General features: G+C 48.1%; 1 protein-coding gene across 1 annotated transcript; it reads left to right on the top strand.

The window, feature by feature from the left end:
• Positions 1-58,766: 58,766 nt before the first annotated feature.
• On the top strand, positions 58,767-134,083 carry LOC141155531 (cytochrome P450 2F2-like). The gene is made up of 7 exons (XM_073642398.1): positions 58,767-58,938; positions 81,750-81,912; positions 82,864-83,013; positions 83,982-84,142; positions 133,140-133,316; positions 133,764-133,905; positions 133,983-134,083. Exons 1-7 carry the CDS (start codon positions 58,816-58,818, stop codon positions 134,081-134,083), a joined length of 1,017 nt encoding a protein of 338 aa, XP_073498499.1. The 5' UTR covers positions 58,767-58,815.
• Positions 134,084-144,179: the final 10,096 nt, after the last annotated feature.

The raw sequence follows: 144,179 nt of genomic DNA, 5'->3' as shown, positions 1-144,179 counted from the left end.
CTATTATTATTTTGACTGTAATAATCATTTTACAATTCACAGCGAATGCAGCTGATGTCTCCAGATCATAATTATGGGCTGAATATAGTATATCACATAAATCCTTAATGATTTCTCATGGTTTACCAATGTGTCTATAAAAAATAATGTCTTCACCAGTGCTAAGATCCATTTACTAACTAATGCAAATTGTATTGTAAAACCTGGATATCGCCACTTTAAATTTGACCACTGTCACTTTATAGGGTAATAACTCTGGAACGCTTTAACGGATCCCCCTGATTCTGAGACTGTTTCTTCGTGACATATTGTACTTCCTGATAGTGGTAAAAAGTTTTTCGATAAGACTTGCGTTTATTTCTGAAAAAATTATTTGTGGTTGTTCAGAGGAAGAGGTTTGTACACTTCGAAATTCGTTGACTAAATAAACCACTTAAACTCGGATCGGCATCCCTCATCCTTTCTACATGGCAGCGCAGAATTAACCCTTTGGTTTCTCCATTACCTGCATTTTCATCCCCTCGTGGGTCTGCCGCAGCCGAAGCGTTATTAGTGGTTGTGTGCACACAACCCGACCAGGTAAGCACTAATAAGTTCATTTTCTCAATATTGTTACCCAGATAAGAACCTATTTTGCGCTTTGTGTCTTTCCAGTTCTCTCTTTCCTTGAATAAAAAGTTTAGGACATTTAGAAAAATAGGAAAAAAATAAAAGTGTAAAATTTAAAATTGGTGGCTGCAGAAAGGGGTTGAAGAGCTAGGCTGAACTAAAATATAGACTCAGGACCTTTCAATAACGGGGAAGGTCCTAGAGGTGAGTTTGGCTCAGTAGAATCATAAGGTTCCTGTCTGAAACTGGCACTCATTATACTACATAATTTCTTTATTATCACTAAACTTTCAAGATTATTTTAATTTATTATCATAAATTATAGATTCCAGTTCCTAACAAGAGCTGGACAAGGTCTTCAAATGGAGGAACATTTTACTGGTGATGAAGACACAGCTCGTACATAGTTTGGTCATGGTTTTATCTTTTCTGCGGTAACATACAGATGAGAAACCTTGATGACTTAGAAACAAGACAGAAGAAGAATAGACACCATCGAAATGTAGTGCTGGAGAAGGAAGTTATCAATATCATGGATGGCAAAAAGAATAAGCAAATCAATTTTGGAACAAATAAAGGCAGATATGTCACTGAAAGTAAGTATCACCAAACAATGACTTGCCTACTTTGGACACATCATACAAAGAGAGCAAGCACTGGAGAAGGACATCATGGTCAGAAGAATAGAAGGAACAGGGCAAAGAGGAAGACCAGCAACTTGATGGCTTGATACAATCAAATTAACGGCGGAGAAGACTCTGGTGGACCTATCTAGGCTTGCACAAGATCAATCTTCCTACAGATTGTTTATCCATGAAATCGTCGTGGATCGGGATCAAGCCAAAGGCCGTTAAAATAATATTAATAAAGCTGAACAAGCTAAATAATAAAACAAGAGCTACCTGCTGAGAAAGGCATCAATGCATCGTTCTCATCCAAGAAATGGTTCGAATTAAACTCCCATGGAGAAGAAAAATGTTTGGGGTCCTGATGAACGGTGCAGAGTAAAGGGTAAATGGGTGTACCCTGAGAAATGAAGACACATATCAAATTGATTATAAGAACTTTGCTAGCGTAATATAAGAATATATAATTATTTAGTATTTTTTTATAAAACAAAATGCTTTTAATCTAAAATTGCCATAGATAAAAAAAAACATCAAATTAGTGTAACTTAAAGGGCTTCAGATAAATCTCTGCAGTCACTCTATGTGACTGCAGATCATGAAATTTTTATTCCGATCTGTTGCATGTTTGAACAGTTGACACGTGACCACAAGTATGCAATTTGCATAGCTACAGTCAGGTGCCCATTAGCTTCTCATCTGATTCTCTCAATAGAACATGGAGAGAAGCAGGAAAAGTTGCTAGTCAGCACGTGACGACTGCTATTTGAGGCGAAAATTCAAACGCCGTAATTCCCCAACAGTGATTAACTATATGCAAAAATATATGCCAGCAGTCAATAAAGTGCATACCTAACAATATAACAGCAATGAATAGCCCACACACATAAATATATACCAGCAGTGAATAAAGCATATACCTAACTATATAACAGCATTAAATAAACTGTGCATATACTGTAACTATATACAGTACCAAAAATAAATAAACTATGTGCAAAAACATATGGCAGCAGTAAATAGAATGCAGGGGAAGGTGAGAATAATGATTTGTTTCCTTTTTAAAATGTGCTGGAGAAGAACGGCAAGGGTCCAGGATGGGAGACATTGTACCAGTATGGGGGACATTATACCAGAATGGGGGACATTATACCAGAATGGGGACATTATAGAAGAATGGAGACATTATACTAAGGTTCGCAACATTATTACTGGAAGGGGCCCAGGAAAGGAACATTGTTATAGCATTGGGCCCAGGCTTGGGGGGCATTATTCCTGGAAGGGGCCAGGATAGGGTAGATTATTACAAGAAGAGGCCAGGACAGGAGATATTATTACATGGGGGAGAACAAGCATGTCTTTAGAAGGTTACAAGGGCCCATACATTTGATCAACATGCAGGTGGGGACTCAGGTTCAAATTTTGTACCGGGACCCATCGGACTCTAGTTACGTCACTGATCCATACATGAGCAGAGAATAAACAGTGTATATAACTACAATACAGCAAAGAATAAACCATATACCAAACTATATACCTGCAGAAAATAAACTGTGCATATAACTATATCACAGCAATGAATATCCTACACACACAAATATACAAGAGCAGAGAATAAACCATAATGCTAACTACAGTGGTGGCCAAAAGTATTGGCACCCCTGCAATTCTGTCAGATAATACTCAGTTTCTTCCAGAACATGATTGCAATCACAAATTCTTTGGTATTATTCTCTTCATTTAATTTGCTTGCAAGGAAAAAACACAAAAGAGAATGAAGCAAAAATCAAATCATGGATCATTTCACACAAAACTCCAAAAAAGGGCCGGACAAAAGTATTGGCACCCTCAGCCTAATACTTGGTTGCACAACCTTTAGCCAAAATAACTGGGAACAACCGCTTCCGGTAACCATCAATGAGTTTCTTACAATGCTCTGCTGGAATTGTAGACCATTCTTCTTTGGCAAACTGCTCCAGGTCCCTGATATTTGAAGGGTGTCTTCTCCAAACTGCCATTTTGAGATCTCTCCACAGGTGTTCTATGGGATTTAGGTCTGGACTCATTGCTGGCCACCTTAGAAGTCTCCAGTGCTTTCTCTCAAACCATTTTATAGTGCTTTTGGAAGTGTGTTTTGGGTCATTGTCCTGCTGGAAGACCCATGGCCTCTGAGGGAGACCCAGCTTTCTCACACTGGGCCCTACATTGTGCTACAAAATTTGTTGGTAGTCTTCAGACTTCATAATGCCATGCACACGGTCAAGCAGTCCAGTGCCAGAGGCAGCAAAGCAACCCCAAAACATCAGGGAACCTCCACCATGTTTGACTGTAAGGGACCATGTTCTTTTCTTTGAATGCCTCTTTTTTTTTCCTGTACACTCTATGTTGATGCTTTTTGCAAAAAAGCTCTACTTTTGTCTCATCTGACCAGAGAACATTCTTCCAAAACGTTTTAGGCTGTCTCAGGTAAGTTTTGGCAAACTCCAGCCTGGCTTTTTTATGTCTCGGGGTAACAAGTGGGGTCTTCCTGGGTATCCTACCATACAGTCCCTTTTCATTCAGACGCCGACGGATAGTACGGGATGACACTGTTGTACCCTCGGACTGCAGGGCAGCTTGAACTTGTTTGGATGTTAGTCGAAGTTCTTTATCCACCATCCGCACAATCTTGCGTTGAAATCTCTCGTCAATTTTTCTTTTCCGTCCACATCTAGGGAGGTTAGCCACAGTGCCATGGGCTTTAAACTTCTTGATGACACTGCGCACGGAAGACACAGGAACATTCAGGTCTTTGGAGATGGACTTGTAGCCTTGAGATTGCTCATGCTTCCTTACAATTTGGCTTCTCAAGTCCTCAGACAGTTCTTTGGTCTTCTTTCTTTTCTCCATGCTCAATGTGGTACACACAAGGACACAGGACAGAGGTTGAGTCAACTTTAATCCATATTAACTGGCTGCAAGTGTGATTTAGTTATTGCCAACACCTGTTAGGTGCCACAGGTAAGTTACAGGTGCTGTTAATTACATGAATTAGAGAAGCTTCACATGATTTTTCAAATAGTGCCAATACTTTTGTCCACCCCCTTTTTTAGGTTTGGTGTGGAATTGTAGAGCAAGGAAAAAGAGAGCACCAGATATCCAGCGGATCTTCATTAAAATATAGCTTCTATTGGAAACATATAAAAGCAGCCATGTCACAAGGATAAAACACGGAATACTAATCCACAGAACATTGTAGTCCCAACGCGTTTCAGCTAGATATTAGCCTTAATCATGGGATAAATTCACTGTGAGACATGGTAGTATATATGATTAAGCATGCAAGATTAGCTCCACCTAGGCACAGGTGGTAGATGATTAATTAGTACGTAGAAGTAGATTTAAAAATGACATACTGATATAACATTTAAAAATAACAATATTATACTATCACAGCAAAAAACAAAAATAAAAGAAATGTATGTACGAATCATGAAACAAAAAAAGTAAAAGGGGAGAGAATAAAAGAGAGATATCCTGTATAAATGAAATTTTCCTAGAAGATCAAGTATTTGGTTTTTACTAAGTTATTATTCATACCAAATAAAGATTAGTTCAAAAAGCTTTTTTGTGAGAAACAATTTTTTGTATATAATATATTTGATAAATTAGCATACAAATATATCAATTTATTTGGTTAGAAAAATATCGTTCCATCTCGAGAGATTCTTATTCAATATTATTAGCTGTTATAAATGTAAAATGACACAGGGAAACTCAAGAGATATATTTCCAACCCGTGAATTATGTGTATTGTAGTATTAAATCTTGTCTGATGTTCAGACCTTGCGGTGTTCTGGTGGCTAATGTAAAAATCCAAAAGGATTCTCTATTAAGAATTTTCCTTTTATGTTCCCCTCCTCTAAAAGGTTTATATACTTTCTCTATGGCTTTAAATTTGAAACTTGACACATCACCATTGTGTGCACGCTGGAAATGTCTTGATAAAGATGAACAATTAACAATTTTTAAATTGCTGGCATCGGATAAATGCCTCCTAATGCGTTTTTTCAGTGGCCCAGTAGTGCAACCAACATATTGTAATTTACACAGAAGACATTCGGCAAGATAGATAACATTGTCAGTATTGCAATTCATAAAGGAATTAATGTTATGGGTCTGACTAGTAGTATAAGACTGATATGTTGTTCTTTTCTGGACATAGTCGCATGAAATACAACGTGTGTGACCACAGCCATAAAAGCCTTTTAATGTTAGCCAGGTATCTGAGATATAATTGTTTTCTGATAGAAAAAGACTGGGAGACAAAATTGTTCCAAGGGTAGCAGCTTTGCGGGCTACAAATTGTATATTGGAAGTTTCCAAAATTTTGCAAAGTGTCTGGTTTTGATTCAAAATAGGTAGATATTTTTTCACAGTATTGATGATATCCTGATACTGTGGACTATATTGGGTGCTAAATACGATTTTATTTTGCGAAACCTGATTTCTTACCCTTGTTTTTCTCATAGGGTTTTTTATAAGATCCGATCTATTAATTTGGGCTACAATATTGTCTGCCCTGCATAAAAATTTATTGGGATAGCCTCTGTATGAAAGTCGTTTTTTATTAGATTGAACCGCAGTGGTATAAATCTCCTGACTGGAGGAGTGTCTCTTCATCCTAATAAATTCTCCCACAGGGATGTTTTTTATTATATGCTTAGGATGGCAAGAAGAGGCTTGTAAAATAGTATTCCCAGCTGTGGGCTTTCTAAAGGGAAGAATTGTAATTTGCTCCGTGTATTCATCACCAGTTAAAGTAATATCTAAAAAATTAATAGTGTGTTTTTGAAGGCAAAAAGTAAATTTCAAATTTTAATCGTTTTTATTTAGATAGTCCACAAACATTGGAGCTCTAGAAGCAGGACCCTTCCAAATAAAAAGTAAGTCATCTATGTATCTAGCATACTATTCTATATCCTTAATAAAGGGATTATAGTCTGAAAAAATATATTTTTCTTCCCACACTGACATAACAATGTTTGCCAGAGAGGGGGAAAATTTGCCCCCCATACTTACTCCCTGTTTTTGAAAATAAAAATCCCTGTCAAATGAAAAAAAGTTATTTTTTAATAAAAATTCAGTAGAAAGTAGTAGAAAATCTTGGATACATGTAGTATATTTGCTATATTTATGTAAAAAAAATTTGAGACAGCGTAACGCTGTACTGTGAGGTATAGCAGGGTACAAGCCCACAACATCGCAAGATAGCCAATTAAACGATGGAAGCCAGGTATACCTATCCAACGTATTGACTACAGTGTTAGTATCTTTTATATAGCCGGGAATACTGGGAATAAGTGGTTGAAGATAGTGATCTACCCATGCTCCAAGTTTTTCACTCAGAGACCCTATCCCAGCAATGATCGGACGAAGAAGGTGTGGAAAAACCTTTTTATGCACCTTCGGTAATGAATGAAAAATGGGTACTACCGGATGATCTATATATAAATGTTAAAATATTTTTTTGGTAATGGCACCCATATGTAAACCTTCATTCAAAAGAGACAACAACTCTTTTTGTACCTGGGATGTAGGATTGTATGCTATTTTTGTATAAATGTCATGATTATTCAACATCTCCTCGATATTACGTTTTTTGTAGAGACCAGCATTCATAATAACTATGTTGCCGCCTTTATCTGCTTGGCGTACTAAAAGGTCATTGTTCCTGTCTAGTTCTTGGAGAGCCACACGTTCCTCAAAAGTTATGTTCGGTTTATGTATATTGGGTGTTAGATCTAGTTTAGCCAGATCTCTTTCAATTAAGTCTTGAAATAAATCTAACACCTGTGGTCTAGATTGAACAGGATAAAAAAAAGGGTTTTTTAGAGGAAAGGTGGAGTTCAAAGACATGTCGGGAAAAATAGATTCACTCTCTAAATCTCTGAGAATGGAAAAATGTTGCAAATCTTTGAAGGGTAGAACACTGTTACACTCCTTAAGAGAATCACAAACATTATTGGAACCACAATAGTTAGATAAGAATGAAGATGAATCTTGACAATCTCCAATCAAAGGGGGAGTGTCAGATTCATGTTCAATATCTATAGGCACAGAAAAGAAGTGACTTTTAACTGTAAGGTTACGTGCAAACTTGTTGACATCTAATATTGTTTTAAAAATATCAAATTTCCGAGAAGGTGAGAAACTTAAACCCTTAGAGAGAAAAGACAATTGGTTCTGCGTCAAAATATAACTGGACAAATTCCAGATTTCACAATTTAATGTCCCATCCTGTATCGTTGCTTGTAGGGCAGTTTCTTCAAGATTTTTGTGTTTCCTGCCTCCTCTGCGTCGTCGTTTTTTGAGGCTGACCTTATATAGGTTTTAGATCTCAGTTCATAGGAAGGGCCACTGATTGCATCTGATGAAGTGTCAGAAATATAGTCATCTGAGGGAGAGGAATGTGTAGATGTATCAGTATTACCAAAGCTGACAGTTCTTTGCCGTTTTTCTTATTATTACCCTCTCGTTTCAAAATGGATTTCCTCCACGAATAAATGTCATTATTCATGTAATCACGAGAGTCTCTATTAAATTTAGATTTCTTGAGTTCTGTTATATCATTTTCCAATTTCTCAATGTTTTTGTTGATTCGCTCATTCCAAAAAGTAAAATCCGGTGATTTAGTATGTTGTTCCAGAGTGCCACGAATGTCTTTAACGAATTTAACAATGAGTGACATCAGGTTAACGGAACAAGCCGACAAAATATTATTCCACTTGGTTTGAAAGGTGTCAGGGTAAGCATATGTACAATATTTGTTAATTCTTAGTCCTCGAGGAATCATATTTTTAGATATATATGATTTGAGAAATGTGGAGTCCCACCATAGTCGGGTTTCTCTCTTCATTTTATACTCTAATTGTTTCATGAGACTTTTAAAATCATTGTTTGTGGAATTAGTGTGTATCTCCGTGTTGGTATTGGCATTTGTATTGAGAATAGAAGCCAATTTAAATTGACGTTTGGCTTCTAAAGCAGAGTCCTCTTGTAAAGTAACCATTATATATAAACACCGGATATCAAAGTTGGGGAGCGCGATGAACCATCCACAGTAGTCTTGACAAAATAGTAGGGAAGAGGGAGAGGGGAAGAAAAATCAGCTCACCCGTTAGAAGACAGCTGGAGGCTCTATGTTGGAGGTGATCCGACAAAGGAATAGTCTTGGTTCCAAGCAATCACTTGGAATGTAGAGCAAGGAAAAAGAGAGCACCAGATATCCAGCGGATCTTCATTAAAATATAGCTTTTATTGGAAACATATAAAAGCAGCCATGTCACAACGACAAAACACGGAATACTAATCCACAGAACATTGTAGTCCCAACGCGTTTCAGCTAGATATTAGCCTCAATCATGGGATAAATTCACTGTGAGACATGGTGTGAAATTGTATCCAATTTGGCTTTAGGACAATTCTTTTTGTGTTTTTTCATTGAAGACAAATTAAATGAAGATAATAATATCAAAGAATTTGTGATTGCAATCATTTTCAGGAAGAAACTGAGTATTATCTGACAGAATTGCAGGGGTGCCAATACTTTTGGCCACCACTGTATTTATATACCAGCAGTGAATAAAGCAAATGCATAAATTCCAACTTGGCCTTTGTCCTGCTTCATTCTCCAAAGCACATTGGGCCCCAGCACCTGGCTTGGTCTGCCAGATGCTGACATTGGCCCTATATGAGGTTTATTATACACACTGTTAAATTGATGGCACTATATATTAGGCATTTATCAGTTTTGTCAAGACAATCATTTAAAAACCATTCTTCAAACACCTCTTGAAGCAAAAAAAAAGGAACTATTGGATCAATTCTATCTCCTAGTGTTTATAGATAATACTAGATGGTGGCCCGATTCTAATGCATCGGGTATTCTAGAATAGGTATGCGGCCGACCGGGCACAATCAGCAGAGCTGTGTTTAAATTTGGCGCCAAAATCGCTGATTGGTCGCGTTCAGCAAACGCGACCAATCAGCAAAGCGGTGTTTAAATTTGGCGGCAATATCGGTGATTGGTCGCGGGGGCGGCCACGACCAATCAGCAAACCGTGTTAGTGAGGACTGGAGAGCGTGTTTAAATTTGGCACCAAAATCGCTGATTAGTCGCGGCTGACGGCCGTGACCAATCAGCAGAGCGTTGTTTAAATTTGGCGCCAAAATCGCTGATTGGTCGTGGCCGCCGGCCTCAACCAATCAGCAGAGCGGTGTTTAAATTTGGTGCCAATCTCGCTAATTGTTGGCGGCTGGCGGCCGCGACCAATCAGCAGAGCGGGGTTTAAATTTGGCACCAATAATGCTGATGGGTCGCAGCCAGCGACCGTGACCAATCAGCAGAGCGTTGTTTAAATTTGGCACAAAAAACACAGGTTTAAATTTGGCACCAATAATGCTGATGGGTCGCGGCCGGTGGTTGCGACCAATCAGCAGAGTGAGGTTTAAATTTGGCGCCAATACTGCTGACTGGTCACGGCCGACAACCGTGACCAATCAGCAGAGCGGTGTTTAAATTTTGCGCCAATACTGCTGATTGATCTCGGCCAGCGACTGCGATCAATCAGCAGAGCGTTGCTTAAATTTGGCGCCAATCTCGTTGATTGGTCGCGGCTGGAGTCCGCGACCAATCAGCAGAGCGTTGTTTAAATTTGGCGCCAATCTCGCTGATTGGTCGCGGCTGGCGTCCGCGACCAATTAGCACAGCAGTGTTTAAATGTGGAGGCAAGATCGGTGATTGGTCGCGGCCGCTATTTAAATGTGGCGCCCAAATCGGTGATTGGTCGCGGGCAGCGGCCGCGACCAATCAGCAGAACGGTGTTTAACTTTAGCGCCAAGATCACTGATTGGTCGCGTGCGCAGAGCGCGACCAATCAGCGAATCGTATTGGTGAGGAGCGGGGAGCGGAATCGTATTAGTGAGGACCGGGGAGCGGCGCTGCCTGTGCGGGTATTTCCGCTGCGAGAACCCGGGACATGAGCGGGCGCTCGGAGCAGAAGTATCCCGACCCGCAGCGCCGCTCCCCGGTCCTCCCTTCACACCCTAGCCGCTGATGTCCCCGCAGTATCCGCATGGTGTTATCAAGGTCCGGACATTTGTGTTAAAAATCGGTGATTGGTCACTGGCGCAGCCGGCGACTAATCACCGATTTGGGCGCCAAATTTAAATATCGGCCGCGACCAATCACCGATCTTGGCTCCACATTTAAACACCGCTGTGCTGATTGGTCGCGGCCGATATTTAAATTTGGCGCCCAAATCGGTGATTGGTCGCGGGCAGCGCCAGCGACCAATCAGCGATTTTTAACACAAATGTCCGGATACTTCTGCTGCGAGCGCCCGCTCATGTAGCGGGTTCTCGCAGCGGAAGTATCCGCACAGGCAGCGCCGCTGACATCCATGCGGCTAGGGTGTGAAGGGAGGACCGGGGAGCGGCGCTGACATCCAATTGGTCGCGGCCGCTATTTAAATGTGCCGCACAAATCGGTGATTGGTCGCTGTCTTGGCCCGCGACCAATCACTGATCTTGGCGCCAAAGTTAAACACTATTGTGCTGATTGGTCACGGACGCTGACCGCGACCAATCACCGATTTGGTGCCAAATTTAAATATCGGCCGCGACCAATCACCGATCTTGGCTCCACATTTAAACACCGCTGTGCTGATTGGTCGCCGACGCTGGGCGCGACCAATCACCGATTTTGGCGCCACATTTAAATAGCGTCTGCGACCAATCAGTACAGTGGTGTTTAAATGTGGAGCCAAGATCGGTGATTGGTCGCGGCCGATATTTAAATTTGGCGCCTAAATCGGGGATTGGTCGCGGCCAGCGCCAGCGACCAATCAGCGATTTTTAACACAAATGTCAGGACCTTTGTAACACCATGCGGATACTGTGGGGACATCAGCGGCTAGGGTGTGAAGGGAAGACCGGGGAGCGGCGCTGCGGTTCGGGATACTTCTGCTGCGAGCGTTCGCTCATGTCCCTGGTTCTCGCAGCAGAAGTATCCGCCCAGGCAGCGCCGCTCCCCGGTCCTCCCTTCACACCCTAGCCGCTGATGTCCCCACAGTATCCGCATGGTGTTACAAAGGTCCGGACATTTGTGTTAAAAATCGCTGATTGGTCGCCGACGCTGGCCGCGACCAATCACCAATTTGGGCGCCAAATTTAAATATCGGACGCGACCAATTAACGATCTTGGCTCCAGATTTAAACACCGCTGTGCTGATTGGTCGCGGCCGATATTTAAATTTGGCGCCCAAATCGGTGATTGGTCGCGGGCAGCGCCAGCGACCAATCAGCGATTTTTAACACAAATGTCCGGACCTTTGTAACACCATGCGGATACTGTGGGGACATCAGCGGCTAGGGTGTGACGGGAGGACCGGGGAGCGGCGCTGCGGGTCGATATACTTCTGCTCCGAGCGCCCGCTCATGTCCCGGGTTCTCGGAGCGGAACTATCTGCACAGGCAGCGCCGCTGAAATCCATGCGGCTAGGGTGTGAAGGGAGGACAGGGGAGCGGCGCTGACATCCAATTGGTCGCGGCCGCTATTTAAATGTGCCGCACAAATCGGTGATTGGTCGCGGTCTTGGCCCGCGACCAATCACTGATCTTGCGGCTAAAGTTAACCACTGCTGTGCTGATTGATCGCGGACGCTGCCCGCGACCAATCACCGATTTGGGCGCCAAATTTAAATATCGGCCGCGACCAATCACCGATCTTGGCTCCTGATTTAAACACCACTGTGCTGATTGGTCGCGGCCGATATTTAAATTTGGCGCCCAAATCGGTGATTGGTCGCGGGCAGCGTCCGCGACCAATCAGCACAGCGGTATTTAACTTTTGCGCTAAGATCAGTGATTGGTCGGGTCCGAAGACCGCAACCAATCATCGAATCGTCTTGGTGAGGACCGGGGAGCGGCGCTGCCTGTGCGGCTACTTCCGCTGCGAGAACCCGGGACATAGCGGGCGCTCGCAGCAGAAGTATCCCGACCCGTAGCGCCGCTCCCCGGTCCTCCCTTCCGCATGGAGGTCAGCGGTGCCGGCGGTCCTTCCGCTGCTACCGGCCGGGAGATGAGCGCCTCGCGCCGGTCATCTCCCAGCTGCATCGTCGCTCAGCTCCGTCCCGCAGATGAGCCGCTAACGGCCGCCATCTTTTTTTAGAAATCCCCCCGCGCTGATTGGCCGCTGCCGGACCAATGAGCGACGCTGGATTTCCTGGACAGACAGACACACAGACACACAGACAGACAGACAGACAGACGGGATAAGACGATTATATATATAGAGTATCTGTAAAGTTAATGCTTTCACTTCAGCTGTTAAACAAAAAACCTATATTTTTAGGTATAATTTTTGGTATTACTTAAATGCTTTCATTTGGGTCTTAAAATCATTTTTGCAATTGGGTTTCACTGAGAATTATGCACCATTTGACTTTTACAGGCAACTTGTTTCCCTGCACATTCAATTTTAACGTGGTCTGGTGCTGGTTCTTCGCTAGAGACCCTGATGATGGGGTTAGGTATGGCTCCAAATGGATGCCAGGTGCTACTCCATCACAGACCTTGGACACGGCAGCAGACCTCCAAGGGTACAAGAAGCTGGAACGGCCAGGAATGGAAAGGCTCGGCACATATACTGGATGGCATGGCAGGTGCAGGTGGGTATGGCTGGTATACAGACTGGCTCAGCACATGTGTAGTAGTGGTGGAGGTGATAGTCTGCCCCTGATATAAAAAAGGGTTAAAAGTATGTTCCTGAAGTTAGAACCCTGTGGGGCTGCCGTTTGTCCCAAGTAGGGTTAATTGTAACAACCGGCCCAGTAGAGGGAGGGGTAACTGAGTGCTAGTGTGAAGTGCATGAAGTGAGCACAGTCAGTAGTTGTGCAATACAGCAGAAACCAGCAAGAGCTGTAGAAGCTGCTAGGGTAGACATGAGCTAATAGCTTAGTATCTCAGACAGTGGATCGTCAGGGAATCCCTCTGCAAGAGTCCCCTTAGCTGGCCTGGGAACCTCGAGATAGCTTTCGGGAGCTTGGGGCATATTCTGTCTGCGAGGCTGCAGAAGTCAGGACTCAAGTTCTCAGAGGTGGAGTGAAATGGGATCAAGAAATACTGTCATTGGTGAGGAAAAATTTCTAGGGCTAGAAAAGTAAGCAAGAGAGATGCTTCACCTGAATCGGGAACCAGAGCTGAAGTTGTATCCAGTACCTGTGGGAAAGATGACAACCCATTGAGCCTTATCCTTTATACCTGCCTGTAAATACTGCCAGTTACCAAGTAAAGTTCTTGTTACTTTTATTAACCCTGTGTCCTCTGAATTGATTGCTGCCCTGGTTCCAGAAGAACTCCTGGAGTCAGAAGAAGCCAGATGGCTAGAAGTAAGTGGGAGACACTACATACACAGCAGCACACCAGAGCGAGGACACACTATGTCTGTAGGGTGGCAAAGTGAGCATGGGCTACAGCTCGCCCACAATGACCTCGCTTGGGCACCTTACAGGTGCTGGCAGGCAAGGCTGGTATACAGGTAGGCATGGCAGTTGCAGGCAGGTACTGCTGGTATACAGGCTAGGCATGGCAGGTGCTGGCAGGTATGGCTAGTATACAGGCTGGCATGGCAGGTGCTAGCAGGCACGGCTGGTATACAGACTGGCACGGCAGGTGCAGCAGGCAGGTACAGCTGGTATACAGGCTGGTACAGCAGGTGCTGATATACAGGCAGGCAGGTGCTGGCGGGCACAGCTGGAATACAGGAACACACAGCTGCAGATTGGGGGACATATACCAGGATGGGGGATATATATATATATATATATCAGCATAGGGCCCAAGATAAGGGACATATATACCAGGGTGGAGGGATTATATATATATATATATATATATATATATATATATATATATATATATATATACTGTATATACATATATATATTCAGGATAGTAGGACCCCAGTCCAAATTTTGCACCTAGGCCCATCAGACTCCTGTGTGTACAATCGAAACTGCAAAGATGCAAAAGAGCTAAATGGATGGTCAGCCCTCAAAATATATTCTTCTGGTGGGAACCCAGTCAGTCTGTACTAGACATAAAACTGCTCTATAATTTGGGCACCAATGTTGTATTACTTGGATATTGCATGGTACAATTTATATTCTACAAAAAATATTTGATGCCACTACTTCATGATTTCCTTACCGTAACCCTGAGTTAACCCCTGCAGTAAAGGTACAGAACCCCGGTCACCAAATACTTCACTCTGATCAACAAGAGCTTCCTTCACAGCTTCAGAACCACAGAGGACAACCACTGGCATTGATCCATAATAAATGGTGTACACCGAGCCATATTTATCCCGAAGCTGAAAAAAAGTTATAGATCTTTAATATTCATTTATATTTTTAACTAGTGATGAGCAAACGCGCTCGCCACTACTCGGTACTCGCCCGAGCATCATGATGCTCGACAAGCTCGGCGAGTATTTCCGGGTTGCTCGGGCGGGAACTCGGGTCCCCTCCCTGCATGTTTGGCGCTCTTTAGAGAGCCAATGAACATGAAGGGATTGCCTGTGACGCGCCCCCTGGGCCCGTGGGGTACTCGGCAGCCGGGCCTCTGTGTATGCCGGTGGGGGATATCACGGTGGCTGGCCCGGTCCGTGACCCAGGGCAGTCAGTAAAAAAGGGGGATGCTTCTATTTATATGTGGTTTTTAGAATAGTGTTCGTGACGCCACCTGTGGATTGCGGCTAAAGGGTGCCGCCGCTGCGGAGCAGTCCTCTGGAGCTGGTGTTACGGCAGCATGGATGGTGTGGCTCTCCACAGGTAGAGCTAGCTCCAGGGCAGTGTAAGGTGGTGTGGGTTGTGCTGAGCGTTGTGGTGCAGGGAGGGAAAGATGGCTCATATAAAGAATGGACAGAGGCAGTGCGGTGCAGTCATCCGAGTCTTTACTCACAGTTCTTATGACAGTTCCACGTCGCGCTGCGTTCACCAGGCAGGGTTTCAGCACTTCCTCAGGTAGATTAGGAGTACCTGGCAGAACCCCACTTTCTTGTGTTCCTAACTAGACCGTCTTCTCGCTGGGTCTTTCTCCCTCCTGCCCTGCACTTCCCTCTCTCAATCCCGCTCGGGTGCTCTGAAGTCCCTCCTGCCTCGTCGGAGTTCCTGGACCTGCTTGACCCTCACGGGGATTAGAATGAGGCTTCGGCAACTGACTATATAAGCCAGCCGGGACGTAGAGTAACATGGCTGGACCAGGGGCCGGTCCCCTTCTTGCGGCCTACGATCCCTCTGTCTTCTGAGAGATGCAGGGCGTACGGGTGCCTTCCTGCACTCGCCATGCCCCCTAGGATCCCTTCTTAGAACGAAGCCTACTCCTCTGCTCCCCACCTGGGCCTCTAGGACTGGGCCCTACTTGTGGAGCAGAGCTCCTAAAGAGACTCTGCTCCCTGTCTGTTCTCCACTGACTGATCTGCCACCCTAAGATGGCTTCCCTTTATATACCTACTACTATAGTGCTCCCCTTAACTGCTTCCTCCACCCACACCCACTACTGGTTCCCCCTATCTTTGGGTTCCCCCCACTCCAGCCAGGGACAGGGCTCAGCAGCAAAACATATTGCATCTTGCCCTTCCAGCCGGCCTGGAGCAGTGTAGTGTTGGATGCAGGTGTTGGGGTTCCGAGCAGCACTCCCTCCTTACCTGAGAGAAGGAGGCACCACACTTCTGGGTGAGGTGCAGTACCTCTGTGGCGACTGAACCCTCAGGGGCACCACACTCCCCCCTAGTAAAACACAGCACGTCCGCAGGCTGGAACAGAGTAAAACAGGGATATTATTGACATGCATTTTTTTTTTAACTGCATCGCATATAAGATAATAAAACTATCTTCCCTTTATGGGAGGCACATCACTTCAACGTTACAGGTTACATTTATCAAACATTATAAGGGTACTTTTTTTTTTTTTTTTAATAACATTTCTGTAACAGGGTAAAACAGTAGCAGCATGAGGGACCCGTCCGCAAACCCTCAATGTAGGCCCTGGGCGTGGCTGCAGGGCATAGGTGATTCTGGAGTTGGACCACGTCTTCCGCCACGCCAAATGGGTTTTTCTTCTGAGTTCATGGTTACTAATATAAAACCAATAGGAAGCACCTTAAGAAGTGCAGAACTATTTACAAGATCAGTCTCTGGCTGTTCGCAGTCCCCAGCCTGGAGTCTATATACCCTTACGGGTAATTAGGCACACATAACACAACTGGTGATACCCTTACCAGTGACTATTTACAGTTAGTCCCAACTACTGGCCTAGTGGTGGGGTCCCCGCCTGGGGTACTGCTGATTTTTACCTGACCCAGCCGGGTCATATGGTATGTCCTGCGGGGGGGTGTCCTCGATGACGCGGTACACTTGCAGGGCGTACCACCTGCGCTTTCCGTGGCGACGGGTATAGGTGACTCGATCACCAGGGTACAGATTCCGGTCGGGATGGCCCTGTTCCAGCTCGGGCTCCACATCCCGCCGGTTTACGAAAATGTCTCTTGAAAAGTTGGGATCTCTGATGAAGCCCCACCCAGCCTTCAGGTCGTACTTGACCACGAGTCCCTCCTCACGGGGGCTGGGGTGGGCTGACTCCCTGATGGGCTTGAGCCTTTTCGGCCTTGTTCCGGGCCTCCAGACGTTCACACCGCGCCCGCCGAGTGCGCCGCTCCTTCTCCAACTGCTGGAGCTCCTGCCTGCAGAATTCCTTCCTCTGCAGGGCTTCAGCTTGGGTCTCCCGCGGGAACCCCATCAGGTTTCCCCCCCCCGTTGCCCCAGCAAAACTCTACTCCACTGGTGTAGGCAACTGGGGGCGCTGTTGTCGGGATTAGCAGGTACGGCTGCTGGTCCTCGATCCGGGCGGACCAGTTGAAGGCCAGCGCGCCGTACACCCACTCGGGTGCCAGAGGTGGAGGCTCCGGGATGGCGTCAAGTAGAGGGCCCCTGACTTCGGCGCCCGGGAGTGGAGGTTCCTGGAGTGCATGAGGTGGAAGGCCCTCGAGTTCAGCACCCGGGGGTGGAGGTTCCGGGCTGAGCAGCTGCTCCAGAGAGGACATGGCAGAATACGGGGAGTGCCGATGAAGGAGGCTCAGAAGCAGGTCGGCGCTTGCAGCGCCCGGGACAGGGGATTCTTTCATACCTGCTCCTGTGCTGCTCACGGCCTCCTGGGATTCAGCGGGCTCCGCCGGGGCCGGGGTGCCACTGCTGGCTTCCGGTGCTGCTCTCCGCCGTGCTGCCATCTTCCACAACAGCTTGCTCCTCCATCTGGTGACCGCTGCTTGCTGGGCCTGTTCCACTTGTCGGCTCAGCTCCGGGACTTCACTTAGGAGGAACTCCGCGTCCTCCGGGGACAATTTTCCGGTTGCCCCCTCCTGGGTGAGGGGGGTCGCTTGCCACTGTAGCATTGCAGAGGTGGAGGCTTGGTCTTGGCGTCCGTCCATCCTGACTGCCGGGTGCGGTCTGTCTAGACTGGTTAAGACCACACCCTGTCTCCATTCCTTCTCTCCTCCTCCTCCTCTCTTCTTTTGGGGGCGGTCCCATGGCTGTTTGCTGTCGGTCACTCCTTGTGACGGCCTCCCTGCCTTGACGGACACATCTATGCGGACAGTCACAGTTGCAAGGGGCAGGGTATGCTTTTGGCGCCATTCCGGGACCCGGCCCATGATGGGAGGTTCCATATTGTTGTCTTTGATCACGCGCATAATGGCGCCCGTTCTTCTGGGTCGGGTGCCACATTCAGTAACATAACACAGTTCTTTATGCACACTTCACCCGCCGATAACGGGTTGGTCACGTATCCTGTCCGTGACGCCAGAGCTGACGCACCCCCTGGGCCGTGGGGTACTCGGCAGCCGGGCCTCTGTGTATGCCGGTGGGGGATATCACGGTGGCTGGCCCGGTCCATGACCCAGGGCGGTCAGTAAAAAGGGGGGTGCTTCTATTTATATGGGGTTTTTAGAATAGTGTTCGTGACGCCACCTGTGGATTGCGGCTAAAGGGTGCCGCCGCTGCGGAGCAGTCCTCTGGAGCTGGTGTTACGGCAGCAGGGATGGTGTGGCTCTCCACAGGTAGAGCTAGCTCCAGGGCAGTGTGAGGTGGTGTGGGTTGCGCTGGGCGTTGTGGTGCAGGGAGAGAAAGATGGCGCAGATAAAGAATGGACGGAGGCAGTGCGGTGCAGTCATCCGAGTCTTTACTCACAGTTCTTATGACAGTTCCACTGGTGCACTGTACAGTTGTCGGCCTCCCACGTCGTGCTGCGTTCACCAGGCAGGGGTTCAGCACTTCCTCAGGTAGATTAGGAGTACCTGGCGGAACCCCACTTTCTTGTGTTCCTAACTAGACCGTCTTCTCGCTGGGTCTTTCTCCCTCCTGCCCTGCGCTTCCCACTCTCAATCCCGCTCGGGTGCTCTGAAGTCCCTGCTGTCTCGTCGGAGTTCCTGGATCTGCTTGACCCTCATGGGGATTAGAATGAGGCTTCGGCAACTGACTATATAAGCCAGAAGCCTCCGGTTTTCCCAGCCGGGACGTAGAGTAACACGGCTGGACCAGGGGCCGGTCCCCTTCTTGCGGCCTACGATCCCTCTGTCTTCTGACAGATGCGGGGCATACGGGTGCCATCCTGCACTCGCCGTACCCCCTAGGATCCCTTCAACAGAACGGAGCCTATTCCCTGCTCCCCACCTGGGCCTCTGACACTACGCCATAGTTGTGGAGCAGAGCTCTTACTGAGACTCTGCTTCCAGACTGTTCGTCTGAACTGTCTTCTCACTACTGTGCTGCCACCCTAAGATGGCTTCCCTTTATATATGCCTACTACTATAGTGCTCCCCTTAACTGCTTCCTCCACCCACACCCACTACTGGTTCCCCTACCTCTGGGTTCCCCCCACTCCAGCCAGGGACAGGGCTCAGCAGGAAAACACATTGCATCTTGCCCTTCCAGCCGGCCTGGAGTAGTGTAGTGTTGAATGCGGGTTTTGGGGTTCTGGGCAGTACTCCCTCCCTACCTGAGAGAAGGAGACACCACCCCTCTGGGTGAGGTGCAGTACCTCTGTGGTGACTGAACCCTCAGGGGCGCCACACTCCCCCCTGGTAAAACACAGCACGTCCGCGGGCTAGAACAGAGTAAAACAGGGTATACACTGTGTGCAGAATTATTAGGCAAGTTGTATTTTAGAGGATTATTTTTATTATTGATCAACAACTATGTTCTCAATCAACCCAAAAGACTCATAAATATCAAAGCTTAATATTTTTGGAAGTTGGAGTGGGTTTTTTTTAGATTTGGCTATCTTAGGAGGATATCTGTTTGTGCAGGTAACTATTACTGTGCCGAATTATTAGGCAACTTAATAAAAACCAAATATAATCCCATCTCACTTGTTTATTTTCACTAGGTAAACCAACATCAGTGCACAAAATTTAGAAATAAACATTTCTGACATGCAAAAACAAAAACCAAAAAAATAGTGATCAATATAGCCACCTTTCTTTATGATGACACTCAACAGCCTTCCATCCATAGATTCTGTCAGTTGCTTGATCTGTTTTCAATCAACATTGCGTGCAGCAGCCACCACAGCCTCCCAGACACTGTTCCGAGAGGTGTACTGTTTTCCCTCCCTGTAGATCTCACATTCTATGATGGACCACAGGTTCTCTATGGGGTTCAGATCAGGTGAACAAGGGGGCCTTGTCATTATTTTTCTTTTTCTAGACCTTTACTGGCCAGCCACACTGTGGAGTAGTTGGATGCATGTGATGGAGCATTGTCCTGCATGAAAATCATGTTTTTCTTGAAAGATACCGACTTCTTCCTGTACCAGTGCTTGAAGAAGTTGTCTTCCAGAAACTGGCAGTAGGTCTGGGAGTTGAGCTTCAATCTATCCTCAACCCGAAAAGGTCCCACAAGTTCATCTTTGATGATACCAGCCCATACCAGTACCCCACCTCCACCTTGCTGGCGTCTGAGTCGGAGTGGAGCTCTCTGCCCTTTTCTGGTCCAGCCTCTGGCCCATCCATCTGGCCCATCAAGAGTCACTCTCATTTCATCAGTCCATAAAACCTTTGAAAAATCAGTTTTAAGTTATTTCTTGGCCCATTCTTGACGTTTTATCTTATGTTTCTTATTCAAAGGTGGTCGTTTTTCAGCCTTCCTTACCTTGGCCATGTCCCTGAGTATCGCACACCTTGCGCTTTTTGATACTCCAGTAACGTTGCAGCTCTGAAATATGGAAAAACTGGTGGCGAATGGCATCTTGGCAGCTTCACGCTTGATTTTCCTCAATTCATGGGCAGTTATTTTGCGCCTTTTTTGGCCAACGTGCTTCTTGCGACCCTGTTGGCTATTTGCCATGAAACGCTTGGTTGTTCAGTGATCACGCTTCAAAAGTTTGGAAATTTCAAGACTGCTGCATCCCTCTGCAAGACATCTCACAATTTTGGAGTTTTCAGAGCCCGTCAAATCTCTCTTCTGACCCATTTTGCTAAAGGAAAGGAAGTTGCCTAATAATTAAGCACACCTTATATAGGGTGTTGATGTCATTACTCAACACCCCTCCTCATTACAGAGATGCACATCACCAGATTTACTTAAATGGTAGTTGGCTCTCAAGCCTATGCAGCTTGGAGTAGGACAACATGTATAAAAATTATCATGTGATCAAAATACTCATTTGCCTAATAATTCTGCACACAGTGTATTTGACATGCAAATTTTTAGATGCATCGCATATAAGATTGGAAAACACAACATTTCTTCCCTTTATGGGAGGCACATCACTTCAACGTTACAGGTTACATTTATCGCACATTATAAAACACTTTTCATAAACGTTTCTTGTAACAGGTTACAGTTCGTGCTGTAACCGGGAATCCATTTTACTTTTAAACAGGTGCAACAAGTAGCAGCATGAGGGACCCGTCCGCAAACCCTCAACGTAGGCCCTGGGTGTGGCTGCAGGGCATAGGTGATCCTGTGGCTGGACCACGTCTTCCGCCACGCCAAACGGGTTTTTCTTCTGAGGTCATGGTTGTGAATATAAAACCAATAGGGTGCACTTTAAGAAGTGCGGAACTATTTACAACATCAGTTTCTGTCTGTTCACTGTCCCCAGCCTGGAGTCTGTATACCCTGATGGGTAATCATATAAACACAAACTGCAAATTAAACATTATTCCAACTTTCAACACTGCACCCTTACGGGCGACTATATACATTATGTTCAGTCCCACTTGCTGGACTAATAGTGGGGTCCCCACCTGGGGTACAGCTGATTTTTACCTGACCCAACCGGGTCATACGGTATGTCGTGGTACACTTGCAGGGCGTACCACCCGCGTTCCCCGTGGTGACATGTGTTGGTGACCCTGTCACCGAGGTATAGATTCCGGTCGGGATGGCCCTCTTCCTGCTCGGGCTCAACATCCCGCCGGTTTACGAAGATGTCCCTTGAAAAGTTGGGATCCCTTATAAAGCCCCACCCAGCCTTCAGGTCAAACTTTACCATGACTCCTTCGTCGCGGGTGCTGGGGTAGGCTGACTCCACCTGGCGAACTTGAGCCTTTGTGGCCTTGTCCTGGGCCTCCAGGCGTTCACAGCGTGCCCGCCGAGCGCGCCACTCCTTCTCCAGCTGCTGGAGCTTCCACCTGCAGAACTCCTTCCTCTGCAGGGCTTCGGCCTGGGTCTCCCACGCGAACCCCATCAGGTCCCCCCCCTGGTTGTCCCAGCAAAACTCCTCTCCTACGGTGTAGGCACCCAGGGGTGCTGGTGTCGGGAGTCGCATGCTTGGCTGCTGGTCCTCGATCCGGGCGGACCAATCGAAGACCGGCACGCCGTACACCCACTCGGGTGCCAGGAGTGGAGGCACCGGGAAGGAACCAAGTAGAAGGTTCCTGGTTTCTGTGCCCAGGAGTGAAGGTTCCAGGAGGGCACTAAGTGGAGGCTCCTCAGGGTCAGCGGCCGGGGGTGGAGGTTCCGGGCTGAACAGCTGCTCCAGAGAGGGCATGGCGGAATACGGGAAGTGCTGGTGAAAGAGGCCCAGGAGCAGGTCGGCGCTTGCAGCGCCCGGGACAGGGGATTCTTTCCTACCTGCTCCTGTGCTGCATACGGCCTCCTGGTACTCAGCGGACTCCGCTGGGGCTGCTTTCCGCCGTGCTGCCAACTTTTCTAGCAGCTCGCTCCTCCACTTCACGACCGCGGCCTGCTGGGCCTGTTCCACCTGTTGGCTCAGTCCCAGAATCTCACTCTGGAGGAACTCCGCATCCTCCTGGGATATTTCACTGGCTTCTCCCTCCCGGGTGAGGGGGGTCTCTTGCCACTGCAGCAGGCCAGAGGCGGAGGCTTGGTCCTGGCGTCCATCCATTCTGGCTGCCGGGTGCGGTATGTCTAGACTGGTTAAGACCACACCCTTTCTCCATTCCTTTTCTCTTCCTCCTCTCTTCTTTCGGGGCGGTCCCATGGCAATCTGCTGTCGGACACTCCCTGTGACAGCCTCCCTGCCTTGACGGACACATCTATGTGGACAGTCACTGTTGCAAATGGGCAGGGTCGGCTTTTGGCGACATTCCGGGACCCGGCCCACGATGGGAGGTTCCATTTTGTTGTCTTTGAGCACGCACATAATGGCGCCCGTTCTTCTGGGGCGGACGCCACATTCAATGCAGTAAAACAGTCCTTAGGCACACAATACCCGCCATTAACGGGTTGGTCACGTATACTGTTCATGACGCCAAAACTTGACACGCCCCCAGGGCCGTGGGATACTCGGCAGCTGGGCATCTGTGTATGCCGGTAGGGGAGCATCACGGTGGCTGGCCCGGTCCATGACCCAGGGCGGTCAGTGCAAAGGGGGGTACTTTTATATGGGGCTTTTGGAATTGTTCGTGACGCCACCTGTGGAATGGGGCAAAGGGGTGCCGCCGCTGGGGTGGAAGTTGCGTTGGGCATTGTAGTGCAGTGAGGGAAAGATGGCGCAGATAAAGAATGGACGGAGGCAGTGCGGTGCAGTCATCCGAGTCTTTACTCACAGTTCTTATGACAGTTCCACTGGTGCACTGTACGGGTGCTAGCCTCCCACGTCGCGCTGCGTTCACCAGGCAGGGGCTCAGTTCTTCTTCAGTTAGATTAGGAGTACCTGACAGAACCCCATGTTCTCGTGTTCCTAGCTAGACCGTCTTCACGCTGGGTCTTTCTCCCTCCTGCCCTAAGCTTCCCCACTTTGAATCCTGCTCGGGTGCTCTGAAGTCCCTCCTGTCCGTCGGAGTTCACAGACCTGTTTGACCCTCATGGGGATTAAAATGAGGCTTCGGCAACTGACTATATAAGCCAGAAGCCTCCAGTTTTCCCAGCCGAGACCTGGAGTAACACGGCTGGACCAGGGGCCGGTCCCCTTCTTGCAGCCTATGATCCCTCTGTCTTCTGACAGATGCGGGGCGTACGGGTGCCGTCCTGCACTTGCCGTACCCCCTAGGATCCCTTCAACAGAACAGAGCTTACTCCCTGCTCCCCACCTGGGCCTCTGACACTAGGCCCTAGTTGTGGAGCAGAGCTCCTACTGAGACTCTGCTCCCACACTGTTCTTCTGAACTGTCCTCTCACTACTGTGCTGCCACCCTAAGATCACTTCCCTACTATAGTGCTCCCCTGAACTGCTTCCTACACCCACACCCACTACTGGTTCCCCCTACTTTTGGGTTCCCCCCACTCCAGCCAGGGACAGGGCTCAGCAGGAAAACACATTGCATCTTGCCCTTCCAGCCGGCCTGGAGTAGTGTAGTGTTGAATGCGGGTGTTGGGGTTCCGGGCAGTACTCCCTCCCTACCTGAGAGAAGGAGACACCACACCTCTGGGTGAGGTGCAGTACCTCATTGGCGACTGAAACCTCAGGGGCGCCACATTTCCTTTAGTGTGTCAGTGAAGCAATTCACAGCAGTTTGCTGTTCAAACTACTTACCTACACGCCAGGCATTTAAAACTGTGTTTTCTCCATCAAACGGCTCACATATAAGTTCGCTCCAAACTCAGTCATTTATAGTGAGCATGGAAGATACTGTCCTCCATTTAAAATGGGCAAGGCACGTGGCAAGGGACGGGGAACTGGGCGTGATGGTAATGGTGTATGCAGAGGCCGAGGACAAGGCCGTGGGCAAGCCAAAATTGTGCCACAACAAACACCCACATCTTCTCGCCTGACCTTCCTGTCCCAATTTCTAGGGGACCGCAGCACTAGTGTTGAGCCACCCCTGTAGTGTTCGGGTTCAGTTTGTCGAACACCGGCATGTTCGCCGAACGGTTCGTCGAACACCGTTAAAACGAATGGCAGGCAAACAAAAACACATAGAAACATATAGAAAACACATAGAAAACACCTTCAAAGGTGTCCAAAAGCTGACAAACTGCTCAGAAGACACAACTAACACATGAAAAAGTGACAAGTACATATAGTCATGCGAAAAGAAAAGAGGTGGAGGAGTAAAAGGATGAGGAGACACAGATATAGGCATGTCATGCCCTTCTAAAATCAAGAAAGGCTGGAGTAAAAATCTAAAATCAGCCTACCAACACCCAGATGTTGTGACAAGAAAATTAAAAAAAGAAATATCTTTAGGTAGAATGGCGGTTCCATTCAGAACACTTTCCTTACAAGACATAGTGGTATCCCCGTTGGGAGTCGTGCCAAAATCGGAACCCAATACATTCGGACTAATCCACCATTTGTCATATCCAAGGGGCAGGTCAATAAACGACAACATCGACGCGGAACCAAGTACAGTAGTATATACTGTACATCCTTTGACAAGGCATTCAGGCGGGTCAAGAAGTTGGGAAGGGGCACCCTAATGGCCAAAACAGACATTGAGGGGGCGTTCCGGTTACTTACTACCTGTGCCTCCGAATAGTGTCCGCCTATTGGGCTGCTTCTGGGAAGGAGCATACTATATAGATTGCTGTTTGCCCATGGGGTGCTCCAGATCCTGCTCACTATTTGAGGCGTTTAGTTGCTTCCTCGAATGGGTTGTCATGGACGTTTCTAAGGGTGCACATATTATCCATTACCTCGACGACTTCTTATGCCTGGGCCAAAAAGATTCGCCACAGTGTGAATACATGCGGTAGTCCACCTGTGAGAAAGAGAGAGCTGGAGGGAGAGCGGACACCACAGAGCCGAGGGGTTAGATGGAGAACGGAAGTAGGAAAGAGGGCGAGGGAGATAAGGGAGTACGGTGGAAGGCCGACCTGAGCTCCCTCACGTTCCTGCTGGGCGGGGAAGAGCCCTGGGAAGAAAAGCCGCTTGCGCATCCCTTTGAGGTTATGGGCGAGAGCGGGCAGAGGGACTACGCTGGAGTGCGAAGCCAACAGGGCCAGGCCGTTCCTGCCCGTGCGACCTCCGTATCGCCGGGTTTGTGCCAAAGCCGCGGTGGACCCTGACGGCCAGTCCTCCTCTCCCAATACTGGTGCCTGTCCGCTGGTGGGTCGAGACCCCCACGGTGGAGGCAGGTCTAAGCTCTGTAATTTGAATGAGTACACTTTAAATCCTTTTACAAGGATCTATTGGAGGGCAAGTCTCATTCCAGCAGCCGCGGTATTAGGAAGAGGAAGAGGCGGAGCCAGCCGTGTGCTGCTGTGTTTGGTGTGTGGAGAGAGCTCCTGGGAAGGGAGGTTTTGCTTTTCCATCTGGGACTTTTTGTCTGCCCCCTTCCCAGGAAAGCAGGCTTGTCCTGGAATTAGCCTCCGGGGCTGGGCCCCCGGCTCCTGCCCCCCAGTCCAAGCCGGCGGGGGTCGGGAGGAATAACATCCCGGCCGGGATGACCAGGTCTGGAATAGGCAAGGGGTCCAGCATGAAGACCAGAGGGACCCCGAGGCCACGGCCGCGGCGGCTCCTCCCCCCGGAGGTAGGCCGAGTACGAGTAGGGGTGCTGCAGCGGTGCCCCTTGATTGGGGCACCAAGGTGGCGAAGGAGTCCACGGTCAGCTATGGCTCCCGCATTCATGCGCACCTCTGCGAGTATGAGGACGCCTCTAGGAAGCTAAAATCCCTCTGGGGGGAGTTGAGGGTAGCTCAGGAGAGGTCCGACAGGGCCTCTAGCAGCAAGAAGCCTGAGCTATCTCCTGAGGTCAGGAAGATCAAGAAAACCATTGAGGAGGTGGAGAATCCGCGGTGTACCATCGTGGCCGGCAGCGGGCCATTCCGAGAAAAACTCGTGAATGATGACAGGTTCAGAGCCATGGCTGGTGGATTTCTGGAGGGGTCGCGGAGCTCCAGCCAGATGGTGGTGGTGGAGGATGAGGAGGAGGAAGAGGACTGTGAGGAGGAAGTCGTGCCCTACCCGCCATCTGGTGGCCTGGTAAGTGATCTCCAGGCGTCGCATAGCGGGATAGCCCCCGAGCAGATGGCTTTCCCGTCTGATTCTAGCCCTTCAGAGGGCAGTGGGAGCGAGGGGGAGGATGAGGAGGGTGGTAGTAGCAGCAGTGAGGGGGGCTGCCTCGTCATGAAGCAGATCCGGCAGATCGAGTCCCCGGTACTTTTTAATCAGCTGATGTTCGGGGATGAGATCTGCGAGGACGAGGCAACCGGGAGGGGGATGAAGTGGAAAGCAAAGAAGGCAAGGAAAAAAAAATAACATCTGTTGCACATAAATTTGTGTTTGTCCCCCTCTCTGGGGCCCCCCGGTCCCGTTGTGCGGCACCCGCTACCCACCCCGGCTCGGGCCCTGTTGTGGGTCCGCAGCGAAGGAGCGGGGAGACTATAGGCCATGGCACACAGAGCGCCGCCTCTGTTTGCACTAATGAAGGTGGTGTGTCGGATGTGTCTGACATGGAGCATGGCATGGAGGGCGGCCCGGCGGCGGGCAAAAACCATGGTGGTGCTCAGGCTGGGTCCCCTGTGAGAGAGGGGGCTGGCCTGGCACCTGGTGTGCCTGCTGGCGTGCGGGGGGTGGCGAGCGTAACTGCCGCTGCCATCTGCACTGCTGGCGGCACACCGGCAGCCGGGGCCGCATCTCCGGCGGCGTGTGCTGGGAAAGTGTCTGCGTCCCTCACTCACGGATCCGTTAAAAAATCTGGATCACTTTTGGGGACCCAGGCACCCGGTAAGGCATCTAGCAGGGCAAAAAATGCTGGGCCGGCGACTCCGGCAGAGCCGGTTCGTAAAAGGAAGGTGGTGGTGCCTGCTCCCCTGGCGGGGTCCGTGGTGAAGTCGGGGCCCCCGGCGCAGGGGCCCAGTAATGGGTCGGTGCTGGGGGCTCCGCCACCAGAGGACGCCGAGGAGGACTGGCCTAGCCTGGGGCCGGCCGCCGGAGTTGCTGTGGCCAAGCTCTTTGTGGCCAAGGGAGTCACGGTGGGGGGTGCTGTGCCTCTGGGAATTGGTGCCGCTGGACCGGGGACCCCTGAGAGTAGACCCGGCTCCGGGTCAGCTTTGGAGGTCCTGTCGCGGCCGTTTTCGTGGGGCGTGGCCTCCCTGGCATCCCCCGCCCGTGTGGGAGTGGCTTCAGAGGGCCACACTGCACTGCCTGGCGCTGGGGGCATGGCTTCCCGGGCCGGGTCATCCCATGTGGGTGTGGCCACGCCCATGGGGCAGGGCTTAGCTCCGGCGCCGGTGGCTGCTCCTGGAGCAGCAGAGACCGCAGCTGTGGTCAGTGCCAGTGGGGGGGCTGCAGCCGTGGTGAATACAGGTGCCTGTGTGTTGGGGTCCCCTGTGTCTGGGGGCTTACCTGGGGCAGGGGCTCCGGCAGTGCAGGTCTCCAAAAGGGCTGCAGCAGGGCTGGTTGGTGCAGGGGGAGGAGCTACGCCTGGCTCTCTTCCTGCCTGTAAGACAGGAAGCTCCAGGCATACTGGGAGCAGTAGTGCTGCCCTACTTAAACCATGCAGTGTGGTACTTAAAAGGCCAGCAGCACTGAGCGTGCAGAACCCCCCGGCAGGGAAGACGCCACCAGCAGGTGGCAGTGCTGTCACTGATAATGTGGACGGTGGTGAAACTGTGCCCAGAAAGTGCACCCAAAAAAAGAAAAACGTTGACCCCAGAGCGCATGGGAGTGGGAGCAGGGCGAGAGGGGTGACCGTGGATACAAATGGGGATGGTGTGGGTATGGAAGTGGCTGTGGCTGAGGATGCAAATGACGGTGTGTCTGCAGTAGGGGGCAAGAATGGAGTGTCTGTGGCTAGCGGGGAGCACGGGGAGGGGGCTGGTCCATCTGCCCCCCTAGGCGCGAGTTCCCGGAGTTTTGCGGGGGTAGTGGCTGGGGCCTCGGGGTCTTCTCGGGGGGTTTCCTCGCCCCTGGACCTCAGGGATGGTGACTTGCGACACAGTCTCCTGGAGGCTCTCAAAAAGAGAGAACGGACGATCATGGTAGAGGGAAGAGAGGTGGACCTGGCCTTTTTGCTGGATAGGCACGGCCAGGCTGCCTTCCAAGATAAAAGGGAGGGTGAAACGGTATGGTCCCTCCCGACAGCCGGGCAGGGGGTGGCCAGGAGGAATGTGGTCCGTCTTCGTTGGAGGGGCATTGAAGCGTGCCCGCCAAGAGCGAGGGTCGTGGAGCTCCTCCTGAAGAGGGACTTTAGGGCGACAGACATCTTTGTCCTGATCCATCCTTTTGGTACCCCCATCTTTGACATCAGTTTTGTTCGGCCGGAGGGCTTAGAGCTTTTCTGGTCGAATTTTGAACTGGTGAAGGGGGAGCCCGGCTGGCGAGGGCTTTGGTGTGCAGGCAGTGTCTCGCCAAAATGGCGTAAAGAGGGTGACCGTTCTAACAAGTAACGAGTCACTCTCTGGGATCGATATAATGACGTGGCTTTCTCGCTATGGGGAAGTCACGGAGGTCTCAAAGAAGAACAGGGACGAGTTCGGCATTTGGTCAGGGGGCTGGACCTTCATGATGAGGTCGAAGGTTTCAGGTGGTACTGTCACCAACATCCCCTCCTCATCTTTTCTGGGGAGGGACAGGATCCTGATCTTCTACCAGGGGCAACCGAAGGTCTGCCACAGGTGCGGTGACCCCCGCCACTTCAGTGCAGGCTGCAAGGTGCAGAAATGTGCCTTGTGTGGTGGGGTAGGTCATCTGGCCGCGGCCTGTGGTGACATTAGGTGTCACCTGTGTGGTGATCTAGGTCACCCGTATAGTCGCTGCCCCCGTTCCTTTTCCAACACCATCTCTGGCCTGGCGGGGAGAGCCGTGGGGGGGTCCCCAGCGGTGCATCTTCTGCTGGAACTGGAGGTGGGGGCGGGAGGGGAGCTGAGGGGTCAGTGAAGAAGGGCGAGGCGAATACATCTGCCCACCAGTGCCAACAGGTGGGGCACCGAAGGGGTAGGGGGCAGGATAATCCTCAGGCGGCTGGGGTGATGGCTGTTCCCTCCCCGGAGGTTGCAGCCGGAGCCTCTGAGGCCCTGGGGGAGGAGGCGGTGAGCGAGGAGATCAGGAGGATGGAGAGAGAGGAAGTGGCTGCTTCCGATGACTCCTCCCAGTATGAAAGTCTGGATGAGGAGGTGGTGGAGCAGCCAAAAAAATCGGGTGACAAAAGTACCAGTAGTCGGAGGAAAAAGAACAGGAAAAGGGTAAAAAAATGTAAAGCCCCCCCCGACCGCTACGGTGCCTACGGAAGGGCTTACCGGCTCCCCTCTGATCCCCCTCTCCAATCGGTTCCAAGCCCTCGATGACTCTGCTGTGTCGGAGGTCGGGGGTAGGGAGCCGGAGACAACATCTGAGGTGCCTTCAGAGGGCGGCGGGGTCCATCCCCCGGAGGACTCGGTTGCCCCTGGGGGGGGAATGCCCTGGGGTCCAGAGGTGAGGAAACCTGTGCTGGGAAGGAGGTGTCCGATGCTGGAGGGGCGGGCATGGACACCTCGGTATCTTTAAAGAGGAGGGGTGACTCGGGCTCCTCCTCAGACAGCGAGAGGAAGAAGGGGGGTACGGTGAAAAAGAAGGCCATCTAACTCAATCACCCATGATGGCGGAACCTACCCCGTTGACTCTGGCGTCAATTAATGTCGCCAGTATCAAGTCAGATGCGGCCAGATTTACGGCCTTTGATTTTTTCACCCGAGTTGAGGCTGACATTTTATTTTTGCAGGAGACCAGACTAACGGACATGGGGGCCATTTATAAAGCAAAGAGGAAGTGGAGGTGTGGGCCCTCATACTGGTCTCTTGCGGCCGAGCCGTATAGCGGGGTAGCGGTCCTTTTTAAGGCCGCTTCGGTGGAATGCAGACGGGTGATTGAGGTAGAAATGGGGAGGTGCTTGGTTCTTGACGTCTTCATGAGGGGACAGGAGCTCCGGCTCATTAATATCTACGGACCGCAGTCTAAGTGGGACCGTAAAAGTCTCTTCTTGAAGATCAAGCCCTATCTTTTTACGAACCGGCAGGTGGTCTTCGGTGGGGATTTTAACACTATAACTAGATCCCGTGATAGGGGAGGCGCGGGAGACCGGCTGGCTTATGATAGCATAGCCCTGAATAGCATGTCCACATCCGGCACACCCCAGGTCACGGGGGTTTCACCTTTCATAGGGGTAGCAGTAGGTCTAGGATAGATAGGTTTTTTTAAAGGAGGAGGCCGTCTCTTCTGCAGTGTTTAATTTTCTCCGACCACTGTTTAATTTTCTTTTCCTTGAATGTTACAGAGACCCCCCGGATGGGGAGAGGCCTATGGAAGCTGAATTCGTCCCTGTTGGAAGAAGCGGATGTAAGACAATCCTTTGAGAAATTTCTTCAGAGCCAGGTACCTCTCTTGGGTCTCTGTAGTACTAAGTCTGAGTGGTGGGAGATCTTCAAAAGAAGGGTTGCAAGGTTCTTCCGTCAGCTCTCGAGCCTCAGGGGCCTGAACAGGTACCGCCTGTATCGGGATCTGGGGAGGAAACTCGAGCAGCTCGTCTCGACTGGAGGGGACCGCGAGGAAATCTCCAGGGTAAGGGACTATAGTTTGTAAAGCCGAATAAAGACTTGCGTCCATTAAGTTCGACCTGTTAGTTCTGTAATTGCTAAAGTTGATCCAGAGGAGGGCAAAAACCCCAAATGATTTGGCCAATCTTCACCTGAGGAAAAATTCACTCCCGACTCTGAAACCAGCAGTCAGAATAAATCCCTGTATCAACCTACTATTTTATTTTATTTTTAAGTATACGCTGAAATCTGCCTGGTGTCTAGAAATGCATCCAGTCCCCGCTTGAACTGGTGTAGTGAATCTGACATTACCGTCTCCTCACTCAGTGAATTCCATATTCTCACTGCTCTTACCGTAAAGAACCCCTTCCTATGCTGGTGCTGAAACCTTTTCTCTTCCAGTCTTAGTGAATGCCCTCTTGTTACCGTAATATCCCTCCTTTTGAACAAATCCCGGGCAAGATCTCTATACTGTCCCCTAACATATTTGTACACATTTATTATTTCCCCCCTCAACCTTCTCTTTTCCAGGCTGAATAGTCCTAGTTTTGCCAGCCTCTCTGGGTATTGCAGTCCCTCCATTCCCTTTATTAATTTTGTTGCCCTCCTTTGTACCTTTTCAAGCTCATTTATATCCTTTCTATATATTGGGGCCCATAACTGAGCACAGTATTCCAAGTGTGGTCTGACCAGTGCTTTGTACAGTGGAAGAACAATGTTCTCATCCTTTGCAGCTATACCTCTTCTGATACATCCCATTACCCTGTTTGCCCTTACAGCAGCGGCCTGACTTTGGGCACTCCAATTTAGTTTGCTATCAATCAAGATGCCCAAGTCCTTCTCCATCTCTGAATTCCCCAATGATTTCCCATTCAGTGAGTACTGGTGACTTCCATTTTTCCTTCCCATATGTATGACCTTACATTTCTCCTCGTTAAACCTCATTTGCCATTTAATGCTCCACCTACCCAGCTTATCCAAATCCCTCTGTAGGTCTGCACTGTCCTCTTTTGTATTAATTGTTTTACATAACTTTGTGTCATCTGCAAATATTGATATTTTACTATTTATCCCGTTGACTATGTCGTTAATAAAGATATTAAATAACATTGGGCCTAGTACAGACCCCTGTGGTACCCCACTAGTGACGCTTACCCAATCTGAGTATATTCCATTTATAACCACCCTCTGCCTTCTATCCTTTAGCCAGTTAGCTACCCACTTGCAGACATTTTCCCCCAGCCCCATCATTCTCATTTTGTATACCAACCTATTATGTGGCACGCTATCGAACGCTTTTGAGAAGTCGAGATACACGACATCCACTGGTTCCCCCTAATCTACTCGAGAGCTAACCTCCTCGTAGAAGTCAATCAGGTTTGTTTGGCAGGAGCGATTCCTCATGAATCCATGTTGGTTCGGGATTAAAAGATTATTAGCATCAAGATGCTCCGTAATTGCCTCTTTAATGAAGCTTTCAAAAATTTTGCCCACAACGGACGTCAGACTCACCGGCTGATAGTTTCCGGCGTCACTTTTCGCTCCCTTTTTGAATATTGGCACTACATTCGCCTGTCGCCAATCAAGTGGCACAGACCCAGTCTCAACAGAGTCCTTAAATATAAGATATAACGGTCTGTCTATCACATTACTTAGTTCCCTTAGTACCCGTGGGTGTATGCCATCAGGTCCTGGTGATTTGTTTATTTTAATGTTACTGAGGCGTTTCTGTACTCCAGCTTGGGTTAGATTTGTCATACTTAGTGGAGGATTAAGTTTGTCACTTTTCATTTCTCCTGTTAGTTCGATTTCCTTTGTGAAAGTTGTCGAAAAAAAATTATTTAATAGATTAGCTTTATCCTCATCTTTCTCTATGATTTTGCCTTCCTCACTTTTTATCGGTCCAATATTATCCGATTTAATCCTTTTACTATTTATATACGTAAAGAACAGTTTGGGATTTGATCTACTTTCCCTAGCAATACGTCTCTCTGTTTCCTCCTTCGCTATTTTTATTTGTTTTTTACAGGTTCTCGTTTTTTCCTTGTAACACATTAGTGCCTCCTTACTGTTTTCCTGTTTTAATCTCTTGAATTCCTCTTTTTTGCTATTTAACGCCCCTTTTACGTTCTTGTTCAACCATATTGGTTTCCTCTTATTTCTGGCCCTTTTATTCCCATACGGTATATATCTCTCGCACTGAGTATTCAGAATTCTTTTGAAGGTTTCCCATTTACTATTCGTATTCCTTTGATTAAGAACTTTGTCCCAGTCAATAAGTTGAAGGCTTTCTTTCAGCTGATCAAACTTCGCCCTCCTAAAGTTTAATGTTTTTGTTGTTCCCTTATTGATAACCCTACTGAAGGGCATTTTGAAGTCGATAATATTATGGTCGCTATTACCTAGGTGCCCCCCTATCTGTACCTCAGTTATTCTATCAGGCCTATTAGTCAATATTAAGTCCAACACGGCCTTCCCTCTCGTTGGTTCCTGCGCTAGTTGGGAGAGATAATTATTCTTAATATTTGTCAAGAACCTTTTTCCTTTCTGAGATCTACAGGTTTCTGTTTCCCAGTCAATATCCAGGTAGTTGAAATCCCCCATTACAATCACTTCATTATGTTTTGCTACTTTGTCTATTTGTCCTAATAGCAGATTCTCATTCTCCTCTGTTATATTGGGTGGCTTATAGCAGACCCCCAGTAATATTTTATTATTATTTTTAGTTCCCTCTATCTCTACCCACATGGACTCGACCCCCTCTTCTCCCTCTCCTATATCTTCCCTTAGTCTGGGTTTTAGACATGACTTTACATATAAGCAGACTCCTCCGCCTTTCCCCTGTTTCCGGTCCCTTCTAAATAAACTATAATCTAATAAATTTACCGCCCAGTCGTAGCTATCATCTAGCCAAGTCTCTGTTATACCTACGATGTCATACCTCTCCTCCGATATAAGCGCCTGCAGCTCATCCGCCTTATTGGTCAGGCTTCTTGCGTTGGTCAGCATGCAAGATAAAACTTTGGGGTTATTTAGCATCCTATTCTTCTCTAACGATCTAACTGTACTATCCCCACCCCCCTCTCCACCCTCATTATATTCACTTCTCCCCTTCCCCCTTGCTTGCCTCACAACCCACCTATTTCCTTGGTCCCCCCCCCCCCGTCTCTAGTTTAAAAACTCCTCCAACCTATTAGCCATCTTCTTCCCCATTGAGGTGCAGCCCGTCCCTACGGTAGAGCCTGTAGCCGACCGCGAAGTCGGCCCAGTTCTCCATGAACCCAAACCCTTCTGCCTTGCACCAGGGTGAAGGCCTTGCTCAAGGGGTGCCAGTATGATAGGCACACATCCTTAGTTTTTGAGAGGGATTTCGGGAGGTACCGCTCGCCCAACCCTTACAGGAACTGCAGGATGTCCGTGAGTTGTAAGGTGGTAACAGGACTGATCGACAGTACGGGGTCCCTGAACAGATCCAAATCAGGGATCCTGGAGGTGGTCAGATCCTTCTACTCGCACCTCTTGGGGAGGAGGGAACCTGATCAGGATGAGATGTCGGCTTTCCTGGCTGAAACCATCCCCGAGCCAGGGGATGACCCCTCTCTTCATGTTTTGGCAGAAGCAATCAGGGAAGAGGAAGTGAGACGGGCGATTAATGGGCTTCGGCCCAAAAAGTCGCCTGGTCCGGATGGCTTAACATCCGAGTTTTACAAGACCTTTAGGGACTCTTTGATCCCCCTCTTGACTGAGGTGTTTAATGAGTGTCTCTCCTCGGACACTCTGCCCAGTTCAATGAGGAAGTCAGCCCTGATTATCCTGTCAAAGGGTAAAGACTCATCCCGTATTGAGAATTGGCGTCCCATAGCGCTTCTCAATACAGACCGAAAGGTTCTGGCAAAGGTGCTTTTTAATCGGTTGGTGAAATTTGCACCCCGGCTCCTTTCGGGGGCCCAGCACTGCTCTGTTCCAGGCCGCAGTACATTTAGTGCTGTGCTCGGTGTCTGGGAGGCAGTGGAGCAGAGCAGGGCAGGTCACTGGAAGGGGTACTTGCTGTCCTTAGACCAGGCGAAAGCCTTTAACCGGGTTAACCATGAGTACCTCTGGTCCGTCCTTCTGAGGTACGGTCTGCCCGGGAGGTTTGTTGATTGGTTGAGAGTGTTATACAATGGGGCAGAGACTTTTCCGCTCGTGAACGGTTGGGTCGGACACCCTTTTGAGGTGAATTCTGGTGTCCGCCAGGGCTGTCGTCTGAGCCCATTGTTATACGTGTTCGCGATCGACCCCCTTCTAAGGAGGGTGGAGTGTGGACCGTTGGTGGGAGTCAGGATGGACCAGGCGGAGCCAGAGGCCACCTTGAGGGTAGTGGCGTACGCCGATGATGTTTCCCTTTTTGTATCCTCGAGAGGGGAGGCAGATTGGGTCATGTCTGAGGTTGAGCTCTACTCGGTGGCATCCGTGTCCATGATCAACCGGGATAAGTGTGAGAGTCTCTGGCTGGGAGGGGGAGATCCTAGTTTTGATCTCCCGGACACCCTTCCAGGGCCTCAGGCCACAGCAAAAATTTTAGGCATCAGTTTCAGCCCGGGGGACTATCCCCAGCAAAATTCGGAGGGCAGACTTAAGATCGCCGCCCAGAAGGTGGATCAGTGGAAGGGTTGGTCCTTGACCCTGAGGAAAAGGGTTAGCCTGGCCAAGGGTTATTTGCTCCCTTTATTAATATATCTGGGCAGCGTCTGCGTCTTGCCAGAGCCTCTTTGGACACGGGTCTACAGCCTGTTCTTCCAACTATTATGGGGGAATAGGCTGAACCTAATCAAGAGGGAGGTCACGTACCGCACGAGGAGACTAGGAGGGTTGGGTATGGTCTACCCAGTGGTGTTCCTAGTAAACACCTTTATTAAGGCAAACATCGCCAACCTCTGGTTAGAGAGGGCTCCTCCGTGGGTATTCTCCTGTAGGGGGTGGTTTCGGCCTTTCTTCCAGGAATGGGAGACAGGAGGGCAGGTGAAGGACCTTCGAACGCCTCATGGGCATCTTCCGGCTTATGCTACCTCGGTTCTGAAGGTGATTCACTGGTGGGGTCTGGGAGTGTGGGAGATCAGAACCTTGTCAAGGAGGTTACTTGACAATAGGGTTCTGTTGACCCACTTTCAGAAGCACCTGGCGCTCAAGGATTGCCCGAGCCGGGATCTGGAGGTAGGGCTTGGGTTATTGAACTCTAAGCGGATCCCCTTGAAGTTTTGGAACTTGGCTTGGCGCTGCTTCCATGGGAGACTGTATGTGAGGGACAACCTGAAGTACAGGAACTCTGATGACCGGGATTGTCCCCGCGAGGAGTGTGGCGGTATGCTCGAGAGCATGGAGCACTTCCTGCTTCGGTGTCCCTTTAATACAGAGGTCTACAGTAGGGTGGGTGCTTCCATTGGCTGGTCCAGGCTGGCAGGCCTTTCCTATGCGGAGTGGGCCTATGGGGCATTCAGGTCCCTTGGTGGCCGAGATCGGGGCACTGTTTTCTTAGTTAGCTTAGTGACTAGGTTTTACACATGGAATGCACTGTGTTTAGTCTCCACCCAGCAGAAAGCCCTCCCCCAGGAAGAGGTGATTAGGAACATCCTGGGTGACCTGGCAAAAGTGTGCTCGCTGGAGTATGAGAGGCTGGGTGCAGGGAGGGCTTCCCTTCTATGGAGGGGGTTCTCATTTAATGTGCCCTAGGGAGAGTTAGGGTACGTGTGTCTGTGATAGGGTTAGTTTAATCCCTTTCTATATTTTATATTAATTTGTAGGGTCAGATAGTTGTGTAGGGTCAGGGAGGGACAGATAGGGACAGTCTTAAGGGATAGTTAGTTAGTATTAGGTTGGTAGTGAGGGTCAGTGAGGGACAGGTAGGGACAGGTAGGGAAAGATTGGTAGGGCGGTAGGGACATGGTTTTCTTTTTCTTTAATAGGGAGGGACAGGGTGCAGTGTGTTAGATTAGGATGAGAGCCTCTGTAGTCTCCAGTTCCCTGGTGGTGGGGCGCTCCCCTCACATTGAAGGTTTTTGTTTTGCGGTATCAGAATCAGAATATAGGGCTTGCAAGCACTGGACTTGGGTCTGATTTTTGATTTATGGTTGATTCTTTGTGGTTAGTTTATATTATCATGTCACAGTATATTGTTAAAACAGACTTGTTATGTTGTGTATTGTATGTATATGTGTATTGTATGTATATTTATGTGTATTGCGCGTGGGGGGGTGTAGTTTTAGGTTGGGTGGTGGTTTCAGGGGGGTGAGGGGGAGGGGGAAGGGGTGTTTTCTAAAAGGACGTCCTTCGGGATGCGGGAAAAAGGACCCTTTTTGCGTGAATATGGCCACAAACTTTCGTGGGACCTTGTTGGTGTTAAGAGGCCACAGACTTTCGTGGGACCTTGGGTGTTTAAAAATGGTGGTGGAAAAAAAAATAATTATTGTGTGTGTAGAGTGTTAGTTTTTGGCCGGGTGGCCCATCTCTTATTTTGGGCGGTGGGCCAGTTATTTAGTTTTCCTTTTTGGGGTCAGGTGTGAATGTGCAGGTATGAATGTTGTGGATGTTAGGGGTCTTGTGCACTTTAGGGCGTGGCCTGGCTGGTAGGTACGGAAGGTCTTCCCTTTCTTTTGGAAAACGAGGATGTTTTGTGTCTTGTGTTTAGTGTCAAGTGTCATGTGTTAGTTTGTTGGACTCTGTATAATTTTGGATTTGGGCTTGTCTTGCTGGGGTTTTTGGTTTTTCTTGTATAATGTTTGTATTTGTGGTTTGTATTTGTGTTTTGTTTTTGTGTTTTTGTACTTTTATAAATAAAAAAAGAGTTCCAGCTCCAGTAGCGTCCACTAAAGCTGCTGCAGTTAAAAAGCTTTTATAATGATCGAGCTTGGCGGTCCGCCGCAAGGCGTGCTAACGCCAGTCCCAGCCCCCTTGCCTTGGGGCGTCTCCCCGATGCTCTTGACTGAGTGTCCCAGGGGCCCGAAGCGTTTCTTTTGAAATACTTAAGTGTCCAAACCACAGGTGGTGTAGCTTGCTTAACAGCTGGGCTACTCCACTGACTAGCAGACACTGCTACTAGGCCCAAAGTATTGCCTGGGATGGATGCAGATAAAAATTTGTAATTAGATCTACAGGCGGTGTAGCTTGCAAAACAGCTGGGCTACTCTGCTGACTAGCAGACACTGCTACTAGGCCCAAAGTATTGCCTGGGCTAGATGCAGTTAAAAATTTGTAATTAGATCTACAGGCAGTGTAGCTTGCAAAACAGCTGGGCTACTCCGCTGACTAGCAGACACTGCTACTAGGCCCAAAGTATTGCCTGGGCTAGATGCAGTTAAAAATTGTTATTAGATACAAAGGCGGTGTAGCTTGCTTCAGAGGGGCTACTCTGCTGACTACGAGACACTGCTACTAGCCAAAAATGATTGGCTGGGTTAAATGCAGTAAAAAATTATTAGATACAAAGGAGGAGTAGCTTGCTTCAGATGGGCTACTCCGCTGACTACGAGACACTGCTACTAGCCCAAAATGATTGGCTGGGTTAGATGCAGTAAAAAATTGTTATTAGATATACAGGCGGTGTAGCTCGCTTCACAGCTGGGGTACTACGCTAACTAGCAGACAGTGAAGATTTGGAGCAGACCTCTGATTCCCAGGCTATAGTATGAGTAAACAGCTCTTCAGACTCAACCATCTGTGTTACCCCAAGCCATAGTGTATGTAGTTTCTTACGGTTAAAAGGGGGGGGGGGGCGACCCGACCCACCTGGAATTGACGATGCCAACGTCATGTAAAACACAGCAAGGGGACTCCAAAAAGAGTCTCCATGTTTTCCAAAAATTGTGGCACAGACACCACTTAAGTGGCATCAATTGCCCCACAGTTGCTTAAAATGGTTGGTGAGGTGATTTTCCAAAATCCTCAAGCTTTTAGTCTCCCCAGGATGACACAGGGGTAGAAAAGTCCTTGCGGATCCATGATTTGTTCATCTTTATGAACGTGAGTCTGTCTACATTGTCAGTGGACAGCCGCGTGCGCTTATCTGTCAGCACACCACCAGCAGTGCTGAACACACGTTCAGAGAGAACGCTGGCTGCGGGGTACGACAAGATCTCCAAGGCGTGAGTGGTGAGCTCAGGCCATTTTTCCAGATTGGAAGCCCAAAATGAGCAAGGGTCCAGTGACACAGTCATGGCTTCGATGTTCACTTGGAGATACTCCTGTACCATCCTCTCTAGGCGTTGACTATGTGTCAGACTTCTTGTCTCCTGAGACCTTGCAAAGCATGGTCTAAAAAAAATTGGTGAAACGATTCCACAAAATTGCTGTTACCAGCAGATACGGTGTTACTGTTACGACTTGAGTGATGAAGACTCGACAGTCCCACGGTTGGCAAGTTAGAACTGTGAGATTCACTACATGCACCACTAGTGTTTTGTGGAAAAGCACATGTAAGATTTTGTAACAGCCTCTGCTGATACTCCTGCATGTGTGAATCCCTTTCTATGGCAGGAATTATTTCGGCAAATTTACTTTTGTACCGGGGATCAAAGAGTGTGGCAACCCAGTAGTCAGGATTTCTTCGAATTCTGACAATCCGATGGTCATGTTGCAGGTAGTGCAGCAAGAAAGCACTCATGTGTCTTGCGCATCCAGGAGGACCAAGTCCTTGTTGTGTTGGTGGTTAGGTAAGTGACGCGCCCCCAGGGCCGTGGGGCACTCGGCTGCTGGGCCTCTGGTTGCCGGTGTAGGGGATATCACGGTGGCTGGCCCGGTCCGTGGCCCAGGGCGGTCACTCTAAAAGGGGAATATTTTATGGGATTTGGGAAAATTCGTGACGCCACCTGTGGTTTTTGGTGAGGATCACCAGCACTGCAACAGTCCTCTGAGGCAGATGTTAGGGCAGCTTGTGATGGGACGGCTTCCCACAGGTGGAGCAGGCCTCAGGGCAGTGTAATAATAGTGGGTTGTGCTGGGCGTTGTAGTGCAGGGGGAACAATGACGCCGATGAAGGAATGGACGGAGGCAGTGCAGTGCAGTCATCCAAGATTTTACTCATAGTTCTTTAGACACTTCACAGGTGCACTGTACAAGCAAAGACCTCCCTCGTCGCGCTGTGTTCACCGGGCAGGGGTTCAATCCTTCCTCAAGCAACTTGGGAATACTTGGCAGAGCCCCACTTTCTCGTGTTCCTATTTTGACCGTCTTCACACTTGTCCTTCTCCCTCCTGCTCTGTGCTGCCCACTCTCAGTCCTGTTCAGGTACTCTGAAGTCCCTCCTGTCCGTCGGAGTTACACAGACTTGCTTGACCCTCAGGGGACTAGAATGCGGCTGCGATCCCTCTGTTTTCTGGCAGATGCGGGGCGTACGGGTGCCTTCCTGCACTCGCCGTACCCCCTGGGATCCTTTTTGTAGAACGGAGCCTACTCCCTGCTCCCCTCTGGGGCCTTCTGACCTGGCCCTACTTGTGGAGCAGATCTCCTAATGAGACTCTGCCCCTGCACTGTTCTTCTGAACTGTCCCGAGCTGTTCTTCTGAACTGCTCCCTAGAACTCTGAACTGCCACCGTAAGATGGCTTCCCTATATATACTGCTACTAGAGTGCTCCTGTGATGCTCACAGCCCTCCCTGGGAGATGGGGTACTCGGAGCCGGGTCAGATGTTGGGGGAAGCAGTCGTGGCCTGGACCCGCTCCATGCCCAGGGCCGTCACATAAAAGTAATGGACTTACAGGGTTGAGTGGTTGCTATCGACTACGCCACCTGTGGTACCTGGTGAAGGCCACCAGCGCTGCTGCAGTTCTCTGAGGCGGGATGTTGTAGCAGCCGTCGTTGATACTACTCCCCACAGGCGGAGCAGGGCCTCAGGGCAGAGACAAGGATGGAGGGAGTCGTAGTGTAGGAGGTCTGGTGCAACGTGGTGCGGTGCAGTGAAAAAATAAAGAGTCCGGAGGCCATAGGGGTTGACTTCCAGGGTTTTTACTCACGGTGGAGAGTACAGCTGCAAGGCTTCTCCCTGCTCCTCACGGAGTTCTGCGGTTACCAGGGACGGGGGTCCGACAACCTCCGAGCAATTCAAGTGCTTAATCAGGACCCCGCACCAGAGTGTTCCTAGACTTCAGACCGAGTCCTTTCCTGTCTGTGTGTGTGTAGATAGTCTGGGTCTCCCTCTGGACTACGCTCAGAAAAAGGGTACGGGTGGCAGTTCCGCTCCTTCTGTTACCCGGTGGGATCCTCAGGGCCTGCCGGGCTTCCCTGACTAGGACGTAGAGTAGCAGAGTCAGGTGTCGAGGGCCGGTACCCCTCTTGCAGCCGGAATCCCTCTGACTAGGCCAGAATAGCGAGGACAGGTGGCGTATACCGCTCCGTCTGCATCCCCCTGGGATCCTTTTGCGGTGGAGCTACACTCCTAAGCTCCAGGCCTTATTGGTCATGGTCCTTGACCAGGTTTGAGACATTCGTTTACTCCAACCTGCCCCTCGACTCAAGGCCAGGGTACGAGGGCCGTGTCTCCATCCTCTGCAGGTTCATCCAGAAGCCACGTTCAGGGATTTGCAGCATTGTCACACATGGCCTTCCCTAGCTGCAGGTTCAGTGGAGACAACCATTCATGAAACTCGGTCTCCAGAGCTGACCACAACTCCTCAGCTGTGTGACTCAAATTTCCCAAAGTAAACACCGCCTGATGCCGTTGAGCCCTGCTGCCAGCATAGTAAGGAGGTGTGCAGGATTCCTTCTGCGCAGTTAGAACGCGGGTGGCATTACCATACAGGCTTTGGGATGCACAAGATGGGGCAGACGGTGGTTGGCACGGCCCGCCAGGCCGCATTGTAGCACAGTGAGCTTCCCACTGCAACTTATGCTTCATGTCCATGTGACGGTTCATGCATGAAGTACTCAAACTATGGATTTTTTGGCCTCTACTTAGGTTTTGGTGACAAATGTTACAGATAACATGAGTTGGGTCATCCTTATTGATCTCAAAAAATGCCCAGGCTATGCAAGGCTTAGAGCCCATGCGACCTGAAGAGCCACCACGACTTGTGGTCAGAGGCAGAGTTGTGGTTGAGGATGCAGTTGTTGAAGTGCTTCCAGTACTCCGTCTCTGTCCAGGAAGGCGCAACCTAACCTCGTCCTCAATAGCATCCTCCTCCACCTCCTCTGCTGACCTCATCGACTGGCTGACTGTGGGTTGACAGTAAGTGGGATCTCCAACCTCGTCATCATCACCCTGTATGTTCTCACACCCGTCGTCCTCAGAGCCAACCTCTTCTTGCCCTGACCGAAAAGTCAAGTTGTCGCTCCAATCAGGCATCTGAGTCTCATCATCGTCTTCCTCATTGTCTCCACCAACAGGAGTTACAGTTTGGGAACAAGGGTCTACATTATGCTCAGAATCTTCTTCATCTGGGCCTGGATCCGACTCATAAACATTCTGGGCATCAGTGCAGATCATTTCCTTGTCTGGATTCACAGAAGCTCTGGAGCAGACCTCTGATTCCCAGGCTATAGTATGAGTAAACAGCTCTGCAGACTCAACCATCTGTGTTACCCCATACTCAGATGGGCAGCTGGAGACTTGGGAGCTGTGAGGAAGTGCGATTGGGGTGACACCTCTGAGGACTGGAGTATTTGTGATGTTGAAGTTGAGGTGGAGGAGAGCCAACTAGATGGAGCACTTGATATCCGTTGAAGCACTTGCTGTTTTTGTGCCTCATCTGGAATTTGTAGCGATGGGCGTGTCCATAAGAAAGGGATCGTATCACATTGTCCACAAAAAGAAGTAGACATCTTAGTTTGGCTGGAAGATGGTCTTTCTTCTGCAGATATTACTGTTGCTTTACCACCTACCCCATGGACACAACCTTTTTTTCCCTTTTCAACACGCCTATTCCCCTTTCCACCAGCAGCAGGCCTTTTGCCACTCATTTTGGTGGTTAACCAATTGGCAACTCTGTAGTTGTTTGCACAAAAAACGATGGATGGAAACCGAGCAGAGCTGAGTGGCCAAACTGTGGTACTAGCCCAAAAGGATTGGCTGGGTTAGATGCAGTAAAACAATTTTATTAGATACACAGGCGGTGTAGCTTGCTTCACAGGTGGGCTACTCCTCTGACTACGAGACACTGCTACTATGCCCAAAAGGATTTACTGGGCTAGATGCAGTAAAAAAATGTTATTAGATACACAGGTGGTGTAGCTTGGTTCAGATGGGCTACTCCACTGACTAACAGACACTACTACATGCCAAAAAAGGATTTACTGGGCTAGATGCAGTAAAAAATTGTTATTAGATACACAGGTGGTGTAGCTTGGTTCAGATGGGCTACTCCACTGACTACCACACACTGCTACTATGCCCAAAAGGATTTACTGGGCTAGATGCAGTAAAAAATTGTTATTAGATACACAGGTGGTGAGCTTGGTTCAGATGGGCTACTCCACTGACTACCACACACTGCTACTATGCCCAAAAGGATTTACTGGGCTAGATGCAGTAAAAAATTATTAGACACACAGGTGGTGTAGCTTGGTTCAGATGGGCTACTCCACTGACTACCAGACACTGCTAATATGCCCAAAAGGATTTACTGGGCTAGATGCAGTAAAAAAATGTTATTAGATACACGGGTGGTGTAGCTTGGTTCAGATGGGCTACTCCACTGACTACCAGACACTGCTACAGGCCCAAAAGTATTTACTGGGCTAGATGCAGTAAAAAATTGTTATTAGATACACAGGTGGTGTAGCTTGATTCAGATGGGCTACTCCACTGACTACCAGACACTGCTACAGGCCCAAAAGGATTTACTGGGCTAGATGCAGTAAAAAATTGTTATTAGATACACAGGTGGTGTAGCTTGGTTCAGATGGGCTACTCCACTGACTAACAGACACTGCTACAGGCCCAAAAGGATTTACTGGGCTAGATACAGTAAAAAATTGTTATTAGATACACAGGTGGTGTAGCTTGGTTCAGATGGGCTACTCCACTGACTACCAGACACTGCTACTATGCCCAAAAGGATTTACTGGGTTAGATGCAGTAAAAAATTGTTATTAGATACACGGGTGGTGTAGTTTGGTTCAGATCGGCTACTCCACTGACAAACAGACACTGCTACAGGCCCAAAAGTATTTACTGGGCTAGATGCAGTAAAAAATTGTTATTAGATACACAGGTGGTGTAGCTTGGTTCAGATGGTCTACTCCATTGACTAACAGACACTGCTACAGGCCCAAAAGGATTGGCTAAGCTACATTTAGCCAAATGCTGTGAAAAACACTTGCACAGCACTGGCACAGACCTGCTTGGCAAAAAGTGCTAGGAACTGCTGTAACCTAGCCCTCAAAAGGGCTGCAATTACAACTAGTCCCTACTCCCTAAACCTATCTGTCTATTTAACTGCAAATTCGCTCGCAATTCACACAGTTATACTGTATAGCGCCCACAGCAGCAGCGGTGCCATCTAACACTCAGCTGTAGCAGAGAGAAAATGGTGGCAACGGGGAAAATGGCTCGGTCTTATAGGGCAAGGACATATGACATACACAGCCAATGACACACGCCCTTGCTTGTGTGAAAAAAAAGCACTTCGCTGCGTGTGTGCGCTGCTGATAGGCTGACAGACTGCACCTCCCCACTGTAAATGCGGGAAAGAAAAAAAATGGAGATCGGCATTATTTCTGCAGAGATCCATCCCCTGCCCCTCCCCCCGCCCACTCTACACTGATACTGTCTATTAACATTGATTAACCGTATTACTGTGAAAAAATCCAGTTACGCTTTTGGTGCATGAACAGTTATCGAACATAACCTCGAACAGACAAATTTTTTGCAAATCGTTCGGGTTCGTCGAATGGCTCGAACACGGCCCAAAACAGCTCGAATTTGAGATTGGTGAACAGTTCGAGTCAAACACCGATCATCTCTACGCAGCACACCACTAATGAACCCAGAGCAGTGTCAAAAGGTTATTGGTTGGATAGCGGATAATGCTTCCAGTCACTTAGCCACCACCACCACCACCCTGTCTTCCACACGGTCAAGTCTCAGTAGCAGTGAGTCTGGACTGCATATTCCTCACCCTGATCCTCCTTCCTCCCACCATGCCGAGTACCCAGAGACAACTGATCCCACACTTGGATACTCTGAAGAGCTGTTCACTTTTCTATTTATAGATTCGGGCCTCCCGCCCGGTCCACTTTAAGTGGGGCAAGAAGAGATCGCATGTAGCGATGCCCAAATATTTGAGCAGCCACGGTCACACGAAGGCGACGGTGGGAAAGTGTCACAAGAGGTGGACGATGATGAGACACAATTGCCAGAAAGTCAGGAGGAGGATCAGGGTGCGGAAGTGGAAGACGAGGTGGTGGATGATATTGTAACTGACCCAACCTGGCAGGAGGACATGCAGAGCGAGGACAGCAGCACACAGGGGGAGGGAGGCAGAGCACCCCAACAGGCAGGAAGAAGCAGTGTGGTGGCCGCAGACAGAAGGCAAGCAACCGTTCCCCGTAACACCAACACGAAGGAAGTTGCCAGTACAACTGTTAGGTCTTCCCGAGTCTGGTTGTTTTTTAAAGGCTCTGCCGATAACCCCAAAAAGCCATTTGCACCACCTGCCAGGCCATCATCAGCAGGGGTGGCAAAACGACCAGCCTGACTACCACCAGCATGATCAGGCACATGGCAGCAAAGCACCCGACTTTGTGGGCTGAACCCCAGGGTCCCAGAACAGTGTCTGCGGGTGTCACCATTGCTTCTTCCGCTGTTGTGGATGCAAGCCAATCCCCAGTCCATGGTGCATGCGATGATGTCTCCTGCCCTGCACCTGTCGTTACACACTCTCAAGTAGCAGCATCAGGAAGCACGTCCATGTCCTTGTCACAGCGCATTCAGTTGTCCATACCCCAGTCTTTGGAACGCAAGTGCAAAACATGCAGCCAACGCCCCACAGGCCACACTACTAAATTCTCACATTTCACGACTGCTTGCGCTCGAAATGTTGCCTTTTAGGCTCGTGGAGACGGAAGCATTCCGCAACCTGATGGCAGCGGCCGTCCCTCAGTACTCAGTCCCCAGCCGCCACTATTTCTCCCGGTGTGCCGTCCCCGCATTACACAAGCACGTGTCCCACAACATTAGCCGTGCTCTCAACAACGCAGTTACTGGTAAAGTCCACCTAACCACGGACACGTGGACAAATGCTTGTGGTCAGGGACGGTACTTCTCGCTGACGGCACACTGGGTTAACATAGTGGAAGCCGGGACCCAGTCGGACCTTGGGACGGAACACGTCCTCCCGACGCCAAGGATTGTGGGCCCTAGGTCAATCAGGGTTGCCCCCACGGTCTACAGCTCCTACACCTCATCCTCCTCAGCCTCCTCCTCCTCTTCAGCCTCCATCTCCAAAATGACCACATCAGTCACAAGATGGAAGCACTGCAGCACTGCCTCAGCCAAGCGGCAACAGGCTGTGCTGAAGCTAATATGCTTAGGTGACAAACCGCACAATGCTGAAGAGTTGTGGACAGCTCTGAAAGAGCAAGCAGATCTGCGGCTCACACCGCTGAACCTACAGCCAGGCATGGTCGTGTGTGACAATGGCCGGAACCTGGTGGCGGCTCTGAGGCGAGGAGAGCTCACATACGTACCATGCCTGGCCCATGTGCAGAACCTCGTGGTTCAGCGATTTCTCAAATCCTTCCCAGAGCTTCCGAATGTGCTTGTTAAAGTACGCCGCCTGTGTGCCCATTTTAGAAAGTCAGCTACAGCTTCCGCCGCCCTAGCAGTGTTTCAGCAACGTTTGCAGCTTCCAGCTCACAGACTGATGTGTGATGTCCCCACGCATTGGAACTCTACACTGCAGATGTTGGGAAGGATTTGTGAGCAGAAGAGGGCAGTTGTTGAGTACCAGCATCAACAAGGCCGTCGGTATTCAGTTCAGACTCCACACATAAGACCTCAGGAGTGAACATGGATGTCAGACATATGTACCATCCTCCAAAACTTTGAGGACTCCAACAAGAAGGTGAACGGCAATGACGCTATAATTAGTGTCACCATCCCTCTTCTCTGTCTTCTGAAATGCTCTCTTCTCACAATCAAAGAGGATGCATTGCAGGCGGAGCACGATGAGATGGAGCAAGGAACCATACAGGGTGATTACACACAGCCAAGCCTCATCTCATCCCAACGTGGATTGGGTGACAATGAGGAAGAGGAGGAGGAGGAGGAAGGACAGGAGCTAGTTTCATGCACTATAGATGGTACTACCTGCGCAACTGTCATACCGTCTGTTCAGCGTGGATGGCCAGAGGACAGAGAGGAGGAGGAGGAAGAGGAGGAGAGCATCGTCAGTCATCTTCTTGGTGAGGACACGGAAGTCTTGCCTGTTAGCAGTCTGGCACGCATGGCTGTGTTTATGTTACGTAGCCTTTCCCATGACCCTCGCATTCTCAAAATTTTGGGTGACAGCCATTACTGGTCGGTGACACTTTTAGACCCACACTACAAGGATAACTTTATATCTCTTATTCCTGAGGCGGACAGGTCTACAAAAATGGGGCTGTACCAGAAGGCCCTTGTTGCGGAACTATTAAAAAAATTACCATCTGAAAACACTGGCGGCAGAGGGCACACTTCGTTGGACAACCAAGAAGTACAGGAGAGAGAGACACAACTTCAATCCAGCAGAGGCAAGGGAACACTGTCAAAGTTCTGGTAGAGTTTTCTCAGACCCTCCCATTGGACAGGCCCTGAGGCGCGGGGTACTCTCACAAGGAGTGCAAAGTTTGGGAAGATGCTGAGGGAGTACCTTGCTGACCGTACCAACGTCCTCCGTGATTCCGCTGTGCCTTATAATTATTGGGTATCCAAGCTGGATACGTGGAATGAACTGGCTCTCTACGCCTTGGAGGTCCTGGCCTACCCTGCCGCCAGCGATTTATCAGAGCGGGTTTTTAGTGCTGCTTGTGGAATAATAACTGATAAGCGCATACGCCTGTCAACTGAAAATGCTGAGAGGCTGGCTCTTATAAAAATGAACAAGGGCTGGATTGGGCCAGACTTCTCAGCACCACCGAATGATAGCAGCGTAACATAAACTTCAATCCAGTGTCTTTTCTTGAGAGGTGTATTCCCATGCACCTTTTCACACCCACACATGGGTATACGCTTCCTGATTTTGGCTATTTGCTCTTGTCCTCCTCCTTCTCCTCATCCTCCACCACCATATCACCAGGGTGACCGTGGTCCGTGATGCAACACCCACCTAATTTTTTTAAAGGGTGTTTATGATGCACGTAAAAAAAAATTTTGATACAGTATGTTCATGTATACCCCCCAGGGGTAAATGTTTGTCAGCCCATACACTTAGTGCATGGGCATTACAAGTATAGGAGGCCCGCTCCTTTCTAATGGGAACTTTTTTTTATGAGGCCCTCCTCCACGTCTCTTCCAAGGGGCATTGAAGTGCCTCCAAATTTTTGGCAGCCCTCCTCCACTGCATAGGCCAACACTATGGGAGACTCTCTCCTTTCTAATGGTAATTTGTCGTTCCTTGTTACTGTGGCCTTGCTCCACGTGTCTTTAAATTCTTAGTGGGGTTTTTCCTAAAATTGTCAGCCGTTGGACTCACTGCATACCCTATAACTGTATAGCAGACCCTCTCCTTTCTAAAGGAACATGTCCTACTTGTTACTGTGGTCCTGCTCTGTGTGTCTTTAAATTCTTAGTGGGGTTTTTTCCTAAAATTGTCAGCCGTTGTACTCACTGCATACCCTATAACTGTATAGCAGACTCTCTCCTTTCTAATGGGAACATGTCGTACCTTGTTACTGTGGCCCCGCTCTGTGTGTCTTTAAATTCTTAGTGGGTTTTTTCCTAAAATTGTCAGCCTTTGGACTCACTGCATACCCTATAACTGTATAGCAGAGTCTCTCCTTTCTAATGGGAATTTGTCATTACTGTGGCCCTGCTCTATGTGTCTTTAAATTCTTAGTGGGTTTTTTCCCAAATTTTGGCAGCCCTTGCAGTCACAGCATGGGCATTACCACTTATAGGAGACCCGCTTCTTTATAATGGGAACATTTTTTTTACTGAGACCCTCCTCTATGTGTCTTCAGAGGGGTATTAGGTTGCGTCCACATTTTTGGCAGCCCTTGCAGTCACTGGATATGCAATAACAGTATGGGAGACCCACTTGTTAATAATGGGAACAACAAAGCATAGCCGGCTGATGGCTCTCTAACAATAGCTAGGGCCGACTGCTGGCCATTTAAGAATAGTAATGGCCGTCTGATGTCCCTATAAAAATAGGCTTTATGACTTTCAGAGTCCCTCCAACATAAATAAAACAGGAAGTGTCTGATGATGTGTCACACAACACATTGCCAGCTAAGGTTGTAAAATGATAAAATGACATTTCCCGGTGAATGCATTTGTCTTAAAAAAAACTTAAAAAAAACAGAACAATAGGATCTTTCTTTAGTATAAAAAACAGCGTCACCAATTTAACAACAATGTAATCACATTGATCAGCTCATGCACCTCCTCCTCCATCTCCGAAATGACCACATCAGTCGCAAGCTGACAGCACTGCAGCACTGCCTTGGCCAAGCGGCAACAGGCTGTGCTGAAGATAACATGCTTAATGCTTAGGTGACAAACCGCCCAGCGCTGCAGAGTTGTTGAAAGCTGTAACACAGCAGCCTGATCTGTGGCTCTCACTGCTGAACATACAGCCAGGCATGGTCGTGTGTGACAATGGGCGGAACCTGGTGACGGAGAAATGACAGCCGGGGTAGATACGGTTTCCCTCTATGCCAGTCCTTTCACTGAGCTAAAGAATATGGCTGTGGTGAAATACAACTCCAACTGAGAAGCTGTTTCAGATTGAAAAACATTGTGCCCACCAGAGGATTTGATTCTGAGGGCTAACCTTTCTCCCCAGCTCAAGAGCCCCATAGCAGCTGCAAAGTTAGCGCTCTCATGAACTTTTTCTGAGGTAAAAGCCAAGGCACACCAGAGGATTCTCTGGTGGGACCATCCAACCCTGCCGAGTAGCAGTCCTGGCTAAGAAAAGTGTGTGGAAAGGTTCCCGGACACTCTATGGCTGCTTTTTACTGAGGAGGAAACAAACGCAAACACGGGGAGAACATACAAAGTCCTTTCAGATGTTGTCCTTGCTGTGATTTGAACCCAGGATCCCAGCGCTGCAAGTCTTCAGTGCTAACCACTGATCCAATGTGCTGCCGTTCACCCTCTAATATCTAACAGGCTGCAGAAACTTGCACCTGCTGCCACTCTATCTTCAGCTCCTTTGTGAGAAAATGTATTTGGGCAGCCACTCAGTCTACCAAATAAAATTCCTGAGAAGGAAATTGGGGATGGCTTCGCTACTGGTACTGGGGGCAGTGCTAATACCATGGCATTGTACCATAGTTTGCTGGAAATATTCCAGGCTGGTAGGAGGCAAGTAAATTCCCACAGAAAAGTACCAGCAGTAATGTTCAGGGACCCACGCTTGTAGATGACGGAGACAACACCGGGAGAAATAGTGATGGCTGGGGACCGAGTACGGACACGAGGCATGAGGCATGTGGTTGGGAAAAGCTTCCGCCTTCACGAGCCTAAAAGGCCACATTTCAAGTGCAAGCAGCTTTACAGGACTTCCTGGGAGAAATGACACGCAGGGTAGATAGGGTTTCCCTCTATGCCAGTCCTTTCACCGAGCTAAATACAACTGTCAGCAAAAAAAGTTGTGGACTGGCTCCGTACCATCCCTGGCCACATTCACCTGTCCACGTGTTTGTGGTTAGGCGGTCCTGCATACTTGTGCTTGCATTCCAAGGAATGGGGTAGGGACAACTGAACGCTGCAGTGGGACAATGATTGTTGCAAGTCTGCAACAACAGGTTCATGGCGGGAGGCATCTTCGCATGCACCAAGGATCACTTATGATGGGCACACTTTTAGGCAGTGACCTGGGAGTCAGAGATGCTTCCAGAGGTCTTCCCCATGCTGTTCCCATGACTTTTCAGCACTGTATGCATGTGTCTGATGATGTGTCACACACCACATGGCCAGATAAGGTTGTAAAATGTTAAAATGAAATTTCCTGGTGTATGCATTTGTCTTGGTTGAAAGCAAAGCAAAAGGGCAAAAACGCATCAAAAACGCTATGTGTGAACATAGCCCAAGGTGTGGAGGAGTATTTTTGTGTTTGGTTATTTATTTTGCTTTATATACATTGTACATGTCATGGAAAGGGTGTTCCTTAACATACTGTATTTCCCAGGAAAATCCATTTTAGCTTTGTTTTGGTATGTTTTATTGTGAGTCCGTAAAAGTGGCGTAATACCTCTGACAACGTTGTTGACAGAAGTGACCTAGGAGTCAGAAATGCTTCCAGAGGTCTTCCCCATGTTGTCCCCATGTCATTTGAGCACTGTTCCCATTGATTTGGGCAATCTTTAGGCCCTCTGCAGACCGCCGCAGGGAGCCGCCTGAAAAATGCTCGAGTTTCCCATAGAATTACATCAGGCTCGTTGCTCGGGTCGAGCACCCGAGTATTCCAATTAGCTCGACCCGAGCAACGAGTACCCGATCATTTTAGTGCTCGCTCATCACTAATGGTCATAAGTATTCAAACCCTTTACTCAGTATTGAGTAGAAGCACCCTTTTGAGCTAGTACAGCCATGAGTCTTCTTGGGAATGATGCAACAAGTTTTTCACACCTGGATTTGGGGATTCTCTGCCATTCTTCCTTGCAGATCCTCTCCAGTTCCATCAGGTTGGATGGTGAACTTTGGTGGACAGCCATTTTCTGGTCTCTCCAGAGATGCTCAATTGGGTTTAGGTCAGGACTCCGGCTGGGCCAGTCAAGAATGGTCACAGAGTTGTTCTGAAGCCACTTTTTTGTTATTTTAGCTGTGTGATTAGGGTAACTGTCTTGTTGGAAGGTGAACCTTCGGCCAAGTCTGATGTCCAGAGCACTCTGGAAGAGGTTTTCATCCACTATATCTCTGTACTTGGCCGCATTCATGTTTCCTTCAATTGCAACCAGTCATCCTGTCCTTGTAGTTGAAAAACACTCCCATAGCATGATGCTCCCACCACCATGTTTCACTGTTGGTATTGTATTGGACAGGTGATGAGCAGTGCCTTGTTTTCTCCACACATACCGCTTAAAATTATCACCAAAAAGTTCTATCTTCGTCTCAACAGATCAGAGAATCTTATTTCTCATAGTTTGGGAGTCCTTCATGTGTTTTTGAGCAAACTCTATGTGGGCTTTCATACAGTATGTCTTTCACTGAGGAGAGGCTTCCGTCGGGCCACTCTGCCATAAAGGCCCGACTGGTGGAGGGCTGCAGTGATAATTGACTTTGTGGAACTTTTTCCCATCTCCTTAATGCATCTCTGGAGCTCAGCCACAGTGATCTTGGGGTTCTTCTTTACCTCTCTCACCAAGGCACTTCTCCCACGATTGCTCTGTTTGGCTGGACGGCCAGGTCTAGGAAGAGTTCTGGTGGTCCCAAACTTCTTACATTTAAGGATTATGAAGGACACTGTGCTCTTAGGAACCTTGAGTAATGCAGAAATTCTTTTATAACCTTGACAAGATCTGTGCCTTGTCACAATTCTGTGTCTGAGCTCCTTGAGCAGTTACTTTGACCTCATGATTCTCATTTGGTCTGACATGCACTGTGAGCTGTGAGGTCTTATATAAACAGGTGTGTTCCTTTCCAAATCAAGTCCTATCAGTTTAACCCCTTAATAACATCTGACGTACTAATACGCGTCTGTGCCCTGGGACTTAAGAGCCAGACCCGTATTAGTACGTCATCGCGATCGCGCGCGCACACAGGCTGTGCGGGCGCGATCGCCGCCGGGTGTCAGCTGATTGTCACAGCTGACACCCGGTACTATGTGCAGGGAGCGGTCCTGCACCGCTCCCAGCACATTAACCCCTGCGATGCTGCGATCGAAGTCAATCGCAGCCGATCGCAGCATTGCGGGGGCAAGGGGAGGTGATCGCAGATACTCACCTCCTCTTCCGGCTTCCAGCGCTGTCTGCAAAGGCTTCCCGGGTGTTGCCATGACGACCCGATGTCGTCATGACAACATCCGGGTCACCAGACAGCAGGAAGATTGTTTGGACATGCGCAGTGCATCTCCAAACAATCTTCTCACTGTGCAGCGCTGATAGCCTGTATGACACAGGGATGGTGCTGCATTCCTGTGCCATGCAGGCGATCAGAGAAAAAAAAGTGAAAGTCCCATAGTGGGACAAAGTAATAAAGTATAAAAACACCCAGAAAGTGAAAAAAATAAAATAAAATAAAATTGCAAAAATATAAAAAAAATAAAATAAAATAATCCACCAAAAATAAAAATATAATGTACCCATCAATAAATATTATTATAAAAAAAACAAAAAAAACAATAAAAGTACACATATTTGGTATCGCCGCGTCCGGAACAACCTGACCTATAAAACTGTCCCACTAGTTAACCCCTTCAGTGAACACGGTAAAAAAAAAGAAAAGAAAACGAAGCAAAAAACAATGCTGTATCACCATACCGCCAAATAAAAAATGGAATAACACGCGATCAAAAAGACGAATATAAATAAAAATGGTACCGCTGAAAACGTCATCTCGTCCCGCAAAAAACAAGCTGACATACAGCTTCATCAGCCGAAAAATAAAAAAGTTATAGCTCTCAGAATAAAGCTATGCTAAAAAATATTTTTTTCTATAAAATTGCTTTTATTATGTAAAAGTGCAAAACATAGAAAAACGATATAAATGTGGTACCGCTGTAAACTTACTGACCCGAAGAATAAAGCTGCCTTATCACTTTTACCACACGCGGAACAGAATAAAAAAAAAAAAAACAATTCCTGAATTGTTGGTTTTTGTTTATTCTGCCTCCCAAAAATCGGAATAGAAAGCGATCAAAAAATGTCACGTGCCTGAAAATGGCACCAATAAAAACGTCAACTCATCCCGCAAAAAACGAGCCGTCACATGGCTGTCTGCCAAAATCTGGAAAAATTATAGCTCTCAAAATATGGCGATGCAAAAACTAGATTTTACAAAAAATGCGTCTTTTTGTGTGTGACAGCTGTCAGTCATAAAAACCCGATATGATTCTGGTATTGCTGTAATCACACCGACCCGAAGAATAAAGTCGTCTAATCACTTATACCGCACGAGGAACGGCGTCGAAAATAAACTCTTGGGTTAGGATTGGGCTAGGGTTAGGGCTGGGTTTGGGGTTAGGGTTGTGCTAGGGTTAGGGTTGTGCTACGGTTAGGGTTGTGCTACGGTTAGGGTTGTGCTACGGTTAGGGCTGGGGTTGGGGTTAGAGTTGGGGTTAGGGTTGTGATGGGGTTGGGATTTTTTTCAAAAGTAAGAAAAAGGATGACGATATGGCGACTAGTGTTGAGCGCAAGTGCTCGCTACTTGAGTTTGCATCGGGTGCTCTGGTATGCATTGAGTATCATGGGTATTTGAGTGACATGCTCGAGTCTCTGCCCCATATGCTTCGCGGCCAAAAAAACTTTACGAGTATTGCCTGCCATGCACGAGCGATCCCCGCATGGTTTTTTTTGGGTGTCTAATAACCGTGAAACATGCGGAGCAGGGACTCGAGCATGTCACTCGAGCACACGCTGTACATGGTGCATACCTGAGTACCCGATGCAAACTCAAGTAGCGAGCACTTGAGCTCAAGACTAATGACAACTTATTCAATATGATGACCTAATGTAAACAAATTCTGTGTCGTACCTCTGGGTTCAAAATGTTCACTATACACCTTAATAAAATCCTTGAGGGGTATAGTTTACAAAATGGGGTCACTTGTGGGGGAGCTCCACTGTTTAGGCACATCACGGGCTCTCCAAACGCGACATGGTGTCCGCTAACAAATTGAATGGAAAATCGGCTCAAATTGTTAGCGGACGCCATGTTGCGTTTGGAGAGCCCCTGTGTGCCCAAACATTGGAGCTCCCCCACAAGTGACCCCATTTTGGAAACTAGACACCCCAAGGCACCTATCTAGATTCATAGTGAGCACTTGGAACCCCCAGGTGTTTCACAAATTGATTCATAAATATGAAAAAGTGTTTTTTTTTTACTTTTTCATTTTTACGAATCAATTTGTGAAGCACCTGGGGGTTCCAAGTGCTCACTATGCATCTAGATAGGTGCCTTGGGGTGTCTAGTTTCCAAAATGGGGTCACTTGTGGGGGAGCTCCAATGTTTGGGCACACAGGGGCTCTCCAAACGCAACATGATGTCCGCTAACAATTTGAGCCGACAATTTGCTAGCGGATACCATGTTGCATTTGGAGAGTCCCTGTGTGCCCAAACATTGGAGCTCCCCCACAAGTGACCCCATTTTGGAAACTAGACCCCCCAAGGCACCTACCTAGATGCATAGTGAGCACTTGGAACCCCCAGGTGTTTCACAAATTGATTCATAAATATGAAAAAGTGTTTTTTTTTCACTTTTTCATTTTTACGAATCAATTTGTGAAGCACCTGGGGGTTCCAAGTGCTCACTATGCATCTTGATAGGTGCCTTGGGGTGTCTAGTTTCCAAAATGGGGTCACTTGTGGGGGAGCTCCAAAGTTTGGGCACACAGGGGCTCTCCAAACGCGACATGGTGTCCGCTAGCAAATTGAATGGAAAATCGGCTCAAATTGTTAGCGGACGCCATGTTGCGTTTGGAGAGCTACTGCGTGCACAAACATTGGAGCTCCCCCACAAGTGACACCATTTTGGAAACTAGACCCCCCAAGGCACCTATCTAGACACATAGTGAGCACTTGGAACCCCCAGGTGCTTCACAAATTGATTCGTAAAAATGAAAAAGTGAAAAAAAAAACACTTTTTCATATTTATGAATCAATTTGTGAAACACCTGGGGGTTCCAAGTGCTCACTATGCATCTAGATAGGTGACTTGGGGGGTCTAGTTTCCAAAATGGGATCACTTGTGGGGGAGCTCCAATGTTTGGGCACACAGGGACTCTCCAAATGCAACATGGTATCCGCTAACAAATTGTCGGCTCAAATTGTTAGCGGACATCATGTTGCGTTTGGAGAGCCCCTGTGTGCCCAAACATTGGAGCTCCCCCACAAGTGACCCCATTTTGGAAACTAGACCCCCCAAGGCACCTATGTAGATGCATAGTGAGCACTTGGAACCCCCAGGTGTTTCACAAATTGATTCATAAATATCAAAGTGTTTTTTTTTCACTTCATTTTTACGAATCAATTTGTGAAGCACCTGGGGGTTCCAAGTGCTCACTATGCATCTAGATAGGTGCCTTTGGGGGTCTAGTTTCCAAAATGGGGTCACTTGTGGGGGAGCTCCAAAGTTTGGGCACACAGGGGCTCTCCAAACGCAACTTGGTGTCCGCTAACAATTTGAGCCAATTTTCCATTCAATTTGTTAGCGGATACCATGTTGCATTTGGAGAGTCCCTGTGTGCCCAAACATTAGAGCTCTCCCACAAGTGACCCCATTTTGGAAACTAGACCCCCCAAGGCACCTATCTAGATGCATAGTGAGCACTTGGAACCCCCAGGTGCTTCACAAATTGATTCATAAAAATGAAAAAGTGTTTTTTTTTTCACTTTTTCATTTTTACGAATCAATTTGTGAAGCACCTGGGGGTTCCAAGTGCTCACTATGCATCTAGATAGGTGCCTTGGGGGGTCTAGTTTCCAAAATGGGGTCACTTGTGGGGGAGCTCCAATTTTTGGGCACACAGGGGCTCTCCAAACACAACATGGCGTCCGCTAATTATTCAAGCAAATTTTGCAATCAAAAAGTCAAATGGCGCTCCTTCCCTTCCGAGCCCTGCCGTGCGCCCAAACAGTGTTTTTTCCCCACATATTGGGTATCTGCGTGCCCAGGGGAAATTGCACAACAAATTTTGGGGTCCATTTTTTCTTGTTACCTCTGTGAAAATAAAAAAAATTGGGTCTAAAGTAACATTTTTGTGAAAAAAGTTAAATGTTCATTTTTTTCTTCCACATTCAAAAAATTCCTGTGAAGCACCTGAAGGGTTAATAAAGTTCTTGAATGTGGTTTTGAGCACATTGAGGGGTGCAGTTTTTAAAATGGTGTCACTTTTGGGTATTTTCTGTCATAAAGACCTCTCAAAGTGACTTCAAATGTGATGTGGTCCCTAAAAAAATGGTTTTGTAAATTTTGTTGGAAAAATGAGAAATCGCTGGTCAACTTTTTACCCTTACAGCTCCCTAACAAAAAAAAATTTTGATTCCAAAATTGTGCTGATGTAAAGTAGACATGTGGGAAATGTTATTTATTAACTCTTTTGTGTGACATATCGCTCTGATTTAAGGGCATAAAAATTAAAATTTTGAAAATTGCAAAATTTTCAAAATTTTTGCCAAATTTCCATTTTTTTCACAAATAAACGCAAGTGATATCGAAGAAATTTTACCACAATCATGAAGTACAATATGTCACGAAAAAACAGTCTCAGAATCAGGGGGATCCGTTGAAGCGTTCCAGAGTAATTACCTCATAAAGTGACAGTGGTCAGAATTGTAAAAATTGGCCTGGTCATTAACGTGCAAACCACCCTCGGGGCTTAAGGGGTTAATTAAACACAGCTGGACTCCGATGAAGGAGTAGAACCATCTCAAGGAGGATCACAAGGAAATGGACAGCATGTGACTTAAATATGAGTGTCTGAGCAAAGGGTCTGAATATGTATGACCATGTGATATTTCAGTTTTTCTTTTTTAATAAATTTGCAAAAATGTCTACATTTCTGTTTTTTTCCAGTCAAGATGGGGTGCAGAGTGTACTTTAATGAGATAAAAAATGAACTTTTTAGAATTTACCAAATGGCTAAATATATTTATATATATGTATATATATATTATGTACTGTATAAGTACACATACAATACACCCATATACAGACACCCATGCACTGTATACCGCATATGTGAACACACAGATTATATATTAATATTACATACTTACCAGGTCCTGCTGCTTCACTTGTGCAGATCCCAGGGCAGTTGTTTAGGATCAGCCATGGTGAAGATGAGGAGGAGGGGGACAGACACAGCATCTTCCTTTCCTGCCCCGGCAACCCGCACACTGCCCCTCCCCCTCACTCTCAACTTCTGACCCGACACTGCTGGGGGAGAGGGAGAAAGGCGCGCAATGACTACAGAGGATGTATAACATTATTCCCTGTAAGTAATGCTGTACATACCCTTTGTGCACTTCATAAAGGGGCTGCAGAAGCCTTTGTGGGTCAGGCTTCTAGACATTTGCCTAGTTAGCCTGCCCCTAATGCCGGCCCTGGAGGCATGGTAGTTTTAACGAGCCTCAGGAGACCCCTCATCCCTACATCTTTTGTAACTGCAGTTGGAGACAGTTGAAATTTCTGCTGGCTTTTCAGGTCAGTCTTCAATGACAAATTTATGTACATGAATGGTGTGGAAACAATGGGGAGTCTCTATAAAAATTGTAAAACTGAATTTATATCCACAGAATGGATTTCTACACAATAGCTACAGTCCTTTTGGTGATTCTTACAACCAGTGTGATGGCTAATTATACTAAAATATTGTTGGAAATGTCCAAGCTGCCTCCGGGACCAACTCCTCTACCCATCATCAGCACTCTGCACTTGATGAACTTCGGTGATATTGTGAAGTCACTCATGGATCTGAGTAGAGATGGAGAAAAGCTCTCTGCACACTATAAGGCTTCTTATAGGAAATTGTAGACTAGGGAGTGCCGAAGCGGAAAACAACGATCACATGGCCAATGATGTGGAAAACATGTATAATCTTTATTCAAAGAGATTTTTTACATAAAAAATAGAGCAAAGTGTCTAGAGAGACAAACAGGTGCCAAATCACCATACAAAACATTAAAACATACATAAAAACAAGCAGGTAACACATGAGATGCAGGTGTCCCGTCTCACAACTCCCCTCATCCCCATTGTCAAATGCTTAAAGAGACTATAACAAATGTGAAGGGAAAACATGAAAAAAAGTGTATATGCTATTGATAGCCATATCTCAAAGATAAATATCCCTTTCCTTAGTATCTCACATGATCAAAATCCAGCATGATTACCTGAGTGGGAGACTGGGAACCTGCACAATGCGTGCTTCCCCGACGCGCGTTTAGGCGCTATTGCCTTTCTCAAGGGGACTGGAAATTGGTTTACCAAGAAATGAAGTCAATACTTTTGTAATTCTCAAAGCTATAGTGAGACTCTTGAATGGGACAAACATTTTATTGATAAAACATATTTTTGAATGTTTAAGTGTACACTCACACAGAAAGTCAGACCTTGGTTTTAAATATTACAAGAGTACTACCTTCTCTATGTTTAGCCAGACCAAGAGACCTGTAGAATATTCTTTGGCCATGAATGGAACATTATTAGTGTTGAGTAGTGTTGAGCCACCCCCGTAGTGTTCGAGTTCGGTTCGGTTCGTCGAACACCCGTGTGTTCGCCGAACTGTTCGTCGAACTGTTCGTCGAACACCTTCGAACACCGTTAAAACCAATGGCAGGCAAACAAAAACACATAGAAACACATAGAAAACACCTTCAAAGGTGTCCAAAAGCTGACAAACTGCTCAGAAGACACAACTAACACATGGAAAAGTGACAAGTACATATAGTCATGCGAAAAGAAAAGAGGTGGAGGAGTAAAAGGAGGGGGAGACACAGATATAGGCATGTCATGCCCTTCTAAAATCCAAAAAGTGAGAAGCCGACACGTTCAGTCCGCTCCTGCCCGTGCCACCTCCGCGTCGCCGGGTTTGTGCCAGAGCCGCGGTGAACCCTGACGGCCAGCCCCCCTCTCCCAATACTGGTGCCTGTCCGCTGGTGGGTCGAGCGAGCCCCCCTGTGGTGGAGGCAGCTCTAAGCTTTTTAATTTAAATTGTCTCTCTAATTTGAATGAATACACTTTAAATCCATTTACAAGGATCTATTGGAGGGCAAGTCTCATGCCAGCAGCCGCGTAATTCCAGCTCCAGTAGCGTCCACTAAAGCTGCTGCAGTTAAAAAGCTTTTATAAGGATCGAGCTCGGCTGTCCACCGCAAGGCATCCTACTGCCAGTCCCAGCCCCTATGCCTTGGGGTGCCTCCTGATGCTCTTCACTGAGTATCCCGTGGTCCCGAAGCATTTCCTTTGAAAAAATTAAGTGTCCAAACTACAGGTGGTGTAGCTTGCTTAACAGCCGGGATAATCCGCTGACTAGCAGACACTGCTACTAGGCACAAAGTATTTCCTGGGCTAGATGCAGTTAAAAATTTGTAATTAGATACTCTCGTTGGATGCTGAGAAAGCATTCCATAGAGTCTCCTGGCACGCTATATATGATTCTCTTAAAAAGCTTGGGGTAGGGGTCTAGGGGACCCTTTTATAGCCAAAATCACGGCCCTGTATCGCAATACGTCACCTAGGCTGAAGATTAATGGAACTGTAGCACCCTGAGGGCTCGGTTGCTACAGAGGTATTGCACCTCACCCAGAGGTGTGATATCTCACTCTCAGGTAAGGATGTAGTGTGGATCAGGACCCGACACCTGCATGTATTACACTACATTGCCGTGGGGCAGGGCGACCAATATGCCCCTGAGATGGGCACGACAGTCCCTGTCCCTGGCTGGAGTGGGGTGAGGGAACACTGAGGAAGGGGAACCCTGTAGTGCAGGAGCAGGGAGGAAGCAGTTCCTGGGTGCATTGAGAAGGGAGTATAAAAGGTGGGCACCATCTTAGTTCAGTGCAGAGAAGTCTGAGCAGAAGTGGCAGGGAGCAGGGGCTCTGCATGAGCTCTGCTCCGGAGGCGGGCCTAGTAACAGAGGGCCAGGCCTGGAAGAGGGAGAAGGAAGGAAGAGGAGCGGAGAAGGCTCCAGGAACGAGGAACGAAGGGATCCCAGGGGTGCGGACGGGCGAGTCGCCACCGCACGCCCGAATCCACCTGCGTGGAGGGGTCAGGCCAAAGGGGGAGACCGGTCCCCGAAACTAGTGGAGGCAGGAAACGACCCACAGCTAGAAACAGGAGGCTGTGACATTTTATGTGGCGCAGCCCCTCGCTACACCCGCTAGGAAGGCACCACATAGGGTCAGAGAAACTGGCGCCAAGTTTACCAAGAAGAGGCCCGAGGCAGCCGGACAGAAGGGTTGGTAAGAAAGGCCAGACAAAGGACACACAAAGGGGGTCCTGTGAAGCGCTCCAAAGTTATCTGGGAGTTGTCTGAGCCCCTCACCTGGTGAGCACAGTACGACGTGGGCAGCCGTTACCTGCAGACGTGGTCTGGATAATAAGAACTGTGAGTAAAGGCCCTGGACTGCATCACTGACTCCGTGTCGTTACTGCTGCTGCCCTGCACCATCACCCCCATCCTCCGCATACACTGCCCTGAGGCTATACTCCTCCCGTGGGGAGTTATGCTACGCTCTGCTGCACCCACAACACAAGCCTCAGCGGTCTGCCCTGGAGCGGCGGTTCACTCTGACCGCAATCCACGGGTGGCGTAGTCGGACATTTAAACATCAAAACCACATAAATAGTTCCGCCACTGGTTTGACCGCCCTGAGCCACGGAACCGGGTTGCCGCCACGGAGACTACAACCACCAGCATCCACCAAAAAGGGTCCGGCTCCGGGTGTCCCAAGGCCCAGGGGGCGCGTCAGAACATTTTCATCACCTTTCACAATCACCAATGGGACAAGGCAGGGATGTTCTCTGTCCCCTCTCTTATACATCCTAGTGACGGAGCACCTGCTCTCATCAATTCGCCATAACCCCAATATTAGGTGGATTGAGGTGGGAGGCACCGAGTACAAGTGCTCTCTATTTGCTGATGATGTCCTAGTATATATCACTCAATCACATATATCCATCCATGCTGTTATGGCTGAAATAGATCACTTTGTTACATGGTCAAATTTTAAAATCAATGCAGCGAAGTCTGAGGCCCTCGATGTCTCCCTCCCCAAATCCATATAGGATTCCATCCAGTCCAACTTTCCCTTTGCCTGGCCCTCACAGGGTATCAAATACTTAGGAATTCCTATTCATAGAGACCTCTCCCATCTATGTTATCTTAATTTTGGGCCCTTTATTGAACAACTCCATACAGACCACGGTTGGCAAGTTAGAACTGTAAGATTCACTACGTGAACCACTGGTGTTTTGTGGAAAAGCACATGTACACTGTGTTCCAAATTATTATGCAAAAAGTGTTTAGGAGTGATAAGGGAAGAATTTGTTTGTTTGTCAGTTAAACTCATTGATGGTGATGTGTGTCAGGGCTCTTTATATCACTGTAAGCAATTGCAGACACCTGTGCTAATTAGTTTGGCAGGTGTGTCCAATGAAAGGCAAGACTACTTAAGAAGGCTGTCTCACATTATTAAGCAGCCTACATTTTCTGCCAAAATGGGAAAGAAAAAGGATGTGTCGGCTGCTGAAAAGCAACAAATTGTGGAGTGTTTAGGTCAAGGCATGACTACAATCAACATTGTGCGATGATCAGGATGAAGTGTCTTGGCAATCAAGAAGTATGTAGCTGATTCACAGTACACACGTGTTCGTGCTGATAAGGGCAAATTGAGGACTCTTTCCTACAGGCAATTACGTCAGGTTGAAAGAGCAGCGGCAAAAAAGCCTTGTCATAGCAGCAGACAAGTTTTTGACGCTGCTGGTGCCTCCAACGTCCGCCGAACAACAAGATGCAGGGTTCTTCAGAGGTTTGCAGCTGTGCATACGCCATCCTGTCGACCTCCTCTATCCACTTCACACAAGCAGAAACGGCTCCAGTGGGCCAAACATTACATGAAGACTGATTTCAAAACTGTTTTGTTCACGGATGAGTGCCGTGCAGCGCTCGATGGTCCAGATGGATGGAGTGGAGGATGGCTGGTTGATGGACACCCCACGCAAACACGGCTACAGCGCCAACAAGGAGGAGGTGGAGTAATGTTTTGGGCTGGAATCATGGGGAGAGAGATTGTCGGCCCCTTTAGGATCCCTGAAGGCGCTAAAGATGAACTCCATAATGTATGTGGATTTTCTCAAGCAGCACTTCCTGCCATGGTTCAAGAAGAAGAACTGTGTATTTCACAGCAAGATCATTTTTTTGCATGATAATGCACCATCTCATGCTGCACATAAAACATCTGCATCTCTGGCTGATATGGGCATAAAAGGGGACAAACTTATGGTGTGACCCCCATGCTCCCCTGACCTCTACCCCATTCAGAACCTTTGGAGCATCATTAAAAGGAGTGTCTATGATGGCGGGAGGCAGTTCACATCTAAGCAACAGCTCTGGGAGGGTATTCTGTCCTCATGCAAAACAATTGAAGCAGAAACCATCCAAAACCTGACAAATTCAATGGACGAGAGAGTTCAGAAGCTCCTTTCGAACAAGGTGTCCTATGTGAAAATGTAACATCACCTAGAATAAAGTTTTGAGTTGAAAACTGTTTGATTTCAGTTTCTAACAACCTGCTAATGCTTATAATTTCAAAAATGACCATTTTTTTGGTCTTTATTAAAATGAAAAGGTTGATCGAAAAGTTTGGGGGATCTAAGAGTGTGGCAACCCAGTAGTCATGATTACTTTGAATTCTGACAATATGAGGGTCATGCTGCAGGTAGTGCAGCAAGAAGGCACTTATGTGTCTTGCGCATCTCGGAGCCCCAAAATTATTTTCCGGGCTAGATGCAGCCAAAAATTATTATTAATTTTAAATCTGGTGAAGCTTTAGTTTAGATGGCCTAATAGATCAGTGCTGCACACTGCTACAAAGCCCAAATTATTTTCCAGTCAAGATACAGATAAACATGATTAGTAATTTTAAATCTGGTGGAGCTTATTATAGATGGCCTAATAGAATCAGTGCTGCACACTGCTACAAAGCCCAAATTATTTTCCAGCCAAGATACAGATAAACATGATTAGTAATTTGAAAGCTTAAAACGGTTGGTAGGGTGATTTTAACCAATCATCAAGCTTTTACTCTCCCCAGGATGACACAGGGGTAGAAAAGTCGTTTCGGATCCATGATTTGTTCATCTTTATGAACGTGAGTCTGTCTACATTATCAGTGGAGAGCCGCGTGCGCTTATCTGTCAGCACACCACCAGCAGCGCTGAACACACGTTCAGACAGAACGCTGGCTGCGGGGCATGACAAGATCTCCAAGGCGTAAGTGGCTAGCTCCGGCCATTTATCCAGATTGGAAGCCCAAAAAGAGCAAGGGTCCAGTGACACAGTCATGGCTTCAATGTTTACTTGGAGATACTCCTGTACCATCGTCTCTAGACGTTGACTATGTGTCAGACTTCTTGTCTCCTGTGGCCTTGCAAAGGATGGGCTAAAAAAGTGGTGAAATGATTCCGCAAAATTGATGTTACCAGCAGATACTGTGGTTCTGTTACGGTTTGAGTGCTGAACACTTGACGGTCCCACGGTTGGCAAGTTGGAACTGTGAGATTCACTACGTGCACCACTGGTATTTTGTGGAAAAGCACATGTAAGATTCTGCAACAGTCTCTGCTGATACTCCTGCATGCGTGCATCCCTTTCTATGGCAGGAATAATTTCTGCAAATTTACTTTTGTACCGGGGATCTAACAGTGTGGCAACCCAGTAGTCAGGATTATTTCTAATTCTCACAATTCGAGGGTCATGTTGCAGGTAGTGCAGCAAGAAGGCACTCATGTGTGTTGCGCATCCAGGAGCACCAAGTCCCTGTTGTGTTGGTGGCGAGGTAACAATCATGCTTCCTTCCTCTGTCCTCTCCCCCCAACCTCGCACAACAGAAATGTGATCAAGGTCTCCCTCATCTGATGAGTCTTCCATCAGTTCGTCCTCCACTTCTTCCTGGGCTCCTGCACCTTCCTCACTAGTTTGGCTGCTACCATGCGCCCTGGTAAAACCATCTCCCCCACCCTCACATGCCTGCCGCCTTGGTGCTGCCGACCGTCTGGACCTTGCAGATGTTAGCCCTTTCGCATACAACTCCTCCTCCTCTACTTCCTCCACCTCCTCTTGTGCCACCACCTGACTCCGAATTCTGTTTAACATGTGCTCCAGCATGTAAATCACCGGAATAGTCATGCTGATAATGGCATCGTCAGCACTAAACATCTTCGTCGCCATTTCAAAACTGTGCAGAAGGGTGCATAGGTCCCTGATCTGAGACCACTCCTTCAGCGTGATTTGCCCCACCTCTGGATCTCGTTGGCCCAGGCTATACGTCAGAACGTATTGCACCAGGGCTTGTCGTATTGCCACAGTCGCTGCAACATGTGCAGAGTTGAATTCCACCGGGTAGGCACATCGCATTTTAGCCGGTGAAGTGGCAGGCCCAACGACTTCTGTAGAGATGTAAGTCGCTGAGCTGCGGGATGCAAACGGCAGAAGTGAGCACACAGAGACCGTGCCCTCTGCAGAAGGCCATCTAGTCTGGGATAGTGGGCTAAAAATTGCTGGACAACCAGGTTCAACACGTGAGCCATACAAGGCACGTGTGTGACATTGCCCCGGCGAAGGGCCGCACCCAGGTTTGCAGCATTGTCGCACACGGCCTTCCCTGGTTTCAGGTCCAGTGGAGACAACCATTCATGAAATTGGTTCTCCAGAGCTGACCACAACTCCTCAGCTGTGTGACTCACATTTCCCAGACATTTCAATGTAAAAACCGCCTGATGACGTTGAGCCCTACTGCCAGCATAGTAAGGAGGTGTGCAGGATCCCTTCTGCGCAGTTAGAAAGCTTGTGGCATGACCAGACAGGCTTTGGGTGTAGGTGGAAGACCGAGAGGAGGTTGAGGAGGCAGAAGCAGTGGAGGAACTTTGACATAAAGAGGATTGACGCACAACTCGTGGGGATGGCAAGACTTGGACAGCAGCCCCTTGTCCTGCTGTCACCATAGTTACCCAGTGCCCAGTCAGCGACATGTAACGCCCCTGTCCATGCCTACTCGTCCAAGTTTCTGTGAGGAAGCAAGTGCGATTGGGGTGACACCTTTGAGGACTGGAGTATTTGTGATGTTGAAGTTGATGTGGAGGAGAGCCCACTTAAAGGAGCACTTGATATCCGTTGAAGCACCTGCTGTTTTTGTGCCTCATCTGGAATTTGTAGCGATTGGCGTGGCCGTAAGAAAGGGATCTTATCACATTGTCCGCTAAAAGAAGTAGACATTTTAGTTTGGCTGGAAGATGGTCTTTCTTCTGCAGATGTTACTGTTGCTTTAACACCTACCCCACGGACACAACCTTTTTTCCCCTTCCCAACACGCCTATTCCCCTTTCCACCAGCAGCAGGCCTTTTTCCACTCATTTTGGTGGTTAACTAGTTCACAACTCTGGAGTTGTTTGCACAAAAAAACAATGGATGGGAACCGAGCAGAGCTGAGTGGCCAAACTGTGGTATTAGGCCAAAACTATTGGCTGGGTTAGATGCAGAAAAAAATTATATTCAATTTGCAACCTGATGGAGGTCAGTATAGATGGACTAATAGAGAAAGTCCCACACACGGCTAGAAGGCCAAATATTTTTTCAGAGCTAGATGCAGATAAAAATTATCTTTAATTTGCAACCTGATGGAGGTCAGTATAGATGGACTAATAGAGAAAGTCCCACACACTGCTAGAAGGCCAAATATTTTTTCAGAGCTAGATGCAGATAAAAATTATTTTTAATTTGCAACCTGATGGAGGTCAGTATAGATGGACTAATAGAGAAAGTCCCACACATTGCTAGAAGGCCAAATATTTTTTCAGAGCTAGATGCAGAAAAAAATTATATTCAGTTTGCAACCTGATGGAGGTCAGTATAGATGGACTAATAGAGAAAGTCCCACACACTGCTAGAAGGCCAAATATTTTTTCAGAGCTAGATGCAGATAAAAATTATATTCAATTTGCAACCTGATGGAGGTCAGTATAGATGGACTAATAGAACAAGTCCCACACACAGCTAGAAGCCCAAATATTTTTTCAGAGGTACTGTAGATGCAGATAAAAATTATTTTTAATTTGCAACCTGATGGAGGTCAGTATAGATGGACTAATAGAGAAAGTCCCACACACTGCTAGAAGGCCAAATATTTTTTCAGAGCTAGATGCAGAAAAAAATTATATTCAGTTTGCAACCTGATGGAGGTCAGTATAGATGGACTAATAGAGAAAGTCCCACACACTGCTAGAAGGCCAAATATTTTTTCAGAGCTAGATGCAGATAAAAATTATATTCAATTTGCAACCTGATGGAGGTCAGTATAGATGGACTAATAGAACAAGTCCCACACACAGCTAGAAGCCCAAATATTTTTTCAGAGGTACTGTAGATGCAGATAAAAATTATTTTTAATTTGCAACCTGATGGTGGTCAGTATAGATGGAGTAATACAACAAGTCCCACACACAGCTATAAGCCCAATATTTTTTCAGAGGTAGATGCAGAAAAAAATATATTCAGTTTGCAACCTGATGGAGGTCAGTATAGATGGAGTAATAGAACAAGTCCCACACACAGCTAGAAGCCCAAATATTTTTTCAGAGGTAGATGCAGATAAAAATTATTTTTAATTTGCAACCTGATGGAGGTCAGTATAGATGGAGTAATACAACAAATCCCACACACAGCTAGAAGCCCAATATTTTTTCAGAGGTAGATGCAGAAAAAAATATATTCAGTTTGCAACCTGATGGAGGTCAGTATAGATGGAGTAATAGAACAAGTCCCACACACAGCTAGAAGCCCAAATATTTTTTCAGAGGTAGATGCAGATAAAAATTATTTTTAATTTGCAACCTGATGGAGGTCAGTATAGATGGACTAATAGAGAAAGTCCCACACATTGCTAGAAGGCCAAATATTTTTTCAGAGCTAGATGCAGAAAAAAATTATATTCAGTTTGCAACCTGATGGAGGTCTGTATAGATGGACTAATAGAACAAGTCCCACACACTGCTAGAAGGCCACATATTTTTTCAGAGGTAGATGCAGAAAAAAATATATTCAGTTTGCAACCTGATGGAGGTCTGTATAGATGGATTAATAGAACAAGTCCCACACACAGCTAGAAGCCCAATATTTTTTCAGAGGTAGATGCAGAAAAAAATATATTCAGTTTGCAACCTGATGGAGGTCAGTATAGATGGACTAATACAACAAGTCCCACACACAGCTAGAAGCCCAATATTTTTTCAGAGGTAGATGCAGAAAAAAATATATTCAGTTTGCAACCTGATGGAGGTCTGTATAGATGGATTAATAGAACAAGTCCCACACACAGCTAGAAGCCCAATATTTTTTCAGAGGTAGATGCAGAAAAAAATATATTCAGTTTGCAACCTGATGGAGGTCAGTATAGATGGACTAATACAACAAGTCCCACACACAGCTAGAAGCCCAATATTTTTTCAGAGGTAGATGCAGAAAAAAATATATTCAGTTTGCAACCTGATGGAGGTCTGTATAGATGGATTAATAGAACAAGTCCCACACACAGCTAGAAGCCCAATATTTTTTCAGAGGTAGATGCAGAAAAAAATATATTCAGTTTGCAACCTGATGGAGGTCAGTATAGATGGACTAATACAACAAGTCCCACACACAGCTAGAAGCCCAATATTTTTTCAGAGCTAGATGCAGAAAAAAATTATATTCAATTTGCAACCTGATGGAGGTCAGTATAGATGGACTAATAGAATGATGCTATGCCCAAAAGATTTTACTTCACTAGGTGCAGTAAAAAAAATGGTATTCTATACACAGGTGGTATATCTTGCAACACAGATAGGCTACTCCACTGACTAACACACTCTGCAATAGGCCAAAAAGGATTAGCTTTGCTAGATTCAGCCAAATGCTGTGAAAAAAACTTGCACAGCACTGGCACAGACCTGCCTGGCAAAAACTGATAAGAACTGATGTAACCTAGTCCTGAAAAGGACTCCAATTACAATTAGTCTTTACTCCCACAATCTATCTATTTAAGAGCACAGACCTGCCTGATAAAAGTCGTAGGAAATGCTGTAACCTAGTCCTTAAAAGGACTGCAATCACAACTATTCCCTACTCCCAAGCTATCTGTAGATTTGTGCGAAAATTGGCTTGAAATTAACAAGGTATAGCGCACACAGCAACAGCGGTGCCGTCTAACACACAGCTGCAGCAGTGAGAAAATGGTGGCGACGGGGAAAATGGCTTGGTCTTATAGGGCAAGGACATGTGACATACACTGCCAATGACACATGCCCTTGCTTGTGTGAAAAAAAGCACTTCGCTCCGTGTGTGCGCTGCTGATAGGCTGACAGATTGCACCTCCCCACTGTAAATGCGGGAAAGAGAAAAAAAAAATGGAGATCTTCATTGTTCCTGCAGAGATCCATCCCCTGCCCCTCCCCCCTCCCCGCTGTACACTCAAACTGCGTATTCATCATTACTGAGAAAAAATCCAGTTATGATTTTGGTGCACGAACAGTTATCGAACATAACCTCGAACAGCCGAATTTTTCTCAAATTGTTCGTGTTCGCCGAACGGCTCGAACACCGCCCAAAACAGCTCGAATTTGAGATTGGCGAACAGTTCGAGTAGAACAACGCTCATCTCTAGTGTTGAGCGAGCATGCTCGACACTGTTCGGTACTCGCCCGAGCATCACGCTACTCGGGATGTTCGGCGAGCACCGAGCATTTCCGGGTTACTCGGGCGGGAGCTCAGGTCTCTGCCCTGCACGTTTGGTGCTCTTTACAGAGCCAATGAACATGCAGGGATTGCCAGCCAGTCACTGTAATGCCGCAACCATGTTGGTTGTGGGTATTACAGTGATTGGCTGGCCGCACAGCGTCACCTCGAGTATTTAAAACCGGGCGCTGACAGTGTAGGGAGAGTGCTGCTGAGTTAGGGAGAAATATATAGTGTGAAATAGTTAGTGTAGGGTCTCTAAAGGCTGCCAAATCAAACAAACAGTCCTTCTCAGGACTAATATCCATCCCAGATATCAGGCAGGCAGGTTGTATAGGAGACGGAGTGGTTATACCAAAAAACAGTGCATTACAGTCCTGTGTACTCCTGCTGGTCAAATTGCTAGACTTATCCCCCGGTCTCAGGGGCCAGGAAAAATCCTTTTTTTTTTCATCTAAATCCTGTATTTTTTTTTCCTCAGTCAGACTGTACAAATACGCGTCTTATTAACCTTTTGGTATTTTTTACCCCCCCCCCCCCCCAAAAAAAAAAATCAGACACAAATATATCTGTTTAAAATATTCTGGTGTAGGCCAGATAACTAGAAGTTTGGTTTTGCAGTTCCACGGTTCAAATCTCAGTATTATCCAGCTTTTGGCCTTTTTTCCATAAAAAAAACAGTAATAGTGTCTCCCTGACTGTTCAGACACAAATATATCTGTTTAAAATATTCTGGTATAGGCCAGATAACTAGAAGTTTGGTTTTGCAGTTCCACGGTTCAAATCTCAGTATTATCCAGCTTTTGGCCATTTTTCCATAAAAAAAACAGTAATAGTGTCTCCCTGACTGTTCAGATACAAATATATCTGTTTAAAATATTCTGGTGTAGGTCAGATAACTAGAAGTTTGGTTCTGCAGTTCCACGGTTCAAATCTCTGTATTATCCAGCTTTTGGCCTTTTTTACATAAAAAACAGTAATAGTGTCTCCCTGACTGTTCAGACACAAATATATCTGTTTAAAATATTCTGGTGTAGGCCAGGTAACTATAAGTTTGGTTTTGCAGTTCCAGGGTTCAATACTCTGTATTATCCAGCTTTTGGCCTTTTTTACATTAAAAAAACAGTAATAGTGTCTCACTGACTGTTCAGACACAAATATATCTGTTTAAAATATTCTTGTGTAGGCCAGATAACTAGAAGTTTGGTTTTGTAGGTCCACGGTTCAAATCTCTGTATTATCCAGCTTTTGGCCTTTTTTACATAAAAAACAGTAATAGTGTCTCCCTCACTGTTCAGACACAAATATAGCTGTTTAAAATATTCTGGTGTAAGCCAGATAACTAGAAGTTTGGTTTTGCAGTTCCACGGTTCAAATCTCTGTATTATCCAGCTTTTGGCATTTTTTCTGTAAAACTAAAACAGTAAGAGTGTCTCCCTGACTGTTCAGACACAAATATATCTGTTTAAAATATTCTGGTGTAGGCCAGATAGCTAGAAGTTTGGTTTTGCAGTTCCACGGTTCAAATCTCTGTATTATCCAGCTTTTGGCCTTTTTTCTATAAAAAAAACAGTAATAGTGTCTCCCTGACTGTTCAGACACAAATATCTGTTTAAAATATTCTGGTGCAGGGCAGATAACTAGAAGTTTGGTTCTGCAGTTCCACGGTTCAAATCTCAGTATTATCCAGCTTTTGGCCTTTTTTCCGTAAAAACAGTAATAGTGTCTCCCTGACTGTTCAGACACAAATATATCTGTTTAAAATATTCTGGTGTAGGCCAGATAACTAGAAGTTTGGTTTTGCAGTTCCACGGTTCAAATCTCAGTATTATCCAGCTTTTGGCCTTTTTTCCTTAAAAAATCAGTAATAGTGTCTCCCTGACTGTTCAGACACAAATATATCTGTTTAAAATATTCTGGTGTAGTCCAGATAACTAGAAGTTTGGTTTTACAGTTCCACGGTTCAAATCTCAGTATTATCCAGCTTTTGGCCTTTTTTCCATAAAAAATAACAGTAATAGTGTCTCCCTGACTGTTCAGACCCAAATATATCTGTTTAAAATTTTCTGCTGTAGGTCAGATAACTAGAAGTTTGGTTCTGCAGTTCCACAGTTCAAATCTCTGTATTATCCAGCTTTTGGCCTTTTTTCCGTAAAAAAACAGTAATAGTGTTTCCCTGACTGTTCAGACACAAATATATCCGTTTAAAATATTCTGGTGTAGGCCAGATAACTAGAAGTTTGGTTTTGAAGTTCCACGGTTCAAATCTCAGTATTATCTAGATTTTGGCTTTTTTCCGTAAAAAAACAGTAATAGTGTCTCCCTGACTGTTCAGACACAAATATATCTGTTTAAAATATTCTGGTGTAGGCCAGATAACTAGAAGTTTGGTTTTGCAGTTCCACGGTTCAAATCTCTGTATTATCCAGCTTTTGGCCTTTTTTCCGTAAAAAAACAGTAATAGTGTCTCCCTGACTGTTCAGACACAAATATATCTGTTTAAAATATTGTGGTGTAGGCCAGATAACTAGAAGTTTGGTTTTGCAGTTCCACGGTTCAAATCTCAGTATTATCCAGCTTTTGGCCATTTTTCCATAAAAAAAACAGTAATAGTGTCTCCCTGACTGTTCAGATACAAATATATCTGTTTAAAATATTCTGGTGTAGGTCAGATAACTAGAAGTTTGGTTCTGCAGTTCCACGGTTCAAATCTCTGTATTATCCAGCTTTTGGCCTTTTTTACATAAAAAACAGTAATAGTGTCTCCCTGACTGTTCAGACACAAATATATCTGTTTAAAATATTCTGGTGTAGGCCAGGTAACTATAAGTTTGGTTTTGCAGTTCCAGGGTTCAATACTCTGTATTATCCAGCTTTTGGCCTTTTTTACATTAAAAAAACAGTAATAGTGTCTCACTGACTGTTCAGACACAAATATATCTGTTTAAAATATTCTTGTGTAGGCCAGATAACTAGAAGTTTGGTTTTGTAGGTCCACGGTTCAAATCTCTGTATTATCCAGCTTTTGGCCTTTTTTACATAAAAAACAGTAATAGTGTCTCCCTCACTGTTCAGACACAAATATAGCTGTTTAAAATATTCTGGTGTAAGCCAGATAACTAGAAGTTTGGTTTTGCAGTTCCACGGTTCAAATCTCTGTATTATCCAGCTTTTGGCATTTTTTCTGTAAAACTAAAACAGTAAGAGTGTCTCCCTGACTGTTCAGACACAAATATATCTGTTTAAAATATTCTGGTGTAGGCCAGATAGCTAGAAGTTTGGTTTTGCAGTTCCACGGTTCAAATCTCTGTATTATCCAGCTTTTGACCTTTTTTCTATAAAAAAAACAGTAATAGTGTCTCCCTGACTGTTCAGACACAAATATCTGTTTAAAATATTCTGGTGCAGGGCAGATAACTAGAAGTTTGGTTCTGCAGTTCCACGGTTCAAATCTCAGTATTATCCAGCTTTTGGCCTTTTTTCCGTAAAAAAACAGTAATAGTGTCTCCCTGACTGTTCAGACACAAATATATCTGTTTAAAATATTCTGGTGTAGGCCAGATAACTAGAAGTTTGGTTTTGCAGTTCCACGGTTCAAATCTCAGTATTATCCAGCTTTTGGCCTTTTTTCCTTAAAAAATCAGTAATAGTGTCTCCCTGACTGTTCAGACACAAATATATCTGTTTAAAATATTCTGGTGTAGTCCAGATAACTAGAAGTTTGGTTTTACAGTTCCACGGTTCAAATCTCAGTATTATCCAGCTTTTGGCCTTTTTTCCATAAAAAATAACAGTAATAGTGTCTCCCTGACTGTTCAGACCCAAATATATCTGTTTAAAATTTTCTGCTGTAGGTCAGATAACTAGAAGTTTGGTTCTGCAGTTCCACAGTTCAAATCTCTGTATTATCCAGCTTTTGGCCTTTTTTCCGTAAAAAAACAGTAATAGTGTTTCCCTGACTGTTCAGACACAAATATATCCGTTTAAAATATTCTGGTGTAGGCCAGATAGCTAGAAGTTTGGTTTTGCAGTTCCACGGTTCAAATCTCTGTATTATCCAGCTTTTGACCTTTTTTCTATAAAAAAAACAGTAATAGTGTCTCCCTGACTGTTCAGACACAAATATCTGTTTAAAATATTCTGGTGCAGGGCAGATAACTAGAAGTTTGGTTCTGCAGTTCCACGGTTCAAATCTCAGTATTATCCAGCTTTTGGCCTTTTTTCCGTAAAAAAACAGTAATAGTGTCTCCCTGACTGTTCAGACACAAATATATCTGTTTAAAATATTCTGGTGTAGGCCAGATAACTAGAAGTTTGGTTTTGCAGTTCCACGGTTCAAATCTCAGTATTATCCAGCTTTTGGCCTTTTTTCCTTAAAAAATCAGTAATAGTGTCTCCCTGACTGTTCAGACACAAATATATCTGTTTAAAATATTGTGGTGTAGGCCAGATAACTAGAAGTTTGGTTTTACAGTTCCACGGTTCAAATCTCAGTATTATCCAGCTTTTGGCCTTTTTTCCATAAAAAATAACAGTAATAGTGTCTCCCTGACTGTTCAGACCCAAATATATCTGTTTAAAATTTTCTGCTGTAGGTCAGATAACTAGAAGTTTGGTTCTGCAGTTCCACAGTTCAAATCTCTGTATTATCCAGCTTTTGGCCTTTTTAACGTAAAAAAACAGTAATAGTGTTTCCCTGACTGTTCAGACACAAATATATCCGTTTAAAATATTCTGGTGTAGGCCAGATAACTAGAAGTTTGGTTTTGAAGTTCCACGGTTCAAATCTCAGTATTATCTAGATTTTGGCTTTTTTCCGTAAAAAAACAGTAATAGTGTCTCCCTGACTGTTCAGACACAAATATATCTGTTTAAAATATTCTGGTGTAGGCCAGATAACTAGAAGTTTGGTTTTGCAGTTCCACGGTTCAAATCTCTGTATTATCCAGCTTTTGGCCTTTTTTCCGTAAAAAAACAGTAATAGTGTCTCCCTGACTGTTCAGACACAAATATATCTGTTTAAAATATTGTGGTGTAGGCCAGATAACTAGAAGTTTGGTTTTGCAGTTCCACGGTTCAAATCTCTGTATTATCCAGCTTTTGGCATTTTTTCCATAAAAATAAAACAGTAAGAGTGTCTCCCTGACTGTTCAGACACAAATATATCTGTTTAAAATATTCTGGTGTAGGCCAAATAGCTAGAAGTTTGGTTTTGCAGTTCCACGGTTCAAATCTCAGTATTATCCAGCTTTTGGCCTTTTTTCCGTAAAAAAAACAGTAATAGTGTCTCCCTGACTGTTCAGACACAAATATATCTGTTTAAAATATTCTGGTGTAGGACAGAGAAATAGAACTGTGGTTTTCCTCTTCCACGGTTCTAATCTCCTTTTTATCACCCTTTTTCCATTGATAGTGCGAGTGTAAGCTATTTTACTTCATTTACAATGGGCAAGGTGCGTGGCAAGGGACGTGGAACAGGACGTTCTGGTGATGGTGCGTGTAGAGGACGGGGCCGTGGCCAAGGTGAAAATGTGCCACAACCAACAGCCACATCTTCTCGCTCCCACTTCTTGACCGAATTACTAGGGAAGCACACTACAACACCAGTATTGCGAACTAATCAGTGTGAACAGGTTATTAATTGGATAGCAGATAATTCTTCCAGTTACCTGGGCACCACCACCTCCGTTCTGTCTTCCACATGGTCAAGTTTTAGTAGCCATGAGTCTCGACTGCATACTCCTCCTCACCCTGGTGCTCCTTCCTCCAACCATGCCGAGTGTCGTCAGACAGCAACTGATCCCACAGTTGGACACTCTGAAGAGCTGTTCACTGGTCCATTTCCATATTTGTGCCCCTCGCCTGCCCCGCTTGAAGTGGTGGAAGAGGAGATCCCATGTAGCGATGCCCAAATATTTGAACAGCCACGGCCAGAGGAAGTCGACGCTGGAATTAGTCACAAGAGGTGGACGATGACGAGACACAATTGCCACAAAGTGAGGAGGAGGATCGTGGTGCGCAAGTGGAAGAGGAGGAGGTGGTGGATGATCTAGTAACTGACCCAACGTGGCAGGAGGACACGCAGAGCAAGACCAGCAGCACACAGGGGAAGGGAGGCAGAGTACCCCAACAGGCAGGAAGAAGCAGTGTGGCGGCCGCACACAGAAGGCGGGCAACAGTTCCCCGTAACACCAACACGAGGGACATTGCCAGTACAACCGGTAGGTCTTCCAGAGTCTGGAATTTTTTTAAAGACTCTGCTGATAACCCCAAAAAGGCCATTTGTACCACCTGCCATGCTAGCATCAGCAGGGGTGACAAAACTACCAGCCTGACCACCACCAGCATGATCAGGCACATGTCAGCAAAGCACCTGACTTTGTGGGGTGAACCCCAGGGTCCACGACCAGTGTCAGCGGCTGTCACCACTGCTTCTTCCGCTGTTGTGCATGTAAGAGAACCCCCTGTTCTGCGTGCAAGGCAATCCCCTGTCCATACTGCATGCAAAGATGCCCCCTCCTCTCAGTCTTCACTTGTTATGGCAGTTTCTCAAGAAACAGCATCAACGTCCACGTCCCACCGCAGCGTTCAATTGTCCATATCCCCGACCTTTGAACAAAAGCGCAAATTCGCAGCCAATGCCCCACAGGCCACAGTCCTAAATTCGCACATTTCACGACTGCTTACGTTGGAAATGCTGCCTTTTAGGCTCATGGAGACGGAATCCTTCCGCAACCTTATGGCGGTGGCCGACCCTCGGTACTCGGTCCCCAGCCGACACTATTTTGCCTGGTGTGCCATCCCCGCACTACACAAGCATGTGTCCCAAAACATCTGCCGTGCCCTCAACAACGCAGTTACTGGGAGAGTCCACCTGACAACGGACACAAGGACAAGTGCTTGTGGCCAGGGACAGTACATCTCCCTGGGTAAACATAGTGGAAGCCGGGACCCAGTCAGACCTTGGGACAGAACACATCCTCCCCACACCGAGGATTGCAGGCCCTATGTCAGTCAGAGTTGCCCCCACAGTTTACAGCTCCTGCACATCCTCCTCCTCCTCCTCCTCCTCATGTTCAGCCTCCATCTCAGATATCACCACATCAGTTACAAGCTGGAAGCACTGCAGTACTGCCTCAGCCAAGCGGCAACAGGCTGTGCTGAAACTCATAAGCTTAGGTGATAAACCTCACACTGCTTGTGAGTTGTGGACAGCTGTGAAAGAGCAGGCAGATCTGTGGCTGAGACAGCTGAACCTACATCCAGGCATGGTCGTGTGTGACAATGGCCGTAACCTGGTGGCGGCTCTGAGGCGAGATCACACACGTACCATGCCTGGCTCATGTGCTTAACCTCATGATTCAGCGGTTTCTTAAATTGTACCCCGAGTTGCCAGATCTGCTCGTCAAAATACGCTGCCTGTCAGCTCATTTTTGGAACTCGGCTACAGCTTCCGCCGCCCTTGCTGTGTTGCATCAGCGTTTGCAGCTTCCGGCACACCGACTGTTGTGTGATGTCCCCACACGTTGGAACTCTACCCTCCACATGTTGCAAAGGATTTGTGAGCAGAAGAGAGCAGTTGTGGAGTACCAGCTGCAACAAGGCCATTGATATTCAGGTCAGACTTCACACATAAGACCTCAGGAGTGGACCTGGATGTCTGACATATGTACCATCCTGACAAACTTTGAGGAGTCCACCAAAATGGTGAGTGGCGATGACGCCATCATTAGGGTCAGCATCCCACTTATCTGTCTTTTGCAACGCTCTCTGCAGAGAATTAAAGAGGAGGCATTGCAGCCAGAGTATGATGAGATGGATCAAGAAGCCGTAACGGGCGATTACACACAGCCCAGCCTCATCTCATCCCAACGTGCATTGGGGGACAATGAGGAGAGGAGGAGGAGAAGGAGGAGGAGGAAGAACAGGAGCTGGTATCATGCGCTGTAGACAGTAGTACCTGTACAACTGTCATACCGTCGGTTCAGCGTGGGTGGCTTGAGGACGGGGGGGAGGAGGAAGAGGAGGAGGAAAGCATGGTCAGTCTTCATCTTGGTGAGGACACGGAAGTCTTGCCCGTTACCAGTCTGGCACGCATGTCTGACTTTATGTTACGCTGCCTTAACCGTGACCCTCGCGTTGTCAAAATGTTTGGTGACAGTCATTACTGGTTGGTGACACTTTTAGACCCCCGCTACAAGGAGAACTTTCACTCTCTTATTCCTGAGGTGGAGGGGTCTACAAAAATGAGGCAGTACCAGAAGGCCCTTGCTGCAGAACTGTTAAAAAAATTCCCATCTGAACACTCTAGCGGCAGAGGTCACAGTTCGTTGCCCAACCAAGGCGTACAGGCGAGAGGGACGCAACTCCAATCCAGCAGAGGCAGGGGAACACTGTCAATGTTCTGGGACAGTTTTCTGAGACCCGCCCAGCTTACATGCCCTGAGCACGGGTACTCTCACAAGGAGTGGAAAGTTTCAAAAGATGGTGAGGGAGTACCTTGCCGACCGTACAAGCGTCCTCCGTGATTCCTCTTTTTATTTTAATTATTGGGTATCCAAGCTGGACACTTGGAATGAACTCGCTCTGTGCGCCTTGGAGGTCCTGGCCTGCCCTGCCGCTAGCGGGTTATCGGAGCATGTTTTTAGTGCCGCTGGGGGAATTATAACTGATAAGCACACTCGCCTGTCAACTGATAATGCTGACAAGCTGACCCTTATCAAAATGAACAAGGGATGGATTGGGCCAGACTTCTCATCACCATCAAATGACAGCAGAGTAACATAAAGTCAAATCCACTGTGTTATTTTGGGGGGTGTATTCCCATGCACCGCTTCACACCCACACATGGGTATACGCTTCCTCATTTCGGCTGTATTTTGCTCTTCTCCTTATCCTCAGCCTCCACCACCACTATACCACCAGGGTGACCGTGGTCCGTGTTGCCAGCATTGCAAGTTCCACCATCCTAATTTTTGGCAGCTTTTGCTTGGAAGGCATATGCAAAGACTATGGGAGACCCACTCCCCAATAATGGGAAAAATGTTTTTAATATGCTGTACTGCATGGCTCTTGTAAGGGGCATTAAAACCATCTTGTTAAGTTACTGTGACCTCCACGTCTCTTCCACGGGGCATTGAAATTGTATTTTTATTCCACTGCGACCTCCACCACTTTTCCAAGGGGCATTAAAACTGTCTTGTTAAGCTACTGTGACCTCCACTTCTCTTCCACGGGGCATTGATATTGTCTTTTTATTCCACTGCAACATCCACCATTCTTCCAAGGGGCATTAAAACTGTCTTGTTAAGCTACTGTGACCTCCACGACTCTTCTACGGGGCATTGATATTGTCTTTTTATTCCTCTGCGACCTCCACCACTCTCCCAAGGGGCATTAAAAACATCTTGTTAAGCTACTGTGACCACCACGTCTCTTCCAAGGGGCATTAAAACCATATTGTTAAACTAGTCTGAACTCCACGTCTCTTCCAAGGGGCATTAAAACCATATTGTTAAACCACTCTAAACTCCATGACTCTTTCAACGGGCATTGCATTTCCTCCTAATTTTAGTCAGCTTTTGCTTTTCAATGCATAGGCGAACACTAAGGGAGACCCACTCCCCAATAATGGGTAGAAGGTTTTTAGTACGCTGTAATCCACGTCTGTTTCAAGGGGCATTGCAGTTCCTCATAATTTTTGGAAAGCCTTCCATTCATTGCTTAGGCCAACAGTGTACAGGAGACCCAGTTGCTATAAATGGAAAAAACGGTATAGTTAAGGCCCTCTCACCTCCATGTCACTTCCAGGGGGCATTGGAGTGCCTCGAAATTTTTGGTAGGCATTGCACTCACTGTATGCCCTATAACTGTGTAGCCGAACCACTCCTTTTGGTACAGAAACATATCCTACAAGACATGTGTGGTTGACCGCGGCTGGGGACCGTGTGTGGGCACCGGGCCGCGGGGCGGCTGGGGACCGAGTATGGACACCAGGCCGCCAACACAGCCATGACGTGGAGGCCAGCGTCTGCCTCCACAAGCCTAAAAGGCCTCATTTCAAGTGCAAGCAAGCTAGCAGTATGGTATTGCAGCCTGGGGGTGGGTGGGTGGCAGGCTGCACACTTATGCTTGCATTCCAAGAAAACAAAGCAAATGCTAACTTCTATCATCATCATCATGCTCCTCACCTTGGCACTCTCAACTCCCCTGATGGAGAAGCTAGGGCCCACCGGAGGAGTCTGGTTGTCTGGTGGACTCTGCCAATGCTGCCCTAAAGCAGGCCAGGCTAAGAAAAGTGTGGGGAAGGTTACTGGGACAAATAGGGGCGGCTGGGGACCGAGTATGGACACCCGGCCGCCCCCTGGCGGCTGGGGACCGAGTGTGGATACCAGGCCGCCGACGCAGCATGACATGGTGGCTGGCATCTGCCTCCACAAGCCTAAAAGGCCTCATTTCAAGTGCAAGCAAGCTAGCAGTATGATATTGAAGCCTGGGAATAGGTGGGTGGCAGGCTGCACACTTACGCTTGAATTCCAAGAAAACAAAGCAGATGCTAACTTCTATCATCATCATCATCATCATCATCATGCTCCTCACCTTGGCACTCTCAACTCCCCTGATGGAGAAGCCAGGGCCCACCGGAGGAGTCTGGTTGTCTGGTGGGCTCGGCCAATGTTGCCCTAAAGCAGACCAGGCTAAGAAAAGTGTGGGGAAGGATACCGGGACAAATAGGGGTGGCTGGGGACTGAGTATGGACACCCGGCCACCCCCTGGTGGCTGGGGACCAAGCGTGGACACCCAGCCGCCGGGCGGCTGGGGACTGAGTATGGATACCAGGCCGCCGACGCAGCCATGACGTGGTGGCCAGATTCCGCCTCCACATGCCTAAAAGGCCCAATTTCAAGTGCAAGCAAGCAGTATGGTATTGCAGCCTGGGGGTGGGTGGGTGGCAGGCTGCATACTTGCGCTTGCATTGCAAGGAATGGGGGAGGTACAATTGAACACTGCCTTGGGACCAGGACTTGCTCGGGGATAGTTGCAAGTCTGCATCTTCTGATGCGGCAAGGATCACTTCTGATGGGCACACTTTTAGGCAGTGACCTGGGTGTCAGAGATGCTTCCACGGGTCTTCCCCATGCTGTTCCCATGTCTTTTCAGCACTGTATGCATGTGTCACACAGCACATGGCCAGATAAGGTTGTAAAATGTTAAAATGACATTTCCTAGTGAATGCATTTGTCACGGTTGAAAGCAATACAAAAGTGCAAAAACGCATAAAAATGCTACTTGTGAACATAGCCCAAGGTGTGGAGGAGTATTTTTGTTTTTGGTTATTTATTTTACCTTATGCACAAGTCTTTACCCTGGAAAGGATGTTCCTTAACATATTTCACAGGAAAGCAGTTTCAGTTTCGTTTTTGAACGTTTTATTGTGAGCCCGTAAAAGTGGCTTAATACCTCTGACCACGTTGTTGACAGATGTGACCAGAGGGTCACAAATGCTTCCTGGGGCGATCCCCATGCTGTCCCCATGTAATTTGAGCACTGTCACTATCGTTTTGGGCACTTTTTAGGCTTTCTACAGACTGCCGGGGGTGCCGCCGCAAAAATGCTCGGGTCTCCCATAGACTAACATTGGGCTCGTTGCTCGGGTCGAGCACCCGAGTATCACGGTGAGCTCGGCCCGAGGTTCGAGCACCCGAGCATTTTAGTGCTCGCTCAACACTAAACATTATCAAAGTATCCAATCAGATTGTAACTTGTCACGTTGAACAAATTCTCTATTTTTTCCTAGTTGTCGAAAAAATATGGTGACATATTTACAGTATATGAGGGGACCCAACCAGTTATTGTGCTATGTAGTTTTAAAGCTCTCAAAGAAACTTTCATTGACAAAGCAGAAGAGTTCAGTGGTCGAGCCTATTATCCTTCATTCCATGACTTTACCAAAGGAGATGGTGAGTATTGAGTCGGGTGAAGTTTACTATTTTTTGATCCTTCTGTATTATTAATTCTTTTCATCATATTTTATGGATCTCTTCCCAAAGAATTCCAATTGAGGATTCAGAAGAATTAAACAAATATAGTGAAGGAGCTTGGACAATAACTTGCATTTAAAGGTTTTTTTTCACCTAAGGCTTAGTAAAAAAGCTTCACTAAGAAGCTGATCAGGGAATCATTGCTTGCAACCCCAGCCATCCGTTGTAATTACTGTGCTGAAATCAGAAAGCGAGTGTTCAGTTTCCCTACAGCACTAGCACAGGAAATATGAAGTATTGCATGGTTCTTTTTAAAATTAATAGGCTGTCCATACCATGCATAGATGCGATCGTTCCTCCAAACCAAGAGACACCCTGGATAAAAAAAAATGAGGTTCTGATTGAGAGACTGATCTTGCCTAAATAAGAATCAACTAAGAGTATTTTAACATTGAAGGTTACAGGCAAATAATTTGGACCCCAGTGAAAATTATTAAGATGATAAATGATTTAGTAATCATGGAAACAGTGAATTTGTGCTAAAAAAAAGTATGCTTTTTGTGTCCAGTCCTGCACAGGAACGTACTGGGGAAATTCACACTAGTTAATAGCCATAAAATATTATTTTTTACCAAAAATTATGAAGATGATTCCTTTTTAATAAACTTTTTTAGTTGAAGCCGAGTACTAAACATGAGTTATATATTTTGTATACTCACAGTACACATCTGTTACATCACACATGTCGTCGGACTAAACAATTGATTTTTTGTGTTGCAAAATGTTAATCTTGATTATCCATTGATCCTTGTGGGTGGGTCCTTGAGTTTTGTAAGAGAGCATTCTTATTGACTTGCATGTATCTTTAAATAGTAGGAACTTGTGGAATTTGCCTTGATATAGAATATTTTGTTCTGTTGTATGACACAGAGGTTGCGTTCAGTAATGGTGAGAAATGGAAGGAGATGAGACGTTTTGTGGTGCTGACCCTGGGTAGTTTTAGCATTGGAAAGAAGAGTTTTGAAGAGAGGATACGAGAAGAGGCTATGAATCTAACTGAAGTTCTGAGAAAAAATAATGGTAAAGTTTAATAACTCTGGTAATATAGTATCTATACCTTTTTTTTCTCCATGGCTTTAGTGGAATCTGTCACACAACATTTATACTTCATACTAATCACATAGACTTGTAGGACATAGAGCATCAATAAAAATCCTTATTTTTGTTTTTAAATCTGTAAGTATTGGAAGTTGTGCCTGGTTGGCCATAAAGCTGTTACATTGATGGAAGGTTTCGGAAACCAATCTATATAACTAATAGAATATCTTGCTTATATTGAACATAAGATACTCTACATTGCTAAAAATTCGGTGTTTCCCAAGTTAAATATCCCATAACCCAAATATATTACATCATAGTACCCCAGTCTTTGAAGCATTCACTGTACTGCTTATTAAAGAAGCACTCCTCCTCCCATCAAAGTTTTTATCCTCCTGATATATTTCAATAATCATATTGTATGGCACTGTGTACTTACAATTGCTCATTTTAACTTTCTACCCAGTTAATCCTTCTCTTTTCCATTAGGTCTATGACGTCATGTGAATAAAAAACTTGCTGAATCCTTCTAAGTTCTATGTAGAAAAATGAAGTCTCTTTTCCCTGCATGACTCATCATTGGAACTACAATTATATATCCATTCAAAGTCCCTGGCAGAGGGGAGGAGGGAGCAGCTGGGTCAGGAGTTGAAGAGGGGAAAGACTCATGGAAGGAAAAGAGACTTCCTGTTTCTACATAGAGGAGAGAAAATAGAAAAGTGAAGAATTAACTGGGTTGAAAGGCAAAATTAGCAATTGTAAGTACACAGTGTTATATAATATGATGATTGCAATATATTAAAAGGATAAAAATTTGATGAGTGTTTCTTTAAATAAAGCTTAGTTCTACCGCTGGATCGCCACACATTTAGGTGCTCAATTTAAAAACCATGACAAGATTCTTCTGTGCACCTCGAGCTGGTGATTTACTCATTTGTTTGTTATTTTAGGATCCCCAATAAATCTCAATTACCCACTGTTACGTTCTGTGTCCAATGTGATCTGCTCTGTGGTGTTCGGAAGCCGGTTTGAATACAAGGATGAAAATTTCCAAAATCTTGTGAAATGTATTCAAGAGATCTTCCATATTTCGAGCACACGCTGGGGAGTAGTAAGTATTAACTCAGATTTCAAAGGAAATTTCATCTACTTCACAATTATGATTTAGCTCGAATACACCAAAGCATAGCCTCTGTGCACCATTGTATGGATTCTGTTAAATTCCCTAAAACTAGTTTAATTCAGCTCTCAATGCCTTCAACAGTTTTTAAACAGAGACAACACCATTTCCTTTCTTTTTTATGAATAAGATTTATAAATCTAATATAAAACATAGTTATTAAATATAGATATATAGATATAAATTGTTTAAATGATAAAGCAAGATATAAAATATTAACTATAATAATATAAAATATTAGCCATAGCAACCTGTTTTCCACGTTTTAATGCATCAAGAATTGCTCTTGTAAAAATAGCTTTCCTCCCTCTGCAATTAAATTATTTAGGTAATTCCCCTTCAAACAAACAGATCCGCTCAATCTTTTAGCTGTACAAGTAGAGATGAGCGAACCTTTCAAGGTTCGATTCGGTTCCGTTGGCTGAATTTTTCAGTGTTCGCCAAACATATCCGAATCCCATTGCATTTAATGGGAGGCAAAACCAAACACCTTCAAAGGAGCCCAAAAGCTGCCAAAACAGGGGCAGACACCAGGAATAGTGGCATCAATTGACCCACACTACAAATAGTATAATTATTATTATTTATTATTATAGCGCCATTTATTCCAAGGCGTTTTACATGTGAAAAGGGGTATACATAGCAAACAACAAGTACAATAATCTTGAACAAAAGAGAGTCACAGACTTGTACAGGAGAAAACAGGACCCTGCCCCTGAGGACTCACAATCTACAAGGGATGGGGGAGGATACAGTAGGTGAGTGTAGAGCGGTACGGAGGTGTGAGGGTTACTGCAGGTTGTACGCTTGTCAGAAGAGGTAGGTCTTCAGGTACATTTGAAAGATTTCCATGGTAGGCGAGAGTCTGATATGTTGGGGTAGAGAGTTCCAGAGTAGAAGGGATGCACAGGAGAAATCTTGTATGGAATTGTGCCAAAAGGAGATAACAGGGGAGTAGAGAAAGAGGTCTTGTGAGGATCGGACGTTGCATTCAGGTAAGTACTAGGACACAAGGTCACCGATGTATGGAGGAGACAGGTTTTGGATGGCATTGAATGCCAAAGTTAGAGATTTCAACTGGAGTCTCTGGGCAACGGGGAGCCAGTACAGGTATTGACAGAGGGGAGAGGCCAGGGAATAGTGGGGGACAGGTGGATTAGTTGGCCAGCAGAGTTTAGGATAGATTGGAGGTGTGCGAGAGTGTTAGAAGGGAGGGCACAGAGCAGGAGGTTGCTCGTGGAGGGAGATGATGAGGCCGTGCACTAGTGTTTTTTCTGATTCATAGTTGAGGAATGTGTGGATCCAGGAGATATTTTGGAGTTGGAGTGAGCAGGAAGTGGAAAGGGCTTGGATCTCAGGTTTGAAGGAGGGATCAGAGTCAAGCTTGTGGGATCGGGGAGAGTGGGCAACCATTGACTTTGATGGATATCTCAGTTGGAGGGGTTGAATGAGATGGTGGAAAGATGATGAATTCGGTTTTATCCATGTTAACTTTTGGAAAGATAAAATAGTGGACAGATATTGTGGGATTCTGGTTAGTAAGGAGGTGATATCAGGTCCAGAGGGTAGATCTGTGTGTCATCAACACAGAGGTGATACTGATGAGACTCCGATACCTGAAGCAGACTGTACTGTGCTGTCAGGGCAGAAAGAGGAAGGAGGGTGACTCTCTGGGTGAGGAATAGGAGAACAGAGAGGATGATGATGAGGTTGTAGATCCCATTTGGTGTGAACCCAGAGGTACGCAGCTGAGTAGCTCATCTGAGGAGGTGGAGGAGGAAGACGAGGAGGTTACATAGCAGCTTCCCACACAGACACAGAGTAATGCAACCACAACAAGAACTGCATCGTTCGCCACAACTGTGGCTGTGGCCAGCAGCGGTCACGTGTCTGTAGCTCGCAGGGGCGGCAAGAGTTGCGTAGCCTGGGCCTTTTTTGACACCGCAAAGGATGAGCTAACTCATGTTATCTGCCAACTTTGCAAATGAAAAACTCAGTGAAGGTGAAAAAGTGCAATAATTTGACTACTACATGCATGAATCTTCACATATGAAATGTGCACTAGCGGACCTCACCAACCATCGGCCGTCCCATCAATCGCATCTGCTGCTTCTTCCTCCTCCTCTGTTACCTCGCTAAGTGTTGTCATGCAGGTCTCTGACCACAGAACCTCCACTTGCTTACCCACTCCAGTCAGGCTGAGTGAGAGCTCGTCAGCTGTAATGAAAGTGGACATGCCTGCTGTTTTTGCTTCAAAGAGCACATCACATCTTTATCAATCCATTGTAACATCTCCGCCTGCACCTCACTCATGGTCCAGCAGTTTGTCTTGTTCACCCTACTCCACCCTCTCTCAGCACTGCAGTCAGCCCTTGTGTCATCGGTGTGTCAGAAGTGACAGACAGTCGCCCTGCAGTTGCTTGCAGGAGATCTCTATGTTTGGCATTGCAGACATCTTCTTAGAGGCTGTCTCTAGGACCCAGTGGCTACCTTCCTCTGGCTAATTAACACACTGGCCTGGGTGTATAAATACCTGCTGTGTATCAGAGGGAGGTGCCAGTGATATTCATTACTCCTAGTGAAGGCTTTAGCAAGAGTAGTATCTCTTCCTCTCTGGAGCTTGAGGAAGTGTGCGCATTTGACTTAAGCTGTCTAAAGCTAAGCAGTTTCCCCCTGTTTTGTCCTCCCTTGTTGTCTTTAGTGTGCAGTGGCACTCGACTAGTGCTCATCTCCTTCCTTCCCTAGCCTTAGCCATACGCCAGGGAAAGGCGTATGAAGAACCAATATAGGGTCGTTAGGGGAGACATGGTGACACTAGTCCAGCCTAGGAGGTCTCCATTCCCCCCTTTCCCTAGAGTTTGGGTTGCCTTTTCCTCTTTCCTTTGTGTGGGACTAAGTCTTTCCCACACCTTGTGTGACATTATCACCAGTCGAGCACATTTTGTAAAGGAAAAAAAAGGGAAAAAAAATCTGACACTGTGTTTTCTTTTCTCTGTGAGTTTTTTTTTCTCCTTTCTCCCTTGGTATGGGTTCAGCTGCATATCTCGCAGATGGGCTGCACAGGCTCTGGAGGTGAATGACCTCCGCGGTGAGGTTCAGCAGCAGCATCAGCGGCTACATGTCGCCAATGTGGGGGTCTCTGCAGGTAGGCCTATCCAGCCTGAACCTAAGGTTGCCCTCCCAGACAGGATTTCAGGAGGTAGGGACAAGTTTTTTGTATTCAAGGAGGCCTGCAAACTATATTTTAAACTTCATCCTTACTCCTCTGGAAATGAGGAGCAATGGGTTAGAATTGTGATCTCTCTACAGCAGGGAGATCAACAATCCTGGGTGTTTTCTTACCGCAGGACTCGGTTTGTCTCCAGTCTGTGGAGGTGTTTTTCGGGGCTCTGGCCCTTATCTATGTTGACCCTGACCGAGTTTCCTTGGCTGAGTCTAGGCTACGTCGCCTTCAGCAGGGAAATCGGTCAGTGGAGACATACAGTTCGGAATTCCGTAGACGGGCAACGGATTCCAAATGGAATGACTCAGCCCTTAGAAGTCAATTTTGTGAGGGGCTTATTGAAAGGTTGAAAGATGCCTTGGCAGTATATAAGGCTGCCATGTCTTTGGTCATACATCTTGATAGACGCCTACGGGATAGACGGGTGAGACCACCTTCTCCGGGGCCTTCTTGTCTGGGTTGTGTACCTCTGCTGGGAGAGCGGTCTGAAGGTGAACCAGTACTGGAAGAGGTGGAGGAACCCATGCAGTTAGGGGGTGTCTCTGCTTCATACATCTTCCCGGAGAGTCGCAACAAAAAAGGCGTATGTTTTTTTTGTGGGGAAAAAGGCACATTTTCTTGGGACCTGTCCTTTAATTCCTAAACAAAAGGAGACTTGATTAACTCTTTGTAGTCTGCAGTTGGATAAACAAGGGGTGCATTTGTTGCCAACCTGCAGTTCCCGCATAGTTGGTGCTAGAGAGCAAAACCAGAAAATTTCTGTGTTTTTTGACAGTGGAGCCGGAGTCAGCATGATTGATGCTGAGTTTGTGAAAACTCATGGTCTTGCTTGCTGTACTTTAGATAAACCTATTTCAATCTTCGCCATCGACTCGGCGCCACTTGCACAGATAGCATTTACTCAGATTGTACATAATGTAAAACTGAGTGTGGGGTCAGTTCATTGTGAAATAATCCCTTGCTTTTTCCTGGACAATCTTCCCACACCGATTGTTTTGGGTATTCCTTGACTTGTTAAACATAATTTGTTGGTGGATTGGCAAACCAGGGAGATTATTGAATGGGGAGATTATTGCCATGAGAACTGTTTAGATATTTCCCTTGCTACTGTCTCGACGGAAATTTTACCTGCTTTTTTGTGTGGTTTTGAGGACTTTTTTTCTGAGAGGGGGTGTCAGTTTTTGCCCGCCGTTCATCGTGCTTATGACTGTCCTATTAACCTGACCCCCGGAGCAAAACTACAGAAATCCAGACTGAATAATTTTTCTGACCCTGAGAGACAAGCCATGAAGGATTTCATTGCCGAAATTCTGGAGAAGGGACATATCAGACCCTCATATTTGCCCGTGGTGGCAGTGTTCTTCTTTATGAAGAAAAAAGATGGCGGTCTATGTCCCTGTTTAGATTTCTGGGAATTAAATCAAATTACCATCCATGATCTATACCCTCTTCCTCTGATTCCTGATTTATACAGCCAGGTTGTAGGAGCTAAGGTATTCCAGCATTTCATAAATTATATTTTCCATCATTTGCTGGGGAGGTTTGTGGTGGTTTATCTGGACGACATTTTGGTTTACTCACCTGATTTTGAGACACATGAGGGCATGTTAAGCAGGTGATCCAGATATTAAGGGATAACAAAACTTTTTGGCAAACTGGAAAAATGTGTTTTTGCTGTTCAGGAGGTGCAGTATTTGGGGTACTTGATGTCATCTTCGGGTTTTCAGGTGGATCCAGAGAAGATCCGTGCAGTCCTTAATTGGGAACTTCCCGAGAACCTGAAGGCTCTACAAAGCTTTTTGGACTTTACTAATTTTTACCGGAAATTCATCCAAAATTACTCTGTAATTGTGAGACCCCTTACTAACATGACTAAGAAGGGGTCTGATTCTTCCAAATGGTCAGATGCCTCCCTCCAGGCTTTTTCTTCCTTAAAGAATCATTTTGCCACTGCACCCATACTCAGTCAACCCAATGTTTCCCAACCCTTTATTGTGGAGATTGATGAGTCGGATGTCGGGGTTGGGGCTGTGTTGTCTCAGGGTCCGTCCCCTTGTAAATGTCATCCATGCGCCTTGTTTTCTAAAAAAAAATTGTCTTCGACTGAGAGAAATTATGACGTGGGTAATAGGGAACTTGGCAATCAAATTGGTGTTTGAAGAATGGCAACATTGGTTGGAGGGGGTTGTCCATTCTATTACTGTTATTACTGACCATAAGAACCTGTTATATCTCCAGTCAGCTAAACATCTCAACCCTAGTCAAGCCAGATGGTCCCTGTTTTTTTCTAGGCTCAATTTTGTTGTCACTTTTTGTCCAGGGATAAAACATGTCAAGGCTGATGCTTTGTCCCGGAGCTTCTTTGGGGGTGGTAACCATGAGAACCCTGCCCCGAAATTACAGAAGGGATAGTCATTTCAGCACTGTATCCTGAACTAGAGGTGAGATGTTGGAGGCTCAGGGGGATTCCCCTGCCTCCTGCCCTTCAGGAAAGTTATTTGTACCATCTGATCTGCGCCGCAAAGTGTGCTTGCTGTGTATCCAGGTGGTAAGGCAACTGCGGACCTCCTCTCTTGTCGTTTTTGGTGGCCGGGGTTGCATCGAGATGTGATTGAACACGTAGCTGCCCTTAGTATTTGCATGTGTTATAAGGTTTTGCATATCCGTCCGTCTGGCACTCTTCTTCCACTAACTATCCCTTGTAGGCCATGGACACACTTGTCCATGGATTTTATTACTGATCTACCGGTTTCTGCAGGCAAAACTGTGGTTTTGGTGATAGTAAATTGGTTCAGTAAAATGGTTCACTTTGTCGCATTACCTGTACTTCCAAATGCCAAGAAACTTGTGCAGGTGTTCATAAATGAGAGCGTGAAGCCTCACAGGGTTCCCTTCGATGTGATGTCAGATCAGGGGACCCAGTTTGTTTCCAAGTTCTAGAAGGCATTCTGATCTCATCTAGGGGTGAAGCTATCTTTTTCCTCTGTCTTCCACCCTCAGTCAAATGGACAGACCGAGCATGTCAATCAGAATTTGGAGACCTACCTCAGGTATTTAGTCTCGAAAAATATGGAGGATTGGGCATCCCACTTACCGTGGCAGAATTTGCCATTAATAATCATCGTCAAGAATCCACTGGCAGGTCACCGTTCTTCGGTGCATACGGTTATCACCCACAGTTTGGTACATTTAGTGGGGGAGGAGCTTCAGGAGTTCCTGAGGAGGAACGGTTTACTTCGGCGCTTTCCTCAGAGAGGCAAGGTGTTCTGAGTAATTTAAAGATCATGGGAGACAGGTATAAACGTATGGCTGACAGAAAACGCTTGCCAGGTTCAGACCTGAATGTGAATGACTTTGTGTGATTGTCTACCAGGAATATAAGATTGAAAGTTTCTTCTTGGAAGTTGGGACATAGATTTATTGGTTCCTATAAAATAACCACCGTCATTAACCCAGCAGCCTTTTGTCTTGAACTTTCTCAGGCCCTTAAGGTCCATAATGTGTTCCACAGGTCATTCAAGAAGTATGTGGAACACGTCTTGAGCCCTCACCTCTACCACCACCCCCAGTAATGGTTGATGGTAATCTGGAGTTCCAGATTTCGAGGATTGTAGATTCTTGTCTCCAACGTCGTTCTCTACAATACTTGGTGCACTGGAAAGGCTATGGTCCAGAGGAGAGGATGTGGGTTTCAGCATCAGAGGTGAATGCTCCCAGGTTGGTTCATTCATTCCACACCTCTTATCCTGAGAAACACGGTCCTGAGTGTCCGGAGGCCACTTGTAGAGGGGGGGTACTGTCACGGGTGAGTCAGAAGTGACAGACAGTTGGTTGCAGGAGATCTCTATGGTTGGCATTACAGACACCTTGGCCTGGGTGTATAAATACCTGCTGTGTGTCAGAGGGAGCTGCCTGCGGTATTCATTACTCCTTGTGAAGGCTTGAGCGAGAGCAGCAATTTTTCCTCTCTGGTGCTTGAGGACGTGTGCGCATTTGTCTGGAGTCATCTAAAGCTAAGCAATTTTTCCTTGTTTGTCCTCCCTTGTTGTCTTTACTGTTCAGTGGGGATCGACTAGTGCTCATCCCCTTCCTTCCCTAGCCAGGGCCAAATGCCAGGGAAACACAGGGCGAGGAACACGTGCAGCGATTGGTGAAGAGCCAATATAGGGGGAGACAGGGCGATATTCTATCAACCAGGAGGTCTCCACTCCCCCCTAGAGTCTGAGCTTCCTTTCCCTCTTACCTTTGTATTGCACTAAGTCTTTCCGCCACCTTGCGTGACAGCAGTGAAGGAAGTGTGAAATACAGAGGTTTGTCCCACAAGCCTTGGGGATTCCAAGACTTGTGGAGCAGCTCTTTCCCCACTTGCCCCCACTGCCACCAGAGTCACCTAGTACCCAGTAAGTGAGATGTAACGACTCTGGCCATGCTTACTCATCCAGGTGTCTGTGGTAAAATGCACCCTAGCAGACAAAGATTTAGTCAAGGAATGGGTGTTGTTGTCTGCGATATGCTGGTGTAGCGAAGGCACAGCTTTCTTAGAGAAGTAATGGTGACAGGGCAACTGGTACTGGGTGACTGTGACTGCCATCATTTACGTGACTACAACTGCAGGACCGAGGGCTGGCTGCTGTGCTGAGAGAGGTTGGAGTAGGGTGAACACAACAAACTGCTGGACTGTGAGTGAGGTGCAGGCGCAGATATTACAGTGGATTAAGAAAAATGTGGTGTTCTCGGTGTAGCAAATACAGCAGGCATGTCCACTTCTGTTACAGCTGACGGGCTCTCACTCAGCCTGACTGGAGTGGGTAAACAAGTGGAGGTTCTGCGACCGGAGACCTGTGTAAGAACACTTGGCATGGTGACTGAGGAGGAAGAAGCAGCAGATGTGATTGATGGGGCGGCCGACGGTTGGTGAGGCCCGCTGGTCCGCATTTTATCACAGTAAGATTCTCAGACTAACGAATGTAGATCCCGCATGTGACGGTTCATGCATGTTGTAGTCATTATTGCAATTTTTCCCTGTACTAAGCCATTTTTTACAAAGTTGGCAGGTAATGTGAGTTGGCTCATCTTTTGCAGTGTCAATAAAGGCCCAGGCTACCCTTGCCGCCCTGCGAGCAGCGGTCACGTGTCTGCTGCTGAGTTGTGGCTGAGGATGCAGTGTTTGTCGTGGTTGCATCACTCTGTGTCTGTGCGGTAGACCTCATCGTCTTACTCCTCCTCCACCTCCTCTGCTGATCTACTCAGCTGTGTGTCTCTGGATTCACACCAAGTGGGATCTACAACCTCATCATTATCCTCTCTATTCTCCTTCCTTGCTCTGAGAGTCACCCTCCTCCTCTTCCTGCCCTGACAGCACAGTACAGCCTGCATGCACCTCAAGTATCTGAGTCTCATCAGAATCACCTCCCCCCCCGGGGCTTAACATCTGGTGATCTGGTGATGAGGGTCATAATTCTACTTCGTCCTGCCCCGGATCCAACAGGAATAAAATTTGGTGCATTGGTGCGGATGCTTTCCTACTCTTGAGTCTGTGAATCTTCGGAGCAGACCTCTGATGACCATGGCTTAGAATGTGTGAACAGCTCTGCAGACTCACCCATCTGTGGTTCCCTACAGTCAGTTGGGCGGTTGGACAGTTGTGACAAGGGGGGAAACCAAGGTAATTGGGGTGCCACCTCTGAGGACTGTACTTTGTGTGATGTTAAGGTGGAGGAAGAGGAGGACAGGCCACGTGATGCAGCAATTTTCATCCGCTGGAGCACATGCTCCTTCTGTCCTTCATCTATAAGGCGTACCGCTGTGCAGCTGACAAAGAAAGGGAGTGGAGTAGCCCGTCCAGTAACAAAAGTTGTCAGTTATCTTTGGATAGGACATGATGGTGTTGGTTCTCTAGAGCTTTCACTAACATTACCACCTACCCCACCTTGAATACCAATCCTATTCCCCCTTCAACCATGACCTCGCTTTTTCCCACTCATGTTGCTCAGATAGAGTTGGAGCACGCTATTAGCAACAAAAAAATAGTTTTATTACTGTGCGGCCCTGGACACAGAAGAATCTCAGCACAAATGAATTTGAAGCTGAGATGTGGCCTGCTTTATGTATCATGGATAATGGTGCTAACAGAAGAAATTAGATTTTTTACAGTGGAAGAGCCCTGTGTACGGCAGAATCTCTGCACAAAATAATTTACAAGCTGAGATGTGGCCTGTTGTATATATCACGATAGTAATAGAAGAAATTAGATTTTTTACGGTGGACGAGCCCTGTATACAGCAGAATCTCTGCGCAAAAAAATTACAAACTCATATATTATATTTTCAAAGGTGTAGTCCTGCATGGAGCACAATATCAGCACAACAGAGTTCTATGCTGAAATGTGATCTGGTGTCTCTGTCTGGGCCACACTAATAGCACAAACTTTTGATCTGCTGGAAGGTCTATTTCCCAGCCACATACACTGTGTGCACAATTATTAGGCAAATGAGTATTTTGATCACATGATACTTTTTATACATGTTGTCCTACTCCAAGCTGCATAGGCTTGAGAGCCAACTACCAATTAAGTAAGAATACAATTGAACCGAACTCTATGGTAAATCATTAACACCATACTGTATGTTCAGGGTACTCCTACTTAAATACATGACCTATAAGAATATGGAGTATGACCCCCATAAGGAAGTATAGAGCAATACTAGATTGTATTAAAATAGAAAATTTTATTGAATATAAATGTTAAAATCAAGGTACTATTGAAAAATTGACAGGTCACTAGGGGTGAAAAACACAAAATCAGGGCGGCAATTATACATAGAGATACACCTGGGGTCATCTGACAGCACTTAGCCAAAGGTTACGCTCTGGTGTATATGTGTGACTAATCCCATAAAAGGGGAGTGCATAAATAATCTATCAAAGTAGAAGTATATATAGTCAGCAAAACACCAAAAGCAAGAAACCTGCAAGTATATAAGTTCAATAACAGTTCCAACCGTTCAGACAATAATACAAAACAGTCATGAATAATATCTCCATGAAGTCAGATGGCTCACCCATGTATCTTGTAAAACCCTTATGATGCGCTGAAGCCCCGACGCGCGTTTCGCATACTGCTTCCTCAGGGGGCTGTGGTTGTGCACGTGGACCGCCATCATTATATACCCCACTCCACTAAGATACAGGTGCAAACGCCGATATACGCAGCGCATGCGCAATGACCTTCGTCCCCTCCGCCACGTCATTTCCGGCTGGTTCCCAACGGAAGTGTAGGCGGGAACAATGCGTTCCATTGGCGTCAATGGCCCGCACTTCCGCTGTACGGAAGCTTTGCGGGATGCAGTTGGATAAGGACAGTCTCGCACATGCGCCGCACGGCGGCAGCCATATTTGATGAAGGACAGAGAATGGGCAACCACTCGCAAAGACATGATATGGAACAGGTAACATCGCAAAAAGACAACAGAGAGAAGACCAACTATAACACATTGCGCGGATAGTAACAGAATTTACATATCACATTTCATTACAATAAACAGAAAAATAATTCCAATTAAGTAAATCTGGTGATGTGCATCTCTGTAATGAGGAGGGGTGCTGACTAATGACATCAACACCCTATATAAGGTGTGCTTAATTATTAGGCAACTTCCTTTCCTTTGGCAAAATGGGTCAGAAGAGAGATTTGACGGGCTCTGAAAAGTCCAAAATTGTAAGATGTCTTGCAGAGGGATGCAGCAGTCTTGAAATTTCCAAACTATTGAAGCGTGATCACCGAACAATCAAGCGTTTCATGGCAAATAGCCAACAGGGTCGCAAGAAGCGTGTTGGCCAAAAAAGGTGCAAAATAACTGCCCATGAATTGAGGAAAATCAAGTGTGAATCTGCCTAGATGCCATTCGCCACCAGTTTTGCCATATTTCAGAGTTGCAACGTTACTGGAGTATCAAAAAGCACAAGGTGTGTGATACTCAGGGACTTGGCCAAGGTAAGGAAGGCTGAAAAACGATCACCTTTGAATAAGAAACATAACATAAAACGTCAAGAATGGGCCTAAAAATATCTTAAGCCTGATTTTTCAAAGGTTTTATGGACTGATGAAATGAGAGTGACTCTTGATGGCTTGATGGATGGGCCAGTAAAGGGCAGAGAGCTCCACTCCGACTCAGACGCCAGCAAGGTGGAGGTGGGGTACCGGTATGGGCTGGTATCATCAAAGATGAACTTGTGGGACCTTTTCGGGTAGAGGATGGAGAGAAGCTCAACTCCCAGACCTACTGCCAGTTTCTGGAAGACAACTTCTTCAAGCAGCGATACAGGAAGAAGTCGGTATCGTTCAAGAAAAACATGATTTTCATGCAGGACAATGCTCCATCACATGCATCCAACTACTCCACAGCGTGGCTGGCCAGTAAAGGTCTAAAAGAAGAAAAAATAATGACATGGCCCCCTTGTTCACCTGATCTGAACCCCATAGAGAACCTGTGGTCCATTATAAAATGTGAGATCTACAGGAAGAGAAAACAGTACACCTCTCTGAACAGTGTCTGGGAGGCTGTGGTGGCTGCTGCACGCCATGTTGATCGAAAACAGATCAAGTAACTGACAGAATCTATGGATGGAAGGCTGTTGAGTGTCATCATAAAGAAAGATGGCTATATTGATCACTAATTTTTTTGTTTTTTGTTTTTGCATGTCAGAAATGTTTATTTCTAAATTTTGTGCACTGATATTGGTTTACCTTGTGAAAATAAACAAGTGAGATGGGATTATATTTGGTTTTTATTAAGTTGCCCAATAATTCTGCACAGTAATAGTTACCTGCACAAACAGATATCCTCCTAAGATAGCCAAATCTAAAAAAAAAACAACACTCCAACTTCCAAAAATATTAAGCTTGGATATTTATGAGTCTTTTGGGTTGATTGAGAACATAGTTGTTGATCAATAATAAAAATAATCCTCTAAAATACAACTTGCCTAATAATTCTGCACACAGTGTAGTATTTAGTGATGAGCGAGCATGCTCGCTACTGTTCGGTGCTCGCCCGAACATATCACTGCTTGAGATGCTCGGTGCTCGCCGAGTATTTCCGGGGTTGCTCGGCGGGAGCTTGGGTCCCCTCCCTGCATGTTTGGTGCTCTTTAGAGCACCAATGAATATGCAGGGATTGTCTGCCACACACTGTAATCCCGCAGCCATATTGGTTGTGGCATTACAGTGATTGGCTGGCCGCACAGTGTCATCAGACCTGGCGCCGCTGTGCTTGTCATAGTCTACTCTGCAATCAGGCAGTGTAGGGAGAGGTGCTACTGAGCTAGGGAGAGATTTGGTTGTTTAATAGTTAGTGTAGGTGTTCTACAAGATTCTCTACATATCCATCTCAATTAACAGTCCTTCTGAGGACTAATTCTGCTGCAGAGATATCAGTGCTAGGCAGGCAGGCAGGGTATATAGCAGACTGCAGTGCATATAGCAAGAGGCTCCATTCCAGTTCAGCCTGCTGCAGCTTGTTTCAGGAAGTGGTGGAGGTGGAGCCTGCAGTGAGCTGAGTGCACTGTGCTTCCTGGACTGTGTGCTGCTGTGGAGAGAGCTCCTGGGAAGGGAGGTTTTTTTTTTCTATCTGGGACTTTTTTGTCTGCCCCCTTCCCAGGAAAGAGGGCTCAGAGTGGGACTGGCCTCCGGGGCTGGGCCCCCGGCTCCCACCTCCCGGTCCAAGCTGGCGGGGGGTGGGAGGAACACCAAGCCAGCTAAGGCTACAAGATCTGGCCAAGACAGCAGGGGTTCCAGCATGAGGACCCGGAGGACCCCCGAGGCTACGACCGCGGCGGCTCCTCCCTCCGGAGGTAGGTCGAGTACGAGCGGAGGTGCTGCAGCGGTGCCCCCTGATTGGGGTACCAAGGCGTCGAGGGAGGCAACCGTCACCTATGCCTCCCGTATACATGCGCACCTCTGCGAATATGAGGACGCCACAAAGAAGCTAAGTTCCCTCTGGGGGGAGTTGAGGGTGGCTCAGGAGAGGTCCGTGAGGGCCTCTGGCAGTAAGAAGCCTGAGCTATCCGCCGCGGTCCGGAAGATCAAGCGGGCCATTCAGGACCTGGAAGACCGCAGGAGCACCATACTGGCGGGCAGTGGACCCTTCATGGAGAAGCTGCTTAATGATGACCGGTTCAGAGCCATGACCGGTGGGGCTCTGGAGGGGTCGCAGGGCCCCAGCCAGGCGGTGGAGGAGGAGGAAGAAGAGGTATGCGTGGAGGAGGTCGCACCCTACCCACCGCCTGGTGGCCTGGTAAGTGATCTCCAGGCATCGCATAGCGGGATAGCCCCTGAGCAGATGGCTCTCCCGTCTGATTCTAGCCCTTCAGAGGGCAGCGGGAGCGAGGGGGAGGATGAGGAGGATGGGAGTAGCAGCAGTGAGGGGGGCTGCCTTATCATGCAGCAGATCCAGCAGATCGAGTCCCCGGTACGTTTTGGTCAGCTTACGTTCGGGGATGAGATCTGCGAGGATGAGGCACCCGGGAGGGGGACGAAGAGAAAAGCAAAAAAAAAAAAGAAAACATCTATTGCACATAAATTTGTGTATGTCCCCCTCTCTGGGGCCCCCCTGTCCCGTTGTGCGGCACCCGCCACCCACCCCGGCTTGGACTCTGTTGTGGGTCCACAGCGAGGGAGCGGGGAGAACATAGGCCATGGCACGCAGAGCGCTGCCTCTGTTTGTGGTAATGGAGGCAGTGGGTCCAAGGTGTCTGATATGGAGCATGGCGCGGAGGGCGGCCCGACGGTGGGTGTGATCTGTGGTGGTGCTCAGGCTGGATCCCCTGTAAAAGGGAGGTCTGGCCTGGCACCTGGTGCGCGTGCTGGCGTGCAGGGCGCGGCTTGTACATCTGCCGCTGCCTCCTGCTCTGCTGGCGGCGCACCGACAGCCGGGGCCGCATCTCCGGCGGCGTGTGCTGGGGTGTCTGGGTCCCTCACGCACGGATCCACTAAATCTGGATCACTTTCAGGGACCCAGAGACCTGGTAAGGTGAAGGGCGCGGGGCCTGCGGCTCCGGCAGAGCCGGCTCATAAAGGAAAGGTGGGGCTTGCTCCCCTGGCAAAATCCGTGGCGAGGTCGGGGCCCCCTGCACAGGGGCCCAGTAATGGGTCAGCGCGGGGGGCTCCACCGCCGCTGGGTGCTGAGGGGGAGTGGCCTAGCCTGGGGCCGGCCGCCGGAGCTGGGGTGGCCAGGCTGTTTGTGGTGAAGGGTGTGACGGTAGGGGGTGCTATGCCCCTGAGAGCTGGTGCCGCTGGTCCAGGGGCCCCTGTGAGTAGACCCAGTTCCGGGTCGGCTTCGGGGGTCCCGGCGCGGCCGGCTTCGGGGGGTGTGGCCTCCCAGCCGTCCACGGCACCAGTGGGAGTGGCCTCTGGGGCCCCCACCGTGCTGCCTGGTGTGGGGGGTGTGGCCTCCCTGTCATCCACGGCACCGGTGGGAGTGGCCTCTGGGGCCCCCACTGTGCTGCCTGGTGCGGGGGGCGTGGCCTCCCTGTCACCCAAGGCACCGGTGGGAGTGGCCTCTGAGGCCCCCACTGTGCTGCCTGGTGCGGGGGGCTTGGTCTCCCTGTCACCCACGGCACCGGTGGGTGTGGCCTCTGGGGCCCCCACCGTGCTGCCTGGTGCGGGGGGCGTGGCCTCGCGGGGAAACCCCACCCAAGTGGGCGTGGCTCCATCCGAAAAGGGGCGGGGCTTAGCGCCGGCAGCTGCTACTGCTGGGAGCAGTGGTGCCACGGCTGCGGCAGACAACGGAGGAGGTGCCTGCCTGTCGGTGTCCTCTGTGCCCACGGGCTTATCTGGGGCAGGGGCGCCGGCAAAAATGGCAGCAGCACCAGGTTCCCAAAACCCCCCGGCAGGGAAGGTGCTGCCAGCAGGTGGCGGCAGTGCTGCTGCAGGGAAAAAATGCTTGCAGAAAAAAAAAAACTGTGACCCCAGTGTGCATGTGAGTGAGAGTGGGGCGAGGGGTGTGACTACTGACGTGGATGGGGATAGCGTGGGTATGGATGTGGCTGTGATTGAAGATACAAGTGTTGAGGTGTCTGTGGAAGGGAGTAAGAATGGTGTGTCTGTTGGTAGTGGGGGTGGGGCTGGTCCATCTGCCCCCCCGGTTGCTGGTCCCCGGAGTTTTGCGGGGGTAGTAGCTGGGGGCTCGGGATCTTCAGGGCGGGCTTCCTCACCTCTGGACCTCAGGGATGGTGACTTGCGGCGCCGTTTCCTCGAGGCCCTCAAAAAGGGAGAACGGACGATCGAGGTAGAGGGAAGAGCGGTAGACTTGGCCTTTTGGCTGGATAGACATGGCCTGGCCGCCTTCCAAGATAAAAGGGAGGGGGAGACAGTGTGGTCCCTCCTGACAGCCGGGCAGGGGGTGGCCAGGAGGAATGTGGTCCGTCTTCGGTGGAGGGGCAGTGAAGCGTGCCCGCCAAGATCGAGGGTCGTGGAGCTCCTCCTGAAGATGAGCTTCAGGGCGACTGACATCTTTGCCCTGATCCATCCTTTTGGTACCCCCGTCTTTGACATCAGTTTTGTTCGACCGGAGGGCCTAGAGCTTTTCTGGTCGAATTTTGAACTGGTGAAGGGGGAGCCCGGCTGGCGAGACTTTGCCGTGCAGGCGGTGTCTCGCCAAAATGGCGTAAAGAGGGTGACCGTTTTGACAAATAACGAGTCACTCTCTGGGGTCGATATTATGACGTGGCTTTCCCGCTATGGGGAGGTCACGGACGTCCCAAAAAAGAACAGGGACGAGTTTGGCATTTGGTCAGGGGGCTGGACCTTCATGATGAGGTTGAAGGTCTCAGGCGGTACTGTCACCCACATCCCCTCCTCAGCATTTCTGGGGAGGGACAGGATCCTGATCTTTTACCAGGGGCAGCCGAAGGTCTGCCACAGGTGCGGTGATCCCCGCCACTTCAGCGCGGGCTGCAAGGTACAGAAATGTGCCTTGTGTGGCGGGGTAGGTCATCTTGCCGCGGCCTGTGGTGACATTAGGTGTCACCTGTGTGGTGACCTAGGTCACCCGTACAGCCGCTGCCCCCGCTCCTTTTCTAACGCCATCTCTGGTCAGGCAGGGGTGAGCCATGGGGGAGTCCCTGGCGGTTCATCTTCTGCTGATGCTGGAGGTGGGGGCGGGAGAGGGGCTGAGGGGCCAGTGAAGGAAGGCGTGGCCAATACATCTGCCCGCCAGTGGCATCAGGTGAGGCGCCGTAGGGGTAGGGGGCAGGATAAGCCCCAGGCGACTGGGGTGATGTCTGTACCCTCCTCGGAAGCGGCAGCCAGTGCCCCTGAGGCCCTGGGGGAGGAGGCGGTGAACGAGGAGATCAGGAGGATGGAGAGGGAGGAGGTGGCTGCTTCTGATGACTCCTCCCAGTATGAAAGTCTGGACGAGGAGGTGGTGGAGCAGCCTAAAACAAAAGGTGACAGTAAGACCAGTAAGAGTCGGGGGAGGAACCGAAAGGGGGCAAAAACATCTAAGGCCCCCCCCCTGGCCACTAAGGTGCCTACGGAAGGGCTCACCGGCTCCCCTCTGATCCCCCTCTCCAACCGGTTCCATGCCCTCGATGACTCTGCTGTGTCGGAGGTCGGGGGTGAGGGACCGGCGGTAACATCTGAGGTGCCTTCAGGGAGCGGCGGGGTCCGTCCTCCGGAGGGCTCACTTTCCTCTGGGGGGGGGACTGCTCTGGGGTCCAGGGGTGAGGAACCCGGTACTGGGAAGGTGGTGACGGGTGCTATGGACACCTCGGTGTCACTAAAGAGGAGGGGAGAGTCTGGCTCCTCCTCTGAAGGTGAGCACAAAAAATCTGGGGGTACGGTCAAAAAGAAGGCCGTCTAACTCAATCACCCATGATGGCGGAACCTACCCCGTTGACTCTGGCGTCGATTAATGTCGCCAGTATAAAGTCAGATGCGGCCAGATTTATGGCCTTTGATTTTTTCAACCGAGTTGAGGCTGACATTTTATTTTTGCAGGAGACCAGACTAACGGACATGGGGGCCATTTACAAAGCAAGGAGGGAGTGGAGGTGCGGGCCCTCATACTGGTCTCTTGCGGCCGAGCCGTATAGCGGGGTAGCGGTCCTTTTTAAGGCCGCTTCGGTGGAATGCAGACGGGTGATCGAGGTAGAAATGGGGAGGTGCTTGGTCCTTGACGTCTTCATGGGGGGACAGGAGCTCCGGCTCATTAACATCTATGGTCCACAGTCAGAGTGGGACCGTAAATGTCTCTTCCTGAAGATCAAGCCCTATCTTTTTACCAGCCGGCAGGTGGTCTTCCGTGGGGACTTTAATACTATAACTAGACCCCGTGATAGGGGAGGCCCCGGAGACCGAAGGCTGGCTTTTGATAGTAATACCCTTAACAGCATAGCAAGCGAAGCTCGCCTGGTGGATGTCCACATCCGGCACACCCCAGGTCACGGGGGTTTCACCTTTCATAGGGGTAGTTGTAGGTCTAGGATAGATAGGTTTTTTTTAAAGGAGGAAGCCGTCTCTTCTGCAGTGTCCGCTGTTGAGGTGGAATTCTCCGATCACTGTTTCATTTCCTTTTCTTTGAATGTTGCAGAGACTCCCCGGATAGGGAGAGGCCTATGGAAGCTGAATTCGTCCCTGTTGGAAGAAGCGGATGTGAGACAATCCTTTGAGGAATTTCTTCAGAGCCAGGTACCTCTCTTGGGTCTCTGTAGCAGTAAGTCTGAGTGGTGGGAGATCTTCAAAACAAGGGTTGCGGGGTTCTTCCGTCAGCTTTCGAGCCTCAGAGGCCTGAACAGGTACCGCCTGTATCGGGAGCTGGGGAGGAAACTCGAGCAGCTCGTCTCGACTGGAGGGGACCGTGAGGAAATCTCCAGGGTGAAGGCCTTGCTCAAGGGGTGCCAGTATGATAGGCACACATCCTTAGTTTTTGAGAGGGATTTCGGGAGGTACCGCTCGCCCGACCCCTACAGGAACTGCAGGATGTCAGTGAGTTGCAAGATGGTAACAGGACTGATCGACAGTACAGGTTCCCTGAACAGATCCAAATCAGGGATCCTGGAGGTGGTCAGATCCTTCTACTCGCATCTCTTGGGAAGGAGGGATCCAGATCGGGATGAGATGTCGGCTTTCCTGGCTGAAACCATCCCTGAACCAGGGGATGACCCCTCTCTTCATGGTTTGGCAGAAGCAATCAGGGAAGAGGAAGTGAGACGGGCCATTGATGGGCTCCGGCCCAAAAAATCGCCCGGTCCGGATGGCTTAACATCCGAGTTTTACAGGACTTTTAGGGACTCTTTGGTCCCCCTCATGACTGAGGTTTTTAATGAATGTCTCTCCTCGGACATTCTTCCCGGTTCAATGAGGAAGTCCGCCCTGATTATCCTGTCAAAGGGTAAAGACTCGTCCCGTATTGAGAATTGGCGTCCCATAGCGCTTCTCAATACGGACCGAAAGGTTCTGGCAAAGGTGCTTTTCAATCGATTGGTGAAGTTTGCACCCCGGCTCCTTTCGGGGGCCCAGCACTGCTCTGTTCCAGGCCGCAGTACTTTTAGTGCTGTGCTCGGTGTCCGAGAGGCAGTGGAGCAGGGCAGGGCAGGTCTCTGGAAGGGGTACTTGCTGTCCTTAGACCAGGCGAAGGCCTTTGACCGGGTTAACCATGAGTACCTCTGGTCCGTCCTTCTGAGGTACGGTCTGCCCGGGAGGTTTGTTGATTGGTTGAGAGTATTATACAATGGGGCAGAGACTTTTCCGCTTGTGAACGGTTGGGTCGGACCCCCTTTTGAGGTGAGGTCTGGTGTCCGCCAGGGCTGTCCTCTGAGCCCACTGTTATACGTGTTCGCGATCGACCCCTTTTTAAGGAGAGTGGAACGCGGACCGTTGGTGGGAGTCGGGATGGACCGGGCGGAGCCAGAGGCCACCTTGAGGGTAGTGGCGTACGCCGACGACGTTTCCCTCTTTGTATCCTCGAGAGAGGAGGCGGACTGGGTCATGTCTGAAGTTGAGCGCTACTCGGTGGCTTCTGGGTCCATGATCAACCGGGATAAGTGTGAGAGTCTCTGGCTGGGAGGGGGAGATCCAAGTTTCGATCTCCCGGACACCCTCCCAGGGCCTCAGGCCACAGCAAAAATTTTAGGCATCAGTTTCGGCCCGGGGGACTATCCCCAGCAAAACTGGGAGGGCAGACTTAAGATTGCCGCCCAGAAGGTGGATCAGTGGAAGGGTTGGTCCTTGACCCTGAGGGAAAGGGTTAACCTGGCCAAGGGGTATTTGCTCCCTTTATTAATATACCTGGGCAGCGTCTGCATCTTGCCAGAACCTCTTTGGACACGGGTCTACAGCCTGTTCTTCCAACTATTATGGGGGAATAGGCTGAACCTGATCAAGAGGGAGGTCACGTACCGCACGAGGAGACTAGGAGGGTTGGGTATGGTCAACCCGGTGGTGTTTCTAGTAAACACCTTTCTTAAGGCAAACATCGCCAACCTCTGGTTAGAGAGGGCTCCTCCGTGGGTATTCTCCTGTAGGGGGTGGTTTCGGCCTTTCTTCCAGGAATGGGAGACAGGAGGGCGGGTGAAGGACCTTCGCACGCCTCATGGGCATCTTCCGGCTTATGCTACCCTGGTTGTGAAGGCGATCCGCCGGTGGGGTCTGGGAGTGTGGGAGATCAGGACCTTGTCAAGGAGGTTACTTGACAATAGGGTTCTGTTGACCCACTTCCAGAAGCCCCTGTCCCTCAAGGATTGCCCAAGCCGGGATCTGGAGGTGGGGCTCGGGTTATTAAACTCTAAACGGATCCCCTTGAAGTTTTGGGACTTGACTTGGCGCTGCTTCCATGGGAGACTGTATGTGAGGGGCAACCTGAAGTACAGGAACTCTGATGACCGGGATTGTCCCCGCGAGGAGTGTGGCGGCATGCTTCAAAGCATGGAGCACTTCCTGCTTCAATGTCCCTTTAATACAGAGGTCTACAGTAGGGTGGATGCTTCCATTGGCTGGCCTAGGCTGGCAGGCCTTTCCTATGCGGAGTGGGCCTATGGGGCATTCAGGTCCCTTGGTGGCCGAGATCGGGGCACTGTCTTCTTAGTTAGTTTAGTGACTAGGTTTTACACGTGGAATGCACGGTGTTTAGTGTCCACCCAGCATAAAGTCCTCCCCCGGGAAGAGGTGATTAGGAACATCCTGGGTGACCTGGCAAAAGTACGCTCACTGGAGTATGAGAGGCTGGGTGCAGGGAGGGCTTCCCTTCTATGGAGGGGGTTCTCATTTAATGTGCCCTAGGGAGAGTTAGGGTATGTGTGTCTGTGATAGGGTTAGTTTAGTCCTTTCTATATTTTATATTTATTTGTAGGGTCAGGTGGATGTGTAGGGTCAGGGAGGGACAGGTAGGGACAGTCTTTAGGGATAGGTAGTTAGCATTAGGTTGGTAGTGAGGGTCAGAGAGGGACAGGTAGGGACAGGTAGGGATAGATTGGTAGGGCGGTAGGGACAGGTTTTTCTTTTTCTTTAATAGGGAGGGACAGGGTGTTTGTGTGCTAGATTAGGGTGAGAACCTCGGTAGTCTCCGGTTTCCTGGTGGTGGGCTGCTCCCCTCACAGTATAGTTTTTTGTTTTACGGTATTGGAAACCCGAATATAGGGCTTGCAAGTACTGAACTTGGGTCTGACTTTTGTTCATGGTTATGGTCATTTGTTTATATTGTGCTATTGTTATGTTGTGTTTGCTTTGGTTATGTTGAGTACTGTATATACATGTATAGTTTTGTGTATTGTATGTATGTGTAATTTGCGCACGGGGGGGTTTAGTGTAGGTTGGGTGGGGGGTTTCAGGGGGGGAGGGGGAGGGGTTTTTGGGAGAATGGACGTCCTACGGGATGCGGGAAAAAGGACCCGTTATTTGTGGGCCACAAACTTTCGTGGGACCTAAAAAGAGATGCTGTGATAAGGCCACAGACTTTCGTGGGACCTTGGGTGTTTTAAAAAATGGTGGTGGGGAAAAAAAAAAAAAAAAAATAATAATAATAATATAAAAAACTACAAAAAAAAGGTTTGCTGTGTATTAAGTTTTGTTTCGGCCAGGTGGCCTATTTCTTTGTTTTTGGCAGTGGGCCAGTTTGTTGTTTTGTTTTTGGGGTTTAGGTATGAATGTGGAGTGAATGTTGGAAGGGGATATTTTTGGAAAAAAGGTTTAAGGTCTTCCCTTGCTGGGGGGATTTTGGGAAATGGACTTTATGTTATGAACATTGTAGGACATTTTTGCTTTACTTTATAATTTATACTGGACATTATAATTTTGGATTTGTTTGTGTTTCGTTGGGGTTTGTGTCTTGGTTATTTGTGTAGTGTGTTTTTATGGTTTGTTTTATATTTTTATAATAAAAGAGCTCCAGTTCAGCCTGCTGCAGCTTGTTTCAGGAAGTGGTGGAGGTGGAGCCTGCAGTGAGCTGAGTGCACTGTGCTTCCTGGACTGTGTGCTGCTGTGGAGAGAGCTCCTGGGAAGGGAGGTTTTTTTTTTTTCCATCTGGGACTTTTTGTCTGCCCCCTTCCCAGGAAAGAAAGCTCATAGTGGGACTGGCCTCCGGGGCTGGGCCCCCGGCTCCCACCTCCCGGTCCAAGCTGGCGGGGGGTGGGAGGAACACCAAGCCGGCTAAGGCTACAAGATCTGGCCAAGACAGCAGGGGTTCCAGCATGAGGACCCGGAGGACCCCCGAGGCTACGACCGCGGCGGCTCCTCCCTCCGGAGGTAGGTCGAGTACGAGCGGAGGTGCTGCAGCGGTGCCCCCTGATTGGGGTACCAAGGCGTCGAGGGAGGCAACGGTCACCTATGCCTCCCGTATACATGCGCACCTCTGCGAGTATGAGGACGCCACAAAGAAGCTAAGTTCCCTCTGGGGGGAGTTGAGGGTGGCTCAGGAGAGGTCCGTGAGGGCCTCTGGCAGTAAGAAGCCTGAGCTATCCGCCGCGGTCCGGAAGATCAAGCGGGCCATTCAAGACCTGGAAGACCGCAGGAGCACCATCTTGGCGGGCAGTGGACCCTTCATGGAGAAGCTGCTTAATGATGACCGGTTCAGAGCCATGACCGGTGGGGCTCTGGAGGGGTCGCAGGGCCCCAGCCAGGCAGTGGAGGAGGAGGAAGAAGAGGTATGCGTAGAGGAGGTCGCACCCTACCCACCGCCTGGTGGCCTGGTAAGTGATCTCCAGGCATCGCATAGCGGGATAGCCCCTGAGCAGATGGCTCTCCCGTCTGATTCTAGCCCTTCAGAGGGCAGCGGGAGCGAGGGGGAGGATGAGGAGGATGGGAGTAGCAGCAGTGAGGGGGGCTGCCTTATCATGCAGCAGATCCAGCAGATCGAGTCCCCGGTACGTTTTGGTCAGCTTACGTTCGGGGATGAGATCTGCGAGGATGAGGCACCCGGGAGGGGGACGAAGAGAAAAGCAAAAAAAAAAAAGAAAACATCTATTGCACATAAATTTGTGTATGTCCCCCTCTCTGGGGCCCCCCTGTCCCGTTGTGCGGCACCCGCCACCCACCCCGGCTTGGACTCTGTTGTGGGTCCACAGCGAGGGAGCGGGGAGAACATAGGCCATGGCACGCAGAGAGCTGCCTCTGTTTGTGGTAATGGAGGCAGTGGGTCCAAGGTGTCTGATATGGAGCATGGCGCGGAGGGCGGCCCGACGGTGGGTGTGATCTGTGGTGGTGCTCAGGCTGGATCCCCTGTAAAAGGGAGGTCTGGCCTGGCACCTGGTGAGCCTGCTGGCGTGCAGGGGGCGGCTTGTACATCTGCCGCTGCCTCCTGCTCTGCTGGCGGCGCACCGACAGCCGGGGCCGCATCTCCGGCGGCGTGTGCTGGGGTGTCTGGGTCCCTCACGCACGGATCCACTAAATCTGGATCACTTTCAGGGACCCAGAGACCTGGTAAGGTGAAGGGCGCGGGGCCTGCGGCTCCGGCAGAGCTGGCTCATAAAGGAAAGGTGGGGCTTGCTCCCCTGGCAAAGTCCGCCGCGAGGTTGGGGCCCCCTGCGCAGGGGCCCAGTAATGGGTCGGCGCGAGGGGCTCCACCGCCGGTGGGTGCCGAGGGGGAGTGGCCTAGCCTGGGGCCGGCCGCCGGAGCTGGGGTGGCCAGGCTGTTTGTGGTGAAGGGTGTGACGGTAGGGGGTGCTATGCCCCTGAGAGCTGGTGCCGCTGGTCCAGGGGCCCCTGTGAGTAGACCCAGTTTCGGGTCGGCTTCGGGGGTCCCGGCGCGGCCGGCTTCGGGGGGCGTGGACTCCCAGCCGTCCACGGCACCAGTGGGAGTGGCCTCTGGGGCCCCCACCGTGCTGCCTGGTGTGGGGGGTGTGGCCTCCCTGTCATCCACGGCACCGGTGGGAGTGGCCTCTGGGGCCCCCACTGTGCTGCCTGGTGCGGGGGGCGTGGCCTCCCTGTCACCCAAGGCACCGGTGGGAGTGGCCTCTGAGGCCCCCACTGTGCTGCCTGGTGCGGGGGGCTTGGTCTCCCTGTCACCCACGGCACCGGTGGGTGTGGCCTCTGGGGTCCCCACCGTGCTGCCTGGTGAGGGGGGCGTGGCCTCGCAGGCAAACCCAACCCAAGTGGGCGTGGCTCCACCCGAAAAGGGGCGGGGCTTAGCACCGGCAGCTGCTACTGCTGGGAGCAGTGGTGCCACGGCTGCGGCAGACAACGGAGGAGGTGCCTGCCTGTCGGTGTCCTCTGTGCCCACGGGCTTATCTGGGGCAGGGGCGCCGGCAAAAATGGCAGCAGCACCAGGTTCCCAAAACCCCCCGGCAGGGAAGGTGCTGCCAGCAGGTGGCGGCAGTGCTGCTGCAGGGAAAAAATGTTTGCAGAAAAAAAAAAACTGTGACCCCAGTGTGCATGTGAGTGAGAGTGGGGCGAGGGGTGTGACTATTGACGTGGATGGGGATAGCGTGGGTATGGATGTGGCTGTGATTGAAGATACAAGTGTTGAGGTGTCTGTGGAAGGGAGTAAGAATGGTGTGTCTGTTGGTAGTGGGGGTGGGGCTGGTCCATCTGCCCCCCCGGTTGCTGGTCCCCGGAGTTTTGCGGGGGTAGTAGCTGGGGGCTCGGGATCTTCAGGGCGGGCTTCCTCACCTCTGGACCTCAGGGATGGTGACTTGCGGCGCCGTTTCCTCGAGGCCCTCAAAAAGGGAGAACGGACGATCGAGGTAGAGGGAAGAGCGGTAGACTTGGCCTTTTGGCTGGATAGACATGGCCTGGCCGCCTTCCAAGATAAAAGGGAGGGGGAGACAGTGTGGTCCCTCCCGACAGCCGGGCAGGGGGTGGCCAGGAGGAATGTGGTCCGTCTTCGGTGGAGGGGCAGTGAAGCGTGCCCGCCAAGATCGAGGGTCGTGGAGCTCCTCCTGAAGATGAGCTTCAGGGCGACTGACATCTTTGCCCTGATTCATCCTTTTGGTACCCCCATCTTCGACATCAGTTTTGTTCGGCCGGAGGGCCTAGAGCTTTTCTGGTCGAATTTTGAACTGGTGAAGGGGGAGCCCGGCTGGCGAGACTTTGCCGTGCAGGCGGTGTCTCGCCAAAATGGCGTAAAGAGGGTGACCGTTTTGACAAATAACGAGTCACTCTCTGGGGTCGATATTATGACGTGGCTTTCCCGCTATGGGGAGGTCACGGACGTCCCAAAAAAGAACAGGGACGAGTTTGGCATTTGGTCAGGGGGCTGGACCTTCATGATGAGGTTGAAGGTCTCAGGCGGTACTGTCACCCACATCCCCTCCTCAGCATTTCTGGGGAGGGACAGGATCCTGATCTTTTACCAGGGGCAGCCGAAGGTCTGCCACAGGTGCGGTGATCCCCGCCACTTCAGCGCGGGCTGCAAGGTACAGAAATGTGCCTTGTGTGGCGGGGTAGGTCATCTTGCCGCGGCCTGTGGTGACATTAGGTGTCACCTGTGTGGTGACCTAGGTCACCCGTACAGCCGCTGCCCCCGCTCCTTTTCTAACGCCATCTCTGGTCAGGCAGGGGTGAGCCATGGGGGAGTCCCTGGCGGTTCATCTTCTGCTGATGCTGGAGGTGGGGGCGGGAGAGGGGCTGAGGGGCCAGTGAAGGAAGGCGTGGCCAATACATCTGCCCGCCAGTGGCATCAGGTGAGGCGCCGTGGGGGTAGGGGGCAGGATAAGCCCCAGGCGACTGGGGTGATGTCTGTACCCTCCTCGGAAGCGGCAGCCGGTGCCCCTGAGGCCCTGGGGGAGGAGGCGGTGAACGAGGAGATCAGGAGGATGGAGAGGGAGGAGGTGGCTGCTTCTGATGACTCCTCCGAGTATGAAAGTCTGGACGAGGAGGTGGTGGAGCAGCCTAAAACAAAAGGTGACAGTAAGACCAGTAAGAGTCGGAGGAGGAACCGAAAGGGGGCAAAAACATCTAAGGCCCCCCCCCCTGGCCACTAAGGTGCCTACGGAAGGGCTCACCGGCTCCCCTCTGATCCCCCTCTCCAACCGGTTCCATGCCCTCGATGACTCTGCTGTGTCGGAGGTCGGGGGTGAGGGACCGGCGGTAACATCTGAGGTGCCTTCAGGGAGCGGCGGGGTCCGTCCTCCGGAGGGCTCACTTTCCTCTGGGGGGAGGACTGCTCTGGGGTCCAGGGGTGAGGAACCCGGTACTGGGAAGGTGGTGACGGGTGCTATGGACACCTCGGTGTCACTAAAGAGGAGGGGAGAGTCTGGCTCCTCCTCTGAGGGTGAAAAAAGTAAATCGAGGGGTGCGGTGAAAAAGAAGGCCGTCTAACTCAATCACCCATGATGGCGGAACCTACCCCGTTGACTCTGGCGTCGATTAATGTCGCCAGTATAAAGTCAGATGCGGCCAGATTTATGGCCTTTGATTTTTTCAACCGAGTTGAGGCTGACATTTTATTTTTGCAGGAGACCAGACTAACGGACATGGGGGCCATTTACAAAGCAAGGAGGGAGTGGAGGTGCGGGCCCTCATACTGGTCTCTTGCGGCCGAGCCGTATAGCGGGGTAGCGGTCCTTTTTAAGGTCGCTTCGGTGGAATGCAGACGGGTGATCGAGGTAGAAATGGGGAGGTGCTTGGTCCTTGACGTCTTCATTAGTGTTGAGCCACCCCCGTAGTGTTCGAGTTCGGTTCGGTTCGTCGAACACCCGTGTGTTCGCCGAACTGTTCGTCGAACTGTTCGTCGAACACCTTCGAACACCGTTAAAACCAATGGCAGGCAAACAAAAACACATAGAAACACATAGAAAACACCTTCAAAGGTGTCCAAAAGCTGACAAACTGCTCAGAAGACACAACTAACACATGGAAAAGTGACAAGTACATATAGTCATGCGAAAATAAAAGAGGTGGAGGAGTAAAAGGAGGGGGAGACACAGATATAGGCATGTCATGCCCTTCTAAAATCCAAAAAGTGAGAAGCCGACACGGCCAGTCCGCTCCTGCCCGTGCCACCTCCGTGTCGCCGGGTTTGTGCCAGAGCCGCGGTGAACCCTGATGGCCAGCCCCCCTCTCCCAATACTGGTGCCTGTCCGCTGGTGGGTCGAGCGAGCCCCCCTGTGGTGGAGGCAGCTCTAAGCTTTTTAATTTAAATTGTCTCTCTAATTTGAATGAATACACTTTAAATCCATTTACAAGGATCTATTGGAGGGCAAGTCTCATGCCAGCAGCCGCGTAATTCCAGCTCCAGTAGCGTCCACTAAAGCTGCTGCAGTTAAAAAGCTTTTATAAGGATCGAGCTCGGCTGTCCACCGCAAGGCATCCTACTGCCAGTCCCAGCCCCTATGCCTTGGGGTGCCTCCTGATGCTCTTCACTGAGTATCCCATGGTCCCGAAGCATTTCCTTTGAAAAAAATAAGTGTCTAAACTACAGGTGGTGTAGCTTGCTTAACAGCCGGGATAATCCGCTGACTAGCAGACACTGCTACTAGGCACAAAATATTTCCTGGGCTAGATGCAGTTAAAAATTTGTAATTAGATACTCTCGTTGGATGCTGAGAAAGCATTCCATAGAGTCTCCTGGCACGCCATATATGATTCTCTTAAAAAGCTTGGGGTAGGGGTCTAGGAGAACCTTTTATAGCCAAAATCACGGCCCTGTATCGCAATAGGTCACCTAGGCTGAAGATAAATGGAACTGTAGCACCCTGAGGGCTCGGTTGCTACAGAGGTATTGCACCTCACCCAGAGGTGTGATATCTCACTCTCAGGTAAGGATGGAGTGTGGATCAGGACCCGACACCTGCATGCATTACACCACATTGCCGTGGGGCAGGGCGACCAATATGCCCCTGAGATGGGCACGACAGTCCCTGTCCCTGGCTGGAGTGGAGGGAGGGAACACTGAGGAAGGGGAACCCTGTAGTGCAGGAGCAGGGAGGAAGCAGTTCCTGGGTGCATTGAGAAGGGAGTATAAAAGGTGGGCACCATCTTAGTTCAGTGCAGAGAAGTCTGAGCAGAAGTGGCAGGGAGCAGGGGCTCTGCATGAGCTCTGCTCCGGAGGCGGGCCTAGTAACAGAGGCCCAGGCCTGGAAGAGGGAGAAGGAAGGAAGAGGAGCGGAGAAGGCTCCAGGAACGAGGAATGAAGGGATTCCAGGGGTGCGGACGGGCGAGTCGCCACCGCACGCCCGAATCCACCTGCGTGGAGGGGTCAGGCCAAAGAGGGAGACCGGTCCCCGAACTAGTGGAGGCAGGAAACGACCCTCAGCTAGAAACCGGAGGCTCTGACATTTTATGTGGCGCAGCCCCTCGCTACACCCGCTAGGAAGGCACCACATAGGGTCAGGGAAACTGGCGCCAAGTTTACCAAGAGGAGGCCCAAGGCAGCCGGACAGAAGTGTTGGTAAGAAAGGCCAGACAAAGGACACACAAAGGGGGTCCTGTGAAGTGCTCCAAAGTTATCTGGGAGTTGTCTGAGCCCCTCACCTGGTGAGCACAGTACGACGTGGGCAGCCGTTACCTGCAGACGTGGTCTGGATAATAAGAACTGTGAGTAAAGGCCCTGGACTGCATCACTGACTCCGTGTCGTTACTGCTGCTGCCCTGCACCATCACCTCCATCCTCCGCATACACTGCCCTGAGGCTATACTCCTCCCGTGGGGAGTTATGCTACGCTCTGCTGCACCCACAACACCAGCCTCAGCGGTCTGCCCTGTAGCGGCGGTTCACTCTGACCGCAATCCACGGGTGGCGTAGTCGGACATTTAAACATCAAAACCACATAAATAGTTCCGCCACTGGTTTGACCGCCCTGAGCCACGGAACCGGGTCGCCGCCACGAAGACTACAACCACCAGCATCCACCAAAAAGGGTCCGGCTCCGGGTGTCCCAAGGCCCAGGGGGTGCGTCAGAACATTTTCATCACCTTTCACAATCACCAATGGGACAAGGCAAGGATGTCCTCTGTCCCCTCTCTTATACATCCTAGTGACGGAGCACCTGCTCTCATCAGTTCGCCATAACCCCAATATTAGGTGGATTGAGGTGGGAGGCACCGAGTACAAGTGCTCTCTATTTGCTGATGATGTCCTAGTATATATCACTCAATCACATATATCCATCCATGCTGTTATGGCTGAAATAGATCACTTTGTTACATGGTCAAATTTTAAAATCAATGCAGCGAAGTCTGAGGCCCTCGATGTCTCCCTCCCCAAATCCATATAGGATTCCATTCAGTCCAACTTTCCCTTTGCCTGGCCCTCACAGGGTATCAAATACTTAGGAATTCCTATTCATAGAGACCTCTCCCATCTATGTTATCTTAATTTTGGGCCCTTTATTGAACAATTCCATACAGACCACGGTTGGCAAGTTAGAACTGTAAGATTCACTACGTGAACCGCTGGTGTTTTGTGGAAAAGCACATGTACACCGCGTTCCAAATTATTATGCAAAAAGTGTTTAGGAGTGATAAGGGAAGAATTTGTTTGTTTGTCAGTTAAACTCATTGATGGTGATGTGTGTCAGGGCTCTTTATATCACTGTAAGCAATTGCAGACACCTGTGCTAATTAGTTTGGCAGGTGTGTCCAATGAAAGGCAAGACTACTTAAGAAGGCTCTCTCACATTATTAAGCAGCCTACATTTTCTGCCAAAATGGGAAAGAAAAAGGATGTGTCGGCTGCTGAGAAGCAACAAATTGTGGAGTGTTTAGGTCAAGGCATGACTACAATCAACATTGTGCGATGATCAGGATGAAGTGTCTTGGCAATCAAGAAGTATGTAGCTGATTCACAGTACACACGTGTGCGTGCTGATAAGGGCAAATTGAGGACTCTTTCCTACAGGCAATTACGTCAGGTTGAAAGAGCAGCGGCAAAAAAGCCTTGTCATAGCAGCAGACAAATTTTTGAAGCTGCTTGTGCCTCCAACGTCCCCCGAACAACAAGATGCAGGGTCCTTCAGAGGTTTGCAGCTGTGCATACGCCATCCTGTCGACCTCCTCTATCCACTTCACACAAGCAGAAACGGCTCCAGTGGGCCAAACATTACATGAAGACTGATTTCAAAACTGTTTTGTTCACGGATGAGTGCCGTGCAGCGCTCGATGGTCCAGATGGATGGAGTGGAGGATGGCTGGTTGATGGACACCCCACGCAAACACGGCTACAGCGCCAACAAGGAGGAGGTGGAGTAATGTTTTGGGCTGGAATCATGGGGAGAGAGATTGTCGGCCCCTTTAGGATCCCTGAAGGCGCTAAAGATGAACTCCATAATGTATGTGGATTTTCTCAAACAGCACTTCCTGCCATGGTTCAAGAAGAAGAACCGTGTATTTCACAGCAAGATCATTTTTCTGCATGATAATGCACCATCTCATGCTGCACATAAAACATCTGCATCTCTGGCTGATATGGGCATAAAAGGGGACAAACTTATGGTGTGACCCCCATGCTCCCCTGACCTCTACCCCATTCAGAACCTTTGGAGCATCATTAAAAGGAGTGTCTATGATGGCGGGAGGCAGTTCACATCTAAGCAACAGCTCTGGGAGGGTATTCTGTCCTCATGCAAAACAATTGAAGCAGAAACCATCCAAAACCTGACAAATTCAATGGACGAGAGAGTTCAGAAGCTCCTTTCGAACAAGGGGTCCTATGTGAAAATGTAACATCACCTAGAATAAAGTTTTGAGTTGAAAACTGTTTGATTTCAGTTTCTAACAACCTGCTAATGCTTATAATTTCAAAAATGACCATTTTTTTGGTCTTTATTAAAATGAAAAGGTTGATCGAAAAGTTTGGGGGATCTAAGAGAGTGGCAACCCAGTAGTCATGATTACTTCGAATTCTGACAATATGAGGGTCATGCTGCAGGTAGTGCAGCAAGAAGGCACTTATGTGTCTTGCGCATCTCGGAGCCCCAAAATTATTTTCCGGGCTAGATGCAGCTAAAAATTATTTTTAATTTTAAATCTGGTGGAGCTTATTATAGATGGCCTAATAGGATCAGTGCTGCACACTGCTACAAAGCCCAAATTATTTTCCAGTCAAGATACAGATAAACATGATTAGTAATTTGAAAGCTTAAAACGTTTGGTAGGGTGATTTTAACCAATCATCAAGCTTTTACTCTCCCCAGGATGACACAGGGGTAGAAAAGTCGTTTTGGATCCATGATTTGTTCATCTTTATGAACGTGAGTCTGTCTACATTATCAGTGGAGAGCCGCGTGCGCTTATCTGTCAGCACACCACCAGCAGCGCTGAACACACGTTCAGACAGAACGCTGGCTGCGGGGCATGACAAGATCTCCAAGGCGTAAGTGGCTAGCTCCGGCCATTTATCCAGATTGGAAGCCCAAAAAGAGCAAGGGTCCAGTGACACAGTCGTGGCTTCAATGTTTACTTGGACATACTCCTGTACCATCGTCTCTAGGCGTTGACTATGTGTCAGACTTCTTGTCTCCTGTGGCCTTGCAAAGGATGGGCTAAAAAAGTGGTGAAATGATTCCGCAAAATTGATGTTACCAGCAGATACTGTGGTTCTGTTACGGTTTGAGTGCTGAACACTTGACGGTCCCACGGTTGGCAAGTTGGAACTGTGAGATTCACTACGTGCACCACTGGTATTTTGTGGAAAAGCACATGTAAGATTCTGCAACAGTCTCTGCTGATACTCCTGCATGCGTGCATCCCTTTCTATGGCAGGAATAATTTCTGCAGATTTACTTTTGTACCGGGGATCTAACAGTGTGGCAACCCAGTAGTCAGGATTATTTCTAATTCTCACAATTCGAGGGTCATGTTGCAGGTAGTGCAGCAAGAAGGCACTCATGTGTGTTGCGCATCCAGGAGCACCAAGTCCCTGTTGTGTTGGTGGCGAGGTAACAATCATGCTTCCTTCCTCTGTCCTCTCCCCCCAACCTCGCACAACAGAAATGTGATCAAGGTCTCCCTCATCTGATGAGTCTTCCATCAGTTCGTCCTCCACTTCTTCCTGGGCTCCTGCACCTTCTTCACTAGTTTGGCTGCTACCATGCGCCCTGGTAAAACCATCTCCCCCACCCTCACATGCCTGCCGCCTTGGTGCTGCCGACCTTCTGGACCTTGCAGATGTTAGCCCTTCCGCATACAACTCCTCCTCCTCTACTTCCTCCACCTCCTCTTGTGCCACCACCTGACTCCGAATTCTGTTTAACATGTGCTCCAGCATGTAAATCACCGGAATAGTCATGCTGATAATGGCATCGTCAGCACTAAACATCTTCGTCGCCATTTCAAAACTGTGCAGAAGGGTGCATAGGTCCCTGATCTGAGACCACTCCTCCAGCGTGATTTGCCCCACCTCTGAATCTCGTTGGCCCAGGCTATACGTCAGAACGTATTGCACCAGGGCTTGTCGGTGCTGCTACAGTCGCTGCAACATGTGCAGAGTTGAATTCCACCGGGTAGGCACATCGCATTTTAGCCGGTGAAGTGGCAGGCCCAACGACTTCTGTAGAGATGTAAGTCGCTGAGCTGCGGGATGCGAACGGCGGAAGTGAGCACACAGCGACCGTGCCCTCTGCAGAAGGCCATCTAGTCTGGGATAGTGGGCTAAAAATTGCTGGACAACCAGGTTCAACACGTGAGCCATACAAGGCACGTGTGTGACATTGCCCCGGCGAAGGGCCGCACCCAGGTTTGCAGCATTGTCGCTCGCGGCCATCCCTGGTTTCAGGTCCAGTGGAGACAACCATTCATGAAATTGGTTCTCCAGAGCTGACCACAACTCCTCAGCTGTGTGACTCACATTTCCCAGACATTTCAATGTAAAAACCGCCTGATGACGTTGAGCCCTACTGCCAGCATAGTAAGGAGGTGTGCAGGATCCCTTCTGCGCAGTTAGAAAGCTTGTGGCATGACCAGACAGGCTTTGGGTGCAGGTGGAAGACCGAGAGGAGGTTGAGGAGGCAGAAGCAGTGGAAGAACTTTGACATAAAGAGGATTGACGCACAACTCGTGGGGACGGCAAGACTTGGACAGCAGCCCCTTGTCCTGCTGTCACCATAGTTACCCAGTGCCCAGTCAGCGACATGTAACGCCCCTGTCCATGCCTACTCGTCCAAGTGTCTGTGGTGAAATGCACCCTGTCACACACAGAGTTTCTCAAAGAAGCGGTGATGTTGTGTGCGACATGCTGGTGGAGCGCAGGCACACCTTTCTTTGAGAAGTAGTGCCGACTGGGCATCTGGTACTGGGGCACTGCGACGGACATAAGGTCTCGAAAATCCTCTGTGTCCACCAGGCGGAAAGGCAGCATTTCTGTAGCCAAGAGCTTGCAGATGGTGAAATTCAACCTCTTAGCTTTCTCATGGCTAGGAGGAAATGGTCTTTTACTTGTCCACATCTGAGGGACCGAGGGCTGGCTATTGTGCTTAGACGGGGTTGATAAGGGTGTCCCCGGCAAACTGCCGGTCTGTGAGGAAGATGCAGGCGGACATGTTAGGTTGCCTTCATCCAAAGGTGGTGCTATCGATGTCGGACAGCGCTCAACACCAGCTGGTGTTACCACCTCCAAAGAAAATGATGACCTGCCAATCACGCTGGCTGTTGCGGGTAAAGAGGTGGCAGGTCTGCGCCCCAAAACAGGTGTGACTGCTGTCCCCCCAGTCACAGAGGATGAAGAGGCCGCGGATGCACAAGATATGGCAGACGGTGGTTGGCCCGGCCGGCTAGGCCGCATTGTAGCACACTGAGCTTCCCACTGCAACTTATGCTTCATGTCCATGTGCCGGTTCATGCATGAAGTACTCAAACTATGTATTTTTTGGCCTCTACTTAGCTTTTGCTGACAAATGTTACAGATAACACGAGTTGGGTCATCTTTATCGATCTGAAAAAATGCCCAGGCTATGCAAGGCTTAGCACCCATGCGACCTGAAGAGCCACCACGACTTGTGGTGAGAGGCAGAGTTGTGTTTGAGGATGCAGTTGTTGACGTGCTTCCAGTACTACGTCTCTGTCCAGGAAGGCGCAACCTGACCTCGTCGTCACTAGCATCTTCCTCCACCTCCTCTGCTGACCTCATCTCTTGGCTGACTGTGGGTTGACAGTAAGTGGGATCTCCGACCTCATCATCATCACCCTGTGCGTTATCACACCCGTCGTCCTCAGAGCCAACCTGTTCCTGCCCTGACAAAAAACTAAAGTTGTCGCTCCAATCAGGTATTTGAGTCTTATCATCGTCTTCCTCATTGTCTCCACCAACAGGAGTTACAGTTTGGGAATGAGGGTCTACATTATGGTCAGAACCTTCTGCGTCTGGTCCTGGATCCGACTCATAAAGATTGTGGGCATCAGTGCAGATCATTTCCTCGTCTGGATTCACAGAAGCGCTGGAGTTGACCTCTGATTCCCAGGCTATAGTATGAGTAAACAGCTCTGCAGACTCAACCATCTGTTCTACCTCATACTCAGACGGGCAGCTGGAGATTTGGGAGCTGTGAGGAAGCAAGTGCGATTTGGGTGACACCTTTGAGGACTGGAGTATTTGTGATGTTGAAGTTGATGTGGAGGAGAGCCCACTTAAAGGAGCACTTGATATCCGTTGAAGCACCTGCTGTTTTTGTGCCTCATCTGGAATTTGTAGCTTTTGGCGTGGCCGTAAGAAAGGGATCTTATCACATTGTCCGCTAAAAGAAGTAGACATTTTAGTTTGGCTGGAAGATGGTCTTTCTTCTGCAGATGTTACTGTTGCTTTAACACCTACCCCACGGACACAACCTTTTTTCCCCTTCCCAACACGCCTATTCCCCTTTCCACCAGCAGCAGGCCTTTTTCCACTCATTTTGGTGGTTAACTAATTCACAACTCTGGAGTTGTTTGCACAAAAAAACAATGGATGGTAACCGAGCAGAGCTGAGTGGCCAAACTGTGGTATTAGGCCAAAACTATTGGCTGGGTTAGATGCAGAAAAAAATTATTTTGAATTTGCAACCTGATGGAGGTCAGTATAGATGGATTAATAGAACAAGACCCACACACAGCTAGAAGCCCAATATTTTTTCAGAGGTAGATGCAGAAAAAAATATATTCAGTTTGCAACCTGATGGAGGTCAGTATAGATGGACTAATAGAACAAGTCCCACACACTGCTAGAAGCCCAAATATTTTTTCAGAGGTACTGTAGATGCAGATAAAAATTAGTTTTAATTTGCAACCTGATGGAGGTCAGTATAGATGGACTAATAGAGAAAGTCCGACACACTACTAGAAGGCCAAATATTTTTTCAGAGCTAGATGCAGAAAAAAATTATATTCAGTTTGCAACCTGATGGAGGTCAGTATAGATGGACTAATAGAGAAAGTCCGACACACTACTAGAAGGCCAAATATTTTTTCAGAGGTAGATGCAGAAAAAAATATATTCAGTTTGCAACCTGATGGAGGTCAGTATAGATGGATTAATAGAACAAGACCCACACACAGCTAGAAGCCCAATATTTTTTCAGAGGTAGATGCAGAAAAAACTATATTCAGTTTGCAACCTGATGGAGGTCAGTATAGATGGACTAATAGAACAAGTCCCACACACTGCTAGAAGCCCAAATATTTTTTCAGAAGTACTGTAGATGCAGATAAAAATTAGTTTTAATTTGCAACCTGATGGAGGTCAGTATAGATGGACTAATAGAGAAAGTCCGACACACTACTAGAAGGCCAAATATTTTTTCAGAGCTAGATGCAGAAAAAAATTATATTCAGTTTGCAACCTGATGGAGGTCAGTATAGATGGACTAATAGAGAAAGTCCGACACACTACTAGAAGGCCAAATATTTTTTCAGAGGTAGATGCAGAAAAAAATATATTCAGTTTGCAACCTGATGGAGGTCAGTATAGATGGATTAATAGAACAAGACCCACACACAGCTAGAAGCCCAATATTTTTTCAGAGGTAGATGCAGAAAAAACTATATTCAGTTTGCAACCTGATGGAGGTCAGTATAGATGGACTAATAGAACAAGTCCCACACACTGCTAGAAGCCCAAATATTTTTTCAGAAGTACTGTAGATGCAGATAAAAATTAGTTTTAATTTGCAACCTGATGGAGGTCAGTATAGATGGACTAATAGAGAAAGTCCGACACACTACTAGAAGGCCAAATATTTTTTCAGAGCTAGATGCAGAAAAAAATTATATTCAGTTTGCAACCTGATGGAGGTCAGTATAGATGGACTAATAGAGAAAGTCCGACACACTACTAGAAGGCCAAATATTTTTTCAGAGGTAGATGCAGAAAAAAATATATTCAGTTTGCAACCTGATGGAGGTCAGTATAGATGGATTAATAGAACAAGACCCACACACAGCTAGAAGCCCAATATTTTTTCAGAGGTAGATGCAGAAAAAAATATATTCAGTTTGCAACCTGATGGAGGTCAGTATAGATGGACTAATAGAACAAGTCCCACACACTGCTAGAAGCCCAAATATTTTTTCAGAGGTACTGTAGATGCAGATAAAAATTAGTTTTAATTTGCAACCTGATGGAGGTCAGTATAGATGGACTAATAGAGAAAGTCCGACACACTACTAGAAGGCCAAATATTTTTTCAGAGGTAGATGCAGAAAAAAATATATTCAGTTTGCAACCTGATGGAGGTCAGTATAGATGGATTAATAGAACAAGACCCACACACAGCTAGAAGCCCAATATTTTTTCAGAGGTAGATGCAGAAAAAACTATATTCAGTTTGCAACCTGATGGAGGTCAGTATAGATGGACTAATAGAACAAGTCCCACACACTGCTAGAAGCCCAAATATTTTTTCAGAGGTACTGTAGATGCAGATAAAAATTAGTTTTAATTTGCAACCTGATGGAGGTCAGTATAGATGGACTAATAGAATGATGCTATGCCCAAAAGATTTTACTTCACTAGGTGCAGTAAAAAAATTGGTATTCTATACACAGGTGGTATATCTTGCAACACAGATAGGCTACTCCACTGACTAACACACTCTGCAATAGGCCAAAAAGGATTAGCTTTGCTAGATTCAGCCAAATGCTGTGAAAAAAACTTGCACAGCACTGGCACAGACCTGCCTGGCAAAAACTGATAGGAACTCATGTAACCTAGTCCTGAAAAGGACTGCAATTACAATTAGTCTTTACTCCCACAACCGATCTATTTAAGAGCACAGACCTCCCTGATAAAAGTCGTAGGAAATGCTGTAACCTAGTCCTTAAAAGGACTGCAATCACAACTATTCCCTACTCCCAAGCTATCTGTATATTTGTGCGAAAATTGGCTTGAAATTAACAAAGTATAGCGCACACAGCAACAGCGGTGCCGTCTAACACGCAGCTGCAGCAGTGAGAAAATGGTGGCGACGGGGAAAATGGCTTGGTCTTATAGGGCAAGGACATGTGACATACACTGCCAATGACACATGCCCTTGCTTGTGTGAAAAAAAGCACTTCGCTCCGTGTGTGCGCTGCTGATAGGCTGACAGATTGCACCTCCCCACTGTAAATGCGGGAAAGAGAAAAAAAATGGAGATCTTCATTGTTCCTGCAGAGATCCATCCCCTGCCCCTCCCCCCACCCCGCTGTACACTCAAACTGCGTATTAACATTAATTTTCATCATTACTGAGAAAAAATCCAGTTATGATTTTGGTGCACGAACAGTTATCGAACATAACCTCGAACAGCCGAATTTTTCTCAAATTGTTCGTGTTCGCCGAACGGCTCGAACACCGCCCAAAACAGCTCGAATTTGAGATTGGCGAACAGTTCGAGTAGAACAACGCTCATCTCTAGTCTTCATGGGGGGACAGGAGCTCCGGCTCATTAACATCTATGGTCCACAGTCAAAGTGGGACCGTAAATGTCTCTTCCTGAAGATCAAGCCCTATCTTTTTACCAGCCAGCAGGTGGTCTTCGGTGGGGACTTTAATACTATAACCAGATCCCGTGATAGGGGAGGCCCCGGAGACCGAAGGCTGGCTTTTGATAGTAATACCCTTAACAGCATAGCAAGCGAAGCTCGCCTGGTGGATGTCCACATCCGGCACACCCCAGGTCACGGGGGTTTCACCTTTCATAGGGGTAGTTGTAGGTCTAGGATAGATAGGTTTTTTTTAAAGGAGGAAGCCGTCTCTTCTGCAGTGTCCGCTGTTGAGGTGGAATTCTCCGATCACTGTTTCATTTCCTTTTCCTTGAATGTTGCAGAGACTCCCCGGATAGAGAGAGGCCTATGGAAGCTGAATTCGTCCCTGTTGGAAGAAGCGGATGTGAGACAATCCTTTGAGGAATTTCTTCAGAGCCAGGTACCTCTCTTGGGTCTCTGTAGCAGTAAGTCTGAGTGGTGGGAGATCTTCAAAACAAGGGTTGCGGGGTTCTTCCGTCAGCTTTCGAGCCTCAGAGGCCTGAACAGGTACCGCCTGTATCGGGAGCTGGGGAGGAAACTCGAGCAGCTCGTCTCGACTGGAGGGGACCGTGAGGAAATCTCCAGGGTGAAGGCCTTGCTCAAGGGGTGCCAGTATGATAGGCACACATCCTTAGTTTTTGAGAGGGATTTCGGGAGGTACCGCTCGCCCGACCCCTACAGGAACTGCAGGATGTCAGTGAGTTGCAAGATGGTAACAGGACTGATCGACAGTACGGGTTCCCTGAACAGATCCAAATCAGGGATCCTGGAGGTGGTCAGATCCTTCTACTCGCATCTCTTGGGAAGGAGGGATCCAGATCGGGATGAGATGTCGGCTTTCCTGGCTGAAACCATCCCTGAACCAGGGGATGACCCCTCACTTCATGGTTTGGCAGAAGCAATCAGGGAAGAGGAAGTGAGACGGGCCATTGATGGGCTCCGGCCCAAAAAATCGCCCGGTCCGAATGGCTTAACATCTGAGTTTTACAGGACTTTTAGGGACTCTTTGGTCCCCCTCATGACTGAGGTTTTTAATGAATGTCTCTCCTCGGACATTCTTCCCGGTTCAATGAGGAAGTCCGCCCTGATTATCCTGTCAAAGGGTAAAGACTCGTCCCGTATTGAGAATTGGCGTCCCATAGCGCTTCTCAATACGGACCGAAAGGTTCTGGCAAAGGTGCTTTTCAATCGGTTGGTGAAGTTTGCACCCCGGCTCCTTTCAGGGGCCCAGCACTGCTCTGTTCCAGGCCGCAGTACTTTTAGTGCTGTGCTCGGTGTCCGGGAGGCAGTGGAGCAGGGCAGGGCAGGTCACTGGAAGGGGTACTTGCTGTCCTTAGACCAGGCGAAGGCCTTTGACCGGGTTAACCATGAGTACCTCTGGTCCGTCCTTCTGAGGTACGGTCTGCCCGGGAGGTTTGTTGATTGGTTGAGAGTATTATACAATGGGGCAGAGACTTTTCCGCTTGTGAATGGTTGGGTCGGACCCCCTTTTGAGGTGAAGTCTGGTGTCCGCCAGGGCTGTCCTCTGAGCCCACTGTTATACGTGTTCGCGATCGACCCCTTTTTAAGGAGAGTGGAACGTGGACCGTTGGTGGGAGTCGGGATGGACCGGGCAGAGCCAGAGACCACCTTGAGGGTAGTGGCGTACGCCGACGACGTTTCCCTTTTTGTATCCTCGAGAGAGGAGGCAGACTGGGTCATGTCTGAGGTTGAGCGCTACTCTGTGGCATCTGGGTCCATGATCAACCGGGATAAGTGTGAGAGTCTCTGGCTGGGAGGGGGAGATCCTAGTTTTGATCTCCCGGACACCCTTCCAGGGCCTCAGGCCACAGCAAAAATTTTAGGCATCAGTTTCGGCCCGGGGGACTATCCCCAGCAAAACTGGGAGGGCAGACTTAAGATTGCCGCCCAGAAGGTGGATCAGTGGAAGGGTTGGTCCTTGACCCTGAGGGAAAGGGTTAACCTGGCCAAGGGGTATTTGCTCCCTTTATTAATATACCTGGGCAGCGTCTGCATCTTGCCAGAACCTCTTTGGACACGGGTCTACAGCCTGTTCTTCCAACTATTATGGGGGAATAGGCTGAACCTAATAAAGAGGGAGGTCACGTATCGCACGAGGAGACTAGGAGGGTTGGGTATGGTCAACCCAGTGGTGTTTCTAGTAAACACCTTTCTTAAGGCAAACATCGCCAACCTCTGGTTAGAGAGGGCTCCTCCGTGGGTATTCTCCTGTAGGGGGTGGTTTCGGCCTCTCTTCCAGCAATGGGAGACAGGAGGGCGGGTGAAGGACCTTTGCACGCCTCATGGGCATCTTCCGGCTTATGCTACCCTGGTTGTGAAGGTGATCCGCCGGTGGGGTCTGGGAGTGTGGGAGATCAGGACCTTGTCAAAGAGGTTACTTGACAATAGGGTTCTGTTGACCCACTTCCAGAAGCCCCTGGCCCTCAAGGATTGCCCAAGCCGGGATCTGGAGGTGGGGCTCGGGTTATTAAACTCTAAGCGGATCCCCTTGAAGTTTTGGGACTTGGCTTGGCGCTGCTTCCATGGGAGACTGTATGTGAGGGACAACCTGAAGTACAGGAACTCTGATGACCGGGATTGTCCCCACGAGGAGTGTGGCGACATGCTTGAAAGCATGGAGCACTTCCTGCTTCGGTGTCCTTTTAATACAGAGGTCTACAAGAGGGTGGGTGCTTCCATTGGCTGGCCCAGGCTGGCAGGCCTTTCCTATGCGGAGTGGGCCTATGGGGCATTCAGATCCCTTGGTGGCCGAGATCGGGGCACTGTTTTCTTAGTTAGCTTAGTGACTAGGTTTTACACGTGAAACACACAGTGTTTAGTGTCCACCCAGCAGAAAGTCCTCCCCCGGGAAGAGGTGATTAGGAACATCCTGGGTGACCTGGCAAAAGTGCGCTCACTGGAGTATGAGAGGCTGGGTGCAGGGAGGGCTTCCCTTCTATGGAGGGGGTTCTCATTTAATGTGCCCTAGGGAGAGTTAGGGTATGTGTGTCTGTGATAGGGTTAGTTTAGTCCCTTTCTATATTTTATATTTATTTGTAGGGTCAGATGGATGTGTAGGGTCAGGGAGGGACAGACAGGGACAGTCTTTAGGGATAGGTAGTTAGCATTAGGTTGGTAGTGAGGGTCAGAGAGGGACAGGTAGGGACAGGTAGGGAAAGATTGGTAGGGCGGTAGGGACAGGTTTTTCTTTTTCTTTAATAGGGAGGGACAGGCTGTTTGTCTGTTAGATTAGGGTGAGAGCCTCGGTAGTCTCCAGTTTCCTGGTGGTGGGCTGCTCCCCTCACATTGTAGTTTTTTGTTTTACAGTATCAGAATGTGAATATAGGGCTTGGAAGCACTGAACTTGGGTCTGATCTTTTGGTACATGGTTAGTGGTCTTATGATTAAGTTGTTATGTCATGTAGGTATATGGTTAGTCTTTGTTATATTGTTATTATGTTGTGTATTGTTGTTACTGTTGTGTTGTGTACTGTATATAAATTATGTATGTGTATTGTGCGTGTGGGGGGGTTAGTTTAGGTTGGGTGGGGGGCTTTAGGGGGGTGGGGGGTAGGTGTTGTGGTGTTTTTGTGAGGAATTTTGGACGTCCTGCGGGATGCCAGAAAAGGCAAAAGGACCTTTTTGTGTAGGCCACAAACTTTCGTGGTTACCTTGCTGTGATAAGGCCACAGACTTTAGTGGGACCTTGGGTGTTAAAAAAAAATGGTGGTGGGGGAAAAAAAAAAAAATGTGTGTTATAGAGTGGGTTAAGTTTTGGCCAGGTGGCCTATATTTTGATTTTGGGCGATGGGCCAGGTTTTTAGTTTTCCTTTTTAGGGGGTTATGTGTAAATGTGCAGGTGTGAGTGGGAAGAGTGTTGGGGGTCAAGTATACTTCAGGGCAGGAAGAGGGTGTGTTAGGGTCTTCCCTTGCTGGGGGGTCTCCTACAGAGACATTTTTGTGTGGACATTTCTGTGTCGTACGTTAATTTATTGGACTCTACTTAATTTTGGGATTTGGGGCAGTGTTTTGCTGGGGTTTTTGTTTCTTATTGTATAATGTTTGTATTTGTGTTGTGTATCTGTGTTTTTGTAATTTTCTAATAAAAAGAGTTCCAGTTCTGTCTGCTGGTGCTTTTACAGATATTTGTAGAAATAGCCCCAGGTATCAGGGGCCAGGAATAGTGTTGAGCGATCACTAAAATGCTCAGGTGCTCGAAGCTCGGGCCGAGCTCACCGTGATACTCGGGTGCTCGACCCGAGCAACGAGCCCAATGTTAGTCTATGGGAGACCCGAGCATTTTTGCGGCGGCACCCCCGGCAGTCTATAGAAAGCCTAAAAAGTGCCCAAAACGATAGTGACAGTGTTCAAATGACATGGGGACAGCATGGGGATAGCCCCAGGAAGCATTTCTGACCCACAGGTCACTGCTGTCAACAACGTGGTCAAAGGAATTGAGCCACTTTTACGGGCTCACAATAAAAAATTCAAAAACGAAACTGAAACTGTTTTCCTGTGACGTGTATTTTTACAGTCTGACTGAAAAAAAAAGAGGATTTAAATGAAAAAAAAAAGGATTTTTCCTGGCCCCTGAGATCTGGGGCTAAGTCTAGCAATTTGAGCAGCAGCAGCGCACAGGACTGTAATGTAGTGTTTGTTGGTATAACAACTGCGTCTCCTATACAGCCTGCCTGTCTGCCTGCCTGATATCTGGGATGGATATTAGTCCTGAGAAGGACTGTTTGTTTGATTTTGCAGGCTTTAGAGACCCTACACTACCTATTTCACAGTATAAATCTCTCCCTAGCTCAGCAGCACTCTCCCTACACTGTCTGATCGGGAGCGACTGTGTTCAAGATGGCGGCGCCTGGTTTTAAATATTCGAGGTGACGCTGTGCAGCCAGCCAATCACTGTAATACCCACAACCAACATGGCTGTGGCATTACAGTGATTGACTGGCAATCCCTACATGTTCATTGGCTCTGTAAAGAGCGCCAAACATGCAGGGCAGAGACCCGAGCTCCCGCCCGAGTAACCCGAAAATGCGCGCCGAACATCCCGAGTAGTGAGATGCTCGGGCGAGTACCGAGCAGTGTCGAGCATGCTCACTCAACACTAGCCAGGAATAATTTTTATTTTTTATTTTAATCCTGATTATTTGCTTAAAAAGCAATCTAGAGAACACAGTTTTTCAGCGCCATTTGCTTGTTGGCACTGCAGAATGCAACCAGGTCCTTTCCATATTACAGCGCTAAAAATCCAGCTATTTAAAACTGTGGTTTGTCCGTCACATGGATCACATATAATTGCGCTGAAAATATTGCCATTTATGGCCTCCATTGAAATTTTGTTGCAGTGTGTCAGTGAACTTATTGTCACGAGGTCGGCGCTGTTAAAAATAGTTACCTACAGGCCAGCTATTTAAAACTGTGGTTTGTCCGTCACATGAATCACATATAATTGCGCTGAAAATTCTGCCATTTCTGGCGTCCATTAAAATTATGTTTCAGCATGTCAGCAAAGTTATTGACACCAGTTTGCTGTTAAAAATAGTTACCTACAGGCCAGCTATTTAAAACTGTAGTTTGTCCGTCACATGGATCACTTATAAGTTTGCTCCAAATTCAGCCATTTGTAGTGAGCGTGGAAAATATTGTCCTCCATTTAAAATGGGCAAGGCACGTGACAAGGGATGGGGAACTGGACGTGATGCTGATGGTGCATGCAGAGGCTGAGGCTGTGGGCAAGCAGAAATTGTACCACAACAAACACCGACATCTTCTCGCTCGACCTTCCTGTCCCAATTGATAGGGGACTGCAGAACACCACTATTGAACATAGAACAGTGTGAAAAGGTTGTTGGTTGGATAGCAGAAAATGCTTCCAGTCACTCTGCCACAACCACCACCACCACCCTGTCTTCCACATGGTCAAGTCTCAGTAGCCGTGAGTCTGGACCGCATATTCCTCCTCCTGATCCTTCTTCCTCCCACCATGCCGAGTACCCAGAGACAACTGATCCCACACTTGGACACTCAGAAGAGCTGTTCACTTTTCCATTTATAGATTCGGGCCTCTCGCCTGGTCCACTTGAAGCGGGGCAAGAGTAGATCGCATGTAATGATGACCAAATATTTGAGCAGCCACGGTCATACAAAGGTGACGGTGGGAAAGTGTCACAAGAGGTGGACGATGATGAGACACAATTGCCAGAAAGTCAGGAGGAGAGCCAGGGTGCGGAAGTGGACGATGAGTTGGTGGTTGATATAGTAACTGACCCAACCTGGCAGGAGGACATACAGAGTGAGGACAGCAGCACGCAGGGGGAGGGAGGCAGAGCAACCCAACAGGCAGGAAGAAGCAGTGTGGTGGCCGCAGACAGAAGGCAGGCAACCATTCCCCGTAACACCAACACGACGGAAGTTGCCAGTACAACTGTTAGATCTTTTGGAGTCTGGCTGTTTTTTAAAGACTTTGCCGATAACCCCAAAAAGGCCATTTGCACCACCTGTTAGGCCAGCATTAGCAGGGGTAGCAAAACTACCAGCCTGACCACCACCAGCATGATCAGGCACATGGCAGCAGAGCACCCAACTTTGTAGGCCGAACCCCAGGATCCAGGAAGAGTGTCTGCGGGTGACACCACTGCTTCTTCCACTGTTGTGCGTGCAAGCCAATCCCCTGTCCATAGTGCTTGCAAAGATGCCTCCTGCCCTGTATCTGTCGTTGCACACTCTCAACTAGCACCATCAGCAAGCACGTCCTTGTCCCAGCGCAGCGTTCAGTTGACCATACCCCACTCCTTGGAACGCAAGCGCAAATAGGCAGCCAACACCCCACAGGCTACACTACTAAATTCCCACATTTCGCGACTGCTTGCGCTAGAAATGTTGCCTTTTAGGCGCGTGGAGATGGAAGCTTTCCGCAACCTGATGGAGGCGGCCGTCCCTCGGTACCCGGTCCCCAGCAGCCACTATTTAAGACCTCAGGAGTGGACATGGATATCAGCCATATGTATCATCCTCCAAAACTTTGAAGACTCCACCAAGATGGTGAGCGGTGATGACGCCATAATTAGCATCACTATCCTGCTTCTCTGTCTTTTGAAACGCTCTCTGCTCACAATCAAAGAGGATGCATTGCCGGCAGAGCACAATTGGATGGAGCAAGGAACCAAACAGGGTGATTCTACACAGCCCAGCCTCATCTCATCCCAATGTGGATTGGGTGACAATGAGGAAGAGGAGGAGGAGGAAGAACAGGAGCTAGTTTCATGCGCAATAGACGGTACTACCTGCACAACTTTCATACCGTCTGTTCAGCGTGGATGGCCTGAGGACAGGAAGGAGGAGGAGGAGGTGGAGGAGGAGGAGAGCATGGTCAGTCGTCCTCTTGGTGAGGATTCGGAAGTCTTGCCTGTTAGCAGTCTGGCACGCATAGCTGATTTTATGTTACGCTGACTTTCCCGTGACCCTCGCGTTCTCAAAATTTTGGGTGACAGTTACTAGTTGGTAACACTTCTAGACCCACGCTACAAGGAAAACTTTATATCTATTATTCCTGAGACGGACAGGTCTACAAAAATGGGGCAGTACCAGAAGGCCCTTGTTGCGGAACTATTAAAAAAATTCCCATCTGAAAACGCTGACGGCAGAGGTCACAGTTTGTTGGACAACTAAGGAGTACAGGCGAGAGAGACACAACTCCAATCCAGTAGAGGCAGGGGAACACTGTCAAAGTTCTGGGAGAGTTTTCTCAGCCCCTCCCATCGCACAGGCCCTGAGGCATGGGGTACTCTCAGAAGGAGGGCAAAGTTTGGGAAGATGCTGAGGGAGTACCTTGCCGACCGTACCAACGTCCTCCGTGCTTCTTCTGTGCCTTATAGTTATTGAGTATCCAAGCTGGACACGTGGAATGAACTGGCTCTCTTCGCCTTGGAGGTCCTGGCCTGCCCTGTCGCTAGCGTTATATCAGAGCGGGTTTTTAATGCCGCTGGTAGAATTATAACTTATAAGCGCATCTGCCTGTCAAGTGAAAATGCTGACAGGCTGACTCTTATAAAAATGAACAAGGGCTGGATTGGGCCAGACTGCTCAACACCACCGAATGATAGATGCATAACATAAACTCAAATCCAGTGTCTTTTTTTGGGAGGTGTATTCCCATGCACCTTTTCACACCCACACATGGGTATACGCTTCCTGATTTTGTCTATTTGCTCTTGTCCTCCGCCTTCTCCTCATCCTCATCCTCCACCATATCACCAGGGTGACCGTGGTCCATGATGCAACACCCACATTATTTTTTTAAAGGGTGTTTATGATGGCAGTAAAAAAAAAATTTATACAGTATGTTCATGTATACCCCCCAGGGGTAATTGTTTGTCAGCCCATATACACTTAGTGCATGGGCATTACAAGTATAGGAGACCCGCTCCTTTCTAATGGGAAAAAAATTTTATGAGGCCCTCCTCCACGTCTTTTCCAAGGTGCATTGGAGTGCTTCCCAAGTTTAGGCAGCCCTTGCATTCACTGCATAGGCCAATACTATGGGAGACCCAGTTCCTAATAATGGGAACATTTTTTCAGGAGGCCCTCTACCTCTCTTCCAAGGGGCATTGGAGTGCCTCCAAATTTTGGCAACCCTTGCATTCACTGCATAGGCCAACACTATGGGAGACCCACTTCCTAATAATGGGAACATTGTTTTCAAGAGGCCCTCTGACCTCCACATCTCTTCCAAGGGACATTGGAGTGCCTCCAAATTTTTGCCAACCCTTGCATTCACTGCATAGGCAAACACAATGGGAGACCCACTTCCTAATAATGGGAACATTGTTTTCAGGAGGTCCTCCCCTAAGTCTCTTCAAAGGGGTATTGGGGTGCGTTCAAATTTTGAAAAGGATATTGGGGTGCGTCCACATTTTGGGCAGACCTGCCACTCACTGCATACGTAATAACAGTATAGGAGAGACACTCTTTAGTAATGGGAACAACAAAGAATAACCAGCTGATGGCTCTCTAAGAATAGCGAGGGCTGACTGCTGGCCCTTTAAGAATAGTAAAGGCTGCCTGATGGCCCTATAAAAATAGGCTTTGTGACTTTCAGAGTCCCTCCTTCATAAATGAAACACGGTGTCTGATCATGTCTCACACAGCATATGGCCAGATAAGGTTGTAAAATGTTAGAATGACATTTCCCGGTGAATGCATTTGTCACGGGTTGAAAGCAATGCAAAAGTGCAAAAACGCATTAAAAATGCTATGTGTGAACATAACCCAAGGTGTGGAGGAGTATTTCTGTTTTTGGTTATTTATTTTGCCTTATATACAAGTCATTATCCTGGAAAGGATGTTCCTTAGCATGTTTCCCAGGAAAATCTATTTTGTTTTTGTGTGTTTTATTGTGAGTCTTTAAAAGTGGCGTAATACCTCTGACAACATTGTTGACAGCAGTGACCTGGGAGTCAGAAATGCTTCCAGGGGTCTTCCCCATTCTGTTCCCATATCATTTGAACACTGTTACCATCGATTTCGGCAATTTTTAGGCCCCCTGCAGACTGCCGGGGGGAGCCGCCTGAAAAATGCTCGAGTTTCCCATAGACTTACTGTAGCGTCGCCGTCCCTGCCCCCTGCTAGGCAGGGACGCCGTTCCCCTCACCTCTCCGCTCCGTGCCCAGCGGCTTCCTCCCGCTCTGCTGGCAGCGCGCGCTGCTTCCCGGCCTCTGTGCTTAGGGCGCGCGAGCTCCCCCTCTCTTAAAGGGGCCGCGCGCGCCGTCCTAAGGAGTCCCCGGCCAATGGCCGGAGGACCTCACCATATATAAGGCACCTCCTCCAAAATGGAGGTGCCCGAGCAATGTTGTTGCAAAGCCTTCACTCTGCTTCAGCCCTCAGGTCCCGTTACCAGTTACCTGCCAGTTACCTGCCAGTCACCTGCCAGTCACCTGCCAGATTCCTGCCTGATACTTATCTACTGTATCTGTGGTCCGACAGTCTGCCTACAAGCCCTGCCAGTCTGTCTATGGATCAGTCTGCCCGCTCACCTGGGAGCGCTCACCTACTACCTGTCTGCTAGCCTACCTGGAGGCTCCGCCGTCACGTGCTGTGACCACCTGCCTGTCCAGAGACTTTTGCCCGCTCACCTGCTACCTGCCTGTTAGCCTACCTGGAGGCTCCGCCGTCACGTGCTGTGACCACCTGCCTGTCCAGAGACTTTTGCCCGGTCACCTGGGAGCGCTCACCTGCTACCTGCCTGTTAGCCTACCTGGAGGCTCCGCCGTTACGTGCCGTGACCACCTGCCTGTCCAGAGACTTTTGCCTGCTCACCTGGGAGCGCTCACCTGCTACCTGCCTGCTAGCCTACCTGGAGGCTCTGCCGTCACGTGCTGTGACCACCTGCCTGTCCAGAGACTCTTGCCCGCTCACCTGGGAGCGCTCATCTGCTACCTGCCTGCTAGCCTACCTGGAGGCTTAGCCGTCACTTGCTGTGATCACCGGCCTGTCCAGAGACTCTTGCCCGCTCACCTGGGAGCGTCCACCTGCTACCTGCCTGCTAGCCTACCTGGAGGCTCTGCCGTCACTTGCTGTGACCACCCGCCTGTCAAGAGACTGTCCCCGTCACTTGCCGTGACCTCCTGCCCTTCCACCCTGAGACTGTCCCCGTCACCTGCCGTGACCTCCTGCCCTTCCACCCTGAGACTGTCCCCGTCACTAGCCGTGACTACCTGCCCGCCTTCCCCGGGAGCCACCCGCTTCCTTACAAGGACTGCCCCCTTGTATAGTTGCTCAGAGGTTCCACCTCCCAGACCCGTTACACTTACATTGGGCTCGTTGCTCGGGTAGAGCACCCGAGTATTCCAATGTGCTCGACCAGAGCAACGAGCACCCGAGCATTTTAGTGCTCGCCCATCACTAATAGTATCCTATCTATCTAAACTATCTGACTTACAAGCAACCGCCTAGATAACTATATCAATCTCTCAGTATTCATCGCTCATCATACAGTACCACTGTCATAGCCTAAGTCCTAAAAAGTACAGAAGTGGAAACGCAATAAGTTACCGCACTTTTCCTGAATTTAGCCGATTTTCAGTAAAAGCACTCAGGGGTCCAATCATTAATCCGAATGTGCAATGTTCGTACCGAATTTGAAAAAAAACGAATGTTTTCTGAAGATGTTCGCACATCTCTAGTAAGAAGCTCCAGCAAGTTATATTCAAAAAATTAAAATAGGTCCCCGAAACCTACAAGTCCTGGCAGGTATCTGTAGATGTGACACCGTTGGCACTGGAGGCTCCTGATGTTTAAGTAAACACTGTTGGAACAACCCTTTGAACTAATTTAGGCATTGTTCTTTTTCCAATCTTTACAACATCTATCCAAATGTCATGAAGTGCATACCTGGACGTCACCATACAATAATGGCGAACTTTACTGTCCTGGCAGACTTTATCAAGGAGAAAATGGAGAATAACATAAAGACTTTGGACAGTAATAACCCAAGAGATTTTATCGACTATTTCCTGATCAAAATGGAGAAGGTACAAAACCAAACAAAAATAAAAAAATTATCCTCTCATACATTATGAATCAGTATTTTCTATGATTGTGAGTACATTATATCTAGATCTATAGATATATATTTATATTATATATATTTATCTATAGATATATATATTATATATATATGAGCAGCACGTTGGCTCAGTGGTTAGCACTGTTGCTTTGAGGCGCTGAGGTCCAGGGTTCAAATTCCACCAAAGAAAACATCTGCAAGGAGTTTGTATGTTCTCCCTGTGTTTGTGTGGGTTTCCTCCAGGTTCTCCAGTTTCCTCCCTCACTCCACAGCTATACTGGTAGGTAGTTTAGATTGTGAGTCCCAATGGAGACTGTGATGATGAGGTCTGTAAAGCGTTGAAGAACGTAATGGTGCTATAATGCATGATTAATAATATATTCTCTTCTTTGTATCACTTCTTCAAACTCAGGAAGGGAAGCTTAAAGAGACTATCTACAATGTCAATACTTTGGTAATGAACTCAGTAATCTTATTCTTTGCTGGGACAGAATCAGTAAGTGCTACCCTGAGATTTTCAATCTTGCTTCTCATGAAATACCGCAGTGTAGCAGGTATGCAACTAAAGCCGAATGAAACAGCAAAAGCTTTTGCAATATTATGAGAAATTGAAAAGACAATTTTCTTATAGAAAAGGTCTACAATGAGATTGAAAACGTAATTGGCCAACGTCCACCAACTTATGAGGACAGATTCAAAATGCCGTACACAGAAGCTTTTATTTACGAGTAGTGTTGAGCCACCCCCGTAGTGTTCGGGTTCGGTTCGGTTCGTCGAACACCGGGATGTTCGAGGAACTGTTCGTCGAACTGTTCGTCGAACACCTTAGAACACCGTCGAACACCGTTAAAACCAATGGCAGGCAAACAAAAACACATAGAAACACATAGAAAACACCTTCAAAGGTGTCCAAAAGCTGACAAACTGCTCAGAAGACGCTTTCTTTAAAAAAGCCGGCCGGCAATTCAGCAGCGGCATACACCGGTACCCGACAATTTAGACAAGAAGGAATAGAGCCTCACACATAGATTAGATAGATAGAAACATGTCAGTCACATATATATGAAGTACAGTGACAGTGTTGCTTACTGTACTTGTCATTTAGTGTAAAGGATTTATTAAAAAATATAATAGTGTTTTCATGCACTGTCTCTTTAAAAAAGCCGGCCGGCAATTCAGCATCTGTACCCGACAATTTATAACAGACAGAATAGAGCTTCACACATAGATTAGATAGATAGAAACATGTCAGTCACATATATATGAAGTACAGTGACAATGTTGCTTACTGTACTTGTCATTTAGTGTAAAGGATTTATTAAAAAAAATAATAGTGTTTTCATGCACCGTCTCTTTAAAAAAGCCGGCCGGCAATTCAGCATCTGTACCTGACAATTTATAACAGACAGAATAGAGCTTCACACATAGATTAGATAGATAGAAACATGTCAGTCACATATATATGAAGTACAGTGATAGTGTTGGTTACTGTACTTGTCATTTAGTATTAAAATAAAGGATTTATTATTAAAAAAAATTGGCGTGGGGTTCCCCTTAATTTTAGTCTCTAGCGGAGGTTAAGCAGACAGCTGGGGCAGATGTTTGAAGCCTGGGAAGGGGGTAATACCCACGGAGCTTCCCGGGCTACTAATATGAGCCCCCAGCTGAATACATAGCCTTTACTAGCTATTAAAATGGGGGACCCCCCAAAAAAAATGACGTGGGGTCCTCCCTAATTTAATAGCTAGCAAAGGCTAGGCAGACAGCTGGGGGCTGATATTAATAGCCCAGGAAGGGTGCCATGAATATTGGCTCCCTCCCAGGCTAGAAACACCAGCCGTCAGCCGCCCCAGAAATGGCGCATTCATAGGATGCGCCAATTCTGGCACTTAGCCTCGCTCTTCCACGCTGCCCTGTAGCGGTGGCAGGGGGTAATAGGGCTGGGGTTGATGTCAGCTTATAATGCCAGCTGACATCAAGCCCAGGTTAGTAATGGAGAGGCGTCTATAAGACACCCCCATTACTAACCCCATAGTCAAAGTTAAAAGAAAACACAAACACCCAGAATAAAGTCCTTTAATTGAAATAAAGACACAATCCTTTATTGTTCTAAATTAAACCATACTTACCATCACGCCCATTCCAGCTGAAGCCAACGATCTCCTGCAATAAAAGAAAAATAATAAAGCAACATCATCCTTACCTTTCCATGGTTCCCACGACAGCTTCAGCTCTGCTACATCGAGATGACAGGCTGGACCACAGCAGAACGCTGCCATCCAGCCTGTCATGCCGCAGACACTGAGAAGAGCAGGCATGCTTGCGCTCCTCAGTGTCTCGCTGTGACGGCATCCAGATGAGCCGAGCTCATGTCCAATGAACTCAGCTCACCTCATGCACCTCACTGACAGCGTGGGAAAATTCTCCTGCACTCAGCGCTTCAGCGTGAGAATTCTCCCACGCTGTAAGTGACGTGCATGAGGTGAGCCGAGTTCATTGGACATGACCTCGGCTCATCTTTATGCCGTCACAGAGAGACAATGTGGAGCGCAAGCAAGCCTGCTCTTCTCAGTGTCTGCGGGATGACAGGCTGGATGGCGGCGTTCTGCTGCGGAATACCGGAAACCAATGCAAGTCAATGGGACACAATTATCGGAATGAAAATAAACCCTTTCTTTCCTTGTAGGTTAATTCTACATGAATGAAAACAACTGACAATAATGTAGAATGTATTGGGGGAGGTGGTTGCCCAAATAGATGGGAACAGTGCTCACAGTGAAACATGAAAAGCCGGCAATTCAGCAGCGGCATACACCGGTACCCGACAATTTATAACAGAAAGAATAGAGCATCAAACATAGATTAGATACATAGAAACATGTCAGTCACATATATATGAAGTACAGTGACAGTGTTGCTTACTGTACTTGTCATTTAGTGTTAAAATAAAGGATTTATTAAAAAAAAAAATTGGCGTGGGGTTCCCCGAAATTTTAGGCTCTAGCGGAGGTTAAGCAGACGGCTGGGGCAGATGTTTGAAGCCTGGGAAGAGGGTAATACTCACGGAGCTTCCCAGGCTACTAATATCAGCCCCCAGCTGAATACCTAGCCTTTACTAGCTATTAAAATGGGGGACCCCCCTAAAAAAATGATGTGGGGTCCCCCCTATTTTAATAGCTAGCAAAGGCTAGGCAGACAGCTCGGGGCTGATATTAGTAGCCCAATTCTGGCACTTAGCCTCGCTCTTCCCACTGCCCTGTAGCGGTGGCAGTGGGGTAATAGGGCTGAGGTTGATGTCAGCTTATAATGCCAGCTGGCATCAAGCCCAGGTTAGTAATGGAGAGGCGTCTATAAGACACCCCCATTACTAACCCCATAGTCAAAGTTAAAAAAAAAAAACACAAACACCCAGAATAAAGTCCTTTAATTGAAATAAACACACAATTCTTTATTGTTCTAAATTAAACCATACTTACCATCACGCCCATTCCAGCTGAAGCCAACGATCTCCTGCAATAAAAGAAAATTAATAAACCAACATCATCCTTACCTTTCAATGGTTCCCAGGACAGCTCCAGCTCTGCTACATCGAGATGACAGGCTGGATCGCAGCAGAAAGCTGCCATCCAGCCTGTCATCCCACAGACACTGAGAAGCGCAGGCATGCTTGCGCTCCTCAGTGTCTGGCTGTGACGGCATCCAGATGAGCCGACAATGAACTCAGCTCACCTCATGCACGTCACTGACAGCGTGGGAGAATTCTCCTGCGCATGCGGTGAGCGTGAGAGACTCGGCTCATCTGGATGCCGTCACAGCCTGACACTGAAGAGCGCAAGCATGCCTGCGCTTCTCAGTGTCTGCGGGATGACAGGCTGGATGGCAGCTTTCTGCTGCGATCCAGCCTGTCTTCTCGATGTAGCGGAGCTGGAGCTGTCCTGGGAACCATCGAAAGGTAAGGATGATGTTGGTTTATTATTTTTCTTTTATTTCAGGAGATCGTTGGCTTCAGCTGGAATGGGCATGATGGTAAGTATGGTTTAATTTAGAACAATAAAGAATTGTGTGTTTATTTCAATTAAAGGACTTTATTCTGGGTGTTGTGTTTTTTTTTAAATACTTTACTAGAAATTCATGGCGGTCATGTCTAATATTGGCGTGACCCCATGAAATTCGGGCTTAGGGCCAGCTGATAATGCCAAGCTGGCCCTAACCCCTTTATTACCCAGTGAGCCACCGCACCAGGGCCCTGGATTAGTTGGGTATAGCGCCAGAAGATGGCGCTTCTATGAACGTGCCATTTTCCGGGGTGGCTGTGGACTGCAATTTGCAGCGGGTGGGGCCCAGAAAGCTTGGGCCTCCCTGCGCTGCGGATTCCAGCCCCCAGCTGCCTAGTTGTACCTGGCTGGACACAAAAATAGGGCGAAGCCCCACGTATTTTTTTTTTTTAATTATTTCATGAAATTCATGAAATAATTAAGAAAAAAAGGGCTTCCCTATATTGTTGTGTCCAGCCAGGTACAAATAGGCAGCTGGTGGTTGGGGGCAGCCCGTTCCTGCCTGCTGTACCTGGCTGGACACAAATATAGTGCGAAGCCCCACGTCAATTTTTTTTTAATTATTTCATGAAATAATTTTAAAAAAAAAGGGCTTCCCTATATTGTTGTGTCCGGCCAGGTACAAATAGGCAGCTCGTGGTTGGGGGCAGCCCGTTCCTGCCTGCTGTACCTGGCTGGACACAAAAATATAGGGCGAAGCCCCACATCAATTTTTTTTTAATTATTTCATGAAATTCATGAAATAATTTAAAAAAAAAGGGCTTCCCTATATTGTTGTGTCCGGCCAGGTACAAATAGGCAGCTGGGAGTTGGGGCTGCCCGTTCCTGGATGCTGTACCTGGCTGGCATACAAAAATATGGCAAAGCCCATGTCAAAATTTTGGGGAAAAATTAATTAAAAGATAAATAATAATTTAGGGACTGCATCTTTATTAGCCCATCAAGTGTCATTTAGTGTTAAAATAAAGGATTTATTAAAAACAAAATTGGCGTGGGATCCCCCATAATTTTAGTCTCTAGCGGAGGTTAAGCAGACAGCTGGGGCAGATGTTTGAAGCCTGGGAAGGGGGTAATACCCACGGAGCTTCCCAGGCTACTAATATCAGCCCCCAGCTGAATACTTAGCCTTTACTAGCTATTAAAATGGGAGACCCCCCAAAAAAAATGACATGGGGTCCCCCCTATTTTAATAGCTAGCAAAAGCTAGGCAGACAGCTGGGGGCTGATATTAATAGCCCAGGAAGGGTGCCATGAATATTGGCCCCCTCCCAGGCTAGAAACACCAGCCGTCAGCCGCCCCAGAAATGGCGCATCCTTAGGATGTGCCAATTCTGGCACTTAGCCTCGCTCTTCCACGCTGCCCTGGTGCGGTGGCAGGGGGTAATAGTGGTGGGGTTCATGTCAGCTCCAGCTGCCATGAAGCCCAGGTTAGTAATGATGGGCGTCTATAAGACACCCCCATTACTAACCTACAAAGTGTTAAAAAGAAAAAACACAAACTACACCCAGAAAAAAATAATTTATTTGAAATAAAACACACCATTTTATTTAATTCTTAGTTTACTAAAAAAAAATAGTTACCTGTCCACGTTCCTGCGCTGATCTCCCATGCACAGCTGTCACATCTGGAGATGGTGACAGCTGTGCATGGCTGCTGTAAGCTCACACTGCCGGGAACACGTCCGCTCCCAGCAGCGGGAGCCCCTGACTGAGGTCACTGGAGTGCATTCAGTCAGCGCAGCTCCGGAGACTTCCTTTACGGCACTGCTGTACCGTGGGAATTTCTCACGGTACAGCAGGGCCGTAAATGAGCTGACCGGAGCAGCGCTGCCTGAACTCCGGCGAACCCGCTTATGCAATGACGGGGCTGCTTTACGGCCCCGTCATTATAGCGGCGGCAGTGGTTTAGAGCGGTCACATTCTATGTGGCTGCTCTAAACTGGAGATCTTCGTGGGACACTCGTGGACTACTACGGAGGGGTAAGGATAACGTTGTGGTTTATTATTTTATATTTTATTACAGGAGATCGATGGCTTTGGGGAATTTGGTGTCTAGGTGAGTATAGGTGTATTTTTTTATTTTTTTACTTTATTTTAGGTGGCGATCGGCGGGGACAGGTAATGTATAAACTAATTTATTTTAGGTAACCACTGGCCACAAATGAAATGTATTTAAAATTTATTGGGGACCAAAAACAAATATATATGGGGGCCTAAAAGAATAAAATATGTGTATAGGGGCAAAAATAACATATGGGGCAGTTTAAATAGCAGGATCAGGCTGATGGGAACTACTGCTCCCATCGAGCTGATCCTGCTGGCACGAGTGGACGGGGGACAGACATAGGCCGATGGGAGTAGTAGTGTCACATCGGCCTATGTCTGCCTGCATGCAGACACCCGCAGACATCCCGCACACATCGCGCACACACCGGCAGACATCACACAGACACCCGCACACACTAATCATGACGGGCTGATGGTCTGGGAGGTGAGGCCGACCTGTGCGGCCGTGGGAAAGTTCATGTGAGTTCATGCAATGCAGTCAAGCATGAACTCACATGAACCCTCTGAGGGCACCGCTGCTACTTGAAATGAACAGCTGATCGGCATCACCTGATACCTCAGCTGTTCATTTGAAATAACCGGCGGGAGAGCGCAGCACAGAACGGGAAAGCCGGCTGTGAAGTCTTTTCACTGCCGTCTTCCCCGCCCGGGTCCTTCGCTCCCCACTCCCTGGTGCTGCGCTCCCCGCCCGGTCCTAACTTACGATCGGGATGGGAGGTGGCGAGGGGAGCGGAGGATCGGGGTGGTAGGCTGCGGGGAAGCAGTATGGGGCTGTGTGATTGTTTAAAAGCCGGCGGCTTTTTACCGCCTGCCGGCTTTTAAACAATCAGGAGAATTCTCTCACGCTGGGATGGCATTCTGATGACAGGCTGGATCGCAGCTGAGCGCTGCCATCCAGCTTGTCATCCTTCAGAGACACTGCAGAGCGCAGGCATTATGGGAACTTCCGATTCCGGTATTCGATATTGTAAAAGTATCGGAATTAAGTATCTGAATTCAGATACTGCGAATATCGGCCGATACCCGATATTACAGTATCGGAATGCTCAACACTAGTTACGACATCATTAGAGGTGAGCGATAAGGTGATTAAAAGGATATTTTATTTTTACCTTTTTGATAACCCTTTACAGTTCAGAATATTTTGTTGAATCTGCTTGGAATTCAATTGCAAAAAATCTGCAGTTTGAAGAATTTTAGTAGAACTAAATTCCAACCAAACGTGTTCTCTCATTGCTACACTGCACCACATCTATTAGTCCTTGTGACAATGTGTGAAATAATTGACCTCTGGTAGTTGCCATTCTCTTTGTCATTATGGACTTTCCTTACACAGTCTGCAAATTGTCTCTTCAGTGATGAAGAGAACTAGAACTCTAGTGCCACCTATAGGAAGTAGCAATCCTAAAAGTCAATATGAGGGGCAACACCCCAATCACTATGTCTGCAAATTGAGATTCAGGTTAGGCTTTTATCCTAAGTCATGTGATAAAGGTCGATATTGACTTTTAGGACTGTTACTTCCAGTAGATGGCAGTAGAGTAGTCATCTTCCTCTCTGAAGAGGCAATTTGAAAATTTAATTTTCCAGAGGAACATTGCAAGGCTTAAAAGCATATCAGGTTAGGCATGTCACTCTCCACAACGAGAAACGTTACCATCTTGGATCTTATAGAGTCTGGAAGTGTCAGACGTCAGACTCTATAAGATCAATTTGGACGGTGTAAGAGAGTGGTCCTTTAATAAGTGGAATGGTAAAAGCCAGTTTTCAATTTATTCTTACATTTTCAAGTGTATTAGCTGAAAATGGCACAATTCAGAGTTCTTAAAAAAATTACCCAGAATTGTAAAAAGAGGTTTTCTCCATTAAAAAGTTATTCCCATCAAAATGCAGAGTAATCACTTGGATGTATCGTAACTTTATAATCGGTGAGGATCTGACCATTGGGACCACCATCTTAGCTATTTTTCCCTACACAGCAGCCACAGAGTGTGCAGAGAACTACAGCATGCCCCCATTCAAGTGAATAGGACCAGCTGCAGTTCCCCTGGTCGTTAGAAGGGGAAGCAATGCTAAATCATTCTCAGGATTTGGTGGGGGCCCAGAATTTAGACCAAAAAGAGATCACGCGCAATAGCATCGCATTAAATGAGGACATGCTGGTTTATAGCTGATTTCCGTGCATCTGGTGAATTCTTGGTGATCACTGGATCAACCATTGGACAACCCCACAAGTATGGTTTTACAAGGCACCTATTAAAATCAATGTTCATATAATTGTGGATATTTGTCTATTCACTGATATTTCTTTTCAGGTAAGAGAATTTGCCCAGGCAAGAGCTTGGCAGATATGGAGATTTTCATTTTTCTCATCACACTTCTGCAGAACTTCACGATCAAGTCACCAGTGCCCCCCGAAAAGCTCTCTGTGGCTTCAGTTGGATGTGGGCTAGGACATATTCCTCCCAGCTTTGAAATATGTCTTATACCCCGCACAAGTTCTCAGGAATAATATAATAAATTAACGTTTATTTCTCTTTAGAGATTGTGATTAGGAAAACATGCATGAATGCAGGAAGCAACTTATCTATTAGAAAGAACTGCAATATTAATAATATAAGTACTCAATAATATTAGCTTATGTATTCTGCATCTTTGTATAAAGTTAAAGCTTGATTGAAGTTAGGTGGAAGGGATCACTTTGTTTCATACACAACACTATGTGTAACCGGTAACCGGGGGCTCTCCTGGGACTGTCTGGGGGCTCTCCGGTGTCTGTCTGGGGGCTCTCCGGTGTCTGTCTGGGGGCTCGCCAGGGGCTGTCTCAGTTATTACAGCTCAGCCCTATTCTACTAAATGGACTGCCACCCTTCCACTACCAACAATTTTTTGCATAGAAGCGCCAAACTCTTATATAACATAATAGAAACCTATTTGAAAGGCAAAGGTGAATAAAACTTGTTTCCAACATGGTGCCTAAATTTCATATAAATACTGTGTGTTATGCACACGCCCGGACTGACTGGCATGTGAGTGTTTAGTGATCCCACTGGACCATGAACCGGAGAGTGCCTGGAGGGGCGTAACTAAGTATCTACCCGATCCGACCAAGGTCGCACGACGGCTAACGACGCCAGTGCACCAGGGAGGAACCGAGCAGAGGGACCAGGTGCTACACCAGGTCAGACCCCGGACACGGCTGTTTACCCACACCTGTTCCAGGCAGGTTAGGCTGGCACACTGACTGGTGGGTATAGGCGGGCACGGCTGGTATGCAGACAGGCGGGCACTGGTAAGCACGACTGGTATGCTGGCAGGGGGTGCTGGCAAGCACATCTGGAGTGCCAACAGGGAGGCACTAGCAGGTTGGAGCACAGACTGGATAAGGTCCAGTACAGACTGGGACCCAGGAACAGAACCGCAGATGCAGTAGACAAGCAGAGCAGAGCGAGACCGCCGGAGCAGTGAACAGGAGCAGAGCAGGGCGAGGCCGCCGGAGCGGTGAGCAAGAGCAGAGCAGGGCGAGACCGCCTGGAGCGGTGAGCAAAGGCAGAGCAGAGCGAGACCGCCTGGAGCGGTGAGCAAAGGCAGAGCAGAGCGAGACCGCCTGGAGCGGTGAGCAAGGCAGAGCAGGCAAGAGCCGTCGGAGCGGTGAGCAAGGTAGAGCAGGCAAGAACCGCCGGAGCGGTGAGCAAGGCAGAGCAGGCAAGAACCGCTGTAGCGGTGAGCAAGGCAGAGCAGGCAAGAACCGCCGGAGCGGTGAGCAAGGCAGAGCAGGCAAGAACCGCTGTAGCGGTGAGCAAGGCAGAGCAGGCAAGAACAGCCGGAGCGGTGAGCAAGGCAGAGCAGGCAAGAACCGCCGGAGCGGTGAGCAAGGCAGAGCAGGCAAGAACCGCTGTAGCGGTGAGCAAGGCAGAGCAGGCAAGAACAGCCGGAGCGGTGAGCAAGGCAGAGCAGGCAAGAACCGCCGGAGCGGTGAGCAAGGCAGAGCAGGCAAGAACCGCCGGAGCGGTGAGCAAGGCAGAGCAGGCAAATACCACTGTAGCGGTGATCAAGGCAGAGCAGGCAAGAACCGCCGGAGCGGTGAGCAAGGCAGAGCAGGCAAGAACCGCCGGAGCGGTGAGCAAGGCAGAGCAGGCAAGGACCGCCGGAGCGGTGAGCAAGGCAGAGCAGGCAGGAACCGCCGGAGCGGTGAGCAAAGGCAGAGCAGAGGGGACAGGGCTCAGTTCACATGGAACAGACTGGAAGGGAAAGGCAGAACCAGATACACACAAGACACTTGCAATGAAGTAGCGAGTGGACTCTAAACTCACAAACGGGAGTACAGGGACAACGAGTAGGAGTTAGGTACGGGTTCAGACTCTGCAGGAAAAGGGAAGGTACGGACATAGAGAAAAACAGGTAACAGGCTAGGAGAGTATTCAGACAAGAACAGACACAGCAGCAAGATACAGGAGCGGGTCTAGGTATGCAGCCCCTAGAAGGCGAAACGAACAGGCTAGGAGCGTGTTCAGACAGGAACAGGCAAGATACAGGAGCGGGTCTAGGTATGCAGCCCCTAGCAGGTGGAAAGAACAGGCTAGGAGCATGTTCAGACAGGAACAGGCAAGATACAGGAGCGTGTCTAGGTATGCGACCCCTAGAAGGCGGAAAGAACAGGCTAGGAGCGTGTTTACACTGGCCTGGATTACAACCTCCAGGATAGG

The sequence above is a fragment of the Phyllobates terribilis genome, unplaced genomic scaffold (genome assembly GCF_046119375.1).
Source record: "Phyllobates terribilis strain yellow unplaced genomic scaffold, ASM4611937v1 Scaffold_7__3_contigs__length_470593459, whole genome shotgun sequence".
NCBI lineage: Eukaryota > Metazoa > Chordata > Amphibia > Anura > Dendrobatidae > Phyllobates > Phyllobates terribilis.
The sequence above is the reverse complement of the archived record's forward strand: the minus strand, read 5'-3'. Positions and strand labels throughout refer to the sequence as shown.

Coding starts and splice junctions, on each gene's coding strand:
- LOC141155531 (XM_073642398.1), top strand. CDS start 58,816: ATGGCTAATTATACTAAAATATTGTTGGAAATGTCCAAGCTGCCTCCG. Junction 81,913..82,863: donor TGACTTTACCAAAGGAGATG/GTGAGTATTGAG, acceptor TGTATGACACAG/AGGTTGCGTTCAGTAATGGT. Junction 133,906..133,982: donor GAAATACCGCAGTGTAGCAG/GTATGCAACTAA, acceptor ATTTTCTTATAG/AAAAGGTCTACAATGAGATT.